This window comes from Geotrypetes seraphini, chromosome 12, assembly GCF_902459505.1.
Source record: "Geotrypetes seraphini chromosome 12, aGeoSer1.1, whole genome shotgun sequence".
Lineage (NCBI taxonomy): Eukaryota > Metazoa > Chordata > Amphibia > Gymnophiona > Dermophiidae > Geotrypetes > Geotrypetes seraphini.
In genome coordinates this window covers 118,771,565-118,878,313 of record NC_047095.1, presented here as the reverse complement: position 1 = coordinate 118,878,313, position 106,749 = coordinate 118,771,565, and the positions used below count along the sequence as shown (strand labels likewise).

Here is a 106,749-nt window from a genome sequence, read left to right as displayed (position 1 = left end):
TCCCGCCTTCGCCTTCTTATAGTTTTCTTCACCGATCCTTGGGAGAGCGGCCTGCAAGGTTCGCTACAGCGGCTGGCAAACCTCAGCAGGCCGCTTTGAAGAGGACCGGTAGCGGGAGGGAGGAGTCGCTGGCCCACGTGCCCCCAGCTAGCGCAGGCGCCGTGAGGACTGGCACAGAAGCACACCTCACGCCACCAGGACTCACGGACTTCCGACAGCGCATGCGCGCTCTAGGGTTTTATTATTATAGATATTTGATATAATTGCAGTACCAGATCCAATGCGATTTACAAAATTAAAAATAGAAAAAATAAAAAATTTCCAACAAACAGGACATTAAAGACAATTATGACGTAAAAGCACTGATGAAGAGGGGGGGGGGAAGGAAAAAATGGATTAAATACAATTCGAAAATAAATAAAAAGGAAGGGTAAGGAAACAAAAGATTGGGGAATGGTACCCACTTAATTTCTACTTAACAGTGTTCCTTGTCCAGATAAATTCCAGGGAATGAGATAATGTGATTATGAAAAGGGTCAGCCAGCCCTGTTCCCTGAGGTGGAAAGGGAGGGAAATCGCACCTTCTGGCACTTTCTTCCCCAGGTGGTGGCATCAGGTGCAAAGCCTTCAGAGACTAACTCCAGGTCAGTCCCGGAGCCAAGGATGCCTCAGCCAGTTCATAGTAGAACATAGTAACATAGTAGATGACGGCATATAAAGACCCGAATGGTCCATCCAGTCTGCCCAACCTGATTCAATTTAATTTTTTTTTTTTTTTCTTCTTAGCTATTTCTGGGCAAGAATCCAAAGCTTTACCCTGTACTGTGCTTGGGTTCCAACTGCTGAAATCTCTGTTAAGACTTACTCCCAGCCATTGAAGCCCTCCCCAGCCCATCCTCCACCAAACGACCATATACAGACACAGACCGTGCAAGTCTGCCCAGTACTGGCCTAGTTCAATATTTAATATTATTTTCTGATACAAGGGCACTACACAGAGTACAATCCCAGATTAGGGTTACCACATTTTGAACGTTAAAAAAAAACAAACTTTTTAAAACCAAAAGGAGGAAAACATTTTTCACTCAGAGAATAGTTAAGCTCTAGAACGCGTTGCCAGAGGTTGTGGTAAGAGTGGATAGCATAGCTAATTTTAAGAAAGGTTTGGACAATTTCCTGGAAGAAAAGTCCATAGTTTGCTATTGAGAAAGACATGGGGGAAGCCACTGCTTGCCCTAGATCGGTAGCATGGAATGTTGCTACTCTTTGGGGTTCCGGATTCTGCTTGGAATCTTGATACTCTTTGGGGTTCTAGAACTTTTTGTTACTCTTGGGATTCTGCTACTCCTTGGGTTTTGGCCAGGTACTAGGGACCTGGATTGGCCACCGTGAGAATGGGCTAGTTGGCTTGCTAGACTATTGGTCTGACCCAGTAAGGCTATTCTTATGATCTTATGAACTTAGATGTTGTGAGCTAGACCTTAAAAGCGTCTAAGTGCCAAAAAGATACCTAGACTGACCATATGACCACTGGAAGGATTAAGTTATGACTCTCCCCCCCCCCACACACATACACCCATGTCCCCAGTGAACACTGACCCCCTCCCACCCCCAAAAATCAATGTAACAGTACATACCTGTCTCTAGAACAGCAGTACCTGGTATGGGAAATCCTTGTAGAGCATTACACGTGTCTTATGTAGCCTGGTGGGCGGGCTAGTGAACCATAGAGGAGGACCCAGGTCCATAAGCCACTCTAACCACTACATTTATGGTGGAACATGTGATCCCATCAAAACCAAACAAAATCCTACTATACTGCACCCATAAGGGCAATTGGTGTGGTAGACAGGTGGGCATAGTAGGTTTGGGGGGAGTTTTTTAGGGCTCACCCTACATTATAAGGGGGTTATGGTGAGAAGGACTTCTGGCACTCTTCATGTGGAGTTCACAGCAGTGCCCTCTAAGGTGCCCCATTGCTCTGTTGATATGGCTGTGAGGCCAGTCCATTCCAATGCTGGCCCCTCCCACGTCCAAATAGTCTGGATTTGGATGGTTTTATGGTCAAAAATGGCAAATAAGCTGGATGTCCTAAGGTTGGACGTCCTGGTGGTAAGACCTCTAAGTAAGTGATTTTAAAAAAAAAATTTGGACGTCGTGCGGTTTTGCCAGTTTCAAAAATGGCCGCTTCTCTGCAGCAGATGGTAAAAACTGAAGCACGAGGTTGCAGCATGGGCATATAAAAAGGGAGCTACCAAAGCCCTCCTCTGAGCTCTGGGAGAGCAAATCCGCTTTTGGGCACATCAGATGATGTCTCAACAAGGGGGGCTGACTCATCCTGCTTGTCCATGGAGAAAGGACAATTTCTTTTTCTTTTTTTAAAAAAGAAAAACGCAAACCAGGCCAGTCCTGAATAAAGCAAAGCACAAGGCCACCTTAGCCTCTCCCCCCTCCCCTAAACATTTCTACTCCAAAAAGAAAGGGGAGAGGTAGTGGGGTGGGACCATCAGATTATTGTTCATGTACTTTATTTTTCCGACAGCTGTCCCTGTTGTACTAACACCTCCCCACCCTGGAGCAGCCATGAATCACAGGGCTGGGGAATGTTTACATGCCACTCCAGGCCTGCCCTGGCTGCTGGCCCATCTCTTCCGTTTCCACGGCAATGCAATCTCTCTGCTGAGAGTCTAGGGAAGGAGGAAAAATAGATCTGGGGAGGACTAGGCCCTGGGCCCTGAATCTGTTCCTCAAGTGCAGGCCTGAAGGGGAGCGGAGGGAAGGGTGTCACCTTGGATTCCAGGCTACTAGTATTATCTACTATAGTCAAACCGCCTGCCTAGATTTTCTATCTGCCCAGTATTCGTCCTAATCTTATCAATCCACAAACCAAAATCAATAGCAGAGCGGCAATTCACCGCTCCACTCCACGATAAGGTTGCTACTTCAGCTCAGGTCAGCCACATAATAGGCCGATCCAGCACTAGTTTTGAACCTCGGCATGCTGGGAATTATCTAATGTACTGTGAAGTTCTGAAATCAGGCTCTTCTCCAAAACAGGCTCAAGGTGATCTACACCAGAAGAGGCCCAAACAGGGGAATTACATGATAATTACAGTTTTCAGTACAACTTTGAAAAAGTTTACATACATTATTATTACATGCTTTGTATTGACAGGAAGGAAAGGGCAGCCACAGAGAGTCTACGGCTATTGCTTCACACTCTCTATTCCGCAAGACCCGCTGTCCCCTTCTCCCTCTGCCATATTGTGCAAGAGGGTGGCTTTATTTAAAGGATGACATTTTGCAGTGGCCATAATATAAAGCACTGCTTCAGGGAGTGTCAGAATATGCTCAACATATCAAAATCAAAATACACATATCCGCATGAAGCAATCTAGGGGGGGGAGATACTCCTTGTTAAGAGATAGTTGGAAAGTATAAGAAAACAGCTTTCTAACATCTGCATCGGTTTTGTATCTTGTTGGGAGGGGGGGGCGGGTGTTGGGTTGGAGGGGTGTAGGTTGGTTCGGACTGGTTTTGAGGGGGGGGGAGGAGAAAATTGAAAATGTTGTATTTGTTGATCCGTCAGGTATGCTCTTGATATTTGTGTAATGCGTTTTGTTACTTGATGTTCGACAATAAAAACGATTTCAAATAAATATTTTTAGTTCAAATAATTTTCAAGAACCACTTATCTGCATTCGCAGGACATGAATTTGCGTTTCACCCAAACAGGCTGCTTCAAGGCAAAGCTCCTCCTGTGTCGCCTACAGATTATTCACAACATTGCTATTAAACTCATCTCTACAGCACAGAAATTCGATCACGTAACCCACTCTCTTGCTAAAGGCTCACTGGTTGCCAATCAGTTACAGAACGACTTATAAAATTGCCCTTCTATCTTTTAAAATTCAAACAACTAATCTTATTGGACAAACTGCTGATTCCCTATGCGCCTGATCGCTCACTTAGATTAGCCAATCAATCACCACCTTCTCTAAAGATAACTGATACAAAGTGCCCCGACATCTTTTCAGTTACAGCGCCCCAAACATGGAATGCTTTACCAACCTATAGTAGAGAAAAAAAAAATAGAGGATCAGTTCAAAAGCAAACTACAATGCTTTTTATTCAAAGATGCCTTCAACTTACCTTAACTAACAGACAGGTTTGCTAACTTTTCTTTCAGATTTCCTCATTACAATCCCCTTCCATATTGTTTTATTCTTAAGTGTCTCCCTGTCCTTTCATAAAATGTATTTCTTCCCCCTTTCCCCTTGGATCATGTACATTGTAAAGTCTCTGTGAGTTCCTAAGTAGCTTTTTAAAACCCTTTTTATGCTTTGTACATCGCTTAGAAATTGGATAGGCAATTAATCAAATTTTAATAGAAACTTGATATAGCAAGGGAACTTTGCTTTGAAGCAGTCTGTTTAAGCAAAACGCGAATTCACGTCCTGCGAATGCAGATACGCGGTTCATGAACATTATTTGAACTAAAAGTATTTAAAAACAAGAAATGTATTTGAAATTTTGAAAGCAGCGCAAGAGAAAATTTAGAGCAAGCAAAAGAAAATTGACCCCCTCTTCTACGAAACCGCGCTAGCGGCTTGTAGCGCAGAGAGCCGCGCTGAATGGCCCGTGCTGCTCCCGACGCTCATAAGAATTCAATGAGTGTCGGGAGCAGCACATCTCTCTGCGCTAAAAACCACTAGCGTGGTTAGAAAAAAAATAAGGGGTCCTTGAGAACACCATCTCTGACGGTCCTGCTAGAATAAAATATTATGACCTAGATTGCTTTATGTGGATATGTGTATTTTGATTGCGATGTTTTGCAGCGGATGCCAAAACGAAAGTTGGCACTATGAACTCTGGGAAATTTGACTTAACCTAGCCACCTCTTTCCTCCTCCCAATTCCTGTAAGTGCCTTGACTACGATACAACCCCTCCTCCCCCCCCCCCCCCCCCGTTGTTTATTCACCTTACGTCCACTTGCAACACGACCGGTAACCTTAGCCAGTAGCAATTTTCTAATGAAAAAGCCCCAAAATAATGAACTCCGTTTCAGGACCAACAGCAGCCTTCATCTTCCACCCCAGCAGCAATGGGGGAAAAAGAAGTAATTTACTACAGTTCAGTGATCTGGTATGGCCTGACTGAAAAGCAGCCCTGACCCAGTCATTGGAGAGTGGGAAGTAGAGGGTGAGCTGGCCTACTCCAGGATTTGTCCTCTACTGTGGCTTAGGGAACATGTGCCGGTATATATTTTGCTTTTCTTACAGAGGTCAGAACTACAAGTTCCAGAATGCAACGGGGATAAGACCAACACCTTATCAATATGGCACTCCACATTCCCCACCTACATCCAAGTACAGCAGGCTGAGCAACTACTACAGACACGTCTGGCCTTCAGTGCTTCAAAGATTTATTGTTTAAACAGTGTCAACTCACTTTTAACAGATTTTTAACATAATACATTCATTTCCCAAAAAGTTTTTGTGCTTCAGGAACCCATTATGTTTTTATGTTGTTCCCATCACCCCCATACCAGCCAGACCTTGGTCAAGAACAACAGGTTCCCAGAAGCCATTGCTACATTGGTTCTGGATATTCCAAGGGGATTCTGGGAGCCATGGTTTGATTTGTCAGATGCCAACAAGAAGCAGCTTCTCCAACAAGCTCCAAAGTCATTGAGAACAGATCAAATCAGCCTCTCATAGAGGTGATGGCTGACTGGAATCCCAGATAGCTGTGATATTTCAGGAGACAAATAAATGTGAGAATAATCACGTGACAATGAGGTTCATAAGCTCTTGGGACCTCTCACAGGTTACTTTGTCTATCAAGGACCACAAGACATTGGGACCGACGTAAGATTCTGGACAATGAACCAATAAGGAAGCCATTACAGACTGTATAGACTCCATCCTTCTAAACCAATAAAAGCTGAAAATGTTTAAACCAAACTTCAGGCAAATTGGAGACCGGAGTTTCATGGGCTCAGAAATCCAAACAAAACTCTGGACCATGACAGACCAGTCAGAAATGGAAGTCCAGTTGCAGCCAATGCCCTCCCTCAAAAAATGACATAATGTACCCATGTCCTCCAACAGGCTTACGTTTCTAGGTAGGCATGTGTTTCTCTGCCCTGGAGACACTCTGTGAGCTCTCTTTGAAGGGATGACAGATGCTCGTTTCGTAAATTGTGTTTGATCCGTGCTGATCTATGGTTCTACCTTCTATAAAGGAACTGGAACTAGAAGTCTTAGCATGCAATGGCTTACTCTGCCCCGATGACTTGGAGCCTGCTGGGGGGGGAGGGGGGAACCTATTTGGATCCCTTTGGCAGCCTAGATGGGTCCTTATGATCTTTCCCGCCTTCATATTCTCTGTTCTGTGATTACCCTTGATTGTTCTTCCTCTGGGTTGTTGTTTTGTGTTGTTGTTTTTTTGTCAAACAAAAGAAAGTGTCTACAGTGCACACCTATGCCCCACATGTGAATCTTACATGATGCGGATGGGGATACATCCCAACTAAGCTTACTACAAAATCCAGAAACATCTGGGGATGCTTCATAGACATTCCTCCACGACTTGAAATTCTTATGACGGTTCGCCATGACATTATGTGACAAAGACAAGCTGTGGATTGGATTTCACATCTAGACTGGCAGGCCTACTGTCCTCCAGTTACAGACAAGAGAGCTACTATTTTATTATATTTGTTAAAATGATTATTTACCTATTACGTCCTGAAAACAAAATTAAATATGTATCCAGTTCAGTGCATTCTAATGGAAGGGCCACCAGCTGGTTTTCAGTTATCACTGGGGACAGAGCAGAGTCAGTCCTGGTATTAACCCTTACCCAAGGCACCCATGGGGCTAGTAGAGAAATTGCAACTATAAACCCATAGATTCAGAGGACCGATTCAGCTTGTTCCCAGTGATCTGGAGCCAGCTGGTCACCTTAAATCAAGGCATTCATAGTTCCGCTTTTGTGTCCACAGGGAACCATCTCAGGAGACTATGAAATCAGTTCTCCCAAGTGGACTGTCAGGGGCCAGCAAGAAGGTTATTGGAGACATCGATTTAAAGTTCAGGGGCCCTCAGGATTCCAACCAGCAGTAATCCAAATGTCTCCCATGAAAATGTTACAAAGCACCAGTTTCATGTCAATAGTCATCATAACCAGGTAACGGCAGAGGACAAATCCTCCACCCTGTCTAGGCTGTTGGTGTCTGGAAGAGAGGGAGGTGTTGGCAGAGAATGAAGAGGAGGCATAGGCTTTTGCAGGTGTAGAATATCTTCAAGGTTCGGAAAGTTCATCGGTTGCCAAATAACTTTTTTGATCAACACCGTGAGAGAAAGCTCTCCATTTCTTCTGCAGGTTCATAAATGACGGTTGGGCTGGCAAGATTTGGCATTTATTCCCAAGGTACGCCATTCTTAAAGTGCTCTGAAGTCACAATGGTTTACACCTGGATGAAATGTCTCAAGGAACACAGGGCCCCTTCAACACAAGAACCTTTACCATACCTTGAGTTCTGAATTTTTTAAGTTCTGAATATTTTCAAGGTGGAGGACAACCAGAAGTCCAGCTGGATTTTACTGCAGCTCTGTGGTATAACATGAAAGAGACCCACAATGACAAGCGAACACTTAAAGATCACTTTGAAGAATGCTGAACAGACAGCAACTGAAGGACCTTGTACTATCATCATCTCAAGAAGTTCTTGTGGGATGCTGGAGATGAATGGCCAATGGCTACTCTATTCTGGAGGGACCTTGAAGAGCTTTCCCAAGCAACAGTCATAGCTCATAGAGTATGGCTCATAGAGTACATATCCCAGCTCCACGTCACTGCAAGAGTTTATGCCATCAACATTCTCCTGGTACAATCTACTCTATGCAGAACTTAAATTATTCCGACCATATGCAAGGAATGGACAATAATTTGTGAAAATTCAGTGAAACTTGAGGCAAATAGGCCATCCCCAACCACATCTAGATTATAGTGATGGGCAGTAAGACAAATGATGCAGCTGGCAGATCTGGGGGTTAGTGCTCCCTTGTTATTACAGTATGGATGCTTGCCTGTAGTGGAAAGGCTGCAGATGTGGTGAGGCCAAAGGTGATGACAAACAGAGGAACCCAAGAAGAAGATACCACCTCCTCCTCCTTCTCTTCCAGAGATGTTGTGAGTCTCTTCTGATGCATAGGGGGGAGCGGTCATCAAAGATGACCGCCTCCAGAGGCATCAGCCCTTGGAACTCATGAAGTACTAGGATATCCCCAAGTGTTCCTTATTCTTCTTGAGCCAGGAAAATTTTAAAGGGTCAAGATTAAACCACCCCATTGGGCTTCTTAGGGTGTGCAAGTTGTTGGTAGAGTTCGGAGCGGAGGAACCTTTGGTAGGAGTCTTTTTCCATGAGTCCATAGATGCGCTTCTGGGCCAGGTCGAAGCAGGAGCGTGTAGGGAGGAGAGTGTTGTTGGTTGTAATCTCACGGGTGCGGGAGTCAAGGTTTACCTGGAGGTTGGAGGGAGGAAATAACATCATAATTACCATGATAAGGCTTTCCACAATCGTGGAAGGAAGGGTAAAGGGCAGGGGGCAAGCTGGTAACTTGAGATTTTCTGGATCACATGTCATATTTTTGTGTCTCCTACCTCATTTCCTGCAGCTTGCCAATTCCATCTAAGAACATGATCAACATCCAGTATGTGCTATCTCCTAAGTAATACATACTCAGCATATTCTGGCTTTGAAGGCCCAAGATCTTGTTTCTCATGAGATTCTCAATGGGTTTGTTTCTATCAGGTAAATAAGTCCCAGAATACAAGCATTCCATAATTTTTCCAGAGGCTGAAACCAAATGGGCTTCTGTCCCTTAGTAACAGCCATACCAAAATGGCTGCCAGCCCCAGAAAAACTAGGATTAACCAGAAATTTCAGACTAAATTTCCAAATTAGTCTGAAAAGGATTATTTGCCCCTCTTTTGCATTCAAAGAGAGTCAGTCTCAAAAACCTTCCTTCCCAATTATGAGGAAAACTCCCCTCTAGCCTTTGACCTGGTTGTTTTGGAAGCCATCACCAACAGAAGACATCCAGTTGAGTGACAAATAGCTAGAAGGCAACCTACTGGTTTCATATTATCAGGGACAGACTCAACAGGTTCTAATAAAAGTTCCAGTGAATGCTAGGACTTGTAGTTCCTTTTTTTCTAGTAGGAAGTACAAAATCCAAAGATTGGAAGGGGCAGGTTCAAAAATCAGATGATATAGATCCCCATGGTACCTCTACCTCCTCTAATGCTCCTCTTTCTATGGCTCCACTCTACCCCTCTGATGGGAACTGCTTTTCATTTTATATCCATCCATGCTCCTTGGTCTCTTACCTCTTTGAGTGCTTGTAGTGCTATGTACTGCTCGTAAATCTTGCGGGCCTTGTTGTGAAGTTTGTTGAGCCGGGTTTTCTTGAAGTCTTCACAGGCCATCCAGAAGTCTAGGTTTTCCTCACTGAACTCTGTCTGCAGGAAGGCACGGAAAGCAGCCCGGCCATCTGGGGGCAGAAAGGGTAAGAATGCAGTTAGAGGGTGCCTCTATTCCCTCTAAGAGGTATGGGAGTCTTGCCATTGTGGGGGGGGGGGGGGGGGGGGGGGGGGGGGAGGGAATGCTGTTTCACATTTTCAATAGTTAGGGACAGGCATGCCCTGCAGGATTCTAGGGAAACTGCCTAGCCTAGTGATTGAAAAACACAATGTGGAAACACTGCCACCTAGTGGCAGAAATGCAATTGGAGGACTCCCGTATAGCTTAGAGGGAAAAGTGGAGAGCGCTCATGAGTATGCCATGAAATCTTATACCCATCATAATGTAGTACTATTTTATTCATAGTTCATTAAAATTTGATTAAACGCTTAACATAAAATTTCAAAGCGTTGTACATTAAAATCTAAAATAAACAAAAAAACATACAAAACAGACTAACTTGGGGGAGGAGGATAAAACAAAAAAGGATAGAAGGGGAAAAAATTACAATTCTTAACCCCCCCTAAAAAACAAACAAACAGAGGATAAAAACAAAGGGAAAGGACTGGGAAATATTTAAAATTTTTAAAAAGTGAAGATAGATAAATTAAAAAGGCATTGTAATATAGTGTTACTTCAGTCTAATCTCAGGGTTATTGCAGTGAATCATACCCTTATGTATTATCCTGCATGAGTTTTTACTTGGGCATGGCCCTACCATCCTGGGCACTATGCCATTCATTCTATGACTTGGCACCAACATTTACCAAGGGCTAGATTTAGTAAATAGTGTCCCAATTCGGGCGCCAGAAAATATCAGCACCCAGTGCAATTCTATTCAGGGCGTTCTGGGAAGAGTACTCTTTAAAGAATAGCTCTGGGTATAGACTTCTGCGCTCAACTTTGGGCACACGGACTTACACCAGCTGAAACCTGGTGTAAATCCTAGTGCTGAAGTTGGGCGCATATAAGAATTGCCACTGCTGGGTCAGACCAGTGGTCCATCCTTCCCAGCAGTCCGCTCACGCGGCGGCTCCCAGGCCAAAGATCAGTGCTCTAAATGAGTCCAGCCTCACTTGCGTGGTATTCCATAAAACCGTATGCTCCTGACCTTGCCCCTCCCATGACCATGCCCCTTTGCTGTTACATGTGAAGATACTTAAGTGCTATCTTGAGAATGACAAAGGGACAAACTTTGTCCCCATTCCTACAGGCTCTGTTCCCACCCCAAACCTGTGCTTGCAGGCTGTCTCTATCCCTAGCCTGTCCCTGCGAGCACTCTCCCCATCCTTACCCTGTCTCCGTGGCTTCTGTCCTCTTCTGCACAAGCCTTGAACATTTATGATTTTATATTTAAATCATTTTATTAGAGTGTAAAAAGGGACAATATTCTGTACAACTGTTGTTTGTAAATTACAAATAGAACCTTTCATTTCAATCTGGTTTTGGTGCAACTTTCCCAAAGATTCGGTTGCCTGTGTTTTCACATCATCTGGGAAGATAATTAGATTATCTTTCAGACATGGGTGTAGACGAGAACCAACACTATGTAGTGGCTGAACAGGAAAATAAGTGTCTATTATATATTGGAAATGCACTTTGATGACAGAAATGATGGTTTAATCTACTGCAGTAACAGTAAGATGCCTGAACAGCTAGGCACATGATGGAAGGACACTGATCAGCAGACAAGACTCTTGTTGCCACATCAAAGGCAGACAAGGCACAAATGATGTCATTTAAAAGAGGTTCATTTAAATCCAAAAGCAGCTTCTGTAGTTTTTTTTTCCTAATCATTGAATTCAGCTGCCTGTTGTCTTAAGTTTTTACATATTGATAGTACCACTTTATATATGCTGTTCCATCTAGTTGGAAGGGCCTGTTTAAGATTAGTCTCAAGAATGACACGGAGATAGTTTGTCCCTGACTCCGCCCCCGCGTCACTCTCTAGTGCTATCCTATAACTGGGCAGAACGGGAGGGGAAGTAAAAGGAAGTGGTGGGATCAGGACTCACAGTTATGATGCAGCAGCTTCTCCAGGGATTCTGCCCACGCAGCAACTTCTTCTGCAGGGGGTCTGTGCACGGCAAAAAAAAAAAAAAGAAGAGGGTGGACATGAGCTCAGAGCAGGGAGTCCAGACAGAGAGGAAGCGGTAGGGGGGTTGAAAGGGAAGACAAGAGGTAGGGTTGCAAACTGGCTTCAGATTCACCCGACAGAGTTGATCCGGTCCGGGTTTTACCCCATTGCATGTAGGGACTTGCATTCTTGCTTTCCTTAGGGAATCCAGTTTGGAAAATCAGAACTACAAGTCCCTGCATGCTAAGGGGGGTAAAACCTGGACTGGATCAACCCTGTCGGGTGACTCTGAAGCCAGTTTGCAATCCTACCTCTGTCTTACCCTAGTCCAGGCCAGGTTTTCAGGATATCCTTAATGAATATGCATGACAAAAGATATGCATGCCCAGAGGTCACCCAGATATGGGCACGCAGGGCAGATGCATGCAAACATTTATTAGTCAATCAACCATAAACAATCAATCATATTATAGAACAGCGGTTAATGCAGGTTTTTCCCAATGGCTAATTTTGAGTGCCCTTTACTAAATCCGCCCCGATATTAGGGTGACCATGTTCCCATCCAGGAAGGTGAATTTTTGGCCAGTCCTGGATTTCTGCCAACCTCATCCAGGTGCCTGATGGGACCTGCAGCATGGATTTCAATGGACAGAATCGTGGACTTCAAATAGTACACCGCTTTGGGATAGGACTTCAAATAGTACACCGCTTTGGGATAGGATTATCAGAAGTCCAGATTGATCCGAACACGTCCTCTTTTCAGATGGATGGATTTTAAAAACCAGACAGTTTGCCCAGGTTTCGGAAGGCTTTGACATGCATGGATGAGATGCAATGACATCACACACTTCTAAGCATGCACGTGATACCACTGCGTTGCATTTGTGCATTCTCAGAGGCACTAGTCGCGGTCCCCATGCTCAGGGGAAAAAAAGTCGAGGTTTGTGGGGGGGCGGGGATGGGGGGCGGGGCCATGTGTCAAGTTTCAAGACAAGTTTATTAGGTTTTGATAGACCACCTATCAAAAGAAATAAAATCTACATGGTATACACCTCTCCTTAGAAAAGCACACCGACTTCCAGTAGCTCACCGAATAACATATAAATTATGTCTGCTCACATTCAAATCATTACTCTATAAAACTCCCGCTTTCATCTATAAATTATTAATTCTATATACTTCCAATCGAATGTTGAGATCCAATGAACAGCATTTGCCAACGATTCCCTCTCTCAAAATTATTAATACAAGGCCACAATTTATTTTTTCTATTACGGCTCCCCAAGCCTGGAATTCTCTTCCTATTTACTTGAGGGAAGAATACAATTTGGAAACATTTAAGAGTAAATTGAAGAGTTTTCTTTTTAAAGACGCCTTTGAAAATGAGTTATCCAGTCAATTTGAATCTGACTCTATTATTTTATTGAAGCTTTTTAACTGCACCCCCCCCCCCAGTCTTTTCCCTGAATGTCTCGTTTTCTGTCAAATAACTTGTAGTTCTTTTCCTTTTCCCTCCTGTTTTTAGTTTTGTCAAGTTTGTTAATAGTCCCGTAGGACTTCGTTTTTGTCATGCATTGTTTTGTTTCCCCAACACTGTATTTTTATTATGTACATCGCTTAGAATCAAGATTAAGCGATTAATCAAAATTTTATTAAACTTGAAACTTGAACAAAATGTTTAAAAATAATTTAACAGTATTCGTGGACATATTAAATACATAGAAAGGCTTTTGACAGAAATAAACCGAAGGGGAAGAGGGGGAGACATGGATAGAAAAGTTGGGCAAGGGAGAGAACAAAAAGAAGGGATAAAAAAAAAATAAAAAAAAGAGTACTGAAAATCCAAGTCCTGCTAAGTCCTAACAACTATAGGCATCTTGAAATAGAAAAGTTTTAAAATCCGATCCGAATTTTGAAAAAGAATCTTGCTGTCTGAGGTGAATAGGCAACAAATCTGGTCACCCTACTTTGGGATGTAAATTTAAAAACCAAGGCTGGCCAAAAGGTCTCCCTTCTGGAATGGGTAACCTGGTCACCCTAACCCTTTATCCACTGTATGCAGATCTCTCTCATGCATATTCATCAAGGAGATTCTGAAAACCTGGTCTGCCTGCAGCCCTCCAGGACTGAATTTGGACAAGCCTGTCCTAGGCGGAGGTAGAGAACAAGGAAGCGTGTGGGAGGGGGGCGGGGGATGGAAGCAGAACTGGCTGGGCTGGGGCACGGAGCTTACCGCAGGCCGTGGCTGTGTCCCGAGTTCCAGAGGCGAAAAAGTGCCAAGTGACTCCTCTTGTGCTTCTCTCTGAAATGGAGAGGAAGTGGTTTAGTGGTCAGAGCAATGGGGTCGAGACCCGAGAGAGCCAGCGTTCAAATTTGGCCTCTGCCAGCAACGCTACGGATGGACCTTGAGCTGGCTGGTTTATCTCCTGTCGCTTCAGACATCTACTTCAAGAGTAAGCTCCCTGGGGAAGGGACCTGTTGTACCTGGACACTTATTACCACAGTGCAGCATTGTGAATATTTAGTGCTATGAAAATGTAAACATTGGGCCCGATATTCAAATTTGGGAACTGTAAGAGTTACGCTCATAAATAGGCCTACTTGAAAATCTACTACTACTACTACTCATTATCACTTATTTAGCACTGAAAGGCATACATAACATTGCACATTTTGACATTTACAGATGGTCCCTGCTCGGAAGAGCTTACAATATAATTTGGACAGACAGACATGACACAGAGGGTTGGGGATGCAGAACCCAAGGTGAGAGGAGTTAGGAGTTGAAAGCACTCTCAATGAGGTGAGCTGACATTTATAGATGGTCCCTGCTCAGAAGAGCTTACAATCTAACTTGATCAGACAGACATGACATATAGGGTTGTGGATGCAGAACCCAAGGTGAGAGGAGTTAGGAGTTGAAAGCACTCTCAAAGAGGTGAGCTGACTTTTATAGATGGTCCCTGTTCGGAAGAACTTACAATCTAACTTGATCAGACAGACACGACATATAGGGTCGGGGTGAAGAACCCAAGGTGAGAGGAGTTAGAAGTCGAAAGCACTCTCAAAGAGGTGGGCTTTTAACTGGGCCTTGAACACTGCCAGAGACGGAGCCTGCCGTAGGAATTCGGGCAGCTTGTTCCAAGCATACAGCGGAGTCTGGAGTTGGCAGCTGAAGAGAAGGGCACAGATAGGAGGGACTTACCAGCTGAACGGAGCTCATGGGGAGAGGTTCATAGGGGGAAATACTAGGAGTAAAAAAAAAACCATCCAAAAAACCGGGTGGCAACAGGGAGCAGATTTAGGGTGGGGAAAAGAAGTTAGGAGCTTAGTCTACTCTTGTAAATCTAGACCAGCGGATGGTGGGTCTACATTTATGAGCAAGCTCTGAAATTAAGATGACTGTTCAGCTAAGAAGTTATGCTCTTAAATCTGGTTGAAAATAAGGAACAAGGATAGGTGGTTAATAGGATCATAAATTTAGGAGCTAAGTAGTTTTTTTTAAAAATATCAGGCTCATTGTTCATATAAAACCAGGGAAAATTGGACAGATCAAAGGCAAGGTGAGGAATCGAACAGAAATTGGGGGGAATTTTTGTGTGTGTGTGTGGGGGGGGGGCCTAGCCAGCAAGGTAGTGGAGGGTAAGAAATCACACAGGGGCAGGGTCATAGGTCATTACAGAGGGTCAGCAGGGGCAGTAGCCTAATAAGGGTAGATGGTGGCCTAGACAGGTGATCCGACCCCTCCCTCACTACACCTTTCACAGAAACAGGAAGTCTGTGTCTTGGGGGGTGGGGGGTGCTGTTGAGTCATAAGCGTACATGCAGCTGGGAGATCCCCCCCCCCCACACACACACAGTTGAGGTAGGGGGGCACACCCTGCATCCGGCGATCGTCGTTAAAACCAGCACTTATGATGACGGCTGGGTTTCTGTTCTAGGGCGCTCACAGCAGTGCGTCGGCCAAAATCAGAGTCGCCGGCACCTCCTATGATGGCGCCCTGCGGTTACAGAGCAGGAGGGAACATGTAAAGTGATATTAGGTCCATGCTCCACTCACTGGGGTTTCTTGTGACGCTGCTTTTCCCGCTCGCCCTCAAACTCCAGGTCCGACTCCACGCTGGATGCCAGAGACTGCAAAAGAAAGAGGCAGAAAGATGAGATGAGATGGGGGTGAAGCACCGGGGCAGAACCAAAGTGCACCAAGGGGCAATTGATTTTGCATTCCCTGCAGACCTGCAGGAATACAGTTGGAGAATTACACCTCTGCTTGGGTAGGGCTACCGGATTTTATGTTAGCAAAATCTGGACCCCCATGGCCCCGCCCCCAGCTCTACCCAGCCCCTCCCAAGTCATGCTCCGTTCCATCCCCAGCCTTGCCCCCACAACCTCTTCTTCTGCTCGGAGCCGCCTCGGGAGGGCATCTGCGCACTCGCAGGTATGACGTGATTTTGTCGCACATATGCGCTGATGCCCTCCCGACACGGTTCCGAGCTGGACGTTTTTCAAAACCTGGACAAAGTGCTGGGTTTTGAAAAACCAAAAAAAAAAAAAAAAAAAAAAATTCCCATAAACATCTTTCATTCCTCTCAATACTTATCAAAATGGCCCATTAAACAACCTCTTCCCTCCCTCCTGCATGGCTTGAAATGGTAGAGGGCAGCTGTGTCCAACTCTCCGCACTACCAATTGTTCAGGAAGTCACTAAAAACCTACCTCTTTGACAAATTCCGCTAACTCTCCCCTCCCTCCTTCCCTGCCCCCCTCCCTGACCTCGATATGCCTCCAAACTCTCTGACTTCGCCTACCTTGCCAAGCCACTAAATGGCCTCTCATAATCAATCTCTGTTTTATCTAAATGTCCTCTCTGTGTCATGCCTTCATATTATATGCCTTATCATTGCCATGTATGTAACATCGCTGTAAATGTACAGTCTCTTCTTTTTGTTAACCGCATTGAACTTCAATGGTATTGCGGTATACAAGAATAAAGTTATTATTATTATTATTATTTGCAACAGGGTGGAAGGGTTGCGGCAGACCCCCGTCTCCTCCGAGAAGCAGAAATCACTTCAAGGGCTAAATTCATTGGTTTCCCTGAAGGAGGCCAAGAGACCAAGATGCATGTTGACAAAACCACAATTTTCAGAAGCAGTGTTAATATGGGTGTTCAGCGCCTAGGGACAGCTGTTTCCATCTGTGCCCCTCCTCCCCCTTCCCAGTTTATATCACAAAACACCTCCTGCTTTTGCTTTTCAAGCTTCCAGCTTCTCCTTCAGTGCTCGCTTTCTCAGGTTGGCACCCTGGAGGCCATAGCGCACTACCCCCTCCTTGGTATGGCACAGATTTTCAGTCCCTGCGGGCTACATGGTATTTTCAGCCCTTTTGCTCGTTTTGCTGGCATCTCCTGGTATTTTCAGCCCCTGCACATTCTGCATTTATCGGAGTCTCCCTGTGGTATTTTCAGCCCCTGCACATTCTGCGTTTATCGGAGTCTCCCTGTGGTATTTTCAGCCCCTGCACATTCTGCATTTATCGGAGTCTCCCTGCGGTATTTTCAGCCCCTGCACATTCTGCATTTATCGGAGTCTCCCTGCGGTATTTTCAGCCCCTGCACATTCTGCATTTATCTGAGTCTCCCTGCGGTATTTTCAGCCCCTGCACATTCTGCATTTATCGGAGTCTCCCTGCGGTATTTTCAGCCCCTGCACATTCTGCATTTATCGGAGTCTCCCTGTGGTATTTTCAGCCCCTGCACATTCTGCATTTATCGGAGCCTCCCTGCGGTATTTTCAGCCCCTGCACATTCTGCATTTATCGGAGCCTCCCTGCGGTATTTTCATCCCCTGCATATTCTGCATTTACCAGAGTCTCCCTGCGGTATTTTCAGCCCCTGCACATTCTGCATTTACTGGAGTCTCCCTGTGGTATTTTCAGCCCCTGCACATTCTGCATTTACCGGAGTCTCCCTGCGGTATTTTCAGCCCCTGCACATTCTGCATTTATCAGAATCTCCCTGTGGTATTTTCAGCCCCTGCATATTCTGCATTTACCGGAGTCTCCCTGTGGTATTTTCAGCCCCTGCACATTCTGCATTTATCGGAGTCTCCCTGTGGTATTTTCAGCTCCTGCACATTCTGCATTTACCGGAGACTCCCTGCGGTATTTTCAGCCCCTGCACATTCTGCATTTATCGGAGTCTCCCTGTGGTATTTTCAGCCCCTGCACATTCTGCATTTACCGGAGTCTCCCTGTGGTATTTTCAGCCCCTGCACTCTGCATATTTTGCTGCATTCCCCCTCTGGCATTTCTGCTTCCTGTAGTCTATGCATTTTGCTGGAGTCTCCTTCGGTATTTTTAGTCTCTGTGCTCTCTACTTACTATTTTCCGCCCCTTCATTGCCTGCATTTACTGCAGTCTCCTCCAATGCTTTCAGCCCCTGCACTCTCTATTTTGGTAGCGATTTCTCCGAGAGGTCAGCCAGTATAATTTGAAGGACGGACCCATACTCTCAAAGCCTCTGAGGGCACTTCCATTCTTCTTTATCTCTCATCTCACGTGCTCCACTGATTTTGATGTGTTTGTTTCCATATCAGCAGTCCTGGTATGTGCCCTAAGCAAAGAACATTGCTCTCTGGATATGACCATGAAGTCCTCTATCAGAACTGAGTGACAACCTGCACAAACAGGCTCCAGTTCAAAACAGCTTGTTTCTTAAAGGAACAGGCCTGCCCTATATTTCTGTTATATAGTAAAAGACATGTGGCCCCAGCCCCACCCTGTTCTACCTAGCTCTGCTCGGTTCCGCCCAAATCACGCCCCATTCTGCCCCGGCTCCTTGAGCTCGGAGCCGCATTTGGAGGGCCTCCGGAGCATCTGCGTCAAATCCACGCACGAGCAGATGCCCTCCAGATATGGTCCTGAGCTCATGTTCTTCACGAGTGGAGTGCCTCAGGGTTCGGGCCTGTGCTCTTCAACATATTTATAAATGACCTAGAAATTGGCATGATGAGTGGGGTGATTAAATTTGTGGACGATACAAAGTTATTCAGAGTAGTGAGGACACAGACGGATTGCGAAAACCTACAACGAGACATAAACACACTCGAGGAATGGGCCGCAAAGTGGCAAATGAGGTTCAACGTGGATAAGTGCAAGGTGATGCATGTCAGTAACAAAAATCATATGCATGAATACAGGATGTCCGGTGCTATACTCAGAGAGAGCCCCTAGGAAAGAGACTTGGGAGTACTTGTAGATAAGTCACTGAAACCGTCCGTGCAATGCTAGGAATGATTAAGAAGGGGATCACAAACAGATCTGAAAAGGTTATCATGCCATTATACTGGGCCATGGTACGCCCCCACCTGGAATACTGCGTCCAACACTGGTCGCCGTACATGAAAAAGGACAGGGTCCAGAGAAGAGAGACAAAAATGGTTAAGGGACTGGGGGAGTTGCCGTACAACGAGAGGCTAAAGAAACTGGGCCTCTTCTCCCTTGAAAAGAGAAGACTGAGAGGGGACATGTTCGAAACATTCAAGATATTGAACGGAATTGGCTTAGTAGAGAAAGAGAGATTGTTCACCCTCTCCAAGGTGTCGCTAAAGTTAGAAGGGAAAAGGAGCCGTACAAACGTAAGGAAGTTCTTCTTCACCCAGAGAGTGGTAGAAATCTGGAACGCTCTTCCGGAGGCTGTTATAGGGGAAAACACCCTCCAGGGTATTCAAGAAAAGGTTGGATAAGTTCCTACTGGAACAGAACGTACGCAGGTAAGGCTAGACTCAAATAGGGCACTGGTCTTTGACCTAAGGGCCGCCGCATGAGCGAACTGCTGGGCACGATGGACCACTGGTATGACCCAGCAGCGGAAACATAGAAACATAGAAATAGACGGCAGATAAGGGCCCACGGCCCATCTAGTCTGCCCACCTTAATGTCCCTCCCCTACCTTTGCCCTGTGAATAGATCCCATGTGCCGATCCCATTTGGCCTTAAAATCAGGCACGCTGCTGGCCTCAATCACCTGTAGTGGAAGACTATTCCAGCGATCAACCACTCTTTCAGTGAAAAAGAATTTCCTGGTGTCACCTCGTAGTTTCCCGCCCCTGATTTTCAACGGATGCCCTCTTGTTGTCGTGGGACCCTTGAAAAAGAAGATATCTTCCTCCGCCTCGATGCGGCCCGTAAGATACTTGAACGTCTCGATCATGTCTCCCCTCTCTTAATCTTATATTCTTAAAACCTGGACAAAGGGTTAGGTTTTTAAAAAGCCATTTTATTTGGCATGTCTATGAGAGCTAAATGTCAAATATCTGCTAATAATAACAAGCTTTTATTGATATTAACAGGAGTTGCCATCCAACAAATAACACATAATTGGAAGGATTGTAGAAGACTGAATTATTGTTTTTGGTGGTCTTCAGTTTGTCATGTGTATAAAATGGAAAGAGCGTTGGCTGTTCAAAAAGGTTATTATAATAAATTTAAGGATGTGTGGGGACCTTTATTAAATTATAGTAATGAATAAATTACACTTTTCCCAATCTTAATACACATGTGTATTTTTTTGGGGGGGGATTTCTTGTTTTTCCATTAAGAATATATAGATGATTGTTGTAAGATATTATTTTCATATGGTATATATTAGTTGTATATGAATTTGGGAGGGGGGAGGGAGTTAAATCTTCTTGGTTTATGATATTGAAAATTTTTCAAGTTATGTTGTATTATATTTGGTTGATATTTACTGTACACTTGATGTAAGTTTAAAAATGAATAAAGAAATTATAAAAAGCCATCCCAAATCCTGGATAGTCCTCTAAAAAGGAGGCCATGTCCCGGCAAAATCTGGACGTCCGGTTGTTTTCCCACTTCGTTCTGCTACTAAAGTTGTAAATCGATCCCGAATGTTTCAGGTGGCTGGATCTTCATTATGGAATTCAATTCCAGATTCCATTCGTCTAATTTCTGACCTTTTGGCATTTCAGAAAAGTTTGAAAGCTCATTTTTTTCCGAATGGCCTTTTCAAGACTGGGCAATGTGTAATTTGGCAGTTATTTGGGCCTATTTTTAGGGCCCTGGTTTCTGGTTATAAGCTGTATTTCATGTGTTTTGTTGAATTTTGATTTAACTATGCATGTATCGTTGTTACATAGAAACATAGAAGATGACAGCAGAAAAGGGCCATAGCCCATCAAGTCTGCCCACTCTAACGACCCCACCCCCTTGAATTTACCCCCCTAGAGATCCCACATGTGTATCCCCATCTACATTTTTACCCCCCTAGAGATCCCACATGTGTATCCCATTTCCTTTCAAAATCTGGAACGCTGCTGGCCTGAATCACCTTAAGTGGAAGTTCATTCCAACGATCGACCACCCTTTCGGTGAAGAAGAACTTCCTGGTGTCGCCATGAAATTTCCCACCTCTGATTTTCAGCAGATGCCCCCTTGTGGCCGAGGGACCCTTAAGAAAGAAGATATCATCCTCCACCTCGATACGGCCCGTGATATATTTAAACGTCTCTATCATGTCTCCTCTCTCTCTCTACGTTCCTCGAGTGAGTATAGATGCTGGATATCTGGGATATATGTGTTTTAAATAAATAAATAGTATAAGAGCCAGGTATTACGAATCACAATAGGTAAAATATTTAAGTAGTCTAAAGGTTAGTGTCAGAAATGGGGAAACCAGGGTTCAAATCCCACCATAGAGGGAAATTCTGCAAGGGCTCCTAAAAGTTAGACGCTGGTAGGTGGCTAGATCATGCCTAATGTAATTTTTTTTTAATTGGCTTTAATAATAATAATAACTTTATTCTTCTATATCGCCATAATCGTGTGACTTCTAGGCGGTTCACATTGAAGACAGCTGGACAATCAGCGAGTTACAATATGCAGAATCTTAAAATGCAGTGAATTACAATATATAGTTTATTAAGAATTACAGACTTATATGCAGGAGTGGACATATTAGAAGTAATAGAATTGGATTTAATGTTTGGTGTAGTTACTGTTTAGGTCAGGGATCTCAAAGTCCTTCCTTGAGGGCTGCAATCCAGTCGGGTTTTAAGGATTTCCCCAATGAATATGCACTGAAAGCAGTGCATACACATAGATCTCATGCATATTCATTGGGGAAATCCTTAAAACCCGACTGGATTGCGGCCCTCAAGGAGGGACTTTGAGACCCCTGGTTTAGTAATAAATCTGTCAAATAAGGCAGTTTTTATGACTTTTCTAAAAGTGTCATAGGTCAGTCTAGCTCCAATAATGTAGTTGTCCAAGTTTGCTGTTGGTTTGCTTGGTACAAAAGTGGCATGGTAATTGGCGTACTTGGCATACTTAAGTGACGTGATAATTGGTGTAAGTGGCATGGTAATTGGCGTACTTAAGTAGCATGATAATTGGCATAAGTGGTGTGGTAATTGGCGTACTTAGCGTACTTAAGTGGTGTGATAATTGGTGTGGTAATTGGCATACTTAAGTGGCGTGATAATTGGCATAAGTGGCGTGGTAATTGGCGTACTTAAATGGTGTGATAATTGGCGTAAGTGACGTGGTAATTGGCGTACTTGGCATACTTAAGTGGCGTGATAATTGGCGTAAGTGGCATGGTAATTGGCATACTTAAGTGGCATGATAATTGGCGTAAGTGGCGTGATAATTGGCGTACTTAACGTACTTAAGTGGTGTGATAATTGGTGTGGTAATTGGCATACTTAAGTGGCGTGATAATTGGCATAAGTGGCGTGGTAATTGGCGTACTTAAATGGTGTGATAATTGGCGTAAGTGACGTGATAATTGGCGTACTTAGCGTACTTAAGTGGTGTGATAATTGGTGTGGTAATTTGCATACTTAAGTGGCGTGATAATTGGCGTACTTAAATGGTGTGATAATTGGTGTAAGTGGCGTGGTAATTGGCGTACTTGGCGTACTTAAGTAGCGTGATAATTGGCGTAAGTGGCATGGTAATTGGTGTACTTGACGTACTTAAGTGGCTTGATAATTGGCATAAGCGGTGTGGTAATTGGCATACTTGGCGTACTTAAGTGGCTTGATAATTGGCGTAAATGGTGTGGTAATTGGCGTACTTAAGTGGCGTGATAATTAATCACACCATTAAAAGCTTTTTTTTTTTTTTCTAAAAACATATTTTAAGAAAAAATCCTAGGCGCCTTCTGGGACTGGCGGATAACACCCGGGCACTTAGTGATGCCGAACGCCTAAGTAGGCATGTTTAGGGGTGAAGTTGGCCTAAGTCAGGGGTGTCCAATGTCGGTCCTCGAGGGCCGCAGTCCAGTCGGATTTTCAGGATTTCCCCAATGAATATACATGAGGTCTATTTGCATGCACTGCTTTCATTGTATGCTAATAGATCTCATGCATATTCATTAGGGCTAGCCTGAAAACCCGATTGGCTTGGTGTTCCTCCAGGACAGGGTTGGGAATAACTGCCCTACGGATTGCAATGCTCCAAGCCCCTGCATGCATGGGAAGAAACCCAGGACAGGATCATCCCTGTCTAGCAAACCTGGAGTCAGCTGGCATAACCACACTAGGTCACACAAACACACCCCCACCACAAATACACCTACGTCAGGGGTGTCCAATGTCGGTCCTTGAGGGCCGCAATCCAGTCGGGTTTTCAGGATTTCCCCAATGAATATGCATGAGATCTATGTGTATGCACTGCTTTCATTGTATGCTAATAGATCTCATGCATATTCATTGGGGAAATCCTGAAAACCCGACTGGATTGCGGCCCTCGAGGACCGACATTGGACACCCCTGGCCTAAGTGTTGCTAGGCGCAATTCTACGACAAACCTAGATACCTACTTACCAGTGTCTAAGTTTGTCATTAGGCGCCAGTGGCCACGATTCTCTAGGCGGTGCATTAACATGATTGACCCGCGGCAGGTGCTATTTCTCTAAATGCCTGCCGCTTCAGGTGTTACTTATAAAAATCAGCCCCTTAGTTCCTTGTGATCAAACTTAAAAGGCAAATATATAAGCTAGTGCCTAGTGTATCCATTTTATTGAACATGTGACGTTGAAAGCTAGAAGGATGCTAGGGTGCATGGGGAGAGGTATGGCTAGTAGGAAAAAGGAGGTATTGATGCCTCTGTATAAGACTCCGGTGAGACCTCATTTAGAATATTGTGTACAATTCTGGAGGCTGCACCTTCAAAAAGATTTAAAAAGGGTGGAGTCGGTCCAGAAGAAGGCTACTAAAATGGTGTGTGGTCTTCGTCATGAGGCGTACGGGGACAGACTTAAAGATCTCAATCTGTATACTTTGGAGGAAAGGTGGGAGAGGGGAGATATGATAGAGACATTTAAATACCCGCGTGATATAAATGCACACGAGTCGAGTCTCTTTCATTTGAAAGGAAGCTCTGGAATGAGAGGGCATAGGATGAAGTTAAGAGGTGATAGGCTCAGGAGTCATAGAAGGAAATACTTTTTTTTACAGAAAGGGTGGTAGATGCGTGGAACAGTCTCCCAGAAGAGGTGGTGGAAACAGAGACTATGTCTGAATTCAAGAGGGCCTGAGATAGGAATGTGGGATCTCTCAGAGAGAGTAAGAGATAATGGTTACTGTGGATGGGCAGACTAGATGGGCCATTTGGCCTTTATCTGCCATCATAAGAACATAAGAAGTTGCCTCCACTGGGTCAGACCAGAGGTCTGCTCCCGCGGCGGCCCATCAGGCCTATGACCTGTGAAGTGATCCCTGACTATTCCTATAACCTACCTCTACTTCTATCTGTACCCCTCAATCCCCTTATCTTTTAGGAATCTATCTAAACCTTCCTTGAACCCCTGTAGCGCGCTCTGGCCTATCTATGTTTCTATTTACACAACTGCTATGAACAGTGAGGTCATAGTCAAAGCGATTTCACAGGACAGAAAAGGTCTCTGGCAGGTTAAGTCCTCTGTGCAGAGCAGATGTGAATTTCTTATTTACTCTTTTCAAAAATACTAGGTCTAGGGGGCGTGCGATGAAGCTACTAACTAGTAGATTTAAAACAAACGGGAGAAAATATTCCTTCACACAACGTGTAATTAAACACCTAGATTTGTTGCTGAAGAATGTGGTAAAATCAGTTACCTTAGCAGGGTTTAAAAAAAGGTTTTACTAATTTCCTACAAGAGAAGTCCATAGGCTGTTTTACTACTTGAGATCTAGCTAGGTTCTTGGGACCACTGTTGGAAACAAGATACTGCTCATTTAAAATCTGGCTTTAGCCGGCGAGATCCTTTGAATATCAGCCCCACTATGTTGCCCTGCTTTCTTCTCCAGCTGTTCTCTGCCTCTCGCTCCTCCCTCATCCTCATGATGGAGGCAACTTCACCGCCCTAGGGCATTAGTAGGCCGATGCGTCACAAAGGAGCATTCTTCCGTACTAAATGAATTTCTCTCCCTCCTCACCTAACAATCTGATCGTCTTGCAGCAGCAGAGCGAGATACGAGAACGCTGCATCTCAGGGCTGAATTTACGTATGAGTTAGAGAAGCTTCACGTTACTAGAGGCCTCACTAGCATTATGTATTACTTTAATAATAAACATGTAATGTATTAATTTATTTGTTCAATTTTCTATGCCATTCTCCCAGGGGAGCTTAGAAGAGTTTACATGAGTTTATTCAGTTACTCAAGCATTTTTCTGTCTGTCCCAGTGGGCTCCCAATCTCTCTAATGTACTTGGGGCAATGAGGGGATTAAGTGACTTGCCCAGGGTCACAAGGAGCAGCGTGGGTTTGAACCCACAACCCTCAGGGTGCTGAGGCTGTAGCTTTAACCCCTGCGCCACTCTAGAAATCAAAATGTAGCAAAAGTGAGCCAAGTATAGGACAATCAAGCCAATATGACATCACTGATGTGGTTGGCTCTTATTGGTGGAATGAGGCATTGTGATGTCACAATACCAGCTCTGGTGATCAGAGGCTGAAATTTTTCGCACTATTCATTTATTCAATATTCTATACCGTTCTCCTAGGGGGAGCTCAGAACGGTTTGCACGAATTTATTTAGGAACTCAAGCAGTTTTCCCTGTCTGTCCCGGCGGACTCACCGTTTATCTAAATGTCCCTGAGGCAAGCCTGACAAAGACGGCAAAACAAAGTTAATGAAGGATGGTAAAAATATATGATGACAGAACGTGGTATGGTGAGACAGAGCATGGCAAGCATAGTTCAGCAAAGCGTAGCACTACAAAACACGGCTGACACAGTACGACAAGCAAAATCGGTTAGGCAAGCACGCATAACGAATCACAGCACGGAAGACATCGAACGGCAAACATTGTGTGGCAAACAGGGCCTGAGCGATCGTAGCAGGGCCAACATAGCCCGGCTAGCATTAGTACGAGGATGTCGGAAGCCTTAAAATGTTGGCATCTGTAGAAAAATGTTACGCAATTCTGGACACGGTGCCTACAGGTGATTTCTCACGCGGCAGGCGCCATTTCCAGAATCAGGCCCAAATCTCGTAGGATCAGTGGCATAGCAAGGAGAGGGCGGTCTAGCCCTGGCGCCATTTTCCTCGGGGCCCCATACCCCTCTGTCTCTCTGTCTGCCTTCCCACTCCTGTCCCCTGCTTAGTGCCCCTGTACCTTTTTTTAAGTCCGGCGCGAGCAGCCACCAACTTGCCACCCGTCAACTTTGGCTGTTCTCTCCGAGGTCACTTCCGGGACCCGCGCCAAGGAAGCGACGTCGGAGAGAGTGCTGAAGCTGACGCGAGCGACAGGTTGGTGGCTGCTCGCGCCGAAGTGAAGAAAGGAATGGGGGAAGGGACACCGCTCACCCCCCCCTTGCTGCTGCGTAGGATCAGTGGATCAACAAGTATAATTTCATGAACGACGCGCAGGAGTGATGCCTAAATACAGCCCCCGCAGTGGAGAAGTGAAGCTGATGCTGGATGGACTTCTGTAGTCTGCGTCCTGTTGTCTGGCATGATGGATCAGGCGCAAGGGTGAGCGTCGCTCCTCCTTGCTCCCCCCCTCCCGTCGCACCTCCCTGCCCCTTCCTTTTCCCCGTACCTTTTTAACTTCTGCAGTGTGAGCAGCATGCCCACCTCGGTGTCGGTTCGCCCTCGGATGTCACTTCTTAGGTGCGGGTCCCGGAAGTGGCGTCGGAGAGAGCGCCGATGCCGACAAGGGCAGCAACCTCATGCCATGGACGTAAAAAAGGTCCGGGGGAAGGGAAGGCAAGGGGGAGGGGCGTATCATGGGGGGAGGGGAGGGGACGCCTTATAGAGGAATAATTACTAGATGACGAGTGGGAGACTGGATGGACCTCGCAGGTCTCCTCTATCTGCCGTCATTCGCTATGTTACGCTATGAAAGAGATTATTTTTAATTACCTAGCCCTGATTTTAAGAGCAAACAGAAAAGCCACGTGGGAATTGCACAGAATAAATTAGGGGACTGTGTTCAGGAGTTACTCCCCCTTCTCCATCAGATGTTGGTGTCGACACCTTTGACCTCGGACAGCTCCCATTTCCAAAACCCTGAGATAGAATCCTACAGCCTTTGGGACAGAGTGCCTGCTACTTCTGTTGGGAGGCAGAGGGATAAAGTAAAAAAAAAACCAACAAAACCCAGCAGACTCCACTTCCAGCAGACTCCACTTCCTGGGTTCCCCCCCCCCCCCACCACCACCAACTCTCCCTTCCCCAACGTCCCATGGCAGTTGGGGTCAAGAGCTTCCTGTGCGGGTCCTGGGAACATGGGCCACTCAGCTGTGACCTGCTGACTTCCAGCAGCGAGGACAAAGAGAGAATCGCTTTCCCATCGCACGCTGTGTCTTCTCAGCTGCGATCAGACCCAGAGCCTCTGAGCCATCTGCTCACTTCGGATTAGGTGTGGCCTGGCCACCCTGTAACTGCTGTGAGCGTGATCACTGACCATGGCTGGAAAATCACCGGCCATGGGGTATCCATCCATATTGTGGCTGTGGTCACAGACTGGGACCGAGAACGGCTGGCTGTGGTGTAAGAGTCAAGAAAACAAACCTATGGGCGTCACAAGGCTTGACTCTATCATCAAAACAGTGCAGCTCAAAGGAGACAATAATGATAATTTTAAAAGTGGTTTTTTTTTTTTTTTTTTTGGAGGGGGATTATCTGTCTGTCTCTCTGTCTCTCTTTCTCTCCTTGGCCATTGTCTGTCTGTCTGTCTCTCTCTCTCTCCTTGGCCGTTGTCTCTCTGTCTCTGCCTCTCTCTCCTTGGCCATTGTCTGTCTGTCTCTCTGTCTCTGTCTCTCTCTCCTTGGCCGTTGTCTATCTGTCTCTCTGTCTGTCTCTCTCTCTCCTTGGCCATTGTCTGTCTCTGTCTCTCTCTCTCCTTGGCCGTTGTCTGTCTGACTGTCTCTCTCTCTCTCTCTCTCTCTCTCTCTCTCTCTCCTTGGCCGTTGTCTATCTGTCTCTCTGTCTCTCTCTCTGTCTGTCTCTCTCTCGTTGGCCGTTGTCTGTCTGTCTGTCTTTCTGTCTCTCTCTGTGTGGCATATTAATCTCAAATGGAGTACAATTTTTCATTGATCCATCATTTTATTGGCTATGCTAGCAAATAATCGTCTGTGAACTTATTATAGTGCATTCTTAATTTCCAAAATTCTAAAAATTGTATCTTTACTGGATGTAATTCTCAGTGTCACCTCTCCTGACACGAATCACGTTTGGCCACCAAATTGGCTATGGTGTAACTGATACAGTGACTCTGGTCACTGATGGTGCCTGAGTAGGGTAACCAGATTTTCCCAAAGGAAAATCCGGAGCCATGGCCACAGCCACAGGCCCGCCCCGTTCCAACTGCATCATACCCATTCCGCCCCCCCCCCCCAGCCCCACCCCTAGATGGAACCCGCGCACGCATGGACGCAACACGATGTCACACGCTGGCGCAGAGGCGCGTGATATCACCGCATTGCTTTCGCGTGGATGCCCCCTCCCAACCCCGATTTTTACAGGAACCTTTTCAAAGCCGGGTTTTGAAAAAGCCGTCTGGATCCCCGGACATGTCTTTGAAAAGGAGGCCATGTCCGGGAACCCTAGGCCTGGGAACCGCTGGCCACCACGTAAACCCTACTGAGTCTGTGGTCACTGACTGTGGCTGGGAATTGCTGGACACGGTGCAAGGATCTCCCATATGAAGAACGTCTGAACAGGCTGCGCTTATATTCTCTAGAAGAGCGCAGAGAAAGGGGGGAACATGATAGAAACATTCAAATGCGTCACAGGCCGCATTGAGGCGGAGGAAGAAATCTTTTATCCTATGGGTCTCACGGCGACAAGAAGGCACCCGCTAAAACTCAGGGGGGGGGGGAAGATTTCATGGGGACACCAGGAAATACTTCTTCACCGAAAGGGTAATTGATCGATGGAATGATCTTCCACGTCAGGTAGTTGAGGCCAGTACCACGCTCGACTTCAAGGGACGATGGGACCGTCTGGTGGGGTCGCTCCAGAGGAATGCTTAAAAGATGGATTCTCGAGGAGGGAGGGTTCTTGAGTGGGCAGACTTGTTGGGCCGCCGGCCCTTTTCTGCCCTCACACTCTATGTTTCTATGTTTCCAACCACACTGTGGCTTTTCCCAGCCACAGTTGGTGATCGTCGCTGGTCGACTGTGGTCACTGACCCATGTCTGGGAGTGGCTGACCCCCAGGTGGGCAACATATGGCTTTGGCATTGCATTTTGGCAAACCTAGCAACTTCACAAAATGGGTCAGGAGAAAATGAACACACTCTCTCCCGAGGAGGAGTCTGGATTATCTGTCTAAGCAGCTAACGAGACGTTGCCACTTAAAGAGAGATAAATAAGCTTTGCTCTTTCTATATTCTGCTGGCTGGGATCTCTAGATGAAGAGGAAATGTCTCTCAGAGGGCAGAAGAATTAGAGCGAGGGGAAGAAAAAATATTGTCATTTTTACAAGAACGAAATGATTTCAGAGGATCACAGTTGCTACAGACATATCAGATCATCATCAGAAAGCCTGTCACCTCTAAGACACCAGGGCCTGGAAGGATCAGAGGATGGGCAAAGGGATACAGAGCCTTTCACCTTTAGGACCCTGGGGGCAGGAGGTGCTCTGAATTACTGGTGCTGGGAGAGTTCAAATCCTCTCTCTCAATTCCTTTTATTTGAGCCTCTTTGGAAATAGTTTCTTTGGTTTTATAAGGGCCGCGTAGAGTCAACCAGATACCACGGAGGTGAGTCACAAGCTCTTTCATTCATTCCTGTGGCAGCCTTTAGAAGGGTGGGGGGGGAGGCAGGTCTGGGAGAGGCAGAAGGGATGGGAGGGGGAGGTAGGGTGTGACTGGTGCTTCTGACACAGGTTGGAGCTTCTTCCTCGGATGTTGTTCCAACACGCAGCTCCGATTCTCATGCCCTCCGCCAAACCTGTGGCAATTTCACCCTCGCTGTTTCTTGAGATGTAGGCCTTCAGTCCTCCCCCTAGACCAGGCCACAGATTACTCCTCTCCGTCTCGCAGAATGCCAGTGGGCGATTGAACTGGCTTTAGAAACATAGAAACATAGAAATAGACGGCAGATAAGGGCCCACGGCCCATCTAGTCTGCCCACCTTAATGTCCCTCCCCTACCTTTGCCCTGTGAATAGATCCCATGTGCCGATCCCATTTGGCCTTAAAATCAGGCACGCTGCTGGCCTCAATCACCTGTAGTGGAAGACTATTCCAGCGATCAACCACTCTTTCAGTGAAAAAGAATTTCCTGGTGTCACCTCGTAGTTTCCCGCCCCTGATTTTCAACGGATGCCCTCTTGTTGTCGTGGGACCCTTGAAAAAGAAGATATCTTCCTCCGCCTCGATGCGGTCTGTAAGATACTTGAACGTCTCGATCATGTCCCCCCTCTCTCTGCGCTCCTTGAGCGAGTATAGCTGTAATTTGTCAAGCCGTTTTTCGTATGGTAGATCCTTGAGTCCCGAGACCATCCGGGTGGCCATTCTTTGCACCGACTCCAGTCTCAGCACATCCTTGCGATAATGCGGCCTCCAGAATTGCACACAGTATTCCAGGTGGGGCCTCACCATGGATCTATACAATGGCATAATGACTTCCGCCTTACGACTGACGAAACCCCTTCTTATGCAGCCCATGATTTGTCTTGCCTTGGACGAAGCCTGCTCCACTTGATTGGCAGACTTCATGTCCTCACTGACGATTACCCCCAAGTCTCGTTCTGCTACCGTTTTTGCTAGGATCTCGCCATTAAGGGTATAAGACTTGCATGGATTCTGGCTGCCCAGATGCATAACTTTGCATTTTTTGGCATTGAAGTTGAGTTGCCATGTCCTAGACCAGGGGTGCCCACACTTTTTGGGCTTGCGAGCTACTTTTAAAATGACCAAGTCAAAATGATCTACCAACAATAAAATTTAAAAAAAACACAACGTACACTGTACGCATAGAAAATGTTAATTATCATTCCTATTCCAGGGTTTTTCAAAGAGGTCAAAGCAGATGACTATACACTGTCACCTCAGTAACAACCATACAAAAATAGACAAATATACCCTCCTCCCTTTTTACTAAACCACGATAGCAGTTTTTAGTGCAGGGAGCTGCGCTGAATGCCCAGCGCTGCTCTCGACGCTCATAGGCTCCCTGCGCTAAAAACCTCTATTGCAGTTTAGTAAAAGGGGACCTTAGTGTAAAATATAGACAGCAGATATAAATTCAGACACATTTTGATCACTAAATTTAAAATAAAATCATTTTCCCTACCTTGTCTGGTGATTTCATGAGTCTCTGGTTGCATTTTCTTCTTCTGACTGTGCATCCAATCTTTCTTCCCTTCTTTTAGCCTGTATGCTTCCTCTCCTCCAGACCTCATTCCCTCCCCCAACTTTTCCTTCCTCTCTCCCTGCCCTTTCTTTCTCTCTGTCTCCCTTTCTTTTTTTTCTGTTTCTCTTCTTTCCTTCTGTCTCCCTGCCTGTCCTTTTTCTTTCTTTCTTTCTCCCTGCCCTCCCCCAAGACACTGCCACTGCCATCGGGGACCCAAACCGCCACCAATAACAGGCCCGAAAGCCGACGCCAATAACACGCCCAAAAGCCGACGCTGCCCCAACCTCTCCCTGCTTCGGCCGACCAGCATCGCGAGGAACTGTTGGGGGAAATGCTGCCGGGTCCTGCCTTCGCGGAAACAGAAAGTAGGCAGGACCCGGCAGCAAGAAGAGGAAATGCTTCACTAACCTGTCTCCCGCCTTAGCCCGTAGCGAACGCTTGCTTCAGGGCTCTCAACATGTGCGTGCAGGCTTCCCTTCTCCCCCCCCTCCCCCTCCCCGGGCATAACTTCCGGTTTCGGAGGGAAGAGAAGAGAAGCCTGCACGCACACGTTAGAGCCCGGAGCATAAGTTCGCTAGGGGCTGAAATCGTAGATCAGGACGGCAACACGAGTGCGATCGACTCGAGTTGCCTTCCTGAGCTACTGGTCGATCGCGATCGACGCGTTGGGCACCCCTGTCCTAGACCATCGCTCCAGTAGGAGTAGGTCGTGCATCATGTTGTCGGGCACTGAATCTTCGTCTGTTGTGCATTTGCCCACTACATTACTCAGTTTGGCGTCATCGGCGAATAATGTTATTTTACCTCGAAGCCCTTCTGCCAAGTCTCTTATAAAGATGTTGAATAGGATTGGGCCCAAGACTGAGCCCTGTGGTACTCCACTAATCACCTCCGTCATTTCGGAGGGGGTGCCGTTCACCACCACCCTTTGGAGCCTACCTCCAAGCCAGCTCCCAACCCATTTCGTCAATGTGTTACCTAATCCTATAAAACTCATCTTGCTCAGTAACCTGCGGTGTGGTACGCTATCGAATGCTTTGCTAAAGTCCAGGTACACGATGTCCAGGGACTCCCCAATATCCAGCTTCCCCGTTACCCAGTCAAAGAAGCTGATCAGGTTGGATTGGCAGGATCTCCCCTTAGTAAATCCATATTGTCGGGGATCCCGTAGATTCTCCTCATCCAGGATCTTATCTAATTGGTGTTTGATTAGAGTTTCCATTAGTTTGCAATAAATGGAAACTAATGGAATTACTGCAATAAACAGGTCTAGTGGGCTTAGTAGGTACGAAGCATAGTGGGTACAGTGGAGGCTCTACCCACCATGCCCTGTGCTCAACCCTAGCATATAGCATGGGGCTAAAATCACATCCTCCTTGAGCAGGACTTCCATATGGATCCGCGGAAGCAGATTCGAGCCAGTTTTTGGTTTTACACATGGTGCATGATGGGAGATGTTATTCTGATTTATCTATGTAGAGCAGCAAAGACTACACAACCTAGCATGCATTGGATGTAAAACCAGAACTGGCTTAACCTGCCCTAGTTGGCATGGCGTAATGTTGGTATTCGACCTTGAATTCTGGTATGTACACGTAAATTGAGGAGGAGCTCCCAGCCAGAACCAGACCACCAACCTCAACCCACTGGTCTTTGACCTAAGGGCCGCCGCGTGAGCGGACTGCTGGGCACAATGGACCACTGGTCTTATGTTCTTATAACTCCAAAAAGCGCACTCTTGGCTAAAATGCAGAAAGCTTCCACCCTATTAACTGTAATTCTCACCCTTAGTCACCAAAAGAGGCTCTTTCACCACAGAACATCACAGGTGTTTCCTTACCTTACTGGAGCTGCTGAAGAATGACCTCAGGTGCTGCTTGGCAGCCGCCATTTTGGTTGCTCGACGCTGCTTGCGAAGAGTCTTGGGAGATGGGAGGCTCCATCCGCTTCCCGATTGCTTCTCCTCCTTCTCTTTCTTCTTCAGCAGGCCATCAGGCACCTCTAGTCCCTCGCCCCGGTCCAGGTGTCCCTCACTATATGTCCTCCACATCCCACCAACGGCATCTGGTCCAAGACGTGGCCCCGTGACCCGTGCCAAGCTCTCCTGGCTACGTTCCACGTCTGACTCCTCGTAGCTCTCCTGATGAAGTCGCTCCAGCAGGTCCGTGCTAAGGCTGAAGGCCTTGTCCACACGCACCTCTGGCACCACAATGGTTGGTGTGGTGGGGCCACCGCTACTGCGTTGTGCCTGGGCGGACTCGCTACCCACATCTTCCAGTTCATCGGGGGACTTCTGTTTCCGGAAGGCCGTGCGGTGCCAGGGCAGGTCGCAGTCCACCAGGCAATTCTCCGACCCCGACTTCCGTAGGGAGTTTACGTTTTTGAACATCTGGAGAAGAGAAATTCTGTATAATTAAACTCTTGAATTCGTTACTGTAGAATGTGGTGAAATCAGTTAGCTTAGCAGGGTTTTAAAAAGGTTTGGATAATTTCCTGAAAGAGAAGATCATAAGCCATTATTAAGATGGGCAAGCAGCATAAAATCTATTTTACTACTTGGGATCTAGCTAAGTACTTGAGAACTGGGTTGGCCACTGTTGGAAACAGGGCTTGATGGACCTTTGGTCTGGCCCAGTATGGCAATTCTTATGTTCTTATGGGAGCCAAGTATAGGACAATCAAGCCATTGTGACATCCCTGATGAGGCTATAATCTGATTATTTATGTTTATTTGGTTTTTTATATTGTCTTAAAACTTATGTTATGTAAGATTTTGTAAACTGTGGCTATAGGGGTAGGGAACTCCAGTCCTCGAGAGCCGTATTCCAGTCGGGTTTTCAGGATTTCCCCAATGAATATGCATTGAAAGCAGTGCATGCAAATAGATGCCATGCATATTCATTGGGGAAATCCTGAAAACCCGACTGGAATACGGCTCTCGAGGACAGGAGTTCCCTAGACGGTATAGAAAATTTTAAAATAAATAAAATAACCCACCATTCTCTAGCTGCTCTGCTCAACCTCACTCTCAATCCTCAACTCTTAACACCAGATACCAGTCACTATCCGCAGCCCTCAAACTCACCCCAAAAATTTCAGCCCCAATAGCAAAATAATCTTAAGCCTCCAATCACACTACCTCGACTCCACTCTCAAACCTCACTCCCAAATTCCAGCTCCCCCTGCTTGATGAGCCATAGTCTATATTCAGAATATGAAAAATACTTGTAGATCCATTCTGCGTCACTTCCACTTGACTTAGGAGCAGAGAGACGGGGAAAAGAGGCTTCTTTGCAGTCTGCCCAGGCATCAGGAAAGTCGCTGTGGCTCAAACCTGTGCCCAAATGCACTTTGGGATATGTGGTCCCAATATCTCTAGCCAGAGTCAGGAACTACAAATCCATAGACGCAGTGGGGTGGTCTGAAGTTGTCATGAGACATAAGGAAAAGGCATCCAGAAGAGTTATTTACATTGAGAAACTGAAGATCTGGTCCTTTTGTGCACCTCCCATGCCTTTGTTGTGTTAAGCACACCCAAAGCACATGTCCCCTGGACCGGATGGAATTCACCCGAGAGTATTAAAGGAGCTTAAGGTTGAAACTGGAGAACTATTACAAACCTTAGCTAACATGTCAATTAGAACCGGGCAAATATCAGATGACTGGAAGATAGCGAATGTCATCCCAATCTTCAAAAAAGGATCGAGAGGAGAACCGGGTAACTATAGACCTGTGAGTCTAACGTCGGTTCCTGGGAAGATGGTTGAAGCACTAATTAAAGATAGCATAGTGCAACACCTGGAAAATCACGACTTAATGAGAGCTAGTCAACACGGCTTCAGGAAGGGGAAGTCATGTTTGACGAATTTATTTCAATTTTTTGAGATGGTGAACAAACAAATCGATAGCGGAGACCCGGTGGATATAATTTACTTGGACTTTCAGAAAGCGTTCGATAAGGTCCCGCAAGCAAGGCTTATGAGGAAACTACTAAGTCACGGAATAGAAGGAGACGTACTCAGATGGATCGGCAAATGGCTAGAGAACAGAATGCAGAGGGTAAGCGTAAATGGGAAATTCTCGGACTGGGAGAAGGTGACTAGCGGTGTGCCCCAGGGCTCGGTTCTTGGGCCCATCTTGTTCAATATCTTTATAAATGACCTGGAAGAGGAAACAACAAGCAATATAATCAAGTTTGCAGATGACACAAAACTATGTCGGGCTGTTGGCTCTCAAAGGGACTGCGAGGATCTCCAGAAGGATCTGAACCAGCTGGAGAAGTGGGTGGAAAAGTGGCAGATGAATTTTAACATAGACAAATGCAAGGTGATGCACCTGGGTAGGAAAAACAAGGAACATGAATATAGAATGTTAGGTGTAAAATTGGGCAAAATCGAACAAGAAAGGGACTTGGGGGTACTGATAGACAGGAACCTGAAGACGTTGGCTCAGTGTATGGCGGCGGCAAAGAAAGCAAACAGGATATTGGGCATGATAAAGAAGGGGATCACGAGTAGATCGAAGGCCGTCATAATGCCGCTTTACAGAGCAATGGTCAGACCACACTTGGAATATTGTGTCCAACACTGGTCTCCATACCTAAAGAAGGATATAATCCTGCTGGAGAAGGTGCAGAGGCGAGCCATGAAACTGGTAAAAGGTATAGAGAATTTGAGCTACAAAGAACGCCTCGGAAAACTGGGATTGTCCACCCTTGAAAAGAGGAGACTCCGAGGGGATACGATAGAGACTTTTAAAATATTTAAAGGATTTGACAAAATAGACCAAGAAACATCGTTATTCACTTTCTCAAATGTGACACGGACCAAGAGGTCATGGACTGAAACTGAGGGGCGGCAGGTCCAGGACAAATGTCAGGAAGTTCTGTTTCGCACAGCGAGTGGTGGACGCTTGGAATGCTCTCCCGGAGGAGGTTGTGACGGAGACTACCGTTCTAGGATTCAAGCGCAAGTTGGATGCACACCTTCTTGCAAATCACATTGAGGGATACGGGTAATCAAGGTCTCCATCATGGGAGCACCTAGCTTGGCCTCCGTGTGTGCGGGTCGCCGGACTAGATGGACCTAGGGTCTGATCCGGTGAAGGCGTTTCTTATGTTCTCCAACATGCCCCCATGTACAGCGGGCAGAAAACCTAGCAAGATGTCTAGAATTGTAAACCGCTTTGAATTGACTATTTAATCATTATAAGCATAATCGAAATTTTAATAAAAAGATATAGATTTTGAAAATCGACATCCAAGTGCCAGTTTATGCCACCTTTTGGACATCTTTCTTTTTTTGAAAATTAGCCCCATAGTGGAATTAGAAAAGATACCGAGAAGTGCGACAAAAATGATAAATAGGATAGGATGACTTCCTTATGAGGAAAGGCTAAGGCTCTTCAGCCTGAAGAAGAGATGGTAGATGTGAATCACTTGTTTACTCTTTCAAAAATACTAGGACAAGAGGGCATGTGATAAAGCTACCAAGTAGTAGATTTAAAACAAACTGGAGAAAATATTTCCTCACTCAACCTGTAATTAAACTTCGTTGCCGGAGAATGTGGTGAAAGCAGTTAGCTTAGCAGGGTATAAAAAAGGTTTGGATAATTTCCTATGACAAAAGCCCATAAGCCAGTATTGAAATGGCTTGGGGGAAAATCTGCTTATTCCTAGTATAAGCTGCATAACATTTGTTTTACTCCTTGGGATCTTGCCAGGTACTTGTGACTTGGATCAGCCACTGTTGGAAACAGGATACTGGGCTTGATGGATGCTCGCTCTGTTCCAGTAGAGCAGCTCTTATGTTCTTATGTGAGCCAAGTACAGGACAATCAAGCCATTGTGACATCACTGACGAGGTTGGCTCTTAGGCACTGGTGGAATGAGGCATTATGACATCACAATCTCAGCTCTGAAATGTTGCTTCTCTTTGGGTCTCTGCCAGGTACTTGGGACCTGGATACTGGGCTTGATGGACCTACGGTGTGTCCCAGTAGGGCAATTCTTATGCTCTTAAGAGTGCCGAGAGAGGTTTCCGTTTGCTGTCCAATGCTGCAACACCATTTTCAAGGCACGACAATAGCCACCCAAGCCCATACCATTGCGCCAACGTATGCAGCCTTCGCAGACCTGGCATTGGTCATAAGGCATTAGGAATGTCACATGTGCTTTGTTCATGGATTCGGCTCTACGTTTTCTGCAACACTCCCCTAAGAATGGCTGCACCCCGCTGAAACCTGGGAACTGATTTCAGAGGAGGACCGGGACACCCATCTCATCTGTCTAATGATAGAAACATAGAAAGATGACGGCAGAAAAGGGCCACAGCCCATCAAGTCTGCCCACTCTACTGACCCACCCCATTGAGTCCGAGTGCTAGTGACCTAGTTCCTTAACTCGACCCTCGTAGGGATCCCATGTGGATGTCCCATTTATTCTTAAAGTCGAGCACGCTGGTGGCCTTGATCACCTGCACCGGAAGTTTGTTCCAGTGATCCACCACCCTTTCCATGAAGAAATACTTCCTGGTGTCACCACTAAATTTCCCTCCTCTGAGTTTGAGCGGGTGCCCCCTTGTGACCGAGGGACCCTTGGGAAAGAATATGTCATTTTCCACCTCGACACGACCTGTGACGTACTTAAATGTCTCTATCATGTCACCCCTTTCCCTGCGCTCTTCTAGAGTATAGAGCTGCAATTTGCCCAGTCTTTCCTCGTATGAGAGACCCTTGAGTCCGGAGACCATCCTAGTGGCCATCCGCTGGACTGACTCAGCTCGAAGCACATCTTTACGGTAATGTGGCCTCCAGAATTGCACACAGTACTCCAGATGAGGTCTCACCATGGTTCTGTAAAGTGGCATTATGACTTCAGGTTTGCGGCTAACGAAGCTTCTAACGATACTTGGGGATCTGGACCGTGTGCTTTACCCTCACTCCTTTGCAACTAAGACGTTGTTAAGTGCTGCCGAGTTGCTCCTGGCGACCCTCTAGATCAGAGGTTGGCAACCTTGATCCTCGAGGACTGCAACGCAGTCAGGATAAGCCCATAAGCATTGCCGCTGCCGGGTCAGACCAGGGGTCCATCGCGCCCAGTGGTGGCCCCCCCAGGTCCGTGACCTGTAATTGGTCCTTACCTAAATTATTCATCCCCTATTCATTTAGTACCTGTACCTATACCCTTCAATCCCCTTCTCCTTCAGGAAGTCATCCAATCCCTTTTTGAAGCCCAATATTGTACTCTGCCCTATCACCTCCTCTGGGAGCGCATTCCAGGTGTCCACCACCCTCTGAGTGAAGAAGAACTTCCTAGCGTTCGTTTTGAATCCATCTCCTTTCAATTTTTCTGAACGCCCTCTTGTTTTTTGTTGGCCCGGTTAGCCTGAAGAATCTGTCCTTCTCCACCTTCTCTATGCCTTTCATGATTTTATAAGTCTCTATCATGAATATGCACGAGATCTATTTGCATGCGATGGAGGCGGGGCATGCAAATAGATCTCACGCATATTCATTGGGGGAAATCTTGAAAACCTAACTGGGTTGCCGCCCTTGAGGACCGAGGTTGCCCATTCCTGCTCTAGATTGGTTGTCCTGCACTGTGTCCGGGGCTTCAGTCGGGCGGCTAATTGTTGGGGGGGGGGGAAAAAATGTCATTATTACTACATTGATCCGTTGTATTCAGTGGCACAGCAAGGGTGAGAGGCGTCCGGGTGGTGGCCCCCCTCCCCCCTCACACTCCCCTTCCCCCACACTTCTAACTTCCATAGCACGAGCAGCCTTCACCTGCCCGCATTGGTGTCGATCTCCCTCCGACGTCACTTCCTAGGTGCGGGATCCAGAAGTGATGTCGGAGGGAGAGCCGACGTTGGCGTGAGTAGCAGGCTGTGCGATGCCGCTCGCGCCGGCGAAGAGCTAGAGGTCCGTCGGGGAGGGGAAGTGAAGGCGCGTGAGCGGCGAGGAATGGATTGCTGGTCTTCCGCTTTCACGTTCAGATTTGCTGCGCCATGATGTCTTTCCCTCTGCGTGATAAGTCCGAAGTATAAAAGTCAAAATCTTGCCTTTGAGCTTTCAAGGAAAGGTTAGGTCTGATCGCCTCCATTTCCAACTGGTTTGTTCTTTGAGCAGTCCAGAGTATATACTTCTCCAACATCGTAAGGCGAAGGCGTCCGTTTTCTTCCAGTCTTGTTTTTTCACGGGAAGGGGTAAAACGCAGACCTCACGGACCTCGCGGATCTAAAACCGCACGTCCTTAAAAATCCGAGGTCCGTGCATTGACAAGTCCGCCTTCGCTTTCCCTGCAGCTCAGCTCAGGCCCCCGGCTCCCTCGCGGACTTCACGGATCTGAACTGCACATCACATCCTTAAAAATCCGAGGTCCGCGCCACTTTTGAGGTCCCTGCCACTTTTAGTCTCTGGCTCTGACAGAGCTCTATAACAATTTAACTCTGATGGATCCTAGCATAGGGAGGGAAAAGCATTAGCAATTGTCATAGAGCTCTGTCAGAGCCAGAGACTAAAAGGGGCGCAGACCTCGTATTTTTAAGGATGTAACTTGCAGTTCAGATCCGTGAGATCCGCGAGGGAGCCAGGGGCCTGAGCTGAGCTGCAGGGAAAGCGAAGGCGGTCTTGTCAATGCACGGATCTCGGACTTTTAAGGACGTGCGGTTTTAGATCCGCGAGGTCCGTAAAATCCGTGAGGTCTGCGTTTTACCCCTTCCCCTTTTTCACTGTCCAACGATCATATCCATATGGCATTATTTGAAATGACCATGTCTTGGGACAATGTCAATCTTTGCATGCAGCGCTCGGGGAGGGGGGGTGAGTAGCACCCCTCACTGCCCCCACCCTGCCATCCGCGCATGCCCCTTCCCCAAACCTTTTTAACGTTGGCACCAGCAGCCACCAACTCACTACCCATGTCGACTTTGGTGCTCTCTCTGTCTGACAGGACCTGGCGCATCAAGAGAGAGTGCCAAAGCCGACGCGGGCAGTAAGCTGGTGGCTGCTCGCTCCAAAGTTTAAAAGGGGAAAGAAGGGACATGCACTCGGCAGGGGATGGAGTGGGAAAGGGGGGGGTGGCGGCCCGAGGAATTTGGTGCCCAGGGCAGACCGCCCCCTCATTCCCCCTTTTACTGTGCCACTGTTTGCATGCAGAGCTACATCTCAGCATTGGAAGATCTTGTCTAGGTTCTTCATAAGAACATAAGAAGTGCCATTCCCGGAACAGACCCTAGGTCCATCAAGTCCGGCGATACACACACGCGGAGGCCCCGACAGGTGTACCCTGGCATAGTTTTAGTCCCCATATCAAGTTTCAAGTTTCTTGATTTTTAATATACCGACCATCAACGAGTATCTAGCTGGTTTACAATAAAATTCTAAAATAGAGTTAAAAAAATACTTAAAAGTAATGACTATTGAAAGGAAGGGAGGTGAACATTGAAGACATCGACAAGACAGACTTGAGAGTGATGACTGAAGAGAAGGGGTGGGGTAAAGTTACATTATAAGAGATAAGAAGGGGAGAAAAAAAAAAGGGGGTAGAAAGGAAATGAATAGAGAGGGGATAAAACATTAGAGATGGGATCGCTTCGTGAAAGCGTTTGGTGGAATTATGAAGAGAAATTCAGGAGCCATTGAATGCGTCTTGAAATAAAAGCGTTTTTAGATTGGTCTTAAATTTATCAATAGATTTTTCATGATGGAGATGGGAAGGTAAAGCATTCCATAGGGTTGGAGCTACCACTGAAAAGTTTGTTTTCCTAGTATAGAAAAATTCCTTTATAGAAGGGATGAAGAGAAGGTTTTGATTAGCTGATCTGCGGGTTCATGAGGGACGCAAGGGAATAAGGAACTTATCGAGAAAAGAAGGAGAAGTGCATCGAGATTACCCTTACCCATGTCACTTTATGACTCTCATAAGGAGATGTACATCTAACTTATCCTTAAATCCTAGAACGGTGGATTTCCGCAATTACCTCTTCAGGGAGAGCATTCCAGGTGTCCACCACTCGTTGCGTGAAGCAGAACTTCCTGATATTTGTCCTGGACTTGTCCCCCCTTAGCTTCAGTCCATGTCCTCTTGTCCGCGACACATTGGACATTGTAAATCATCTTTTCTCCTGCTCTGTTTTGTCGATTCCTTTCAGTATTTTGAAAGTCTCGATCATATCCCCCGGCAGTCTCCTTTTCTCAAGGGAGAACAATCCCAGTCTCTTAAGTCGTTCCTCATATTCCAAGTTCTCCGTGCCCTGTATTAGCTTTGTTGCTCGTCTCTTCAAGGGCCTTCACCCAAGAGTGATATATTGCTCTCAGGATGAAATATGCCTCAAAACGTCTCCTGGTCATGCCCTTCAACTGCAAAATGCCAAAGGCGTTCCTACTCCCACTTCATACCGAGCCACTGGAATTGACCGCCCCGCACATCAAATCCCTCAAAGGACTCCTCAGCTTTAGGAAAGCAATATAAACATGCCTCTTCGCCTAACTCCCCTGCCCACGACTGATGGATTACATAGAAATGTATCACGTTAGCATAAAAACTTGAAGAAAAAGGACGGCAAATTGTAACCTGTAAACTCTACATTATGTTTATTAGAATTAGATTCCCTAGTATGTATCAAATTAGGACACAACCTTATACTGTACAAATCTTATACAAACTGACATATTGTAACTGAAAAGGTATGACAGGATATAAATAAAGCTATTATTATCATTAACTGTATTTTATGTATGTTTAACCTGTAACCTGTTCTGAACTCTGGGGAAAACGGGAGAGAAAACAAATGAAATCTATTTCTCCTCCATCAGGGATGAAATTATTGATTTTACCAGTTATCAGTGTCTAGGGAGTAGAACGGGTACAAGTGGATCGATTTTTCACTCCGTCAAAAATGACAAAGACTAAGGGACACTCGATGAAGTTACAGGGAAATACTTTTAAAACCAATTGGAGGAAATTTTTTTTTTTCATTCAGAGAATAGTTAAGCTCTGGAACGCGTTGCCAGTGGTTGTGGTGAGAGCGGATAGCGTAGCTGGTTTTAAGAAAAGTTTGGACAAGTTTCTGGAGGAAAAGTCCATAGTCTGTTATTAACAAAGACAGGGGGGAAGCCACTGCTTGCCCTGGATCGGTAGCATGGAATGTTGTTACTCCTTGAGTTTTGGCCAGGTACTTGGGACCTGGATTGGCCACCGTGAGAATGGGCTACTGGTTTGAATGGAACATTGGTCTGACCCAGTAAGGCTATTCTTATGTTATTATGTTTTTCACGTTGAGGTGCAGGTCCACTTTGAGACTTTGTGCCTTAACCTTGATAACCAGATGTTTCAGTTCATCTTCACTTTTAGCCAATAATGTGTTATCGTGAAGGTTGTTGACGAATCATCCAACAATTTTCATGCATCAGGTTTCTTCTCACAATTCTGGTTCACCAATGATTGGTTCTTTTTAGACATGTAGATATCCATTTGATATTCTTTCATCTGTTCATGGATCCATCTCACATCTGTGGTGATATCTCTTGTTCCTTGCCCTTTCCTGAACCCTGCTTGAAACTTCAGGCAGTTCTTGTCCCAGGTATGGTTGTAGACTCCACTGAATGATCTTAAATAGAATCTTGCTGGCATGTGGGACCACAGCGATGGTGCGATCATTTCTACAGTCCACTGGCTCTCCTTTCTTCAGTATTGGTATGAACACAGATCTTTTCCACACAGTCGGCCATGATATTGTCTAACAAATTTCCTGGCAGAGTCTTGTAAGTATTGCTTCTGGATTACTATATTACTTCAATGGGAATGCCATCAAGGCCCGGTGCTTTGTTCTTTGATAAAGTTTTCAATGCTGCTTCGACTTCTTCTTTCAACACCAACAGTTCCCGATATAAGTTACAAGTTGAAACAACTGTTAACCACTTCATTAACACAACCAAGGATCCTCTATGCTTAACCCAGACCTTCTTGAATTCTGTACCCAGCTTATTCCAAAGCGCCATGAGCGGAGATCCATTATTCCACATGTGTTGCATACAGCACCTATTAAGTTGTAATAAATCCAAAGCGGCCATGTTCCCCCTTTTCGAAGGAGGAGATTTTACAAGGCCAATCCCAATTTTCTTACAACTGCATCATGATGCATTATAGATTTCAATGGGTAGAATCAGGGACTAGAAATTCTATACTAAATTCTGGGAGGCACATTCAAAACCAGAACGGCCAAAATGTCTCCCTCCCGATACTGGGTAACTTGGTATTTCTGTAAATCACCTAGGAACTGGACCGATCTATGGCTTGGCTCAGTGCTAGGGGTTGTGTGCTGTAATGTAGAGGACCTGGGTTCACTATATTTACAAAAGCAAGAGCTCTGGTTGTTGGAAATGCCAAAGAACTAGCATTCACAACTCCCGGAGACAGGCAGCCATGGTCATTACACAACAGCAACACCTAGTGGCTGAATTTAGGATTGAGGGAGTCCTGATGCATGCCCCCCCCCCCACCCCAGCAGAGGACTGTCACTGTAAGGACTAGACTTAAGTTGGACGGAAGTATAAAATCTGAGAAAAAGTCACCAGGTAAATGAAGACAGATTCCAGACCTGGTTTTGATTGACCAGGAAGAAAGAGCAGGGAGAAATTGATCAAAATAAAAAGAGAGGTGGAAAAGATCTATTTCAGGGCACAACTACATTTTAACTATAGTATGGAAGATGGGTCATCGCAGCAGGGGTCACAGGACTGTTACCCCAAAGGTCAGCCATTCCCAGCCACAGTCAATGCCCACAGTCATAGGAGTGTCATGCTGTGGTCAGCCTTATTTGCACATCGATTTATGAGGTTAAAAATTGGTCTGAGATGGGTCTTATTGAATACCTTTCTCTGAAAGCTGTAGGACCTGCTTTTCTTGTTATGCAGTTTTTATGACGTTTCAATTTTATGTGCTACCGTGTGTGTGTGTGGTTTGTTTGTTTTTTGGGGTGGTTTTGGGGGGAGGGGGGCCTTCTCTTTTTCTGGCTTTTGCCAGAGAGGTTCTGTTTGGTGAACAAGCTTCCAGTGCAGGTGATCGAGGCAGACAGCGTGCCAGACTTTAAGAATAAATGGGATACCCATGTAGGATCCCTACGAGGGTCAAAATAAGGAAATTGGGTCATTAGGACATAGACAGGGGGTGGGTAAGCAGAGTGGGCAGACTTGATGGGCTGTAGCCCTTTTCTGCCGTCATTTTCTTTGTTTCTATGGTTTGTTAATTTATGTTTTCTATTGTATTGTATTTCAGTATTTTATGTATGTTACTTTGGAACCCATTTAACAATGTTGAATTTGCAGGATTATAAATATTTTAAATAAATAAATAGTAGGACCACAGTTAAAGAACTGCCCCCCCCCCAAAGGCCAGCCACGCTCAGTGACTACACTGTGGTCAGCCATTCTCAGCCATCGTGCGGGACTAGGGTCATAGAAGTCACACGCGGTCAGTCATTTCTATCCATGGCCAGTGACGGCAATCAGAGGAGCAATTCCTAGCTGTGATCAGGAGGAGATCCTCAGAATAGCCCACGCTGATGCAAACCCCACAGGTAATTGTGTCCGCAGGGTTTGCGCCAATAACCAAAGCAAGCTCTGCAAAGGTTTTATTAGCTTTTTCCCATCCCTCCCCCCCCCCCCTAAAAAAAAAATTACTTTTCCTGTATTAGCCTTTCCACCAGAAAAGACAAGCGTAGTTTTGATTGTACAAACCGATCTCCACTCTTACTCCATCCCTGGCACCCACTTTGTCATGCTGTGTGGGATAGACTGTGGCAAAAATCAAAACCCCACCATCGGAGTCAGTCAGACATTAGACTAACCTGGGCAGCAACTTCTGAGGGGTGGCAAAGCACAACCTGCCGTCAAAGCGACTCGATCGATCTTGCCGCACAAATGCAAAGAGCTGCCAACTTCTGCTCAGAATTCAAAAACACGATGGGTTCAAATCCCGCAGCTGCTCCTCGTGGCCTTAGGCCCAATGCCGGGCAGGTTCTGGCAGGATGGATCACGCCCCTTAGGTTGGGCAGCAGTGGCAAAGCAATGACAAACCACTCCTGCTCCCCCCCCAAAAAAAAAAAACCCTGGTGGGGGGGGGGGCCCTCATTGTCCTCCCCTTTTACAAAACTGTAGCACGATTTATAGCACAGGCCATGGTGGTGACAGCTCCGACGCTCATAGGAATTCTATGGGCGTTGGAGCTGTTACCACCATGGCACTATGGTTTTGTAAAAAAGGGTGGGAAGTAGGGTGGGTGTTCACCTGGAGTCAAATTGACTTGAGAGCACATTTGAATCCGGGAGGGATGATATTGGAGTATTATTACTATTTATAATTTCTATAGCACTGCCCATTTAACTGTCCCTGCTCAGAAGAGCTTGCAATCTAATTTGGACAGACAGGAGTAACCACAATTGTTGAAGTTAATTATTCAAATCTTTTTTTTTAGGGGGGGGGGAGGGAAGGGTGAAAGTTCATCTATAGTCCTTGCACTGGCCTTGCCCAGCTTTCGGGGTAAAAATATTATTTTTATCCATGCAATTTGCTCCCATCAGTGGCCACCGACATGGTCAGCCACAGTTCTGGTACTGCCAAAGGACAGTTCTACGTGTATCGGTGGCGGAGATCTCCTGGCATTCTCTACACATCCGCACTGACCTTGCGGAGTACGAACACCTTTCTGCTCAGGGGCTGTGCGGCAGCAAATGGAGTGATGGGGGTGGGGGGACAGATGAGAGAGATGGGGGGCAGAGGAAAGGAACAGTCTCGGAGGAGACAGAGAGAGAAAGAACAAGAGGGAGAGCCAGTTATCTGCTCTGCCCTTCAAAAATTTATTCTGCTCTCATTGCTGCTGTTATCATTGTTGTTCCCTTTGAATTGTATCCGCTTTATTTATTACGCTGTGATCAAACACCACCAACATGTTGGCGTTCCGGGAAAGTTCACTGAAATCGGGGACAGAAGCAGCGAGGAAGACAAAAAGGACCCAGGACACATTTTGACTGCAGCTAGTAAAACTGTCACGCAATAGGGTGCAGTCTGCAAGAAGGGGCAGCGGGTCTGCTCAGTGGGAGTCAGGAGGGAAGCGCCTGAAGAACAGGAGAAGGTCACCTTCAAGGGGAGCGAGCTCAACATCTAAAAGGCCCAGTCAAGCCTAAGGGGCTTTATCTATCTATAAAACATCTGTCCTTCAATGTAAGGCTGGTAGAACCTACCACAGATGCATCACAGTCATCATTCCCTATACAATATCTTCCTGTATACTGAAGCCAGGTTGCAAAGTCTCGTTGCATATATGTCACTGCAGACCCAGGTTCTAATCCCACCGCTGACCCCAACTCTCACCAAGTGACCTTCTGCAAAGTCACTTAATCTGTCTCTGCAGCAGTTAAAGATGAAAAGCTCTTTGGAGGCAGGGATCTTACAACCCTGTTATTTACTCTGTTGGACTCCGTACAATCATTCCAGTCTTGGGAACACGCTGAACTAATGAGAATAATTTTCAAAAAAACACGATGGGCGAATGGACTTGTGGCCCTGCATCTTGTATACACTTGGCACTCCATAAACAGTACATATTATTCCAAAATGCTGCCTGGCAACATCAACAGCTTTCCTGTGATCTGATGTGGCCATTTACAAAAAGAAACAGCCTGAGCTTCTGATGCTATTGCCACTCTGCAGTGTCCTGAAGGCAATGCAGAGATTTTGTTTTCTTCCCGTTAAAACTGTTCTTTGCAGGAGTCACCGATCAGCTGCGCAGACTGACCACTTCCACATAACAATATCATGCCAGTACACATATGTAAGTGAATAAGGGCAATGGTGCTTTGAAAAATTATTTGCTCAGAATTTTTTCAGAGGCTTCTTTCCCGTGTTCTCTCAATTACCCTCTGACCCCTCCCAGTACGCCCATCACAGTCAGAGAGCTGGTGAAGGGGCATTAAAAAAGCTACCCCCACCCCACCCCTGCCATGGTCAAAATTTATTTCACCCTACAGTTTATAAGTTCTTTAAAGTGGCTTTATGCTTTTAATTTGGGGGGGGAGTGGGGTGGTAGAAACAAGTGCTTTAAATAACAATAATGCTGTAGTGACCTACTTGGGGCAAAAGAAGGGTTGCTTCCGATCAGCCTGATCCATGCCTGGCTTTTGCCCCAGTGCATGCAGGGACTTGAAGTCCTGATGTTTTTTTTAAAGCAAAATTGGTGGGGTAAATCCTACACCTAAACCAGCCTCTTTGAGCTGACCTGGGAAGAAGAGAGGGGTTGTGGCGGTGGACCCTAAGAGCCAGAGAAAATGGTCCCAACAGGGCAGAGAAGAAGCAGGCTTGCAAGAAAAGGAGGGGAAAGAGTGTGCAGAGCCGGAGGAGAAAGTGCAGGGGAACAAAAGAGGCGCAGAGAAAGTGAAGGAAGGAAGGAGGGAGAGAGAGAAGGGCAGAGACGGAGTGAAGAAGGGTTAAGGTGAGCGAGATCCCGCCTTACCTTGTCTGCTCTCCCCGGCTGCTCATCTGCTTTCTCCTCCGTCTCCGCAGTGTGTGTGCGCGTGTCTGTTAAACCAGCCGCCCTCTCCTGCAAACGCTGCTCTACCCCACCCCTGGAGCGGGGGGGGGGGGGGGGAGCTGTCACGCACCCGTGCACAACCCGGGCAGCCCGCAGAACCCCACCCCTGGGGGGCGGCAGAGACGGTATGTGTCAGTGTGACGGGCTGTCACACAAAGCTTCAGTCCTCCTCCACTCCCCCCCCCCCCTAGCAGGATCTCTTTGCAGAGGTATGCGTGGAAGATGCATGCATGATGTAAACACGGCCATTGCAGCCCTCAGTTCCTGTCCTGGGCTAAAAACAGGGGCCAGTCGGGTTTTCAGGATATCCGCAATGAATATGCATGAGAGAGGTTTTGCATAACTGGCAGATCTGTGCACATATCCTGAAAAGCCAGCTGGCTGAAAATCCTGGTTTGTTACCTTGTTCTCTGGTCTAGGGCAGGGCTTTACCCGATCTGTCCTGGGGACTCAAAAGTCATTGGATTGATTTTTTTTCCTTTTTTGATATCCACCTTGAATAAGCATGCACAGGAAGCTCAGGATATGCAAATTGATCCCGCTCATAGTCCTAGATGGAATCCAGAAAACCTGAGCAGCTGTGGGTGGTCCCTGGATCATAGGATGGGATTTTGCCATCTAGTCCTGGAGACACACCCAGCCAGTCAGGTTTTCAGGATTCCCACAATGAATATGTATGTTTTGTCTCCATTATATGCAAATCTTCCTCAGGCCTGTTTACCTTGTGGCTATCTTGAAAATCAGACTAGGGCTGGATGTGTCTGAGGAGAATGGGGTTGAAAACCACTGATCTAGTGCAGGGGTAGGCAATTCCGGTCCTCGAGAGCCAGAGCCAGGTCAGGTTTTCAGAATATTCACAATAAATATGCATGAGATAGATTTGCATCTCAAGGAGGCAGTGCATGCAAATCCATCTCATACATATTCATTGTCGATATCCTGAAAACCTGACCGGCACGGGGGTATTCCTGAACTGAGTCGAGAGCCAGGTCAGGTTTTCAGGATATCCACAATGAAAATGCATAAACTTGATTTGTATACATTGCCTCCATTATATGAAAATATCCAGGTCAGGTTTTCAGGATATCCACAATGAAAATGCATAAACTTGATTTGTATACATTGCCTCCATTATATGAAAATATCCAGGTCAGGTTTTCAGGATATCCACAATGAATATGCATGAGATAGATTTGCATCTCAAGGAGGCAGTGCATCCATCTCATACATATTTATTGTGGATATCCTGAAAAACTGACCTGGCTCCGGCTCTCGAGGACCAGAACTGCCTACCCCTGATCTAGGGCAGTGTTTCTCAACTCAATCCTGGAGTACCCCCCTTGCCGGTCAGGTTTCCAGGATATCTACAATGAATATGCATGAAAGAAATTTGCATATAATGGAGGCAGTGTATACAAATCAAGTTTATGCATTTTCATTGTGGATATCCTGAAAACCTGACCGGCACAGGGGTATTCCTGAACTGAGTCAAGAGCCAGGTCAGGTTTTCAGGATATCCACAATGAATATGCATGAAAGAAATTTGCATATAATGGAGGCAGTGTATACAAATCAAGTTTATGCATTTTCATTGTGGATATCCTGAAAACCTGACCGGCACAGGGGTATTCCTGAACTGAGTCAAGAGCCAGGTCAGGTTTTCAGGATATCCACAATGAATATGCATGAAAGAAATTTGCATATAATGGAGGCAGTGTATACAAATCAAGTTTATGCATTTTCATTGTGGATATCCTGAAAACCTGACCGGCACAGGGGTATTCCTGAACTGAGTCAAGAGCCAGGTCAGGTTTTCAGGATATCCACAATGAATATGCATGAAAGAAATTTGCATATAATGGAGGCAGTGTATACAAATCAAGTTTATGCATTTTCATTGTGGATATCCTGAAAACCTGACCGGCACAGGGGTATTCCTGAACTGAGTCAAGAGCCAGGTCAGGTTTTCAGGATATCCACAATGAATATGCATGAAAGAAATTTGCATATAATGGAGGCAGTGTATACAAATCAAGTTTATGCATTTTCATTGTGGATATCCTGAAAACCTGACCGGCACAGGGGTATTCCTGAACTGAGTCAAGAGCCAGGTCAGGTTTTCAGGATATCCACAATGAAAATGCATAAACTTGATTTGTATACACTGCCTCCATTATATGCAAATTTCCAGGATATCCACAATGAATATGTACGAGATGGATGTGCATACACTGCTTCCCTGAGATGCAAATCTATCTCATGCATATTTATTGTGGATATCCTGAAAACCTGGCCTGGCTCCAGCTCTCGAGGACCAGAATTGACTACCCCTGACCTAGGGCAAGCATTCCCAACCCTAGGGTTTACCAGATGTCCGGGAAAAGTCGGACACAACCTCTTTTTAGAGGACTGCCCGGAGGGATTTGTCTGGGTTTTGAAAGGCCCTGAGGTCATGGGGGGGGAGGGGGGCATGTCTGGTGGGCCTCTGCGCGTGTGCAGATGCCAAAGCTCGGGGAAGGAGACGCAAGGTTTGTGAGGGGTGGGTGGGTGAAGTGGTGCAAAGCTGGGGGTCCTCTTTCTTTTTTTTTTTTTTTTTTTCTTAAAGAGGAAATCTGGTAACCCTACTCAACCCAGACCTCAGGACGCACCTAGATCAGGGGTGTCAAAGTCCCTCCTCGAGGGCCGGAATCCAGTCGGGTTTTCTGGATTTCCCCAATGAATATGCATTGAAAGCAGTGCATGCAAATAGATCTCATGCAGATTCATTGGGGAAATCCTGAAAACCCGACTGGATTCCGGCCCTCGAGGACCGACTTCGACACATGTGACCTAGATCAGTGGTTCCCAACCCTGTCCTGGAGGAACATCAGGCCAATTGGGTTTTCAGGCTAGCCCTAATGAATATGCATGAAGCAAATTTGCATGCCTATCACTTCCATCATATGCAAATCTCTCTCATGCATATTCATTAGGGCTAGCCTGAAAACCCGATTGGCCTGGTGTTCCTCCAGGACAGGGTTGGGAATCACTGCCCTAATGAATATGCATGAAGCAAATTTGCATGCCTATCACTTCCATCATATGCAAATCTCTCTCATGCATATTCATTAGGGCTAGCCTGAAAACCCGATTGGCCTGGTGTTCCTCCAGGACAGGGTTGGGAATCACTGCCCTAATGAATATGCATGAAGCAAATTTGCATGCCTATCACTTCCATCATATGCAAATCTCTCTCATGCATATTCATTAGGGCTAGCCTGAAAACCCGATTGGCCTGGTGTTCCTCCAGGACAGGGTTGGGAATCACTGCCCTAATGAATATGCATGAAGCAAATTTGCATGCCTATCACTTCCATCATATGCAAATCTCTCTCATGCATATTCATTAGGGCTAGCCTGAAAACCCGATTGGCCTGGTGTTCCTCCAGGACAGGGTTGGGAATCACTGCCCTAATGAATATGCATGAAGCAAATTTGCATGCCTATCACTTCCATCATATGCAAATCTCTCTCATGCATATTCATTAGGGCTAGCCTGAAAACCCGATTGGCCTGGTGTTCCTCCAGGACAGGGTTGGGAATCACTGCCCTAATGAATATGCATGAAGCAAATTTGCATGCCTATCACTTCCATCATATGCAAATCTCTCTCATGCATATTCATTAGGGCTAGCCTGAAAACCCGATTGGCCTGGTGTTCCTCCAGGACAGGGTTGGGAATCACTGACCTAGATCATCAGAGTTTTGGGATACCCCCAATGCACATGCATGAGATAAATTTGCATGCACTCTTTCCTTTGTATCCAGATGTATCTCATGCATATTCATTGTGGATATCCTGAGGACCAGGTGGATATCCGAGGACCGTGTTGAGAACCCCTGATCTAGGGGTACATGTGCGCCCGTTCACGTGCCTCTTCCTTTCGGCATTGGCTAGGAGGGGGGGGGGGGGCGGCCTCGGTCATCAAGGGCCGCAACCCGCTCGGGTTTTCAGGATTTCCCCAACGAATACGCAGGAGATCTATTTGAATACGACGGGGGCATTGCGCCTGCAAACGGATCTCCTGCGAATTCACTGGGACAATCCTGAAAACCTGAGGACCGAGAGGCAGTGGCGTAGCGAGGGTAAGAGGCACCACACCCTCCCCCGGCCCCCTCCTCTCCACCCCCGCTCCTTCTCGGTCCCCACGCCACACTCGCGCCCTCCCTTCCCACCCCCGTTCCTCTTTAAATCTTCACCAGCACACGCATTTTCTCCGGCCTGCTGCTCGTGCTGGTGTTGGCTTTCCCTCTGATGTCATTTCCTGGCCCCGTGGCCCGGACGTGATGTCAGAGGGAGTCGGGCCAGTGCGAGCAGCTGGCGAAGATTTGAAAGAGGTGCGAGGGAAGGAGCGAGCGTGGCCTGGGGGTGCAGAGGGTTCGGCCTAATTGTGTTGTGTGCAATTGTTTAGCACGCATTTGTCCTGCGTGCGATTGGCTGCGGCCAAATGTCTGCGCGCATTTGATTTGCCACCGCTGCGGATAGGTGCAAGCACCTCCATCGAAACGGCACCTGGGGCAGTCTGCCCCCCGCTCTCCTTCTTACGTCACTGGACCAAGGTTGCCCACCCTTAATCTACTACTTACAACAGTGGTTCTTAACCTTGTTGGAGGTACTGAACCCCACCAGTTTCATATGCGTGTTCACCGAACCCTTCTTTATTCCCTTAGTTTTGCCGGAGCTAGACTAGAATTACTCAACTTGGCATTGCAAATCATGCAATTAGGACGCTGACTCCCATCACGTTCCGTTATACATGTGAATCCATATTGTACATATTCGTCCGACCACTTTCGTATTTTGCTCGACATAGTTAGTAAGGGATTAAAATATTAAGATAGGTATCACACGACGTACCGTCACAACAGTTACAATTCGACTACTGTGCGCATCAAATCCCCTGCAGCGCAGATAGGCCAAGCGATGTTGCATGATCACCTGCAGCCAATTATGGACAAGCGGGGCGTATCATCACGAATCATAAGCGCTTCGGTCACGTTCAATCATCTATCAGTTAAATCACAAATTTTGATCAGGAATTGATTGATGTATATAAGGCGTAAGTTACAGATTGATAGATCAAGAAACCGAGTACACGATCAGTCTTGATCAAAATCACTGAATAACTGATAGACGATTGAACGTGACTGAAGCGCTATATGAGTCAGAGATGTGTTTTGACCTCTGCTGAACTCGCGAGACTGACTCACCGAACCCCTGGGGTTCGGTCGAACCCAGGTTAAGAACCACTGACCTAGAAAGGCAGTTTGCATGTCTCAACTAGTACAACCAGCCTGTGAATGTCTCACAGCAGAGAGTGGATCAAAACAAGGGCAGAGACTCCTGTTTCTCAACCTATTTCCCACTCAGTCAGGTGATCAGGTTGTCCTCAATGAATATGCATGAGATAGATTTGCATACAATGAAGGCGAAGCGTGCACATTGATCTCATTGCGAATTTCTTGAAACCCAGATTAGCTGGGAGTGTCCCAAAGATGGGGCTGAGAACCCTGGACCAGCCGAAAGGTGAGGGGGAGTTGGAGTTCCCCTTTAAGCTTCTTCCTCACATCCAGCTCTGTGCATGTGGCACAAGGGCTTGCCAGACTGCAGCTGTGCCGTGGCTCCCGCTTGGGAGACCCAGGTGGCTCCTGTCCTCAGATATGTTGGGTTTTTTTTCCTGTTGCTAATGATTTGAACCTACCATAGCCATCGCCAGCTGATCAGGGTTTGATTGTAGTCAGTGACTGACTTTGGAGTGGCTGACCATGGTGTGACATCTCTGTGACAGTGGTCACTTGCTGTGGCTGGGAGTGGCTGACCACAGTGTAATAATACCGTAGCAGTGGTCACTAATTTTGGTTGGTTAGTGGATCACAATGAGACAATCTGTTGCAGTGGTCAATAACTGTGGCTAGGAATGACTGACCATGATGTGACCATACAATGGCAGTGGTCACTAACTTTGGCAGGGAATAGCTATAGCAGTGATCACAAATTGTGGCTGGGAATGGTTGACCACAGTGTGATGATCTGTTGCAGTGGTCATTTAAGTGTGGCTGGGATTGGCTGACCATGGTTGATAATGGCTAACCATTGTGTTACACTTCTGTGACTGTGGTCACCGATCATGGCTGGGAACGGCTGCTGACCACAGTGTGACAATACTGTGACAGTGGCCACTAACTGTTGCTAGGAGTGGCTGACTGTACTGTGGCAGTGGTCTCTAAGTGAGGCTGGGTGTAGCTGACCATGGTGTGACAGTACTGAAGCTGTGGTCACTAACCATGGCTGAGATTCTCTGACCACGTTGCGACCATACTGTGGGAATGGCATGGCTGACCGCAGTGTGATAACTAAGCCACTGAGGCAACAGCCAATCACTGACCTTCCTTTCTTCAAGATTCTTCCAACAGTGGTCAGACTCAACACCTTTCCCAAACAGGATTCCTCTGAAGGCTGCCTATGTTTTGTCCATCAGATAACTTTAGGGAGACTGGTCTGCATGGAATATACCAACTCCCCCCCCCCCCAATCCAAACATGCATATCTTTCTGCAATGCAAGTTAGTACTGAAAACCTGACTGGCCGGGGTTTCAAAAGGGAACCACTGCAGTAGACGCGTGGATTCTATGTAAGTTAGCCAAGGCTTGGTACCTGAATGTTGATTTGCAGGGTGAGGACAGGGGGGGGGGGGGAGGGAGCAGTCTACCCTGGGTGTAAGGAGTTCAGGGATGCTGGAGCGGTCTAGGGTCTGCGGTCTGCATGTGTGTGGCTGTCAGCTCTGACAGTTCCAGCCCCCTCTGATGTCAACTTCCTGTTCCGGGGTGGGGAACTAGCAGAGCTGACGCCACGCACAGGCAGCCAGCAACCCTGCGACCGATCCATGCATCTTCCCACGGTCTGCAGGAGGGGGCTGCTCCAGCCAGAGGAGGGGATGCTTTGGCCTGGGTTCCCGCCCCGCCAGGAACGCCACTGCAGAGGCGTTTCCCAAATTTATAAGTTAACAAGATATCGACAATCAATTATTGATGTTAATTGACATTAATTTGCATATGTGCACGGATCTACTTGTGCGCACTGTGCACCCAAATTGTCTTGCGTGCAGGCCAAAAGGGGGACATTATTTAGGCGCAGTGTTCTAGAATACCGGGGGTTACACACCCATCTTGCGCGCAGGATTTATACCAGGTTCTTGCCAGTGTAAATCTTTCACATCCAAAGCTGAGTGGGGGTATTTGCCGTAAGCATTATTTGATAAAGTGCGCTCAACCCGGAGCCCCCTATAAGGAACAGCGCTTATCGTGGATTTTTCCTGCCCCTTTAATTGATGCAATACTATGTCTGCATATCTGACCTTGATTTGTCCTTGACCTTTTCAGGGCACAGACCAGAGAGATCTGCCCAGGCCTGGCCTCGTTCCCCAACCATTGAAGTTGTGATTTGAGTGCTCTATAGCAGTGTTCTTCAACCTTTTTACACCTATAGACCGGCGGAAATAAATAATTATTTCGTGGACTGGCAAACTAATAAGACTGAAATTTTTAAAAACCCCATTGCCGCCCTGTCCCCGCGAGCTCGGTCCCGTTAACCATCTGATCCCATCCGCACAAGCCTCAAATAGTTATGATTTTATATTGAACATATTTTATTAAAGTATAAAAAGTAACAATATTCTGTACAATTGTCATTTTATAAATATAAATAATACAGGGCAAGGATCAACAAAACCCCCATCTCCCCTCCCCTTCACATATATCCCCTCTACTATCAAGAAAACTGAATAAGCCAAATTATTACAGAATGCTTCACAAATATCATGCTAACAGAATACCGCAGTCACACATGGCAGGAATGGTATTAGGGGAGTGCAACTAGGGCAAATGCCTCCTGGTCAGAGAGAGCCCTAAGCCAGCTGGAAGCTAAAGGCGCACTGCCTGAGCTTTGCACTCCCCAGTTATGTCTAACATCAGCTCTAGCAGGATACATATTTTAAATCTGATATATTCTAATCACAAGATAGAAATAAAATTATTTTTTTCTACCTCTTGTCGGCACCGGTCCGCGGACCGGCGGTTGAAGAACTGTGCTCTATAGGCTAAGAATGATCAGATCATTATCTGCTTTTCTGGATGAATCAGCATTAAACACATTAATACACTCAGTAATATCAAAAATCGATTATTAGAAATGCCCTATACAAAGGGTCTGCTTTAAAAGAAATACGCAGAATACAAATTCTTCATAACACTGCAATAAAAATAATTACGAAAAAGAAAAAATTTGATCATGTTACACCGCTATTAAAGGAAAAACACTGGTTACCAGTAAACCATAGAATCATCTATAAAATAGCTTTACTCACATATAAAATACTTCTAAATAAAGCTGCCATATTTTTAGAAAGATATCTAATACCATACTCTCCCATAAAATCCTTAAGATCTGAAGATAAAGCTCTGCTAGTACTGCCTTCCTTAAAAGTCACATATTCTAGGAGAGATATGATCTTTTCCGCCACAGCCCCACAAATCTGGAATTCACTTCCATTTAATATAAGAGAAGAAAAATCGCTGAGCAAGTTTAAAAGTCTCCTAAAGAGCTGGCTATTCAAGGACGCTTTCCAATAGATTTGTTATAACCTATAATAGCTTCAGGAAGACGATCTAAGAGAATTAAGCGGGTACCTGTTCCCCAACCTTCTGTGTCTTGACCCTCCCCTGGTTTTATTTTTACTTCTTTTTTTTAGAATTGTATTTATGTCAATTGCTGTCAACTCCCTCCCTCCTTACATGTATTATTGTATTAGTAGTGAATGTTATGTTTGTCGGTTTTTAATATTTTACTCAATTTTTGAACTTATGTAAATCGCATTGGATTTGGACTATGCGAAGTAATCAAAGAAATTAAATAAACTTGAAACTCTGTTTTGAATCTGGCCTAAAGTGTAGTGCTGGGCCACTCAGTCATATCCGCACAGCCCTTGTTTCATCGGATGCTTCATTTTCCTGGGCCCTGCTATCTCTTAAAACCCCTGAAGGGAGTAGCTTTGAGATCACAGAATCTAAAGGTCAACCAAGCTGGACATTGGGCAGCCGAAAACAGCACAGCCTCAGGGTCTGAGCAGTCTTCCACCGCCCTTTGTCAGAAAACACTGAAAAACCTTATTAAAAGTGCATTCGCCTGGATGAGTTTTCAGTTCTTTTCTTTTATACTTCCCCTAAAAAAAAAAGAGACAGAGAAGCATACAAAAAACAAAAATTAAATGTTTACACAAGCAGCACGCTTGCCTGATTTATAGGGAAGTAGATTTGGGACACTTCCTGGTACTGAATTTTGCCCCCAAAGCACTTGGGATGACACAAAAATAGCATCAGAGTAATCCAAATTAGAGCAGGTACGGGGTGGAAAGGCTGGCTGAAAGCCAGGAGACATATTGCCTCTTGGCAGAGAAAATCAGGTATTTATTTATTTAAGTATTTACCTATAGCCTAAGGGCCTGTTTTACAAAACCACGGTAACGGCCCCGAAGCCCATAGAGATTTAAAGGGCTTCGGGACTGTTGCCATACGGCAGCCGCTAGTACGGCTTTGTAAAACAGGCTCTAAGGGGTTTACATTCCGGTACACAAGCATTTTTTTCTTATGCGTCCTGGTCAGCTCACATTCTGTCTAATGTACTTGGGGCAATGGGAGATTAAGTGACTTGCCCAAGGTCACAAGGAGCAGCATGGGATTGGACCCCACAACCTCAGGGTGCGGAGGCTGTAGCTCTAACCACTGTGCCACACACTTCCTGGCTATGGGATCCTTTACATGTTAATTTTTATGTATCCTATATATTCTTATATAATAATTCCCTTAGCGCGCATGCGTACTTCAATCTTCATGGCTCCGTGCGTCCGTAGCTCCGTGGCCGGCAGAGAAATGTTGGAGAGTGCGACGCATGCGTGTTCAGCGTGTGCTCACATTGGGAGCGTGTGCGGCGCGAGCGCACATTCTGAGCTGACATCGGGGAGAGAAGGAGGAGGCGGCGACCGAGCTACGGAGTTAGGGGAGGGAAGGCCATAACCACTGCTGCTCCCTGGTTGCACGGCCTACTCCTCTGCCTCCTCTCTCCCCTCTGGGTGAATTTCAGTTTGTTGGGCGGGTCGAGGATGAGGATTTGTTGGAGGCTGGTAGCGCTGCCGCAGAGGGGGTGTGGTGGGCTGAGGGGCGGCCAAAGGAAGGGGAGCGGGGCGCTGGCGGGAAACGGGAGGGAGGGAAAGAGACAGAAAGACAGACACACAGACAGCAGCCAAGGAGAGAGAAAAAAGATACAGAAAGACATAAAGACACACAGACAGTGGCCAAGGAGAGAGAGAGATAGAAAGAGACAGAAAGACAGACAGACACACAGACAACGGCCAAGGAGAGAGAGAGATAGAAAGAAACAGAAAGACAGACAGACACACAGACGGCGGCCAAGGAGAGAGAGAGAGAGAGAGAGAGAGAGAGAAAGAGACAGAAAGACAGACAGACACACAGACAGCGGCCAAGGAGAGAGAGAGACAGAAAGACAGACAGACACACAGACAGTGGCCAAGGAGAGAGAGAGAGAAAGAGACAGAAAGACAGACACACACACAGACAGCGGCCAAGGAGAGAGAAAAAAGAGACAGAAAGACATAAAGACACACAGACAGCGGCCAAGGAGAGAGAGAGAAAGAGACAGAAAGACAGACAGACACACAGACAGCGGCCAAGGAAAGAGAAAAAAGAGACAGAAAGACATAAAGACACACAGACAGCGGCCAAGGAGAGAGAGAGACAGAAAGACAGACAGACACACAGACAGCGGCCAAGGAGAGAGAAAGACAGACAGACACACAGACAGTGGCCAAGGAGAGAGAGAGAAAGAGACAGAAAGACAGACAGACACACAGACAGCGGCCAAGGAGAGAGAAAAAAGAGACAGAAAGACATAAAGACACACAGATAGCGGCCAAAGAGAGAGAGAGAGAGACAGAAAGACAGACAGACACACAGACAGTGGCCAAGGAGAGAGGGAGAGAAAGAGACAGAAAGACAGACAGACACACAGACAGCGGCCAAGGAGAGAGAGAGACAGAAAGACAGACAGACACACAGACAGTGGCCAAGGAGAGAGAGAGAAAGAGACAGAAAGACAGACAGACACACAGACAGCGGCCAAGGAGAGAGAAAAAAGAGACAGAAAGACATAAAGACACAGAGACAGCGGCCAAGGAGAGAGGGAGAGAAAGAGACAGAAAGACAGACAGACACACAGACAGCGGCCAAGGAGAGAGAGAGATAGAAAGAGACAGAAGGACAGACAGACACACAGACAACGGCCAAGGAGAGAGAGAGAAAGAAAGACAGACAGACAGTAGCCAAGGAGAGAGAGAGACAGAAAGACAGACAGACAGTGGTCAAAGAGAGATACAGAAAGACAGACAGCAGCCAAGGAGAGAGAGAGACAGACAGACAGTGGCCAAGGAGAGAGAGAGACAGAAAGACACACAGACAGTGGTCAAAGAGAGACACAGAAAGACAGACAGACAGTGACCAAAGAGAGAGAGAGAGAGAGAAAGAAAGACAGACAGATACATCTATTCTAGCACCCGTTAATGTAATGGGCTTAAAGACTATATATACACTGAAGCAGTATACACTGAAGCAAGACGGAGGCACGCGCCAAAGAAAATTACAGTTTTTAGGGGCTCCAACGGGGGGGTTTTGTTGGGGAGCCCCCCCAGTTTACTTAATAGAGATCGTGCCGGCGTTGTGTGGGGGTTTGGGGGGTTGTAACCCTCCACATTTTACTGTAAACTTAACTTTTTCCCTAAAAACAGGGAAAAAGTGAAGTTTTCAGTAAAATGTGGGGGGTTACAACCCCCCAAACCCCCCACAACGCGGCGCAATCTCTATTAAGTAAAGTGGGGGGGGGGGGTTTCTCCCCCCACGCCCCCCCATCGGAGCCCTAAAAACAGTAATTTTCTGCGCGCGCCTTTGTCCCGGCGCGCTTTTGACCTGACACCCCTGTGAGACTTTACAAGTTAAGTCACAAGCACTTTTCAAATATTTACTTATTTATAAATTGAGACATTTTTAAACGACATCAAGTATTTATAAAATATTCCATACACAGTGACTGGGTGGTGGATCCGGCTGTCGGGACTTCGGTCCTAGGCTGAATTACACAATTCTGAGTGTATGAGAATCTAAGGTTAAACTTAACTTTTAGGTTAATGGATATTTAATTGGAGACCATTTGGTTTAGAGACAGCCCTGGCTTTCTGACAACTTCATAGCAATGACCGAAAATACAGCAATGAAATCTGGTACTCGGTTTGTGATTTCATCAAGTCTCAAGAGGCCTAAAACCATGAGGTCAACACCAGACCAGATGGCCGACAAGGGAAAAAACCAGAATACAAGATTTAATACTGTCTGAAATCCAAACCTTGAAGGATATGCTGAAGACACAGTTGGAACTGACAAGGGACCTACTGAGAGACTCAGATAGCCTTAATAACAATTTTAATTTCTGGCAAAAGAAAGTAGAAGACTTGAAAGCGCACGTTACAACTGGAACCAGCAATGCAACAAACTTTGAAAAATAAAAACATCAAAATTCACTGCACTTCTTCGAGGGAGTAAACAGGCAGATAGACGAGGGAGAGCCGGTCGACATTTTCTATCTGGATTTTCAGAAGGCATTCGACAAGGTCCCGCATGGACGACTACTTCAAAAAATTGCGAGCCATTGAATCGAGGGTGAAATACTCACGTGAATTAAAAACTGGTTGGTGGATAGGAAACAGAGAGCGGGGGTAAACGGACAATACTCGGACTGAAAAAGCGTCACGAGTGGAGTGTCGCAGGGTTCGGTGCTTGGGCCTGTGCTCTTTAACATATTTATAAACGACCTGAAAATTGGTACGATGAGCAAGGTGAAGACGCAGAAGGATTGCGAAGACCTGCAACGTGACATAAACACGCTCGAGAAATGGGCTGCGACATGGCAAATGAGGTTTAACGTGGATAAGTGTAAGTGATGCATGTCAGTAACAAAAATCTTATACAAGGATACAGGCTGTCTGGTGAGGTACTCGCAGAGATCCCCCCAGGAAAGAGACTTGGGAGTACTGGTCGACAAGTCAATGAAGCCGTCCGCACAATGTGCGGCGGCTGCGAAAAGGGCGAACAGAATGCTAGGAATGATTAAGAAGGGGATCACAAACAGATCGGAGAAGGTTATCATGCCACTGTACCGGGCCATGGTACGCCCCCCACCTGGAATACTGCGTCCAGCATTGGTTGCCGTACATGAAGAAGGACACGGTACTACTCAAAAAGGTCCAGAGAAGAGCGACTAAAATGGTTAAGGGGCTGGAGGAGATGCCGTACAGTGAGAGATTAGAGAAACTGGGCCTCTTCTCCCTTGAGGAGACTGCGAGGGGACATGATCGAAACATTCAAAATACTGAAGGGAATAGACTTAGTAGATAAATACAGGTTGTTCACCCTCTCCAAGGTAGAGAGAACGAGAGGGCACTCTTTAAAGTTAAAAGGGGATAGATTCCGTACAAACATAAGGAAGTTCTTCTTCACCCAGAGAGTGGTGGAAAACTGGAACGCTCTTCCGGAGGCTGTTATAGGGGAAAACACCCTCCAGGGATTCAAGACAAAGTTAGACAAGTTCCTGCTGAACCAGAACGTACGCAGGTAAGGCTAGACTCAATTAGGGCACTGATCTTTGACCTAAGGGCCGCCGCTGGAGCGGACTGCTGGGGACGATGGACCGCCGGTCTGACCCAGCAGCGGCAATTCTTTTGTTCTTAAAAAAACTTCTGGAAGACCTTTCCAGCAGGAACAGAAGTTCGAATATTTGAATTCTTGATTTATCAGAGACTTCTGAAGGTTCTGATATCATCACAGCCCATTAATTTTCATAATTCTCAGGCCCTTTATTGTACTTTGTAGACAAAAACTGTACGCTTCTTTGTAACACCCCTAACCCCTTCAATTTTATTGGAAACCATTTTGCCACGGCAAATTTCAAAGTAGAGTTCATGGGCAAATCAGAACCACAAGTTCCAGCATGCAGTGTGTGTGTATGTGGGGAGGGGCGCAGAGAATCCAGGACTGGATCGGAGCCAGCCAGCAGGGACCAACTGGCTTTGGAAACCATCTGCACACAGGGGGGGGGCTCTCTCTTGCTAAGCTTAATGTCCCAAGGATTGTTCTAGACCAGGAGTGGGCAACCATAGTCCTTGAGAGCTACATCCCAGGTGGGTAGTCAAGATTTCCACAATGAATAGGCACAAGATCTATGGCATACTATGGAAACAATACATGAAAATCAACTTCATTGTGGAAATCTTGAAAACCCGACTGAGTGGTGGCCCTCGAGGATCGTGGTCTAGTCTGTACCTTCCCCCCATTAATAAAATATTATATAAACCACTTAGACACTTTGTATTGGTTTGTGGTGTGTCAAGTAAACTTGAGCTCGGAGATCGACTTGGCCAAGACGTAGAAAAGCAACATGAGTGAAGGTGGGGCAGAGTATTGAATTTCTCCTCTTTTCATGTGTATGTCATTTTTCTGCCTGCACGTACCAAGGTGCTCTTTTTTTTTTTTCTAAACCAAGCCACGGCCTGCTGAGATTTCCTTTACAAAAGCAATGCACATGAAAGGGAGGTGTGTCGTGCATTTGCTATGGGTTATGGTTGGAATTTTGAACCACCGCCAAGTCAACTGCTATCTGAACACCACTTCAACCCCTTGCCTGGCAGAAAGAGGAGTGGGTGAGGACATGCCGATGGAAGGTCAACCCAAGATTGTGCTTTCCACCACACCAGGTCCTCAGATTCTCAGCAATGACTTACTAAGAAAATCTGTGAATAGTTGCCCTTGTAATTTGCTCTTCAACTATATATTGCGCTTCTGAATTCTGTATCTTGGTGACAGGCTCTGTACCCCTGTGCCCATCCCCTGAGCCCTCTAGTCCCCAGTGCCCCAGATGCGACAGGCTTTGTATTTACATCCCGCCCTCCCAGAAGAGCTTAGAATGGCTTACAAGTTTACATATATAATAAAACATAACAGGGTAGAGCATGACACTATATTTTCGATCATGACATGATAGTCCTCAAAAGCATGGCAATGCTTAACAGGATATGACAGGGCGAGGCCTCATACAGCATGGGGTGGTGATATTATGAGTTTGGTATTAATCGAGCTTGACCGTACATTATAGTGCCTGAAAGTACGAAGCATGGTGAGGCGGCACATAATATCCCCTGAAACCCTCCAGTCCCTAGTGCCTACAGGTGACAAGCTTTGTATGCTTGCGTCCATCCCCTCAGCCCTCCTGTTCCCAGTGCCCTAGAGATGACAGACTCTGTATCCCCTATATCCATCCCCTGAGTCCTCCAGGCTCTAGTGCCTATAGGTGACAGACTCTGTATCCCTGTGTCCATCCTGTGAGCCCTCCTATGCCTTTGAGGTGATAGGATCTCTGTCCCTACGCCCTAGAGCCTTCGTGAAAAGGAGGACAGATTTTTCTGGAACCATATGGTAACCCTACCCTAGAGGTGACAGGATCTCTGTCCCTGCGCTCACAGTTATCTTTCTGAGTCACCTGTGGTAGCTTGTTTTCTCCTGCGTTGCTCTGTTTATTTCAGGGACTATTGTTTGTAAGGTTTAGAAAGGCCTGTTCCATCTATGAGTAAAGTCCTGTAGATAGGAGAGATGCGACTAGTAAATTAGTTCAGGGGTGTGGGGGGCGAATCGTAGGGGACAATGCGGCAGATGTTTGTGAATCAGGAAAATGAATGGAGGGCCTTATCTGCATAGCACAGGATCTGATACTAGGCCAATGACAGTGAGAACTAGTAGGCAGAAGGTGGGAGAAGGACTGGGGGAAGACAATGTACCTTATCCTGTGCCCGGTTGCTCTGGTATCTATATGCTCTTTGGGTATTACAGTCATGAGCTTTCTGCAAAGCTGAAGGCAACATTCCAATCATAACCGGAACGGCCTCATGGGGAGAATGGCTATTCAAGCTCATGTGAGCTCTCCTGCACCTTATAACCCCCCTCTGCCAATTCTATCCCTCCTCCAATTTGATATCAAAGTCTTGCTTCTTGCTTATCAAGAGGGTTAAGCCTGGGAAAGCAGTTTCTGAATGTTACTATTTATGCTGTAGCCAGTGGTTCCACGTGAGGCCTAGCTGGTCCTGGATTTGCCTTCCTTTTGCATCTATATGACTGGAATCCCAGTTTCTCCAGGAAATATATTGACCTCAGTGGAGAAAACCAAATATAGCGTCTGTGCACAAAAAGAAACCCTTGAAGAAGGCGGATGGGGAGAGGAGGTCTCTGACCTCTCTCTCAGCAGCACAGGCCTCCATTCAGGCTGCTATGATATTGATAACTGTTCAGGTCACCATGGAAACCGTGTTTAGGCCTCTTGCCCCAACACCAGGCCTCTAAAGTTCATAAGAAGGAGGATAAATGATAAATAGCATCCTGTTCCTTCCCAGGGACTAGATAAAGAGGATTCCTTGGACTGGATAGTAAGGGACTTATCACAAGGCTGATCTGTTGTACTTTTAGGTTTTGTTTTTGGTTGTTTCACTCTCACCACATCTTCTCTCCCCCCTGGCCTTGATCATTGTTACTGACCCCCCACACTGGAAGAGGAGAAGGTCTCTGAAGCAGGAGTTAAATCCATTGAAGATGTCTAATGCTAACGTTGGCTCTTGCTCTGATGTCACTTCCTGGACCTGTGCCTACGAAGTGACGTCAGAGAAAGAGCCAACGCTGGGGCAACAGCAGCTTGGGGGTTGCTGCTCGTGCCAGGAACTTTACAGAAGTACGGGGGAAGGGAAGCGGCACGTGCCTGGCAAGACGGGGCAGGGAAAGGAGCTTGTGGTGGTGGTGGGGGCGGTTGAAGAGGGCTGGGGAGGGGCGTCTCTCACCCTCGCTACACCACTGCCTCAGAGGTGTGTAAAGGGCTAACTTATTCTTCGAGTATTCTGGCCCATTTTGTCTGAGGACCTTGAAAATGGGAAGGAGTAAAACACGGACCTCGCGGATCTAAAACCGCACGTCCTTAAAAATCCGAGGTCCGTGCATTGACAAGTCTGCCTTCGCTTTCCCTGCAGCACAGCTCAGGCCCCCGGCTCCCTCGCGGACCTCACGGATCTGAACTGCACGTCACGTCCTTAAGAATCCGAGGTCCGCGCCACGTTTAGTCCCTGGCTCTGACAGAGCTCTATGACAATTTAACTCTGACGGATCCTAATGCTTTTCCCTCCCTATGCTAGGATCCGTCAGAGTTAAATTGTCATAGAGCTCTGTCAGAGCCAGGGACTAAATGTGGCGCGGACCTCGGATTTTTAAGGACGTGACGTGCAGTTCAGATCCGTGAGGTCCGCGAGGGAGCTGGGGACCTGAGCTGAGCTGCAGGGAAAGCGAAGGCGGACTTGTCAATGCACGGACCTTGGATTTTTAAGGACATGCGGTTTTGGATCTGTGAGGTCCGCGTTTTACCCCTTCCCCCTTGAAAATTAAACCTGGAGTTTTAAATTTAGCCCTGTAAGGTACTGGTAGCCGGTGTAGCTTTTGCAGGGAGGGTGCGTTGTGGTCGTGCTGGAGCAAAACTCTTTTTGGTTAGGCCAGTGAACAGGGCATTAGAATAGTCTATTTGTGCTGCTGGTCCTCAAGGCATCAGATATGCCCAGTTTCTTTTCTTCTCTCCAGATCTCTCTTCTGATGAGTGATCAAAGCTGGTAACTCTTCAGAGACTGGGCCCACTGTCGGGGAAATGTAACCTCGGCTCTGAAAATCCCGAGGAACCTTTGTAAATTGCTAAATCGTTTATAGCTTACCTGGACGATCCCGCTTAACCGGTTTTGGAATGGTTGGACACTTCGTTGCTGCTTGGATTTTATTTTTGTTGGCACGCATGGGCCACTGCAGAGTGACAGCGTCGTGCAGAGATAAGGATGTGTTTTCTTTGTCAGGCATCATGATTGCCACCATTACCTCGACTCGGGAAACGCATTCGGAGCTTCTAATTCTTTTCTCTCTCTGTAGGAAGATGAGGGAGGCACCTGAAAGAAAGCACCTCGGGCTGGGCTTGGGGGGGGGGGGGGGTCAGTATAAGATAGGCAATGAGTTGGCAGGACATAGTGGGTCACCATTTCCACCCTTTCCTAGTGCCACAGTTCACCCTACTAGAAGGGGGGGGGGGAAGGGATGGCAGGAGATCCAACTTTGGGATCACACCAGAGACTTCAGCCCTCTTCCTGGTGTCTTTTACATTCACCTTCACCGTCTCTCAAGATTCAAGGACATTTTGGAGCCTGACAAGACACCCAGGTAGTACCTAAATAACACCTAACCCACCCCCTAGCTCCCTTTTACAAAACCGTAGCGCAGTTTTTCGTGACGGCCGCATCGGTAACAGCTTGGACACTCATAGGATTCCTATGAGCTGTTACCACTGCGACCAGCACTAAAAACCACGCTACAGTTTTGTCAAATGTGGGGGTGGGGGTGGGGGAACAGGTCGAAGTGAATTGCTTCTTTACTCTTCCAAAAAATACAAGGGCATGCAATGAAGCTACCAAGTTAGTAAATTTAAAATAAATCGGAGAAAATATTTCTTTCACTCAATGTGTAATTAAACCCCGGAATTCATTGCCAGAGAATGTGGCGAAAACAATTAGCTTAGCAGGGTTTAAAAAAAAAAAGGGGTTGGGGGAAAAGTCCATAAGCTGTTATTAAGATGGACTTGGGGATATCCACTGTTTATTTCTAGGACAAGCAGCATAAAATCTATTGTACTCTTTTGGGATTCTTTTTTTCTCTCTTTGGCAAACCATGTGTCTCCAAACCATGTGTCTGACTGAGGTGAGAGCTTCCATAACACATTGTACGCAGTGTATGAGGAAAAAAACCAGGACCCCTTACAAAGTTTCAAAAATACAATTCTTTGCAATTGTTTAACCATGACCTTTGAAAATACATTAGTATAGTGGGGGGGGATTTTCTTTGTCAATTTATAATATGTGTACAAAGTGTCCTCCTTCAGCCTTGACACATCCGCAAAGTCTTTGACGCCACTGAGGTGTTGGTTCAGTGATTTCATTAATTACGAGCTCTACTCTTTTGCGAGCTCGATGCGCTGGAGCTCCGTCCTGTTGAAAAATAAAGTACTCCAAAAATGTCTCAGGTTTCAGGCTGGAGTTCCTGCTGCGGTAGGATGTTTTGGGGTCATTTCGGGGGGGGGGGGGGGGTAAAAAAGTTGCTGGTCCCGTTTTATTTCCCAGACGCCATGCAGTCCGGTGTGGCTTGCTTTCCCAGCAGCGCGGTGCATCGCAAACCGGGTGCCGCCTGAGATTTCAAGTGTGCCGCGAGACACCGGGGAGAGGAGCCGGCGGCGGCTGACTGCCTACATGACGTGTCTCTTGCGGCGAGAGGCGCGTCCTGTAGGCAGTCAGCTGCCGCCGGCACTTCTCCTCCTCCTTGGCGTCTTCTTTTTCAGCACACACACACCCATTGGCGGCCCAGGGCCCCTCAGTGGAGGGCCTCTGCGCATGCATGGGTGTCAAGGTGATGATCTTGCGCGTGACAGCATCGCGTCAACATCTAATCTAATCTAATCTGATCCTTAGGTTTGTATACCGCATCATCTCCACGTTCGTAGAGCTCGACGTGGTTTACAGTAGGAGAAATAGGAAGAAACTACAACAGAGGGTTAGAGGTAGAAGTGTGAAGAAAATTTACAGGACTTGGGATGCGAAGATATAAGAGTTTCCTTGATTCCTAAGTTGGAGGGAGACTTACATTTTTTGAGAAAAGCCAGGTTTTCAGATGTTTGCGGAAAACTTGGAGAGAGCTCAAGTTCCGAAGAGGGGAGGTAAGGTTGTTCCAGAGCTCAGTGATTTTGAAGTGGAGGGAGGTCCCTAGCTTTCCTGTGTGGGAAATGCCTTTTAGCGAGGGGAAGGATAGTTTTAATTTGTGGGAGGATCTGGTGGTATTAGGGTTTGAGGAATTCCAAGAAAGAGGGATAAAGGGAGGGAGGATACCGTGTAGGATTTTGAAAGCTTAACAGGCGCATTTATAGTGGACCCTGGCGATTATCGGAAGCCAGTGGAGCTTGGCCAGGAGCGGGGAGACATGGTCAAATTTTACTTTTAGCGAAGATGAGCTTGGCCGCGGCATTCTGAATCCGTTGGGAGTCTGTGGAGGTTTTTCTTAGTTAGGCTTAAGTAGACAGAGTTGCGATAGTCCAATCTGGAGAGGATGATGGATTGGACAAGGAGGGTAAAATGCACATCTGCCGGTTTAGTGTGCAAAGCTTGCGAGACACTGCAGTAGAGGGTGTCTTGGCGTGCTAGGGCCTGGCACTTTATTTACAGGGCTGCCCTTTGGTAGGTAGGCCCATTGCTGTTCCCACTTGGCACTTAATCCTGTTATGGAACACAGATTTGCTACGTGAGGTATCGAATGTGCTTTTCACGCCTCTCTGGCCCCTTTGAGAGAAGTAAATTCAGCTTTCTGTTTAATTTATCATCCCCCCCCCCCCCCCGGGTCCCAGCATCCCAAGAGAGAGGTCCCAGGAGCTAATTTTAGCCTGTGTGGGAGCAGCTGAGCCCGTTTGACACGGCAGCGCCTGAAAAAAAGCTGAAGTTATTATCACACACAGCGGCAGTGACACCGGCAGCTCGGGGACATCCACAGGACTCAGCTGGCATTAGCACAAACAAAATCATTATAGCTCCCTCTGCCTTACTTCACTGTTCTGATCTGTGTTTTGTTCCCTGATGAGGTGTTTCAGTGTTTATAAAGCTTGCTTTTTCCTTGTTAAGTTTCCGTGAGAACAAATGTCTGAACAAGTTCCTTCAGCTAAATATAAAAACCAGAACCTCTACACGAGTGCATACTTTTTACAGCTGAGGTAGTGGGGGTGTGTGTGAAGATTTTTAAAATGGAATATCTAATTATGCAGAGATATGACGTTGCCCGGTTCCCGGCTGCGGTTTTTGGGACAGTTCGGGATTTCTGACCGTCCTACCCTGATGCATTATGGGCCTCACAGCACCGATACCAATGGGCAGGATCAGGTAGTACAAATACCACGCCGATTTGGGATGCAAGTCCAAAAGCAGGACCGGCCCCCAAATTTCCAGCATAGAATTGATGAACTTGTGCACGCGTGTTCCTCCAAAAGCAGATAAAGATGGGCCTTGTGCCGAGTGTGTGGCTGCTCCTTGTGACCTTGGGCAAGTCACTTAATCCCCCCATTGCCCCAGGTACATTAGGAAGAGTGTGAGCCTGCCAGGACAGATAGAGAAATATGCTTGAGAACCTGAATGTAAACCACTGGTGTATAAATGAAATGGGATTGGCTGGGCCAGTGGCCTAGCGAGGTTAAGTGGCAGCCCACTCCTGACCTTCCCCTATACCTTTTTAATTTTCCAGGTGAGACCAACAGCATGATCTGGCTGCCTGTGTCGTGCTGGCTCTCCCTCTGACATCACTTCAGGGCCCAGACGTGACGTCAGAGAGAGGCAACACCGATGCGGACAGCCAGTTCATAATGCTGCTCATGCGGGAACAATTAAGGAGGTACGAGGGAAGGGAAGGGGTGCCCGTGTGCCAAGGGGCACCCTCCTTTCTACTCCAGTGGGCTGAGCGCAAAGGTGGGGCTGGAATACTAAAGCTTACTTTGTGGGTCATATGAGGTGATGTGTGAATCAACCCCTTTCCCTTCCCCGACCCAACTGGACCTCATTGAATCTGCATCCCTTTATGTCCCTTTGAAATTTGAGGTCAATGGGGTGCAACTGTGCTGCTTGTCATCTGAACCACAGTCTAGGTACACATGGGAGGCGGCCTGCCCCAGGCACTGTTTTGGAGAGGGCACAGGCTCCCATCCTCCTCCTCTTTCCAACTCCCGCTTCTTCTCTGCCCCCCTCTGTAACATTCCTGGCATGAGCAGCAACCCCTGAGCTGCTGTCGTGCCAGTGTCAGCTTTTCCTCTGATGTCGCTTCCATGGCGTGGGTCCAGGATGTGACATCAGAGGAAGAGCCGGCACTGGCGCAACAGCCACTTGGGGAGGGGGAGAGTTGCTGCTCACGCCAGGAACATTACAGAGGTGCGGGAAAAGGGAAGCGGGGTGGCATGCAGCAGGAGGGAGCGGGGAAGGAGCGTGGGGGGGGGGGGGTGAGGGCACCACCACCTTGGGTGAAAACCTGATTGGCTGGGTGTGTCCAGGGCTAGATTGAGAACCTCTGGGGGTGTGGGGACAAGGAAGGAGGGGTTGATCTGACCCTCTGCTGTTCTACCAAAATTCAAGGGGGCTCCAAGTGCAGGATCGCTCACTCCCGGCTCCACTTCTCTCTTGCAGGACTGGATGATCCAGGCCTGCTTTTTGCAGAACCCCGCTGCATGCAGAAGGGTATTAAGTCAGCCTGTACCTGGAATAAACGATTCACAAGCCGCATCCTGCTGTCCACGGAGAATCTACGTTACAGGTAAGTAACTACACTTTCACAAGCCGCATCCTTGGCTTTCTCATTACCCTGCATAAGTGGAACCCGATCGCACCAACACCTTCAGATGGGGATTTTTTTTTTATTTTTACCGTGCAGTTCTGACTAAGTGCAAAACATCCTGTTTTTGCATCAGAGGAAGCCATGGGAGGGAAACCCCTACCTCCTTTTTCCACTCAGGTTCACACTTGAACTGCAGAGATAAAGCAAAAGTGGCCAGGGAATGAAGCCACGCTGCCGCTGAGTGACAGAGAGAGAAGGGATCGATAGCTCCCTCAACCCCTGAGGCTCCCAGGACTAACCCTTTCGCCGATGGAAGCTTCCGGAAAAAATGGCAGTCTCTGCACCTCAAAACGGGCGCTTGTCGTTTGTACAGTTGTGGGGACTCTGGCGCTGTCCGTGCCCAGCACCGCCTTGCTGGTGATGTATTTCACCCGGGACGGAGGGCAGGTGAGGGGGGGGAGTGGAGGTGCTCGGGAGACGGAACGGTGTGACGGGGGTCCAAGTGTGGCATGTGTGATGAGCGGTTTGAAGAATGGAGGGCTGGAGATAAAATTCTGCTCCTTTCTCGCAGGTTACACCTCCGCCGTCCGAACGAGAGATGGAAAAACTCCATCAAGAGGGTAAGAACACTTCATGAACAAAGACACCCCTGCGGGCAGCTCTGGGGCGTGGCTGCCGACCACGGCACGGCGATGCTGGGACCGTCATTGTTGATCATGGGGTGATGATATTAGTGAATGAAGTCACTTAACATAGTTGGGGATGGTTGACCGTGAAGCAACATAAGAAATACCATACTGGGTGAGACCCAAAGTCCTGTCTCCGATAATGGCTGGATCCTAAAGAGTAGATTCATTGATCGTTGCTCATTACTGATGACCTTGGGGTGACGATACTGTGATCCTGCCACCCTCATGACACACCGTCTCATATTTTGTTCTTTTTTGTTTCTTTCCCCCTCTCAGACAAGGTTGCCAAGCCCAGCATCTCCTGGCACCAGCAGGACCCAGACAAGCCGATGGCGCATCTGACAGGTAAGACCTTTGTCTCTCTTTTCTCATGGCGAGAGCCAAGATCATTAGGGCCAGTATCTATAAAGGGTGCGGAAAATTTGGCGACAATATAAATTTGATGCTCAGTACTACACTTCTCCCTCCGTATTCGCTGTGATAGGGGATTGACAGAACCGCAGATACAGAAAACCCGCAAATAACTTTGTCATATGTTATTCGCTGTTTTCTATGAAAAACCATCGTGAATATAGTGAAACCGCGAATAACATGGCGGGAGACCTGGCCTGTTCCCGAAGGAGAGGTAAAACACGGTGAAGAAAGTGCCGGGAATCGGCGATTTTCTCTGTAAACGCTTGGAATCAGCGATTTCTCTATGCAAGCTGATGTAATTGGGGGGGAGGGGGGGGAAGCCAGCAAGCTAAAAACCGTGAATAATCGAAACCGCGAATGCTGAAACTGCGAATACGGAGGGAGAAGTGTATTCTATAAAGGGCGCCTTGGGGTGAGCACTCTGTAGAATAACGTTGAACGCCAAATTCAGTGCTCAGGGTGGTACCGAATTCAGCGCTCGACTCTGGGCGTGAGGCCCTGATGGCCAGCTGAAATCCTGGCGCAGAAATTTGGCGCATGTCCTCGTCATTCTGCAACATTCTGCCCATCTTTCGTGAACGCTCTGACTGCCCCTGTTCCTCTCTCGGCCCCGCCCCTTTTTGAGTTGCGTGCGATCCGATCTAGGTGTTCTGTGTTACCAAGTAGCTGTGCAGCCAGATCGGCGCCTTCATCGCGGTTACGGAAGTGCTTTAGGACACCCGACGCCACAATAGGCTTGGCTAATGCCGGAAGTGGGGGGAAAAGGGTAAAACGTGGACCTTATGGACCTTGCGGATCTAAACTTGCACGTTCTTAAAAATCTGAGGACCGCGACACTTTTAGTCTCTGATTCTGTCAGACCTCTATGACAATTTAGCTCTGATGGGGAAAGGGTAAAACGTGGACCTCGCGGATCTAAAACCGCACGTCCTTAAAAATCCGAGGTCCGTGCATTGACAAGTCCGCCTTCGCTTTCCCTGCAGCTCAGCTCAGGCCCCCGGCTCCCTCGCGGACCTCACGGATCTGAACTGCACGTCACATCCTTACAAATCCGAGGTCCGCGCCAATTTTAGTCTCTGGCTCTGACAGAGCTCTATGACAATTTAACTCTGACGGATCCTAATGCTTTTCTCTCCCTATGCTAGGATCCGTCAGAGTTAAATTGTCATATGTTATACGAGAATGGAATTTATGGGAGGGAGGGTTGGAATAGGGATGGGGATAAGAATTTGTGAGATGTGTCATTGATTATTTCTAAGTGATATATTTATTGTTTATGTGATTGAATATATTTTAACACTTAATGTAATCTTGAAAATGAATAAAGAATATTTAAAAAAAAAAAATGACACAAGGAACACATTTTTCCCCGTCCCCGCGGGAAATCATTTTCCCGTCCCGTTCCCGCGAGTTCTTTTCCTGTCCCTGCCCCATTCCTGCAAGCTCCGTCCTCATCTGCGCAAGCCTCAAACACTTTAAAATCAGAAGCAGGGCTGTGGAGTCGGAGTTGAGGAGTCGGAGTCGGAGGAAATTTCGGGTACCTGGAGTCAGAGTCGGAGTCAGAAGTACAAAAAACTGAGGAGTCGGAGTCGGAACATTTATCTACCGACTCCATTTTTGAACTTGGCATACCAATCCCGAGTGATTCTTTCAGCTATAGCCCCCACTATATACACAGCACAAAGGTTGCGAGCAGCTTCTGCGGCCTTAGAACCTTGATTAAAAGCAAAAAGAAGGTGGTGTCGAAAATGCTCATTTGTCTCAACTTGACATTCCATTTTAACGATCTGAAAATTAACCAGTGCTGTGGAGTCGGAGTCGGAGGAAATTTTGGGTACCTGGAGTCGGAGTCTGAAGTACAAAAAACTGAGGAGTTGGAGTCGGAGTCGGAACATTTATCTACCGACTCCACAGCCCTGATCAGAAGTGTTCGAGGCTTGTGCGGTTAAGGCAAAGCATACAGGAATGGGGCAGGGACAGCGACAAAACTCGCGGGGACGGGGAAATTGAATTCCTGCAGGGACAGGGAAACTTTGTCCTCGTGTCATTCTCTACGCTGCACCACTCTAGAAATCAAGATGTAGCAAAAGTGAGCCAAGCCATTGTGACATCATTGATGAGGTTGGCTTTTAGGCATTGGTGGAATGAGGCATTATGATGTCACAATGCCAGCTCTGGTTATCAGAGGCTGAAATCTTCACATTATGTATTTTTTCAATTTTCTATACTGATCTTGCAATTAGACAGCGAGCTCCGTCCTCATCTGCACAAGCCTCAAACCCTTTCAAATCCTAAGTCGCAACATTCTAGAGCTCAGATTGTGATGTCATGATGCCTCATTCCACCAATGCCTAAGCTCCATCCTCATCTGCACAAGCCTCATAAGTAGCAACATTCTAGAGCCCAGATTGTGATGTCATAATGCCTTATTCCACCAATGCCTAAGCTCCGTCCTCATCTACAAAAGCCTCATAAGTAGCAACATTCTAGAGCTCAGATTGTGATGTCATAATGCCTCATTCCACCAATGCCTAAGCTCCGTCCTCATCTGCACAAGCCTGAAACCCTTTAAAATCCTAAGTGGCAACATTCTAGAGCTCAGATTGTGATGTCATAATGCCTCATTCCACCAATGCCTAAGCTCCGTCCTCATCTGTACAAGCCTCAAACCCTTTAAAATCATAAGTGTTCAAGGCTTGTTCAGTTAAGGCAGAGCTTACAGGAATGGGGCAGGGACAAAACCCACGGGAATGGGACAGGGAACCTGAATTCCTGTGGGGACGGGAATAAATTTGTCCCCGTGTCATTCTCTACTTTCTATCCTTCCTATTATGGAGGTGGGTTACAATAAATGTGACAGGAGCCTCTCCTAGCTAGTTAAAATGTTTTAAACATCGACCATATAATTTTTAAAAAAAGTGACTAGCATTTTATAAAAATGCATTCTGAACATTGGCCCCCATACACGTTTAGATATAAAACTTTATTTATGAGGACAAGTTCCAGAAACCTTTTACCCTAGTAAAGGAAATATTTAAACAAGTGGCTTACACTATGTGCTGACAGCTCTATGAGTTCATGTAGCTGTCGGGATTGACGGGTCGGCTTTGGCTGCCGTCCCTCTTTGCCACTCCCCTCAGAAGCTGCTTCCCTAGGTAACTCCCTGGTCTGCCTCGTGGCCGAGCCGACCTCGTAGTGCCCCCTGCTCCGAGGCGAATGCGGGGACATAAAGAGATCCATTTCCCTCCCGCCAGTGCAGGAAACGGTGTGGAGAGATGCATTGTTTAGAAGCGAACCCTTTCCTATTAGGATTTCCCTCCCCTTTTATTTCAATTTCATTCGAGCTGTATTTATTCGACCGTCCTTCTGCTCCTGTTTGTCCATCTGTTACGCAGCCCCTTCCGTAAATTTTAGTTACAATTCCATCGGGGTCCTTTTACTAAGGCGCGTTAGCATTTAGCGCATGCTAATATTTTGGCGTGTGTGGTTTTTTAAAAAGAAAAATCCCCTTTTAATTTATCTATTGTAAACGGTTTAGGTATTATTTGATAAACGGTATATGAAATGATGAATAAACTTGGAAACTTGGAAGAAAATCTCTTAAAGCAGATTTACAGGATGGGAGTCAAGAAGTACCTGTATTTTTTTTTTTTTTAACACTAATTAGTGGAGCTGGTACTGTCTTGAATGCTCATGGCTCCAGAAAAAGGAGGACGGATTGAGACAGCTGGAAGTAAAACCCGGATGTCTCAATCCGTCCTCCTTTTTCTGGAGCCATATGGTAACCCTAGCTTGTCCAACCTACGGCCACCGGACCAGAACCAAGTGCTTTTTTTTCTGGCCCCCAGGAGCTTGGCAAGTCTTGTGATGCTTACAGCGAGATTCCTGTTCCTTTACAATCCCTAATGAAAACTACTGGGTCAAACGTAAAGCTATGTCTCCCAAAAGAGCAGAATCATACAACAAAACTGGAAAGGTAAGAACTAATAAAGTAAATTTCACTTAATATATAAACTTTCAACCTGAGAGGTGCTCAGAACCTTGAAAAACAAGGTGGAATAAATGCTAATGGGGACAAGCCCCTATAGACATTTCAGTGTTCTATCATTGCATCCTCTCCCGTGTTAGAAAGAATATAGTGAACCAATTTTTCCAAAAATTGAGTTAATGTCCCAAAACAATCGTGTGAACAAAATAATAACTTCAGCGATTTTTCAAAAATGTGAATTTAGCTTGCATGGGTGCTTCAGGAAGTGATGTAATCACGGGTGACGAGGAAGGAAGAAGTTTTCACTCAGTTCCAGCTTGTTTGGCGGCTCTCTGAAGAAGCCTTGCGGCGAAACGCGTTAGAGCCCGCTGGAGTGAGACAGCTTCCTGAAGCACCCATGCAAGCTAAGTTCACATTTTTGAAAAAAACGCTGAAGTTATTATTTTGTTCACATGATTGTTTTGGGACATTAACTCAATTTTTGGAAAAACTGGTTCACTATATTCTTTCTAACACGGGAGAGGATGCAATGATAGACCACTGAAATGTCTATAGGGGCTTGTCCCCATTAGCATTTATTCCACCTTGTTTTTCAAGGTTCTGAGCACCTCTCAGTTTATATATTAAGTGAAATTTACTTTATTGGTTCTACCTTTACAATCCCTGCCATAACTCAGCTCTCTGGAAGCAGAAGCGCGCAGAGCTGGAGGTTCAGGTTGATTTCACAATTTCAGGTTTCGCAAGACCAGCCTGAACTTCCGGCACGGCGTGGCTCAGGCTTGCTGAGAGGCAAATTTGTAGTGAGAAAACAGGAATCCCATTTCTGCTGCCAAAAGCCAGGTGAGGCAAAAGAGACTGGGTGAAATGCTGGGGGCGGGGACGATGCACTGTTGCTTTTTACAACTATTTGGCAAAACTTGGGGTTAAATACGACAGCGCATGTTTTGGACCTCCAAATGTTGCAGAATATAAAATGTGGCCCCCGGTGCAAAAAGTTTGGACAAGCCTGCGCTACAGATTCAAACTTAAAAAAGAAAAACCAAAAATTTGGGAGTTAAGGCGCCACCTTTTTCAGTGGCATAGTTGGGACTCGGTGGGCCCTGGACAGGAAAACTGAGATGCCCCCCCCCCCCCCCAGTGCATCCTTGCGGTCCGGCACCCCTATCCTCAGCTCTTTACCTACCCACCGAGTCCTTCACACACTACAGCAGCAGAGACAGTGTTAAAAAAAATGCTTCTCTGGCTGGCGGAACCTTTCCTCCGCTACATCCTGCTGCTCTGATGCAACTTCCTGTGGGCAGGCCATGGTAAAGGAATGGTCCCGCCGGCCAGAGAGGCAGCCTGTAATCCTGTTTCTGCCGCTGTAGTGAGTGGAGGACTCGGTGGGTGGGTAACTAGTTGAGCTTTGTAAAAGTGGCCTTAAATGAGTTAATTGCACTTAAGTGGGTTTTGGCCAGGTATTAGCGACCTGTATTGGCCACTATGAGAATGGGCTACTGGGCTTGGTGGACCATTGGTCTGGCCCGGTAAGGCTATTCTTATGTTCTTACGTGAGCCAAGTATAGGACAATGAAGCCATTGTAACGTCACTGATGTGGTTGGCTCTGAGGCACTGTGGAATGAGGCATTATGACGTCACAATCCAGGCTCTGGAATGTTGCTCTCATTGTGGTTCCGGAATCTTTCTTTGAGATTCTGGAACGTTGCTACTCCTTGGATTTTGGCCGGGTACTAGGGACCTGGACTGGCCACCGTGAGAATGGCCTACTGGGATTGACGGACCATTGGTCTGACCCGGTATGGCTATTCTTATGTTCTTACGTGAGCCAAGTGTAGGACAATGAAGCCATTGTAACGTCACTGATGTGGTTGGCTCTGAGGCACTGTGGAATGAGGCATTATGATATCACAATCTCGGCTCTGGAATGTTGCTCTCATTGGGGTTCCGGAATCTTGCTATTCTTTGAGATTCTGGAACGTTGCTACTCCTTGGGTTTTGGCCGGGTACTAGGGACCTGGACTGGCCACCGTGAGAACGGCCTACTGGGCTTGACGGACCATTGGTACTGACCTGGTAAGGTGATTCTTATGTTCTTACAAGCAATAGCTGGCACTTTGGTTCTATCGTATAACTTGACACCTAAGGATCGATATTCAAGCGATTTAACTAGATAGAATTGGCTCCTGGATGGTTAAATACTTGAACGGGGCTAATTGGGCATTTTCAGTGGCGCTTAACTGATTAGTGATGCAAAAAATGGCCAATTAGGGTTCATAGACAACTCGGCGAAAGACAAAGGCGCGCGCCGACAACTGAGCGCAAGACGGAGGCGCGCCGAAGAAAATTACAGTTTTTAGGGGCTCCGACGGGGGGTTTTGTTGGGGAGCCCCCCCAGTTTACTTAATAGAGATCGCGCCGGCGTTGTGGGGGGTTTGGGGGGTTGTAACCCTCCACATTTTACTGTAAACTTAACTTTTTCCCTAAAAACAGTGAAAAAGTGAAGTTTTCAGTAAAATGTGGGGGTTACAACCCCCCACAACGCCCCCACAATGCGGCGCAACCTCTATTAAGTAAAGTGTGGGGGGGGTTCCCCCCCATACCCCCTCCGTCGGAGCTCTATAAACAGTAATTTTCTTTGGCGCGCGCCTCCGCGCTGATGCTCAATTGTCTGCGCGCGCCTTTGTCCCGGCGCGCTTTTGACCTGACACCCCAAGTAGTGTCCAAGCCGAAATTGGCTATTGGGGGAGGGGGGGAGCTGGCATATAGCAGCTTAAGCGCTGATCTTCGGTTCTTAAGAAGTTAAGATAAGCACATAAATAGGACTGTGGGTTTTCATAGGTGGTTGAGTGCTCTATATCGCATTTAACGGCTATGGCTTTTGCCGGCTTTTTATACCCGGAAATTTAATGCCAGAGTCTGGACATCACCCGGCATTAAATTTCCGGGTAAGCACTGAACGTATAGAATGCTGGAAGTTGAATACACACGGGCCAACCTTTAGGCGTGTGCGTGGACACCAGTGATAGAGATGGCGTAAGAAGTTGTGCTTATATTTTGGAGCTTTGCAGCCATCTTAAGCAAGTATTCTGTAGTGGAAATTGGGTGCCCATATGCCACTATAGCATACTGGCGTTAACATTTCATTTCTTATCGCCTAAATGTTAACAGCCTTTGTAGAATGATCTCCTAAGCGTCCCTTCTATATCAAAGTGACTTTCAACATGTCCACCTCACTCTCAATTTCTTCTGGGGAATCGTATTTCTTTCAGCGGTCATCCCTAAACCAGAGAGCCGGACCTGGACCTTGGAGTGGGAAGCTACCCCAGCCTTCTCCCCGCAGACAACCAGTCTCGTGCTCATCCCCAAGCAAGGCCTCTACTACGTCTACTGCCAAGTGGCTTTCCGGAACAGTGGCTGCCACGCCGGCCCAGCGCTCATCCTCTCCAGTAAGGTCTTCCACCGCCAAGACGCCAACCAGTGGAAGCCCGTGCTGCTCCTGGAAGGCTCGGACACCGTGTGTGAGCGGGAGCAGGGGGATGGCAAGTTCTGGTACACCTCCATCAGTCAGGGGGCCCTGGTATTGCTGGAGGAGGGCCACCAACTCTATGTGAATGTCAGCCATCCAAGGCTAGTGGACTACCAGGAGAGCAAGACCTTCTTTGGGTTCATGATGATATCTTGAGGGCACAGAGGACACCCCCAGTTATGCACTCATTTGAAATGATCTAGAAATGTCAGCAACATATCCCTTGTCATTGACAAAGAAAATTAGTAGAGAAAACCACAAAATTTGGTTGTGTGTTTCTTTTTCATGTACCCTCTTCACATTTATCGCTACAAGAACCTGGAGCACCCTTCCAACACTCCAACTTACCTATTTGATAAATTCATTTAACTCAGTGCCTCTGCAACCTCTCCTGATAATGTAACCATTCTCCACATTACATTGTAACTGCCTCCTCTCTTGCAACAATGTAACATCACTCAATAAGACTCTGAGACTTCTCCCTATTATGGTTCTTGCAAAAATGTAACTTCCCTCAACAGGACTCAGATTTCTCCCTATTGTAGTTCTTGGAACAATGTAACCTTCATCAACAGGACTCTGAGATTTCTCCCTATTGTAGTTCTTGGAACAATGTAACCTTCATCAACAGGACTCTGAGACTTCTCCCTATTGTAGTTCTTGGAACAATGTAACCTTCATCAACAGGACTCTGAGATTTCTCCCTATTGTAGTTCTTGCAACAATGTAACCTTCATCAACAGGACTCTGAGACTTTTCCCTATTGTAGTTCTTGTAACAATGTAACCTTCATCAACAGGACTGAGATTTCTCCCTATTGTAGTTCTTGCAACAATGTAACCTTCATCAACAGGACTCTGAGACTTTTCCCTATTGTAATTCTTGGAACAATGTAACTTCCCTCAACAGGTCTCTGAGACTTCTCCCTATTATGGTTCTTGCAACAATATAACCTCCCTCAACAGGACTCTGAGATTTCTACCTATTGTAGTTCTTGCAACAATGTAACCTTCATCAACAGGACTCTGAGACTTCTCCCTATTGTAGTTCTTGCAACAATGTAACCTCCCTCAACAGGACTCTCAGATTTCTCCCTATTGTAGTTCTTGGAACACTGTAACCTTCATCAACAGGACTCTGAGACTTTTCCCTATTGTAGTTCTTGCAACAATGCAACTTCCCTCAACAGGACTCTGAGCTTTCTCCCTATTGTAGTTCTTGCAACAATGTAACTTCCCTCAACAGGACTCTGAGCTTTTTCCCTATTGTAGTTCTTGCAACAATATAACCTCCCTCAACAGGACTCTGAGATTCTCCCTATTGTAGTTTTTGCAACAATGTAGCCTCCCCCAATAGGACTCAGACTTCTATGTGATGTAACTTTTTCTCACAATGTTGCATGGGCCTTTAATCTTGTAACTCATCATGAGCCTATTCTGGAGAAGTGCAATTAAGAAATCCCGATGAGCTTAGAGGTGCTGTTAATGGAGTGTTCTTCCAAAAGTGTATACATCCTTTCGAAAGAGCACGCACTCTTCGTGAAGACTGTGCCCTGTCTCAAAAGCGTGGGCACTTTTTCCCAAAGATCATGCGCTCATGAAGGCATTCCTCTGGATTCCATACAGGTCACCAAAACTTGGGCACCTAAATTTGGGTGATAATGAGCCTGGGACCATCAATAATTGGTGTATCTTGGCCCTCGTTTGGGTTTATGCGTGTATCTGCCCTGTTCCCTAGTCTTCAAAATGCGCACCTAAATTTTACAGCGTGCAGCTCAAAATGGGCGTGGCTATGGGAGGGGCATGGGCGGGTCATTGGCACTCCCAGAAAATAGGCACAGTGTTCTAGAACAGGGTTCAACTGCCAGTACTTGAGCGCCAGCATTTACAATTGGTTTCAGCGGGCGTACGTTCTGCGCCTAAAATTAGGCACAAGGGCCGAGATTCTATAAATGCAGTGGCATAGTAAGGGAGGGGCGGACCGCCCCGGGTGCCACCTTGATAGGGACACTGGCACCTCTCTGCCCCCCATGCCAAGCTTGTGCTCTCTCTTCCCCACCTCCACCTGCACCCCCAACCTCTTTAAATCTTCACTAGCGCGAGCAACTTTTCCAGACTGCTGCTCATGCCTGCCTGGATCCCCTCTGAAATCACTTCCAGGTCAAGGGGCCAGGAAGTGACGTCAGCGGGAAAGCCACAAGCAGCAGGCTGGAGAATTCGCTCATGCTGGTGAAGATTTAAAGAGGTACATGGGAGGAAGGGAGAGCGCAAATGTGTTATGGGGAATGGGGAAGGAGTGGGGGGTGGGGGGAGCAGAAAGAGGGGGTGCAGTGGGGCACCACCATCCCAGGCACCGCCTACTCTGATGATTGCTTTTACCGACCCGATGCACAAAATGGCCCACTGCTTGTTTTTCCCCTCGACTGCCTATTTTCCAATCCAAATTAGCTAAAACCCTACGCAAACTAGGCAAGCAATTGATGCAGTAACATTGTTTGGCTATAACATATGGATCTGGAATGGCCAAGTTGTCGTCTCCTCATATCCCAACAAGCCATCCAACACCTCCTCACTGTACCCCACTTACTCCCTTATATCCTCAGCAATACTGTCAACGATAAATAAAAACACAGACACTTTATTGATGGTAAAAATCAGGCCTCAGCTTTGTTTATTGGGACAACCAAGAAGCCGCGAACAATTGCTTCACCCAGAGCTACAAGACATTGCAATTATAAAACTCACAATTGTATTCCCTGGCCCTGCCATCTTAGCAAGAGCCTAGGGGGTAGCATGGATCTCCATGCCCCTATTCCGTACCACGGGCCTCACGACATATTCGCTCACTTGAGCTCGCTTCCCCTTAACCGCTCATCCCCTGATGAGCCTAGGGGGTTAGGCATGGACCGCCATGCCCCCCCTTTTACAAGGTCACCTGATCCGCGGCATCACCACTCAAATGAGCTGACTGCCAAATACCCGCTCATCTTCCGATGAGCCAAAACCTTGTAGCTCGGGTTACCGCCACTGCGACAACCCAAAACCCCCCAATCACCTGAGTGAATCCTAGCTCCAAAGGGGAGGGTGGGTGGGAAACTTTCCTCTGAGGGACAGGGATGCACACTGTCCCTTGGAGGGATGTCACCTATAAACCCCTTCCCATCATTCCCTGCTTCCTTTTTCACCCAATCCTTTCCCGGCCTCCCAGTGGGAAACCACGCCCCTCCTTTCACCACCAATCCACTCTTACACAACTACCCCCCCATACCCTATCCAACCGTCTTAACATGGGCGACTACTTGGGCCATCCAGCCCATCGTTATAGTCGCCCTTCGAGACTAGCTCTCGGGCTCTTTTTTCCCCAAAATCAAAAACTGGAATTTTAGTGATTGGAAAAACCAACAGGTCTGCCTGGGGTTGTTTTTTGTTTTTTTTTTCCATTGTGAAAATCATTTGCATGCAAACTTGGCAGTGCATCGCTCGCTCTTCCAGAATTGGCCTACAGAATTGGCCAACAGCGATCCAGTTGGTATCTTTAGTGCATCCAGGCCTGAATTATTTCAAAAGCGTAATCGGCGCCGATAAGGAGCAATAATGAGCTCAGAATTGTCAAAAATTCAAATGAATCAGGTGATAGGCGCCTACGTCTTTCAGGTAAGTGCCTTGTCCAAGGCGACTACCAGAAAGTGGATGCGGCTAGGGGTGGATTGTTGGCAGATCTTGGCCGCGCTTTGCATCTAGGCTCCTAAATTAGAATTTGGCACTGATATTTAGGCCAGGAAAACCCTGGCATAAATAGGGGTGCCTAAGATTTTGACGCCTACGAGCGCCTATGTCAAATTTAGGATTGACAGGTGCCGTTTATAGAATCGGGACTGAGATCCACGCTAGAAGTAGAGTTTTATAAAGGGTGCTCCGCATAGAAGACCGGTTCAATGCAAATCTTTCCAGTGCGTAGCTTTGAGCGCCGTCAATAGAATTATCCCCGTTACTGCTGTGACAACATAATGAAGCTTCGCCACCCCACATCCCTGAAACAAAGCAACGTTCCTGGAAATGACATAAAAACAAGCAGGGAAGGGGTAAAACACGGACCTGACGGACCTGGCGGATCTAAACCCGCACGTCCTTAAAAATCTGAGGTCCGTGCCTCTTGTAGTTAGTTTCTGGGTCTGACAGACCTCGGTGACAATTTAGCGCTGACGGATCCGTCTCAGCATAGGGAGGGAAAAGTATTAGGATCCATCAGCGCTACAATGTCACCGAGGTCTGTTGGAGCAGATTTACTGGAGCTGCAGGAAACCAATTTAAAGGATTCGTTTTAGAGCCGCTCCAGCACGGTGACATTTTAGCACTGACGGATCCTAATACTTTTCCCTCCCTGAGACGGATCCGTCAGCGCTAAATTGTCACCGAGGTCTGTCAGAGCCAGAAACTAACTACAAGCGACACGGACCTCAGATTTTTAAGGACGTGCGGGTTTAGATCCGCCAGGTCCGTCAGGTCCGCGTTTTACCCTTTCCCAAACAAGCATTTTCTGGCCACAAATGCCTAAAAGGCAATCCTTGACAACTCAGCCTTCCTCTGCATGCTGTTTATGGGTATATTTGGGGGTCCAGGTTCCCACTTTTCCCCTTATCCTCCAATGTCACTGTGAGAGGGCCCAGTTTCTCCCCAACAATATTCTCACCCCCTCCCTTGGAGGAATTAAGTGTCTGAAAGTACAGTGAAGAACTGAAGTTTCTATGCGGTCTCTTGGCCGTGGTGGTGGTGGGGGAGAAGGTTATTTAAACATCGACGGCTGGAAATGTACACACTGGGCTGTGGCATGTGTTTTTGAACTTTCTTCCTGAGTTTTATCTCTGTACGAATATCCTCTGTGGCTTTTTCCAAAAGGGGTCTGTCAGTTTTTATGAGTCTAGCGCATGAGAAATGGTCACCAGAGAGCCTGAGGCTTCTGGGCGAGAGAAATTCTAGGAGAGACGTGGCAGGCCCAGATGCAGAACACAGGCTCTGTCTTCATATGTCCATCCCCTCAGCCTTCCAGTCCTAGTGGTGACCGGCTCTTTATCCCTTTGTCCATCCCTGAGCCCTCCTGTCTCGGGTTACCAGATTTTACTTTAGTAAAATCCGGAACTCCTAGACCTGCCCCCAGGCCCGCCCAATCCCACCCATCCTGCCACTGTATCGTGCTATGGTGCGCCCGCACCTGGAGTACTGTTTTCAATTCTGGTCGCCGTACCTCAAGAAGGACATGGAGGTACTTGAGAGGGTCCAGAGAAGAGCAACTAAGCTAATAAAGGGCATGGAGGACCTCTCATATACTGACAGACTGAAAAGGCTAGGGCTTTTCTCCCTGGAAAAGCGGAGACATGATAGAAACCTTCAAGATCATGAAGGGCATAGAAAAAATAGACAGGGACAGATTTTTCAAATTAAGGGGATCAATAAGTACAAGGGGGCACTCAGAGAAATTGAAAGGGGAGAGGTTTAGAACAAACGCCAGGAAGTTCTTTTTCACACAGAGGGTGGTGGATACATGGAACGCGCTACCAGAGGATGTGATAAACAGGAGCACGCTACAGGGGTTCAAAGAAGCTTTGGATAGATACTTGGAAGACAAAGGGATTGAGGGGTACAGATAAGAGTAGAGGTAAATTATAGGGATGGGATTAGAGGTAAGTTACAAAATTAATCAGGGACCACTGTTCAGGCACTAGGCCTGATGGGCCGCCGCGGGAGCGGACCGCTGAGCAAGATGGACCTCTGGTCTGACTCAGCGGGGGCAACTTCTTATGTTCTTATCCCTGCCCCATTATGCCCCAGTCCCGCCCCCAATCCTGCTCTAGCCCCGCCCCTGCTGCCTGATCTCATCGGGCAGGAGGGTATCTGTGCATGCGCGGATGCCTGACATGAGTTCGAGGAAGCTTTTCAAAACCCGGACAAAGTGCCGGGTTTTGAAAAGCCATCCGGGAAAACTCAGATGTCTGGTAATCCTACTCCTGTCCCCATTGCCTTAGAGGTGTCAGCTTCTGTGCCCTTTCCCTCACTCCTTCAGTCCCCAGTACCCCAGTACCCTTAGCTTACGTGCACGTGGTGACATGTAACATAGTAACATAGTAACATAGTAGATGACGGCAGATAAAGACCCGAATGGTCCATCCAGTCTGCCCAACCTGATTCAATTTAAATTATTATTTTATTTTTTTTTTCTTCTTAGCTATTTCTGGGCGAGAATCCAAAGCTTTATCCGGTACTGTGCTTGGGTTCCAACTGCCGAAATCTCTGTTAAGACTTACTCCAGCCCATCTACACCCTCCCAGCCATTGAAGTCCTCCCCTGCCCATCCTCCTCCAAACGGCCATGCACAGACACAGACCGTACAAGTCTGCCCAGTAACTGGCCTAGTTCAATCTTTAATATTATTTTCTGATTCTAAATCTTCTGTGTTCATCCCACCCTTCTTTGAACTCAGTCACAGTTTTACTCTCCACCACCTCTCTCGGGAGCGCATTCCAGGCATCCACCACCCTCTCCGTAAAGTAGAATTTCCTAACATTGCCCCTGAATCTACCACCCCTCAACCTCAAATTATGTCCTCTGGTTTTACCATTTTCCTTTCTCTCGAAAAGATTTTGTTCTACGTTAATACCCTTTAAGTATTTGAACGTCTGAATCATATCTCCCCTGTCTCTCCTTTCCTCTAGGGTATACATATTCAGGGCTTCCAGTCTCTCCTCATATGTCTTCTGGCGCAAGCCTCCTATCATTTTCGTCGCCCTCCTCTGGACCGCCTCAAGTCTTCTTACGTCTTTCGCCAGATACGGTCTCCAAAACTGAACACAATACTCCAAGTGGGGCACAACGCAAGCAACACGGAAACCTCGAGCGCTGGATCCAATCAGTGGGTGCACAATTCATGAGGATCCAGTGCATTCATCCTTCTCCTGCATCCCAGTCGTTTCTTTAGATGATTCAGGCATCTTCAAGGTGATGAGTAGAAAAGTTGTAATGGAGAGCTGTAGAAAATCCGACCGATGGGAACGGGCGGAAACTAAAGACTGGGGATTAGGGGGAAGCAGGGGGAAATGGGTAGGGCTCGGGCATGCCCAGTGGGGCCTGGGCACTGCACGTGCTCAGAGAAAAAAAAAAAAAATCTCTCTGAGCTATTGGAGAGCTTATCCGCAAACTGGGAACTGTTGGGACAACACCCATATGTAGCTGACTCATCCTGCTTGTCCTAGGAGAACTGACAGACTCTATGTCCCTGTACCCTTCCCAACAGCCATCTAATCCCCAGTGCCCAAGAGGTGGCAGGTTCTGTATCCCTGTATCCTTCCTCTGAATCTTCCCATTGCCCTGGAGGAGAAAGGATCGCTGTCCCTATGCCTTGTTTCATCTCTGAACAGTGAATTTAGAAGTATCCTCAGGTTCTATACCTTCTCTCATAGTAACATAGTAGATGACGGCAGATAAAGACCCAAATGGTCCATCCAGTCTGCCCAACCTGATTCGATTTGAATTTTTTTTTTCTTCTTAGCTATTTCTGGATAAGAATCCAAAGCTCTACCCGGTATCGTGCTTGGGTTCCAACTGCTGAAGTCTCAGTTTATGTGTGGAAAGTGTGTTAGACTTTGGGCTGAAATAAAATCCTGACATTTACATAGAAATCTAAATGGAGTCTCTCATTTCACATCATCTCATACGTCTTAGCTTACAAGTGATTTATAATAGAATTTAAAAAAAAACCCAATAAAATGAAGTTTTAAAATATATTAAAATGACAGCTTGGGTCCAGGGATATAGAGCCTATCACTGGAGCTGAGGATTCATAGGAATGGTGAGTGATGTCTCTTTTGTTATAAGAGACAAGTGTTTAAGCCCGTTACATTAACAGGTGCTAGAGTAGATGTGTCTGTCTGTCTGTCTTTCTTTCTTTTTCTCTCTCTCCTTTTCCACTGTCTGTCTTTCTGTCTCTCTCTGTCCTTGGCCACTGTCTACACTCAGGCCCAACAATTGTCCCTTTCTATTCCCTCCCTCCTTCCTTCCTATGTCCTTAGCACCCCCAGTGCCTCATTCCCATGTCCTTAGGGCCCCTTTCCATGTCCTTAGTGCCCCCAGTGCCTCCTTTCCATGTCCTTAGTGCCCCTTTCCATGTCCTTAGTGCCCCAGTGACTCCTTCCCATGTCCTTAGTGCCTCCTTCCTATGTCCTTAGTGCCCTTTCCCATGCCCTTAGTGACTCAGTGCCCCTTCCTTTGTCCTTAGTGCCCCTTCCTATGTCCCTAGTGCCCCCAGTGCCTCCTTCCTATGTCCTTAATGCCCCTTCCAATGTCCTTAGTGCCCACAGTGCTCCTTCCTATGTCCCCCCTTACTGCCTTCCAGGTTTTGTCCCACCCCCTCCCCAAAGCTAGCCAGCCTACCTCCTTCCCTATCTGCCATGCTAAAGCCAGCCAGCCTGCCAGCCTGCCTCCAGCGCCGAAGCCTGCCTTTCCTGTACCGGCCCCTGCTGCTGCTACCTACCATCTGGCCTACCACCACTTCAAACACCCCCCCCCCCGGTCCGCAGCCACTGCCGCCCGCTGAAACTAAACCAAAAGGAAAAGGGTCTGCCGTACACAAACCACTGAATGCGTCGAACATTGCCATGGAACTACAGATCATGGAGGCAGGGATCACAGAGGTAGAAGTGCGCATGCATGCTTAGGGTTTTATTATTATTGATGCTGTCCTCTCTTTCTGTCTGTCTCTTCCTACTGTGACCTTGGGCAAGTCACTTAATCCCCCTATTGCACCAATAGGCAGATTGTGAGCCTACCGGAACTTTAAATGTGCCTGCCTAACATTCAAGATCCTACATGGCACTCTTCCTCCCCTAATTCCACTATCTTGGAATTCTTTGAAACCTGACACTACAATCCACCCAAAAACTTAAACTATCTTATTGAGCTCGGAAAGGCTAATGTGAAAGGCAGACTCCTCGTTCCCGACATGAGGGGGGGGGGGTCAGGGGGGAGAGGTCTGCACTGCAGACTCTGCAGGACCCCAAGAGGGAAAAAGCATCGAGTTTATTATTATTATTTTTTTTTTTTTTTCAGAATGTGGGGAGATTGCTGTACAAGCTGAACTCTGGAGCAGCATGTCTCCTGCCGGTGGGAGAGGTCTGCAGGTCCCCCCCTGAGGGAAAGAAGCATGGGAGTTTCTTTTTCCTTAAGTTCAGATTGGGAGGAGGGTGGGGCAGAGTCCTCGGGGCTGCAAAAGATTATCAGAGGTTTTCCCAAAAACAAGCAGATAGGACTTACCTTTGGGGCTGGAGGGGGAAACCCCAATCGGCTGCCTGCAGAGGCTGGCTGTATGCGGCAGCATGCAGGGACTCCGGGGGAGATCTCTCAGTCTGGAGGGCAAAACCCCCAATCTGCTGACTGCAGAGGCTGGCTGTACGCGGCAGCATGCAGGGACTCCGGGGGAGATCTCTCAGTCTGGAGGGCGAAAACCCCGATCTGCTGACTGCAGAGGCTGGCAGTACGCAGCAGCATGCAGGGACTCCGGGGGAGATCTCTCAGTCTGGAGGGCGAAAACCCCGATCTGCTGTCTGCAGAGGCTGGCTTTACGCGGCAGCATGCAGAGACTCTGGGAGAGATCTCTCAGTCTGGCGAGACCCCTATCGGCTGCCTGCAGAGGCTGGCTGCACGCGGCAGCATGCAGGGACTCCGGGAGAGATTTCTCTGCCGGGCCAAGTGCAGGCGGGGGGATTAGCTGAGCCAGGGCATCCTGGAGGCTCCTTTCCGCTGTAGCTTGTGGATCCCCTGCTGCTGCATTCCGATAAGGATGGCTGCTGGAGGAAGATTCTCGGGCCTCACTTCTCTTCATGAAGTATCTCAGTGCCTTCTTCCTTAGCTTGTGTGCACGTGGAAACATGTGCGCACAATGCAAGCAACATGGAAACCTCGTGCACCGGATCCAATCAGTGGGCACACAATTCATGAGGATCCAGTGCATTCATCCTTCTCCTGCATCCCAGTCATTTCTTTAGATGATTCAGGCATCTTCAAGGTGATGAGTAGAAAAGTTGTAATGGAGAGCTGTAGAAAATCCGACCGATGGGAACGGGCGGAAACTAAAGACTGGGGATTAGGGGGAAGCAGGGGGAAATGGGTAGGGCTCGGGCATGCCCAGTGGGGCCTGGGCACTGCACGTGCTCAGAGAAAAAAAAAAAAATCTCTCTGAGCTATTGGAGAGCTTATCCACAAACTGGGAACTGTTGGGACAACACCCATATGTAGCTGACTCATCCTGCTTGTCCTAGGAGAATTCTTATTATGTTTTCCCTTCCTTATTTTAAAGTTCCTGTGAACCGTGCCGAGCTCTATCTTTATGGAGAGGATGCGGTATATAAACTTAAGGTTTAGTTTAGTTTAGATGGGGAAAAATGCTTGAGTACCTGAATATATTCATGTAAACCATTCTGAGCTCCCCTGGGAGAAAGGTATACACTTCCCCCTCTGAATCCATGGTTTCAGCATCCACGGATTCGGTTATTCGTGATTTTTTTTGAGGGGGAAAAAGCTTCATTTCGGACCTTCCCTGCCTCCCTCCCACCTTCCCCCCAGCATCCCGGCCTTACCTGGTGGTCTAGTGGGCTTTCGTGGCAGGAGCGATCTTCCTACACTCCTGCCTCGTGTAGATCGCCAATAGGAAATGGCTGCCGTGAGCTCCTGTCGTAATCTCAAGAGCTCACGGTCCAGCTCACGGTCCAGCTCTGCTCCTAACCCCCGCGAATACTGAGGGAGAAGTGTAGAAAACTGAATTAATAAACAGTGTGAAAAGATGGTATTGTGACATCATAATGCCTCGTTCCACCAATGCCTAAGAGCCAACCTCATCAATGATGTCACAATGACTTGACTGTCCTATACTTGGCTCACTTTTACCATATTTTGGTTTCTAGAGTGATGCAGTGGTTAAAGCTACAGCATCGGGCACCCTTAGGTTGTGGGTTCAAATCCACACTGCTCCTTGTGACCCTCAGCAAGTCACTTAATCCCCCCATTGCCCCAGGTACATTAGATAAGTAGATTGTGAGCCTGCCAGGACAGACAGAGAAAAATGCTTGAGTACCTGAATAAATTGATGTAAACCATTCTGAGCTCCCCTGTTAGACCAGTACAGGAAATAAAATAATATAGGTAAATAAAATATAGAAGTGAATCCTCTGAACATTTTACCATGACATCATCAGATGATCTTTTACAGCTCGACTGCGCCACCTTTTGGTAAACTTCATTGGGACTTTAATTCATCATTCACATTCCATTTTGGCTCTTTCCAAATTTATGAGCCAAAAAATGGCACAGACTTGTTTCTCTTAGCCCCTCACCTAGGGTTATCATGTGGATCCAGGAAAAGGAGGACGGATTGAGACATCCGGGTTTTCCTTCCATTGAAAGCAATTTTTGATCGCTCTTCTTTGAACCTTTTCTTTTTTTTTTCTTCAGTTCAAAATATTTTTATTAGTTTTACAGATATGATAACAACAATAGAGAAAGCTTCCGAGGAAGCAAGGGAGAACCAGAAGTAGAACTCCCATCAAGTATATCAAACTACAGTAAGGAAATATATCAGGAAGAAAAGTACATAAGCATCTAACCATACAGTCTTCTCTCAGTGATACAATATATACAAACAAAAATAAACCGATAGGATAGTGAGTACAAAACCATAACTATAAAGGGCAAAGGTCAGCAGTCTGCTCACATGGTGGTCCTGTGGTCAAAGACCAGTGCCCTAACTGAGACAAACCCTTCCAGCGCAGGTGATCGAGGCCAGCAGCGTGCTGGACTTTAAGAATAAATGGGATACCTATGTGGGATCCCTACGAGGGTCGAACTGAAAAATCGGTCACTAGGTATAGACTTAAGAGGATGGGTCAGCAGACTTGATGGGCTGATCGAGACCAGCATCGTGCTGGACTCTAAGAATAAATGGGATACCTATGGGGATCCCTACGAAGGTCGATCTGAAGAATTGGTCACTAGGTATAGACTTAAGAGGATGGGTCAGCAGACTTGATGGGCTGATCGAGACCAGCATCGTGCTGGACTCTAAGAATAAATGGGATGCCTATGGGGATCCCTATGAAGGTCGATCTAAAGAATTGGTCACTATGTATAGACTTAAGAGGAAGGGTCAGTAAGGTGGGCAGACTTGATGGGCTATAGCCCTTTTCTGCCATCATCTTTCTATGTTTCTATGCCTAAGGTACATTAGATAGATTGTGAGCCCACCAGGACAGATAAGGAAAATGCTTGAAGCCTGTATGTAAACTACTTTGAGTAGAAAAGTGTAGTTACTTACCTGTAACGTAGGTTCTCCGTGGACAGCAGGATAGTCAGCCACATATGGGGTGTTGTCCCAACAGCTCCCAATTTGCGGATAAGCTCTCCAATAACTCAGAGAGATTTTTATTTATTTATTTTCTCTCTGAGCACGTGCAGTGCCCGGGCCCCACTGGGCCATGAGTAGAAAAATCCCTTTCCCTCTTTCATTTATGTGTGGCAATGTTCACTTTCATTCCCTGGACTGTAAACTGCCCAAAGTCTAAGGATGATTTGACAGTACACAGAATAAAATTCGATCGAACAACAACAACAACAAAAAAAGCTACACAAGCTCTTTGAGCTTTTAAACATTTCGGTATATTTAATGTGTGAACCTGTTTCACTCAAAAAAAAAATCCCTAAAACAGCAGTATAACTTGGAAACACACAGATGTTAATACGTGTGATGAGTTCTCTTCCCCCCCCCCCCCCCCATGGAATGAAGAAAGCGTGGGAGAAGTCTCTATATTCTTATCCGCTGCAAAGAAAGAAGGGTTTATTGACTGTCTGCCTCCTTACAAGTAGTTATAAAAATAGAAGCTTGCCCCGTGGGTAGCTCTATCAATATTAATCACCCTGCAATGTACGCTTCACCGTGTGGGGGCCACCCATCATATTTTCTGTGTAACCGTCGGCACAGCGACTTAATCTTCGTTTTCCAATCGTCGCACCGTGTGGCCCTCAGCGAATCGCTTCACCCGAGCTACGTCAATGCCGTTTTTCAGACCGATGGCTTGCAGGCTATGTTCCCTCGAAGCCAGCGGTCTCAAACTCAAACCCTTTGCAGGGCCACGTTTTGGATTTGTAGGTGCGGTATGCGGAGGGCCGCCGGAAAAAATAAAATAATGTCTAATTAAAGAAATGACAACTTTGCATGAGATAAAACTCGTTATGGTTATGGGAGGGGGGAGGGGGGTTGGGGGTTTGTGGAATTGTTTAATGGATATATTGTTATGTTCTTATCAGAATTTATTGATTGATTAATTATTGGAAGGGAAGGGGAAATAATTTTTTCTTACTAATCTTGGTAAGCTTCAATTTTAATATTATATGTAAATAATGTATTATGCACAAGTGTAGCTTTAAAAAGGAATACACTTCTCCCTCCGTATTCGCTGTGATAGGGGATTAACAAAACTGCAAATACAGAAAAACCGTGAATAACTTTTTCATATGTTATTCGCTGTTTTCTATTAAAAAACCCATCGTGAATAGGGTAAAACCATGAATAACATGGTGGGAGACCTGGCCTGTTCCTGAAGGAGAGGCAAAACACGGGGAAGAAAGTGCCGGGAATCGGTGATTTTCTCTGTTAAACGCCTGGAATCAGCGATTTCTCTATGCAAGCTGATGTAATTTTAGGGGGAGGAGCCAGCAAGCTAAAAACCGTGAATAATCGAAACCGCGATGGCTGAAACCGTGAATACGGAGGGAGAAGTGTAAAGATTTTTTTTTTTTTTTAAACTCAACTCGTTATAGTAACTATAACGAGTTTTACCTCATGCAAAATTGTCATATACTGTAGTTGTAATATACAGTAGTTTATAAAATCTTTCTTTCAAGGAAGGTTTAGATAGATTCCTAAAAGATAAGGGGATTGAGGGGTACAGATAGAAGTAGAGGTAGGTTATAGGAATAGTCAGGGACCACTTCACAGGTCTTAGGCCTGATGGGCCGCCACGGGAGCGGACCGCTGGGCGTGATGGACCTCTGGAGGCAACTTTTATGTTCTTATGTTGCTTCTGATAATTTCAGCTATACACAGCAACCTGCAGAAAGTGGAAAAACTATCAAAGTATCAATTGCAAGAGACAAGATTTTGAGGCCCTCGGTATTATGGTCAAATATATTTTATTGAGCAATCAAGAACACAACAGAGTAACACAAAGTACAGAACCAGCTCAAAATTTTGAAATATTCCCCAAAAGAACCACCTCCCCCCAAACCCCCACCAAACCCCCCTCCCCACCATACCCACCCCTGGGTCCTCCTTCAAAACACAAATTAACAAAAATCTGAATAACAAACTATACAAAAGAGTCACAAAAAGGGTAAGTACAAACAAAAGCTTCAATTAAGTATCCGGCTACGAGCCAGAGGGGTCAAAGTATTCCAGAAAGGTTCCCAAGTGGTCTGGAAAAGACGACCGTGGCGAGAAGACAAGTCAGTCACATCCCTTCGTTCCCACATCAAGAGAGCGATCATGCGGCTCCTCCAAAGGGAATAGTCCGGAGCCTCAGCTTCAAGCCATTTCAGCAGGATGCATTTCAATGCGATCAGGATAGACCACTTGAGGAAAGCTGCAACTCCCTTGGAACGTGGAAAGTAATGAGGAACAGTCCCAAATAAAAGCAAAGGAGAACTGCGAACAGTAACACGCCAAATAGTCTCCACAAAAGCAAATATAGCAGTCCAAAAAAGTTGTATCTGAGGACAAGTCCAAAACATGTGGCCTAAGCTGGCTTCCGGAGCCTGACAACGAAGGCAGGCTGCGTGGGGACGGAAGTGAGCCAAATATGCCCTTTTAGGAGAAATATATAAACGAAAAATCAATTTAAAATGTTGCTCCCAAAAGGTAGTATATTTGCGAAAAGCAGGCAGTCGACGGACAGCCTGAAGGAGGATATCAGAAGGCAAATCAACAGCAAGATCACAGGACCAAGCATCACGCAGCTTAGAATGGTCAAACAAAGGGCATTCGTCCTTCAAGTGGCGGTGATGAAACGTGAGAGGGACCGGTTGTTGAGAACCAAGGGTAAAGGCCGTAGACAAAGTCTCATGACAGGCGGCCTGCAAGGAGCTAGAAGGTAAGGAAGAGATGTAATGATGGATTTGCATGTAAGCAAAATAGTCAGCAGGAGGGAGATCAAATTCAGCTCGCAACTGAGCAAAAGATTTAGTGGCGCCTTCATCAGTAACCAAGTGAAATAGATAATGAATGCCCCTTGTTTCCCACCGAGCAAAACTCGGCCCATCAATCCCAGGTAAGAAAGAACCATTGAAACGAATAGGAAGGAAGGGAGAGGCCCTCGGTATTATAAAGAATGATTCTTTATGGAAAACTTGTGCCTTAAGTGTCCGGTGGTTGCGTCCGCAACCGTCTTCAGCTTTCACTTCTTCCAGCTCCGGACACACGCACAAGCTGCACTGCCTCCGATGGTCACCTTACGTTCTGCAACGTTGCCCGCCTCACTGCTGTAACCTCACGCAAGCCCTCTCCACTCCACCTCCCAATCGCGCACAGGCGCAGGAAAGCGCTTGCGTGAGGTGACAGCCACCACCGGCCACTTAAGGCAGACGTTTTCCATAAAAGAATCATTCTTCAGGATGCCGAGGGCCTCAAAATAGTACTTGGCAGGCTGCGAGTTTAAGACCGCTGCTCTACGCTGAGCATATGCGCGACCATTCATCCATTCTAGCAGTATCACCCCAGTGGCTTATTGAGGGTGAGTGGTGCCCCTTCCACACCCTCTTCTCTGCCCCTGCACCTTCCCCACTCCCCTCCCTGCCGCATTTGCGCCCCCTTCACGTTCCCGTACCTTTTTAGTTTTCCAGGTGAATTTGCTGCTCGTATCATGTTGGCTATCTCTCTGATGTCACTTCCTAGACCCGGGGCCCGGAAGTGATGTCAGAGAGAGGCGACACCCAACGCGGGCAGCAAGTTCGTAATGCTGCTTGCGCAGGGAAAATCAAAGAGGTACGAGGGAAGGGAGGAGGCGCACGCATGCAGTATGGGGGTTGGGAAGGACTGGGTGGGGGGGGGGCAGGGAGGAGGACAGGTTCTGGCGCCCTTATCAGGACCATGCCCGGGGTGGACTGCCCCTCCACCGCCTCCTTACTGCATCACTCACAGATTTTTATATGGATGTTCACGAAATGACTTGCAAATTTGGAAAATTGTTGTTGTTTTTTTTTTTTTTTTAGAACTCGTTGCTTGCACAGAAATTTGATTTTAGAACTTCTTGAACATATGAAAAAAACAAAATTTGCACGCGCCCGGCCAATCCTTAGAGCAGTGTGTCGCAAACTTTCCGGCTGCGGAACACTAAATGCAATACCTAGCTGGAAGGCACCTGGAAAAGCGTGGTCATCGACGCGCTGATGTCACGTGACATCTGGCCGCTTCGGTGGAGGGATCCGGGAGAAGGGGAGGTATGGAGAGAAGAGGAGAGTCATCTGCGTCGGCTGACTGCCTACAGGACATGCCTGTCGCTGCAAGAGGCATGTCCTGAAGGCGGTCAGCCAGCGCGGACGACTCCCCTCCTCGCCTGTGTGTCGCAGCGCACCTGAAATCTCAAGAGGCACACCAGTTTGCGATACGCTGCCTTAGAGGGAGCATTGCTTGCAGGAGTGGAACTGGGCTCATTTTGCTGGGGGATTAGGAGGGCAAGGTCCTTCGACACGGCAGAAAAATGCTTTTCCCGCCCTGGGATTTTTATTTTATTGGTCTTTCATATAGTTTTCAGCCTGAAAAAGTAGTGAAAAACACACGCAAAACGGTACTCTCCCTCTGCCCACATGTCCTAACCACTCTGGAAATTTTCAGTTCACCTTCTGGAGGAGAAAAAAAGCTAGAGAAAAAGGCAACGAAAGCCACAAAAGTGATAATGCAAAAAAGCCCCAGGGAGTGTTGGTGAGCCACAAAAAGAGAAACCGGGGCTTAGATGCTGGGTTCAAACATCTTCCCTCATCCCCCCCCCCCTCTCCACCGCCTCAAGTGCTTCAGATCCAGATTCCATTCACTCCTCTGAACCTGTTCCAAGTTCCACAGAGATGACAAGTTACTCAGTTCTAGGCTGCAGGTTAAATGTACTGAAAAATGACACCCCGAAACGTTGAAAGGAAAAACTGAAGAGGTAATCTCCGAAGCTTGTGTTAAGATTGAGTCAGGAGTCCTTATTGGAGATTCCAACTGTACATGAGGTCAGTGGCCTCACTTCTCTTCATGAAGTCTCTCAGTGCCCTCTTCCTTAGCTTGCATGCACGTGGTGACAGGTGCGCACAACGCAAGCAACACGGAAACCTCAAGCGCCGGATCCAATCAGTGGGCGCACAATTCATGAGGATCCAGTGTATTCATCCTTCTCCGTTTCTTTAGATGATTCAGGCATCTTCAAGGTGATGAGTAGAACCGTTGTAATGGAGAGCTGTAGAAAATCCGACCGATGAGAACGGGCGGAAACTAAAGACTGGGGATTAGGGGGAAGCAGGGGGAAGTGGGTAGGGCTCGGGCATGCCCAGTGGGGCCCGGGCACTGCACGTGCTCAGAGAGAGAGAGAGGAAAAAAAAAAATCTCTCTGAGCTATTGGAGAGCTTATCCGCATATTGGGAGGTGTTGGGACAACATCCATATGTGGCTGACTATCCTGCTGTCCACGGAGAACGATGGCTCCAGTAGGGCAGAACAGATTGCCCACAGAAACGAAGCTGGAGTCTGAAATATTTTTTTTTTAATTGAGAAACAGCTGACAACCTGACTCTTTATTAATGTAGATACAGGTGGCTGTGGGTTTTTAAAAAAAGAAAAAAAGATGCAGCTGTTTACAGATAGGTGGAAATCAATAAATAGCGATCAAAGAAAGATTCGCTCTACACTAGTTTTCAGCAAAAGGCGCAGGAAATTTTACAGAATAGCCTAATAGAGAATGACACAGGGACACATTTTTTTCCCCGTCCCCCGTCCCATCCCCATGAGTTTTGTCGCTGTCTCTGCCCCATTCCTATAAGCTCTGCCTTATGCGCACAAGCCTCGAACACTTATGATTTGAAAGCGATTGAGGCTTGTGCAGATGAGGGCGGAGCTTGCAGGGACGGGGCAGGGGCAGGAAAAGAACTCGACGGTCCGGGAAAATGAGTTTCCGTCCGGACAGGGAAAAATTTGTCCCCGTGTCATTCTTTGATGCCTAACTCCCTCTTCTATGAAACCGCGCTGGTGGTTTTTAGCGCAGAGAGCCACGCTGAATGGCTCGCACGGCGGCCGATGCTCATTGAGTTCCTATGAGCGTCGGGAGCAGCGCAGGCCATTCCGCGTGGCTCCCCGCGCTAGAAACGGCGAGCGCCGTTTCGTGGAAGAGGGGGTAAGTTTGGGATCTGCACCAAACTTCATTTTTTTGATTGGCTTAATCGGCGTGGTAATTGACCATGCCAGTTATCGGCCAATCAAAAACCCAAAATTAATTAAGCAATTTAAGAGTTTGGTGCTGAACTCATAAGACGCCTAGCGACGCCTAAGTGGAGTTAGCCTTCCAAGCCTAACGCCGCCTAATGACACCTATGTTAAAAAGTAGGCGTGGCTACGGGCAGAGAATAGGCATGGTTAAGCTAGGCATCGTTAGACGTCTGACCTAGGTGCCGCCATATTAGGCGAGTGAAAAGCTGGTCGAATGGAGCAGTGCCTATCACTAGCAACGCTTAAGTCTTCTTAGGCACCATGGGCGTGATTCTATAAACAGCACCTCGCAGTTGATTGACAACTGCGCAAAGCCTACAATATAGGCACGCTTATGCATCGTCTATAACAGTGTTTCGCAAACTTTTTAAGGTGCGGAACACTAATCTCGTGGCTGCGTCTGGAGGGCACCCGGAAACGCACGGCCCATCATCATGCCGACGTCCATGCAGGCGCGGACGACTTCCGGCCGTGGCCCTGAGCCTCCCCCTCCCCCAAAATGGCACCACCATGTTTGATCGAGGAGTTGATTTGAGAGATTGACTGTGACTTCACGTCCTGAGGCAGCTTATAATTAGCGAAACGCTGGCCACCGTCGATGTGCGGTGTCTTTCTGTTGACTCAATAGAATTTGGCTTTTCAAATCATTTTCAGATCATAGGGGGTCCCGATACAAGGCAGAGTATATCCCGCTTGCATTGCACAAGGCTTTTCTCTATTGAAATATTATTGAGGAGGTTTTTTATGCCAGTGACTTTATTACACCCTGTAAAACTCCACCTGTTTTCAACCTGAGTTTCTCGGTTTGGTGGAGGGGGGGGATCTGAGGCTTTTTCCTCTTCTTTAATAATTTTCACAGAAGAAACGTGGCTGATGTGCGAATTGTGGGTTTTTCTGCCTTGTTCTGGAACTCCGTGCCTGTGGAATGTTTAGTACTTCTCTTTGTGGACTCTGCTGATCTTTCATGAGTAGTTGTGCTGTGCTGTAAACCAGGTCGAAAGTGTAGTGAGATGATATTGTTTGGTTTTTCGAGGGGCTTGTGTTGTGTTTACCAGAATCGTGCCAGCAGGGTTCAGAGACAAAATTGCGCGAGACAACGGCGTGCCGACAACTGAGCGCAAGGTTGATGGCGCGCCGAAGAAAAGCACTATTTTAAAGGGTTCCGACGGGGGGTGTTGGTGGGGAACCCCCCTATTTTACTTAACAGACATCGCGCTGGCATTGTGGGGGGGGGGTTTGGGGGGTTGTAACCCCCCTCATTATACTTGAAACCGAACTTTTTGCCTGTTTTTTTAGGGAAAAAGTTCAGCTTTAAGTATAATGTGGGGGGTTACAACCCCCCAAACCCCCCACAATGCCAGCGCAATGTCTGTTAAGTAAAGTGGGGGGGTTCCCCACCAACACCCCCCGTCGGAACCCTTTAAAATAGTGCTTTTCTTCGGCGCGCCGTCAACCTTGCGCTCAGTTGTCGGCACGCCGTTGTCTCGCGCGATTTAGTCCCGTCACCGCCAGCAGAGGCGCCTACCTGCAAGGAATGCCACTGTAGGCGGGGCTAATGCTGGAAATGTAGACCTCGGAAAACCCTGGCTTACACTTCCAGTGCCTATCTTTGCCAGAGGTGCAATTCTTGAAGCAGCGCTATTGCACGATTGGCGGTTGCTTTTACGGCAGCCGCTGACAGCAGCGCCACTTAGAGAATCTGGTGGTTCAAATCAAAAGTACTTATTTTGTACTTGGGGGCCATGAAGTGTTAGGCGACTTGCCTAGAGTTACAAGGAGCTGCGGGGGGGGGGGGAGGGGAGGAGGGGGGGAATCAAACTCACACAACCACTAGGCTATTGCAATGCACGTAAAAAGGGAGCCCACATAAGAGGGATATGTTATGGTACAACTGAAATTCAGCAGATTTCCAATGGAAGTCACACAAGGGAAAGATTAAAATATTACTTGTTACTCACTGGGATTCTGGAATCTTGATACTCTTTGGGATTCTGGAATGTGGGTTTTGGCCAGGTACTGGGGACCTGGATTAGCCACCGTGAGAACGGGCTACTGGGCTTGATGGACCATTGGGCTATTCTTGTGTTCTTAAGTTCTTTTTTTTTTTTTTTTCAATTATCTTTATTAACAATTGCAAAGGGAACATACAACCAGGAGCAGAGGAAGCATAAAAACAGATCAGCCAGAAAAACAACACTTGAAAACTATAACAGCAAAAAGTGCACCGTACAAGAACCCAATGGGAGTATGCCCTTCACAAGTGACATTTTGAAATATCAAATCCCCCAATCAAATCTACCTATACCTCAAGCATACGGCATCAAATCCCAACTAACAGACAACAAACACTCCACAAGCTTACCTCCAGACAGCCAACCACCCAAATACTCACAGCCGCACACACACCAGTGCAGCCACCCTGTGGAAAAGCAAAACCAAAAAGAGCAAAAGAGAGCAACAGCCCCACCAAGAGGAAGTATCAGGGTAGGGACTCCGTATCCACCGGCTCCAAGCCGGAACAAACAGTTAACGCCCGTTTCCACAAGGCTTGATAGCAGCGGAGGACCAGAGTCCCAGACCTAGGGACTCTGGTCTTATGTTCTTAACTGCGTTGATGCCAGTGGTGGGCGCTTTTCGATACTGTGTTTTCAAGACTAGGGACAGGCGGGGTTCCCTGGGGGTCCTGCAGAACTCGCCAGCCCTTCCCTACTGAAAATGTGATAGTGAAAAAGCCGGCCACCCGAATACAATCTCTATATGTAAGAACACAGACAAAAAAAGCAGAAAAATAGAAACTTTTTATGTCCTTGCACACAGAGATTGTATTCGGGTGGTCGGCTCCTGAAGGAGGGCATAAGTGAAATGGGGAAACTCCGTAGAGCATAGCATGCGTTACCCAGATCCAGTCAAGATGAGTCTATTGAGAATTATTTATTGAATATTGTAACTATTTGAGAATTGCATTTGCATATTTGACTTCCCATAGAGGATCGGAACGTAAACGAGGTATTTTTCTGAGCAACGATAGCCCACGAACGAGGAGACTGAGCAAGGCAGCGTCACAGCTCAGCATCTGTGGCCACTTGAAGTCTTTTCCTCCTTGTACAAAATTTTAAAAAAATCTATAACCAGGTTGAGAATAGACTTTGATTAGGTTTGTAGCGGTGTCTTGTTTTTCAAGATATTCATATTGGGTTCGTGTTTGGATATATACCCTCCTCCCCTTTTGCTAAACCGCGATAGCGGTTTTTAGCGCAGGGAGTCACGCCGAATGCTCCGCGCTGCTCAAGATGCTTATAGGAACTCTATGAGCATCGGGAGCAGCGCGGAGCATTCATTGTCGTTCCCTGCACTATCGCGGGGTGACATTAGAGAAGAACCATCGGCTCAGTTGTGATGATGTGACACGTGTATACTGTACGTACTCGTATTGCAAGACGTTGCTTGTATATCAAGTTAACATTTAATCAAATGTTTTGCTTGTCTTGCAAAACACTCGCAAACTAAGTTACTTGCAATCCAAAGTTTTACTGTACTATTTTTCTTTGGCCTTCCGCTCTTCACCTTTTTCCTTGCTTTACTCATGCTATGGATCACCCTTTCTTCTTGACTTCATGGCTTATATCGTTAATTGTATGGGCAGAATTTCACTGTGACGTCCCTTTGGTTCCACTCCTTCCCTTCCCCAACTTATTGGAACCTTCCCTTTCTTTATCCCCCTTGTACCCCTTTTTGTTTGTATGATGTATTTTTGGTTTTGTTTATTGCCTCCCTCGTTATATGTTTTTAATTTTTTTTGTTTTTAATATATTATTATTGTAAACCGCTTAGACTAACTGTGGTTGTATTAGCGGTATATCAAAGAAATTGAAACTTGAACTTAACCTTCAACACGCATATCAACTCACTACTAAAAGAATGCTTTCTTCAAGATGAGACAACTGAGGACAATGAGACCAGTCCTAACCCAGGATAGTAGCACGATCTGTCCTAAAACCATACCTGGACGATCGTAATTCACTATATTCTGGCATTACAGAAAAAGAACCCAAGAGACTACGACTAATTTTCAGAAAGAATAAGTACGAGAGGGCAAGTCCGTTGTTGGAACAACTGCACTGGCTGCTGCTAAAATAAAAAAAGCAAACCCAATTGAAGCCCGCAAGGTTCATAAAGTGTCCTACAGAGAAAACTCGGAAGGACTAACCTCGGATATTAACGTCCCACACTTCTTCTGTTCACGAGTACTGCGACACTTCAAACTATCCTTCCCATCATCAAGTTCGGCGGAAGAAAATGTTTGAGGTCACTTTTGAATATGAGGGACCTCTTATCTGGAACAAACTGCCAACACACCTAAGACAACCTACCACCTACCTAGACTTCCGGAAAAAACTAAGTTTCTCTTCTCTCTCTAGACATTTTCCTATTCTTCACCTCCTCCCCCCAACAATCACAAGACCGGGCTTAAATATGTAACTTCAAGAACTTGATCTAACTCTTAACATAGAAACATGACGGCAGATAAAGGCCAAATGGCTCATCTAGTCTGCCCATTATCTCTTTCTCTCTCCGAGGGATCCCACGTGCCTATCCCAGGCTTTCTCGAATTCAGACACAGTCTCTGTTTCTACCACTTCTTCCGGGAAACTGTTCCTCGCATCTACCACCCTTTCTGTAAAAAATTATTTCCTCAGATTACTCTGGAGCCTATCACCTCATAACTTCATCCTATGCACTCTCATTCCAGAGCTTCCTTTCAAATGAAAGAGACTCAACTCGTGCACATTTATATTACGTAGGTATTTAAACGTCTCTTATCATATCGCCCCTCTCCCGCCTTTCCTCCAAAGTATACAGATTGAGATCTTTGAATCTGTCGCCATACGCTTTATGATGAAGGCCACATACCATTTTAATAGCCTTTCTTTTGACCAGTGGTCTCAAACTCAAACCCTTTGCAGGGCCACATTATGGATTTGTAGATACTTGGAGGGCCTCAGAAAAAAATAGTTAATGTCTTATTAAAGAAATGACAATTTTGCATGAGGTAAAACTCTTTATAGCTTATAAATCTTTCCTTTTGGCTAAGTCTTAATAATAATATTGTCATTTATAGCTAAAGAGACGTATGATCAAGAAACTTTTATTTTACTTTTGTGATTATGATAAACATACTGAGGGCCTCAAAATAGTACCTGGCGGGCCACGTGTTTGAGACCACTGCTTTTGACCGACTCCATCCTTGCTTCTGGAAGAATGTTTGAATGTCTAGATTAATTTCCTGCTAATTTTTGCAGTACTGTTTTCTTGTTTCCGAGCTTTTCTTTGAGTCGCTTGCTGACATCATGTCTCATTATTATTTTTATCACTGTAATATTTTTGGGCTGGGATGACTTCCAGAAATTATTTGATTTTGTCTGCCACATGTCTCCGCTAGTTGAAACGTCAGTCCACATGTTAATTGAGTTTTTCAGTTGGCATCCTTTCGCCTGCCACAGAAAATGCGCTCTTTCGTCACAGTATAGCCTCTTGCTCTTCCATCTGTTGCCTCAGCCGCCTGTATCTCTATAACCATTTTGTTTATACCAGATTTGGAGGCAAGTGTTCAAGCCAGATGTGTGATGCAGCCCCTCTTCGTGAATAAGCTGGAGTTCTAAAAGTGCTCAGTATTATGGATTTGTCTTTCCCCTTACACCTGAAATTTGGCAGCCGGAACATGGATTTCATTCAGTTTACTCTTTCAGTGGTAAACCTTAGGCCCTCTTTAACAAAGGCGCGCTGCGCATTTTAGCGCGGATCTGGCGTGCGCTAAATCAATGCGTGGGCTAATCGCTAACGCGTCCATAGGATAACATGCACACGTTAGCGTATAGCGCATGTATAGTGTACTATTTTGAGGCCCTCGGTATGTTTATCATAATCACAAAAGTAAAATAAAACAGTTTCTTGATCTTTAGCTATAAATGAAAACAAAATCAAAAACTGTGGATACAGATGTTCTGGAGATAATTTATTGAACACTGACATATAAAACCATGAAAATTCAATTTAAAAAAGTACAATGATAAAAAAATACAGTGAAAAAATCCAACCTGACTCTACATGGTCCGTGTTTCGGTGAACACGCCTTCCTCAGGGGTCCAATGGTTTGCAAACTCACATATAAAGAATTGGACTGAAAACAGTCTATTGTCTTTAAACGTGAGCAAAGAACACCGCAGACAAGCTGAAGTAGCAAAAAAATGCCCATCTGCAGTAACCATTATCTCTCTCCTTATTGGCTAAGGCTCTTAACATTTGCATCTCCTCTTCCTATAGGCTAAGGCTCTTTACCCCTGCGTTATGAGGTCATAGGGCTTTATTGTTATAGAAACATGATGGCAGATAAAGGCCAAATGGCTCATCTAGTCTGCCCAACAAAGAAAAATGAGGAGACCCGATGATCCACCGATGAAAACAAAAATTGTGGATACAGATGTTCTGGAGATAATTTATTATACACTGACATATAAAACCATGAAAATTCAATTGAAAAGGTACAATGATAAAAAATACAGTGATAAAAATCCAACCGGACCCTACACGGTTCATGTTTCGGCGAACACGCCTTCCTCAGGGGTCCAATGGTTTCCAAACTCACATATAAAGAATTGGACTGAAAACAGTCAATTGTCTTTAAACGTGAGCAAAGAACACTGCAGACAAGCTGAAGGAGCAAAAAAAAATGCTAATGTTGGATGTAAAACAGCTTTTTTACACCCAGATTTGAAATAACCTTCACTGGACCCCCACTATTCCTAATCTTTATGGGCCAGTCTGTAACCCCCCCCCCCTGCCTTTCCAAAATTACAGGAAACTCCCCCACAAGTCTATTTACAACTCGGTGATTACATTGAAAAGACATTAGCCTGATAATTTTTATTTTAGGATATTCTGCATATCCTACAATTCTATGTGGATTTCAAATTATTCAGGTACTCAAGCATTGTTCCCTGTCTGTCCTGTCGGCTCCCACTCTACCTAGGGCAACGGGGGATTAAGTGACTTGTCCAGGGTCACAAGGAGCAGTGTGGGCTTTGAACCCAGGGTGTTGGGGGGCTGTAGCTCTAACCACTGCATCATACACTCCCCTCAGTACGGTGTCAGGTCAAAAGCGTGCCGGGACAAAGGCACGCCCAGACAATTGAGCGCAGCGCGGAGGTGCGCACCGCTCAAAATTACTGTTTTTAGGGCTCCGACGGGGGGGGCGTGGGGGGGGAAATCCCCCCACTTTACTTAATAGACATCGCGCCGCGTTGTGGGGGCATTGTGGGGGGTGGGGGGGGTTTTAACCCCCACATTTTACTGAAAACTTAACTTTTTCCCTGTTTTTAGAGGAAAAGTTAAGTTTACAGTAAAATGTGGAGGGTTACAACCCCCCAAACACCCCATAACGCCGGCGCAATGTCTATTAAGTAAAGTGGGGGGGGTTCCCCAACAAAACCCCCCCCGTCGGAGCCCCTAAAAACTGTAATTTTCTTCGGCGTGCGCCTCCGTCTTGCGCTCAGTTGTCAGCGCGCGCCTTTGTCTTTCGCGCCGTTGTCTATGAACCCCTCAGTACATTGCCTCTGTTATCAGTGAAGTTCATTCTCACCTAGAACACGGCCATATAGTTCTGGCTATTTCACCGGATTTCCCCACTGCCTTTGATCTGGTCAATCACTCTTTACTAACAACTAGAATTGGAAAGGCCCGTCTGCCCCTTTAAACCTTAACTCCCCTCCCCTTGCCTTCCCCAAGCTCCCAATTAGCACTAAGATAAAACCACACAACACTCTGTTTGGAAAAACCAAGTCGTAGCTCTGATTATTGAACAAAGTATTGAATTAATACAACAATCTAGCTACCACAGTAGCTTTGCCCCATGACCCCGCCTCAGCCAGCAAGGGTCAAGGGGTGGCAGATACCAACCTGTCTCTTCGAACGGATCCCCAGCCCACCTGGGGACCCCCATTCGAACCGCTGCTCTCCAGCCTCTCATCTCCCGATGATCCCCCTTCCCCCCCAAGAATTGGTAGCTTGATACTTGCCGCTGTGAGCTCCGGGCTCCTGACTCCGGGAACCCCAGGGGAGGGAGGGCGGGAAAGCCGCTGCCGAGAACCGAAAGAGACTGGCTCCTCAGTGGCCAATGCTTAAATATTCACCTGCCCCCCACTCCCACCGCGACCTATCCTATCTATCACGGCGGGAACTTCCTTCCACCAACCGTGCTTCCCTCTTGACCCGCTAACTCTTCCCTCCCCATTCAAAAACCAATCCCGACGGTCAGACACGCGGGCCTTCCAGCCCTGTGTTACTTGTGCCCATCGAGACTAGCTCTTGGGCTGTCTTTCGTCTCACGTCTTTCAGAATTAGGTCTATCAAGTTTGCTTCTTTCTTGGTTTGCCATGTGTCTTCAGAAAACACGTAGAACCTTCAGGATCCAATCCCCCTCCGGGGCTCATCTCTCATCAACCAGGCATCTCCAACATGGAGTCCTCCAAGGATCGATGCTCTCGCCTATGCTATTCAATCTGTTTCTGAGAGGAAGATTCTCAAAACTTACTGCGCCCTTAACGACGGTTGCTAAACCTATTCCAGCCACTTTAGCGTGTATGCATCTTAGTGGCTGATAATCACAACGGCTCAGCGCGGTCTTTTCCGAGCTTTCTAGTGGACTCCGACTCTGCCATGCAAATGTAGTACAATAAAATCATGAATATTAAAATGGGCTCATCAAGATTCAAAGGAGCACTGCGGGCAATTCCCCAAGCTTTTGGCAACCGAAAACTAAGCTAAAACTTAGCTTTGTATACCGGGTCATCAGTCAGATAAGGAGCTCGACTCGGTTAACGATCATTTTAAAAAAGATACGGAAAAGGCTCGGTTAACGATCATTTTAAAAAAGATACGGAAAAGGAAAGGAAGAGACTAAGG

General features: G+C 46.7%; 2 protein-coding genes across 6 annotated transcripts; one reads left to right on the top strand and one right to left on the bottom strand.

Annotated features, from left to right (window-relative positions):
* Nucleotides 1–5,404: 5,404 nt before the first annotated feature.
* LOC117346632 (regulator of G-protein signaling 1-like) lies at nt 5,405–48,535 on the bottom strand. Of its 2 annotated transcripts, none has more exons than XM_033916526.1 (7): nt 48,413–48,535; nt 33,266–33,814; nt 15,671–15,744; nt 13,844–13,912; nt 11,549–11,610; nt 9,401–9,564; nt 5,405–8,531 (listed from the first exon to the last, which is right to left on the bottom strand). In XM_033916526.1, the coding sequence occupies exons 2-7, from the start codon at nt 33,812–33,814 to the stop codon at nt 8,346–8,348; spliced, it is 1,104 nt and encodes a 367-aa protein (XP_033772417.1). In that variant the 5' UTR covers nt 48,413–48,535; the 3' UTR covers nt 5,405–8,345. The 2 variants fall into 2 exon arrangements, with proteins under 2 accessions (XP_033772417.1, XP_033772416.1); XM_033916525.1 differs by lacking the exon at nt 48,413–48,535 and adding an exon at nt 47,933–48,195.
* On the top strand, nt 29,775–80,720 carry LTB (lymphotoxin beta). 4 transcript variants are annotated; one of them, XM_033916530.1, is made up of 5 exons: nt 29,775–29,829; nt 70,483–70,609; nt 71,202–71,250; nt 71,596–71,664; nt 78,992–80,720. In XM_033916530.1, exons 3-5 carry the CDS (start codon nt 71,229–71,231, stop codon nt 79,402–79,404), a joined length of 504 nt encoding a protein of 167 aa, XP_033772421.1. In that variant the 5' UTR covers nt 29,775–29,829; nt 70,483–70,609; nt 71,202–71,228; the 3' UTR covers nt 79,405–80,720. The 4 variants fall into 4 exon arrangements, with proteins under 4 accessions (XP_033772421.1, XP_033772420.1, XP_033772419.1 ...); XM_033916529.1 differs by lacking the exon at nt 29,775–29,829 and adding an exon at nt 43,104–43,188; XM_033916528.1 differs by lacking the exon at nt 29,775–29,829 and adding an exon at nt 69,068–69,195.
* The last annotated feature ends 26,029 nt before the right edge of the window (nt 80,721–106,749 follow it).

Bases quoted from the DNA above. Each gene is read 5' to 3' on its own strand.
- LOC117346632 (XM_033916526.1), bottom strand. From the start codon at position 33,814: ATGTTCAAAAACGTAAACTCCCTACGGAAGTCGGGGTCGGAGAATTGC. The intron at 11,611-13,843 runs GTAAGCTCCGTG...TGCCGTGCACAG, and splicing joins GGACACAGCCACGGCCTGCG to ACCCCCTGCAGAAGAAGTTG. The intron at 8,532-9,400 runs GTAAGAGACCAA...TCCAACCTCCAG, and splicing joins CACTACAAGCACTCAAAGAG to GTAAACCTTGACTCCCGCAC.
- LTB (XM_033916527.1), top strand. From the start codon at position 70,940: ATGGAAGCTTCCGGAAAAAATGGCAGTCTCTGCACCTCAAAACGGGCG. The intron at 71,251-71,595 runs GTAAGAACACTT...TCCCCCTCTCAG, and splicing joins GGAAAAACTCCATCAAGAGG to ACAAGGTTGCCAAGCCCAGC. The intron at 71,665-78,991 runs GTAAGACCTTTG...TATTTCTTTCAG, and splicing joins GCCGATGGCGCATCTGACAG to CGGTCATCCCTAAACCAGAG.